A 137466-nucleotide genomic window follows, 5' to 3' on the forward strand; every position below is an offset into this window, starting at 1 on the left:
TCCTTCCTTCCGCATCAGCCCCTCCACCGCGTCCATGATCGGCTCCTCCCGAAGATCACGCTCCCAGCTCTTCCGTGATCTTCTCCTCCGCATCCAAGCGTCCGTGCCAGCTCGCCCATGCCATGAACGCCCCAATCCGGCACCCAAAGAAGGAAACCCCTTTTCCGTGATCCCAGCAACGCCCGACTCACAGCCGTCTGCACGTCCTCATCTCTCTTGATCAACGCCACAGCCCCCTCCGGCTTCATCCATCCGCGTTTCTCCCAGATTTCTTTCCATTCCCGTGCGAAGAAGAAGGGAGAAGAGAGGATCCCGCGCCCGGCCGCCTCTTGCGCATCCTCCGCGTTCTCCTCCTCGTCCCAGCACCGCGTCTCCAAGTGCTATAAGAAGGGGGGAAGAAGGCAGGCAGAGGGGTGCTCAGGTGGGGGGTGGGAACCAAGAGAGGAGAGCTCTCGGGTGGTGCTGTGTTGAGCCAAAGAAACAGAGGAGGAACAGGGGGTGCTCGGCTCGGTTGGAGGAAGAAGAAGTGTTGATGCTCTGTTTTCAAACAGAGCCAGTGCTTTGTTTTGTTTTTTTTATTCTTTTTCTTTTTCTTTTCATGTTTAGTTTTATTTTTAAGGGCAATGTTTTATGTTTATTGTTATTTTATTTAAGAGCAATGTGTTTTGAGTTTGAGTTTTAATTGAGAGCAATGTTTTAAGTTTTAACTTTAGAGAATTTTATTCAGGTGGAGTGTTTTACTTTTAAGATTTTATTTATGCTGAAATTTTAATTTCTTTTATGCAATACATTAAATCTTCTTTTATGAAATTTATGTTTGCTTCAATCCTCTTAGTTTCATCCATTTTAATTTTATGCCAGAGCTTTATTTTTTATTAAAAAATGCTTTTTGAATCTGAGTACATGTCGTCTAGTTAATTTCAATTAAAAATCATTCTCCGGTAGACTAGAGATTCCATCATCATCCCCGATATAATGTTTTTCTTCTATTATTCAAAAATCGCTTTTGAATCCGAGTGAACGTTTTTATTTTTAAGCAACTCCAATCGCCTCCCTGTGGATCGACCTCTTACAACCACTATTCCTCGAGTAAACCAGGTAAGAGTAAATTAAATTTAACTTTTGTTCGTCAGTTCTAACAACGATCTGTCTAGCATATTTTTAGGTGGGCAGAAAAGGACGAACAAAATTTTGGCGCCGTTGCCGGGAAGGCAAATCGAGAAGCAAGAACGATCACGAAGATCAAATTAGATTTTGGATGCCCGGAGTGAACGCACTCCGGTAGTAAGTTTTTATTTTTATTATTTTGATTATTTTTAGTTAATAATTTCGTAGTTATTAAATTCTGAAATTTGAAATTCGAAAAAAAAAATTTCAAAAAAAAAATAAATAAATAAAAAAATAAAAAATAAAATATAAAAAATATTTCAAAATTCAAAAATTCAAAAATTTAAATTCAAAATTTGAATTCTGAAATTTGAAATTTGAAATTTAAATTTAAATTTAAAAAATATATTAAAAAAATTCAAAAAAAAAATTAAAAAAAAATCTATATTATTTTTGCTAGTAATTGATAAGGCGCAATCCCCCGAGGTGATCATACCTCTATTGGGACTCCTCACGGAGTAATCTCCAGAGCTTATTCAACGGGCATTCGGAGATTGACTGACGCATAAGAATTGTGTTTAGTTTACATTCAAGTTATTGCTATATATAAAAAAAATAATAAAAAAAATAATAAATAAAAATAAAAAAAATATATAAAAAAATAAAAAAAAATTTATTGATTGCTCATTTAATCAATACAACCTAATGACATTGCATAAACTTTAAAAAAAAATATTGATTATTTGCTGCATTTAGTATTAAGCATTTGCATAAAGTAATTAAGGGCAAAACCCATTAAAAAGATAAGGTCGGGAAGTCATTACCTGTCCTTAGCCCAAAAATCACCACCTTGCATATTTATCCTAAGCCAAATTAAATTAAAATCAAATTAGACGTTGGCCTTAGGGTTTTCGAGCTCAATTAGGCTCTTGGAAAGAAGCAGCTGAAAGCCACTCCAGTGAGAATTTAGTAATTGGTGATGTCTAGGAAAGTTTTACAACAGTGAGAACTGTTACGGGTATTGTGGTATCGGTGTATCCCTTCTGGCACCACCACACACCCCGGGACTTTCCTGGTCACTGATTACTGGATTGCTTAACTGGTAAGCTCAAGCTTAATCTGAAAGGGAGATTAGGAGCTGTCTAATCTAGGAGAGAATTTCAGGAACTTTTTAACCTGATACATCTCTGTGCAACTAGATTTAAGAAGCTACTAAACCTCACTTAGTTCTAAGACTAATAGGGTCAAATTGTTGTGTGGTGTTGGTTGTGGTCATCTGTGTCTAGCCCTTCTCTTCTTTTAGGATTTCGTTCATTGTAGGAGTCGAATCTAATTAAGTTGTGGAAAATGTATGCATGGTAGAAGGTCATTAAGGGATAAGTTAACCCCATTTGATCCTGAGATTGACAGAACTTTTCATCACAACTTGCGAACTGTAAACCAACCGTCGATCTCTACAATGGGTGAACATATTAGAACCCTAAATGAATTGTTTGCACCCGCATCCGCTAGTCCCCCTACTTGCATAGTATTACCAATCAATAATGCAGCCCAATTTGAAATTCGGGCTGCAACAATAAACATGTTACCCAAGTTTCATGGGTTCGAGAGTGAACAACCCTATATTCATCTAAACAAATTTTTGACAATCTGTCAAACGTTTAGAAATCAAAACTTAGATGAAGAGGGTATTAAATTGAGGTTGTTTTCCATGACTTTAGAGGATCGTGCTGCTGCATGGCTGTATTCCCTTGCTTCAAATTCCGTCACATCATGGGAACAACTATCTAAGAAGTTCATGGCTAAGTTCTATCCTATGGTAAAGACTGAAAAAATTAAGGATGCCATAAGAACTTTTAGAGGAAAATCTGAGGAGGAATTTTCCCAACTTTGGGAAAGATTCCATGACTTGTTGGTCAAATGCCCACACCATGGGCTTGATAAGGCTGATCTGGTCCACTTCTTTTATAAAGGACTACCTCCAGCACATAGAAACATGATTGAGTCCATGCACAAGGGTAGGTTCATGAACCAAACCCCGGATCAAGCCTATGAATTTCTTGTTGACTTAGCTGAAAATGCCCAAAATTGGAGTAGCTATGGTGAGGAAGTAATTAGAGATGAGTTTGGGTCTAGAAAACCAGGTAATTATGAAATAAAAACAGACCCAGAACTCAAAAATGTCATGTCCAATCTGGTGGCTGGAATGAACAACTTGAGTAAAAAGTTTGATGCTTTCACTGTTTCCACTAGTTCGAGTTCATACAAAGAGTCAAATCCCGTCATGAAAGTGGATCACGAGTCATATAGTTTGTGTGTTTTGTGTAACAGTCCTGAGCATCTAGTGGAGTGCTGCCCTAGTCTGCCTAACATAAAGGCCGAGCAAGCAAATGCTCTAAATTCATATAGTGCCTTTAAGAAGCCCACTCCCAACTCGTTCAGCCCAGTTTACCATCCTGATAATAGGTTCCACCCAAATTTCTCATACAAGCAAAATGAACCTATTCAGCATCAAGGTGGTCCACCAGGTTTTCAGAACAACTTCCCCAGGATAGGTCCACCACAAATGAACCAACCTTTGGTTCCATCTCTACCGCCTTATAATGCCCCTATCCCACAGCAACCTTCACAATTAGAAACCATGATGGCTAATATGATGAAACAACAACAAGATTTTATCAAGCAACAACAACAGACCAATACAGCCCAAGCCCAGACTAACCAATTCCATGCGCAAGCAATTGCAAAACTTGAGGTTAGTCTGAGCCAAATAGCTAACTCTCTAGGGGATAGGAAGAAAGGTGAACTACCTAGTCAACCAGTGCCTAACCCTAGTAGACAACAAAATCAAGGTCAGATAGGTCAGTATCAAATCAATTCTAATGGAAATCCGACCTATGAAGTCCAGGCAATTACCACTTTAAGGTCTGGCAAGCAAGTGGACAATAAAGTCCAACTTCCTGAAAATGAAAAAAAAAATAAAACTGAATCCGATAAGAACCCTATTCAGAAGAGGGGTCAAGAACAGGACAAACCGGAAAAGAGGGAAGAACCTATAGAAACATACAAACCCAAGGTTCCCTTTCCCAGTAGACTTCAAGACTCCAAGAAACAATCTAACTTTGATGAAATCATGGAAGTCTTTAAAACTGTTCAAATAAATATACCTTTTCTCGATGCCATAAGACAAATTCCCTCCTATACAAAATTCTTGAAAGACCTCACCACGGTCAAAAGAAAAACCAGTATTCCTAGGCAAGCTGTTATGGCTGCACAAGCCTCATCTCTCATTCAACAACAGATTGCCCCGAAATTCAAAGACCCTGGTTGCCCAACTATTGAAATAAAAATAGGAGAGACGATCATCCAGAGAGCTCTATTAGATTTAGGAGCCAGTGTAAACCTACTTCCCTACTATGTGTACCAAAAATTAGGTTTGGGGGAATTAAAGCCTACAAATATTACCCTTTCCTTAGCATATAGGACAGTGAAGTACCCCAAGGGGATTGTAGAGGATGTAATAGTGAAAGTAAATGAGTTTTACTATCCTGTGGACTTCGTTATCCTTGAGACTGAACCTGCAATACATCCAGACAGTCACACACCTATAATTTTAGGTAGACCTTTCTTAGCCACAGCAAATGCTGTGATCAACTGTCGAAATGGGATGCTAAAGTTATCTTTTGGCAACATGAAAGTCGAGCTTAATGTCTTCAACATAAGTAAACAACCACCAGACGACAAAGAAATCAATGAAGTTGACATGATTGAAAGTCTGGTTCAGGAGACTTTCTTACAAACTTATAATAAGGACCCTTTAGAAGCTTACCTTGCCCATTCCGAGGAAAGGGTCAAGCATGCGCCTCTTAGTTCTGTTCCCCTTATGAGCATAGATCGTCATCAGCCGACTGTTCTTCATCGGACTCTTCCAAAACCATTCTTAGATAATGGTTGAAAAAAGGAGGATTTACATTTTGTCTGGCTGAAGACATAAAACTTAGCGCTCTTTGGGAGGCAACCCAACATGTAAGTTTCTTTTATTAAAAAAAAAATCATCAATAAATTACTAACATGCAGGTTTGGGGGATTTTGCCCCAACTCCTCTGTCCTCTTACTGCTTTAAATTTTCTTTAACATTGAGGACAATGTTAGATTTAGGTTTGGGGGTATTTTTAAGCATTTGAAATTTTATAAAAATTAAAAAAAAGAATTTTTATAAAAATTAAAAAAAAGAGTTTTCAGGTAAAATTTTTGAAAAAAAAAAATTTACAACACACAAGGTATATAAAATCTAAGAGCCCAATGACTAGTTGGAAGTAGTGCAAAGTGAGTTCTTTTTATTAAGTTCCTTTTAGTGAGTTGTAAGCTAATTAGTGCTTTGAATTTCACAACACATCTGGCCTGCACTTTCTAAGGTATAGGTTCGACATTGTGTTGAGAATATGGTAGCAATCTCGAATCCTGATGAACCATCTTTTTCTGATCCAAAAAAAAAAAACAAAGAAAAAAAAGGATTTAGTCAGGTACATCGAAAAGGGCTACCTATTGTCAAAGGTCAGCGGGCTTGTGATGAGGAACCCGAGCATAGGTCCGTAGGGGAGTCTTGATGCCCGACACCTCATGCCAACTGGTGTGAGAATTGTCGACTAATTGCTCGCTACATGGAGGAATCATCACAGGAGTAAAAGTGCACAATATATACATTATCATTTCTCTTTCAAAAAAAAAAAAAAAGAGAAGAAAAAAAAATGAAAAACAAAAAAATGTATATTGACCTTAAAAAAGACAATAGTGTGAAAGCCGTCGTTGTAAAAATTCGAGTAAACTGGAATATTACATATAAAGCCCATGAGGTATTAAAGTAAACATCCACAGCTCTCGAAATCCTGCAGAAAAGATGATTTTGAATCAGCAAATAGGTCTTGTCCGACCAATTCTTGAAAACTACTAATATTAGCGATATTTTGGAGATCCAAAACCTTAGCTTGTGCATGGTCCAAACTTCACTGAGCACTCAAGTATAAATAAGTTTTACAACTCCCTAACGGAAAACTTAATGACTTCAACTTAAATTGCATACTAACCTAGAATTTGGGCTACTTAGTAATTAAAACCTTGTGTGCTTTTGAAATTCTTATCAGTTATGTACTTGAAATTAGACTTTTATTTCATAAAATAAATTTTATTTTGGGATTGAAGTTTGTGGGTAACTTCACTGCAAACCCTCACGAGACAACACTCGTCCACTAGGGTAACCTAGGGGTTTAAAGGCTTGTTGCACGTGCTAAGTGCAATCGTAATGCTCTACGAAAATGAGTATTTATCTTACTATTTTTAAATAATAAATTACACTTTTGCACTCTCATTTTATCATTTTCACACTAAATTGCTAGAGACTAGCAATAAGCTAGTTGGGGGGTGTGATGAGAGCACAAAAGTGCGACCTACATGTTACCTAAATTAGTATTATTGCTAACCGATAATGATAAATTCACTGGATTAATATTATATTTGGGTTTGGCACAGATTTTCATAAATTAGAGATAAAATGCACATTAAGTACAAATTTGACTAAAAAAGGATCCCTTCCCAGATCTGACCCGGTTGAAGATCGGGTCGGGTCCGAGTCGGGTTTGGGTCCGAATCGGGTCCATTTCTTTTGTGCTTTTTGAAAATAATTTTGGGCAAATCTAAATTGGCTATATCATAACTATAAGGTGCTGGGTGACCCATGACTTAAAAGATTTGCAATTGACCTCCAGTGAGAATAGATGACCCGTGACGAATCCGTCTACAACCCAAATTTCATATCACATTATTTATTTTATCTATATGACTGATTGGACGGAACTTGGTGATTCCCACTCACTTCATCACAAAGAAAAAGAACTTTTTAACCTCCAATCCCATGAACAAAAGCTGAAATTACTATTTATTCCCAAAATTTCTATTCATGGCTGAAAACACTGTTCATATAAACAGTGTTCGAGATGACACTGTTCATATGAACAGTGTTACGTGAAAACACTGTTCATATGAACAGTGTTACGAGAAAACACTGTTCATATGAACAGTGTCACGAAAAATATACTAATGTTCTTCTTCCTCCCGCAGTGTTCCAGCCGGATCAGCCTTCACGCGTCCCTGCTTCGTCCGCAACGCCCGCGTCTCCTTCCTTCCCGTGATCCAAGCAAGGCCACATCCTTCCTCTTCAGCCCGCGTCCCCACCTTCCATCCGCGTCGCTGCCAGCTCGTCCCCAACGCGCAATCAGCGCACCTCAACGGCACAGCACCCAGCTTCATCCCGTGCGAAAGAAGGGGAGAAGAAAGGATTCATCCCATCCGTGTTCCTCTTCCGGATTCCCAACTCCTTCCAATCCTGTCCGCTTGCACCTTCCAAAGCCGTGATCTCCTTCCTCTATGCCATCAAAATCCCAGCACCTCCTCCGTCGATCACCCTCCCGTGATGCTAGCGGTGGTCCCACGGCAGCCTCCGCCTCTGCACCCACGGATCCACGTCCTCCCGTTGATTCCGTGCCAGCCACCGTGCCAGCTCCCGTCGGATCTCCAGCATCACGCAGCCATCTTCCTCTTCCGCTTCATCATCAGCTATCCCACGCCATCAACGCGTTCACAGCCAGCAAATCTCAGCTCCCAGCATCGCGGCCGAGCCGGATTCGAGATCCCAGCGCCTCCTTCCTTCCGCATCAGCCCCTCCACCGCGTCCATGATCGGCTCCTCCCGAAGATCACGCTCCCAGCTCTTCCGTGATCTTCTCCTCCGCATCCAAGCGTCCGTGCCAGCTCGCCCATGCCATGAACGCCCCAATCCGGCACCCAAAGAAGGAAACCCCTTTTCCGTGATCCCAGCAACGCCCGACTCACAGCCGTCTGCACGTCCTCATCTCTCTTGATCAACGCCACAGCCCCCTCCGGCTTCATCCATCCGCGTTTCTCCCAGATTTCTTTCCATTCCCGTGCGAAGAAGAAGGGAGAAGAGAGGATCCCGCGCCCGGCCGCCTCTTGCGCATCCTCCGCGTTCTCCTCCTCGTCCCAGCACCGCGTCTCCAAGTGCTATAAGAAGGGGGGAAGAAGGCAGGCAGAGGGGTGCTCAGGTGGGGGGTGGGAACCAAGAGAGGAGAGCTCTCGGGTGGTGCTGTGTTGAGCCAAAGAAACAGAGGAGGAACAGGGGGTGCTCGGCTCGGTTGGAGGAAGAAGAAGTGTTGATGCTCTGTTTTCAAACAGAGCCAGTGCTTTGTTTTGTTTTTTTTATTCTTTTTCTTTTTCTTTTCATGTTTAGTTTTATTTTTAAGGGCAATGTTTTATGTTTATTGTTATTTTATTTAAGAGCAATGTGTTTTGAGTTTGAGTTTTAATTGAGAACAATGTTTTAAGTTTTAACTTTAGAGAATTTTATTCAGGTGGAGTGTTTTACTTTTAAGATTTTATTTATGCTGAAATTTTAATTTCTTTTATGCAATACATTAAATCTTCTTTTATGAAATTTATGTTTGCTTCAATCCTCTTAGTTTCATCCATTTTAATTTTATGCCAGAGCTTTATTTTTTATTAAAAAATGCTTTTTGAATCTGAGTACATGTCGTCTAGTTAATTTCAATTAAAAATCATTCTCCGGTAGACTAGAGATTCCATCATCATCCCCGATATAATGTTTTTCTTCTATTATTCAAAAATCGCTTTTGAATCCGAGTGAACGTTTTTATTTTTAAGCAACTACAATCGCCTCCCTGTGGATCGACCTCTTACAACCACTATTCCTCGAGTAAACCAGGTAAGAGTAAATTAAATTTAACTTTTGTTCGTCGGTTCTAACAACGATCTGTCTAGCATATTTTTAGGTGGGCAGGAAAGGACGAACATTACTGTTGGAAATTGTATCCTAAATGTCAATCATCAGCATATTGATGATTGAATTTTGTAAATAAATTGACAAATCAATAAAGTATTTTTTGGTATTATTCATCATTTTACATCTTCAAATGAACTCTTATATGATAAAGTCTTTAGGACTTATTAATGATAAAGGAGGATTTATTCGAGTCTTTAAACCAGTTCGCGACCAAATGATATGTTGTTATAAGAACAACAACATTATCGAGATTAGGTCGTTGTATGACATATACGTTGGTTGTCCTCTTAACCAAGAAGTTTGGAAACACTGGTATGCCACATAGGTGAAGTGTAGGAGTACATTTCACTAGACGTGACCAATTTCGGAACACTCTACTGTCGAAAGATGTTCCGAGTGGATATGGGTATAAGTATCCCTCAGACCTGAGATCACCACAGTGATTAGCAAGCAACTCACTGTACTTTAGTACCGGACTACCTGAAATTCTAATTCAGTGACGGAAGGTCACTGGGTGCAATCAAGTACTTGCGTAGTCAGTTGTGAGTCAAGATGGAATTGATCTCTCCTGGAAATAGAAGATAATGTCTTGTGATTAATTTGGTAAAACCTTGGCCAGGCTAATCCCGGTGAAGAGTCACGGGATATCTAAAGTTATCACATAATGGATGTACTAATTATAGGGTTGACAGTGAGCTCTAAGTCATCCTGGCATTAGGAGTCAAAGGGATGAATTATACAGTATCATCGTCCAGGATTTCAGAATATTTGCTTCAAATATATTCGGCCTATCCGGACATCGGGTACCATTGCTAGATGGTTACATCAATTAGTGTAGGAAGTCGTTCCTATACTACCGGCTTAGGTTCGAACCTATGAGGTCACACGCATAGAAGTTTCCTGATTGATCAAGAAAGTTGATGAATGATTAAGAATAATTCGGAGGATAATTTGGTTAATTTGATTGGCAAATTATCTTATAAAATAATTAAAGTAATTATTAAAGAATTAATTAGTAATTAAATTACTAATAAACTCAATTTGATTGAGTAATTGAGCTAAGGATGAGCCAAATTGAATTGGATTCAAGTTTGGGCTCAATCAGGATTTTGACCTGATTGGATTAGATCAGAACAAAAAGGACTTAAGCTAATCAAATTAATTTTAAATTAATTTGTGCTAAATTGAGGATTGACCTAATTGGATTAGGTCCAACACAAAGTAATTAATTCAATTTGATTGAGTTTGGATGAGCCAAAATTGAATTGGATTCAATTTGAGCTCAATCAAGGTTTGACCTGATTAGATCGAGTTCAACAAAATTGCTTTATTTTAATTCACGTTTGACCTAATTCGATTAGGTGCAACCCAAGGGGATTAGGCTCAGATGATGTGGCAAGAAGAGGAGAAATTCTGCCGCATGGATTTCAAATTCCTCCCCTCTTGCACATGTGTTTAAAATTTGAATTTAAATCAGATTTGGTTGAGATCTGATTTGGGTTGTTCCTATTCCATTGCATGCCCCAACTAAAGGAGAATTTCAGGAGCTAATTTTCAAATTTTGAATGAAATTCGAATGCCATTAAAAGGGGTCAAAGATGGGTGCCGGCAACACAATTCCATTGCAGCCTTCTTCCTCACATGCCTCCTCCTCCTAATCTTCTCCATTTTAGCTAGGGTTTTCAGGGTGAATATCTAAAAGATTCAAGATTATATCTGAGTCCTCTACTTTTCCTACAAACCTCATCTCCATCTGCTTCAAGACGATTGATCAAGAGTTGATTGAATTCTGGCGAGCAGATTTCAGCCTTCAAGTGTTCTGCAGTTGCTAGCCCTTTTGCGGAAGAAAATTCTTCAGGGCTTCGCGTGTACTTCTCGTAGAGGCCATTCGTGTGCATTGCTGCGAAGTCAAGGATCAGATCCACAAGTTTCATCCATCATAAAAGGTATTAATCTAGCATTAATCATTTATTATGGTGTCAAGGTCTAGGTCCGATTTTTCGAGGTTTTACCCTCTTTTGGGGCTCCTCACGGAGATATCTCCAGAATTCATTCGATGGATATTCAGAGATTAATTGGAATAGAATTTTTAAGTTTCAGATTTGATAGTTAATCATGCATTAAAAATTTTAGAATAATTGTTTAAACGATTCCGGCATAATCCTATATGTTCTTAAGGCGCTGATTTCTAAATTTGATCTTGTAAGCATGCATGAATTAAATTTTTTGATTCATTTTTCTGTCGCATTTTTGAAACTTAAAAAGAACTACGTGTGGCTTGATCCCCCTTGTAAAGGGGTACGTAGGCAACCCGATCAGGTTCAGCCATGGTTTTAAAAAAAAAAAAAATTCAGCATGCTAAACACCCAAAAACCTAGGATCCACTTTCAGTTACTACGCTCACATTAGTTTTAGGAATACTCCTCACATTCAAGGCTCATTTATCCGATCCTCAACCATCGGAGCATTCAAGAGAGAATCCGAAAAAGGGAGAACCACATCTTTCTTCATCATAAAAACTGCTTGAGCGCTTCTATCCCTTTTATATTGTTTATATATTGCTGTAACTTATATACTCTATTTTTTTTTGGTTCTTGATTTGATCAGGGGATTAAATCAAGGGGTTTAAGGGTTGTTGGTAAGCCTGTGTAAAATCAACGTTAGGTAGGTTGTAGTTGGTAATCCGAGAAAAAATTAACTGGGTTGGATTGTGAGCCCATGAAAACAATCGGATTGGTTCTAGTCGGTGAGCCTGTGAAAACCGACCGAGTTCGTTGTGATCTCATGAAAACAACAAGTTAGGTTGTGAGCTTGTAAAACAACAGGGTGTAATCCTAGGAATTATAGTGAACTCCCAAGTGAGGCTTGGAGAGTGGACGTAGAAGCAAGGTTGGCTCCGAACCACTATAAAATTCTATTTGTTTGTGTCATGGTTCCTTGAGTATCTCTTCCGCATTGCTTTATTCATAAGTTGATTTATCTTCCTAGATTAAAATCAAGAAAGTTTTCTTAAGATTACTTAAAAAAGTATCAAAATTTTATTAAAACCCAATTCACTCCTCCTCTTGGGCTGTCTACTGGGCAACAAACGCTTCTCATTCGGATTCACTGATAATCAAATAAATGTCTTTGAGTCTCACAATCCACCAGTGACACCTAGCAGCATGTAGTGGCCACTCAGTAGAATGTAATAGATAAACTTTTAGGTACAGTTAGCATATGATATAGTCCCTCTATCGTGGATTCCGACAAGATGGAGGTCATGGATAACTTGTCAATCCCCATCATTTGTCATATGTCAAGATTTATTAGAATCTAGTTTGAGATTGGGAAACTCTTTTCCAAAAACTACCTTGGCCAAAGATTTACGAACTCAAACTCATAAATCCCATAGGATCTCTCCTAATCTATCAAGACCGATAGATTCCATCTAGATGCATCTCTACTCCTACAATGAACCTATTGTAGCCAATCTGCACCACAAGAACCCAAATGGATAGAGCCCATATTTATGTGCTCGTCAAACTACAGCAACCTCACTGTAAATAGCCGAGGCATCACAGGTCAAAGGACCAGTCATACAACTGCAGCATCAAGTAAGTCACTGATGAGTGGATAGACATCCAAGTGACTACTTGCTATGGTCACGCTCAGTACCCTTGTTCTCTAACAAGCATTTGTACAATCACTCCAGTGTCCCCACACTGTAGACTCAAGACTCGTCTATCAAAGAAAGTGATATGTGCACTAATCTCAGCGGATCGATCACCATCCTCGTGATGATCCATCGATCAGGAGCAATTCAGAAAATAATCACCAATGACACATGCCTCAAATTCTCAACTCTTAAAAATATGCGTCATCATCTTATTAATACCTTGGACGATTCATGAATATATAAGAATATGAATGAAAAGAATGTCCAACTTAAATAAATGTTAGATATATGTCCTAGAAGCCAATCTGGCTGACACATTGTTAATTCTAGGGACATAATTTTGTACTTGACTATTTATTATTGAATAAATAAAAGGCATCTTTTCATTCATATTATTTATGTGTCTATGAATCGTCCAAGAAATTAATAAGATGATGATACATATTCTCAAGAGTTGAGAATTTGAGCCATGTATCATTGGTGATTAATTTCTAAATGCTCCTGATCAATGGATCATCACGAGGATGGTGATCAATCCGATCAGTGCACAGATCACTTTTCCTCTTGATGGACGAGACTTGAGTCCATAGTGTAGGGACACTGAAGTGATAGTGCATGCGCTTGTTAGAGAACAAGGGTACTGAGCGTGACCAAGACAAGAAGTCACTTGGATGTCTATCCACTCGTCAGTGACTTGCTTGATGTTGCAGTAGTGTGACTGGTCCTTTGACCTGCGGTGCTTTGGCTACTCACAGTGAGGTTATTGTAGTTTGACTGCACACATACATGGTCTCTAGCCATATGGGTCCATGCAGTGTAGATTGGCTGCAGTAGGTTCACTGTAGGAGTAGGGTATGCACCTACAAGGAATCTATCGACCTTGATAGAAGAGGAGTGATCCTATGTGATTTGTTAGACTGAGTTCTAAGACCTTGGCCAGGGCAGTAATATAAAGTGGAGAAAGAGTTTTCCACTATCGAACTCGAGTCGAATAAATTTTGACATATGACAGACGATGGGGTTTGACGAGTTGTCCATGACCTCCGTCCTGTAGGGATCCACGATAGTAGGACTGTATCACATGGTAACTGCACCTAGAGGTTCATCTTTCTATTCTACTGGGTAGCCACTACATGCTGCTAGGTGTCACTGGTGGATGGTGGGACTCACAGGAATTATCTCGATGATCGATAAACCCTAATGAGTTGAGTTGGAATCGTTCCAACCCATTGAAAGGAGTTTTCAATGATATAGTGATAGAGATCACAATATATCTCACTACCAGTCAGAGTAGAACCTATAGGGTCACACACACTAGAAGTATTGACCGATCCGATGGTTGAAAAGTGATTATGAATCACAAGTAATCAATTCGATTGATATTCAGTTGAAGAAGGAACAAAGGGAATTAATTAATTGGACTTGAAACAAGAGTCCTACTTCGAGTAGGATTCCTAGAGTCCTAATTGGATTAGGACTGGGAATCCTAGTTGGAGTAGGACTGGAATTCCTACTTGGAATAGGATTCCTGCAATCCTAATGAGATTAGGAGTTTTGAATCAAAATTGGATTCCTACTTGGAGTAGGATTCCTAGAGTCCTAATCGGATTAGGACTTCGGATTCAAATAAGAGTCCTAATTGGATTAGGACTAAAATTAAATATGTCCTAATTTGGATTAGGGTTTCTTAAGTCACAATTAATTATTAATCTAATGAATCAATAAGACTCCTAATTGGATTAGGATTGAAGAGTTCAATTGAGTCAAAATTGATTTAAGTTCTAATTGGATTAGGACTTACCTAGATTGGATCCAAATTGGTTCACCCTTGGGCTAAGCCTAATTGGATTAGGGCTTGACCACATTAGGGCATTCCAATCCCTACCTAATATGGATTAGGGTTTACCATGAGGAGGGGGGTAAGCCCCTCCCCTTTCCACGTGGAGAAGGGAGAAGAGACGGCGCCCCCTCTTAGGAAAGACATCAAGAACTCCTAAATGTTAGGAGCTCCACATGTCTATAAAAAGGGACTTGTGGGCGGCACCTAGGGCATAGAAGAAGTCCTCTTCCTCCTTGCCGTACGCCTCCCTCTCCTCTCCTCTTGGTTCAGCCGCAAGCAAGGAAGAGAAAAGCCAAAGGTGTTGGCGGCATCCTCTTCCTCCCTTCTTCCTTCCAACGCAGGGAAAAGAAAGAAGGCTGCGTGGGGATTCTTCTTCTTCCTCTTCTTCATCCTTCTTCTTCCTCCTCTCAAGCACAATCAAGGGTTGATTGAAAGAGAGGAAATCAGCCATCAAAAGAAGTCTTTGCAAGGGAGCTAGCACCCCGGGAAGACAAGAGAGCTTTGATCGGATCACTGCTTCGTGTGGATACCCGTAGAGGCCGGACACTTGAACGGCTTCAAGCAAACCTTCATCCTAGACCACGAACTTCAGTTTGCGGTGATCATCTACCCGCACAAGGTGAAGATCCGATCTTCCTAAAGGTTTAAAAAGTTTTAATTCTTATCTAACTACGAACGATTCATGAAACAACGTTCATGCGATGAACGTCGATCCCGCTTATGCCGATTCCGCTGCCATCTGAATTTTTTTGAAATATCAGCGGCATGGGCGGGTTCCCAACAGTGGTATCAGAGCCTAGGCTTCGTAGATTAAGGTAAGAATTAATTATCTAAAGGCTTATTAGATCTGAAAATTGAATGATCATGCATGCTGAAAATTTCTGCATGCAGATTTTTCAGGGGTGCTGATTTTTGCATGCTGATTTTTATGTGATAAAATGATGATTCTAATTGCGTTGTTAATGAGATTACAAAGTTTAGAATCATGATTAGCATGATCAGCAACCTATGTCATGATATAATCAGTTAGTTTTTAGATCTGAAAATTATAATTGTTGCATATGGTGATGATCATAGGATTCAAACCCTTTTGGTATCAAATGTAATGACCTGCGATATGATCTGCAATGTCATGTAATTTTTCAGATGCTTGAATGCATCTTATTTGATGTTTTGAGAGGCCTGCATGCCTCCTAAAAGGAGATGTAATTTATTTTTATTTTTATTTTACAATCTGGTTGTATTTGTGTGATGTGATGTACGTCAACGATCAAGTTGAAGACTAGGCATGAGATGAACAGGTGATCTAAGCGGTTGATGGCGATTGGATCAAGAGTTGGTCAAGGATCGAATCAAGGAGGCTTGGAACCAATTCAAGAGTTGAAGACCAGTTGATCGATTGACGTGCATGTGCTTGTAATACGACCTAACTAGAATCCATGATCATCACCTATTTAAAGTTTAGCTTTAATTATTGCTGCGATTATAACTGCTTGCAATGTGCCGTTTGCATGTGATGTGAATGTGAGTCGGGTAGATAGGTTTACATGTGATGTAGCAAACCCAATTGAGACCTAAATCAAAACTTCCTCAATCAAGTCGAGAGTGAACCGACATGAGCAAGTCATATTAGATTAATTGATCTAATTGGTGTCTAGGAAAGCATGAAAGGTGGTTACTTAATTAGGACCTTACTCTCTGAGTAAGGGGAGCCTCTCACCTGCTTACCTGGCCAATTGTTCGATTACCTCTTATGAAGAGCTCAAGTTGCAAACACTAAGACCTGATTAACCAATATTAAGTCAATAGGTCTTCCACTATAGTAGAGCTGCTAAGGCCTTTCTGATGTTGATTTGTCTCGGCTGGACACAGTGGCAAGTTGCATCGGGGGGCTGGACCTCTCTATAGACATGAGATGTTGTAGGGTAAAGGTGGGGTTGGGCACCAATAACTGTTAGGTGAGGACCCAATGACGACTTTATTCCTACGGTTATACGGTGGGTCTGACTTAACTAAGAAATGGGACCAATAACTGTTAGGTGAGGTTTTCATGGCTTAGAGACCAAGTTACACTGCAACATGCTTGAGAAGCATTGTACAAGAGTTGTACATTCATCAATCTATGTGTCACCAATAACTGTTAGGTGAGGTGGTATGTAAATTGGTGGGACCGCAGTACCCACTAGAAACCCTAGTCGTGTGGGATTTCCGTTTCTCTACCAGGGGAGTGTGAGGGATTCGAGAAAATAGTGAGAGTTACATTTGTTCTAAAAGACCTTAGAACAGATTAGGATCAAGTACAAAAATCTAACTAGAATCTTTACTCTCTGCAGATACAATGTCAGCTTCAAACCCTTTGACCCGTATTCTTGAGACCAACCGACTGACCGGAACCAATTACAAAGACTGGCTTAGAAACCTCAAAATTATTTTGGACTGTGAGAAAATAGGCTACATACTCGATTCAGATATCCCCACACTACCAACACGTCCTACTGATGTTCAGCGTGAGATGCATAAAAAGTGGTTGGATGATGACATTAGAGTAAAATGCTATATGATGGCATCCATGTCAAATGAACTCCAATGCCAGCATGAAAATATGAAGACTGCTAGGGACATACTGGCACACCTGCAAGAGTTGTATGGTGAGCAGAGTCGCACAGCTCATTTTGAAGTGTCCAAGAGGCTCTTCAAGACAAAGATGCGCAAAGGGCAGTCTGTCCATGATCACGGTCTGACCATGATCAAGGACCTAGAGGAGCTTGAGAAGCTCGGTATGGACATGCACAAGGAATTGCAAGTAGATCTGATCCTTCAATCCCTTTCTGATTCATTTGGTCAGTTTATAGTAAACTACCACATGAAGAAGATTGAATGCACTAAGACTGAACTGATAAACATGTTGGTAACTGCTGAGGGAGCCTTGAAAGGTTCAAGGGGCAATGTCCTTGCTGCTGAGTTGACTTCTGGTTCCAAGAAAAAGTCTACTTGGAAGAAAAAGAAGCCTGCTAAGAAGCAGAAGAAAGACAAGAAGCCAAAGAAGGAAGTTCAAAAGAAAAGGGCTAATGACAAAGGAAAATGTTTCCACTGCAATGTCGACGGCCACTGGAAGAGAAACTGTCCTTCATACCTCGAGAGCCTGAAGAACAAGAAAGGTGACATACCTTCAGAAGGTATAGACTTGCTCATTATTGAAACTAATCTAACGGTTTCTTCTACTTCTAGTTGGGTTATAGATTCTAGTTCTAGTGCTCATTTGTGCACTACCATGCAGGGTCTAAAAGAAAGTAGAAGGCTGGCAGAAGGTGCGGTAACCCTTCGGGTTGGCAATGGGGCAAAAGTTGCTGCTATGGCTGTGGGCACCTACCATCTGCGACTACCATCTGGATTTAGTTTATTACTTAGAGACTGCTATTATGTACCTGCTGCTAGCAGAAATTTGATTTCTGTTTCATGTCTAGCACAGGAAGGTCATGTTTTTACTTTTGACAAAGACTGCTGTTCTATTTATTTCAGAAATAAAATAGTTGCACGTGGTTTCATGATCGACAGTCTCTATCATTTACATATGGATGTATCTGTGAATGTTACCGAGCAAGAAGTGAGTGCCAAAGGATCCAAAAGATTCAGAGATGAGATAAACCAAAAATATTTGTGGCACCTCAGACTTGGCCATATTGGAGAGGATAGGATGAACAAAATGGATAAAGATGGGCTTCTCGGCTCATTGACTTCCGAGTCATATCCAGTTTGCGAGTCCTGTCTTCAAGGAAAAATGGCTAGACTGCCCTTTGTAGGACATGGGGAGAGGACCACTGAAATACTTACCCTAGTACATACAGATGTATGTGGCCCATTCGATGTGCTAGCCAGGGGACGTTATTCTTACTTCATTACCTTTACCGATGATTATTCACGGTATGGGTATGTGTATCTTATGAGACACAAGTCTGAATCTTTTGAAAAGTTCAAAGAGTTCAAGAATGAAGTAGAAAAACAAACTGGAAAACCTCTTAAGGCTCTTCGATCAGATCGAGGAGGAGAATACCTTAGTGGGGAATTCCGGGACTATCTCAAGAAAAACGGCATAGTCTCACAGTGGACACCTCCGGGTACACCTCAACTCAACGGGGTGTCAGAGAGGAGGAATCGGACCCTATTGAATATGGTCAGGTCCATGATGAGCTTCACTGATTTACCTATATTTCTTTGGGGAGATGCCTTACTTACCGCAGTATATCTACTGAATAGAGTTCCCTCTAAATCCGTTCCTACCACACCGTTTGAGATATGGCATGGTAAGAAACCAAGTCTTGGTCATCTCAAGATTTGGGAATGTCCAGCCCACGTCAAGAGACTACAGGCAGACAAGTTAGAGGCTAGGACCATAAGTGCTCGTTTTATAGGATATCCTAAAGAGTCATTAGGATACAATTTTTACATCTCAGAGGATCACAATGTGTTTGTGAGCCGTCATGCCATCTTCTTGGAAAATCAGTTTATCCTTGATAGAGGCAGTGGGAGGAAAATTGAGCTTGAAGAGAAAGTCTCTGAAAAGCAACGAGTCATGGATCCTATTGAACCAATTCATACAGAGCCAGTACATGATGTCCCTCGACCACCTCATAGATCTAGTAGGATCTCCCATCCTTCCGATAGATACTTAGGTATAATAGAAGAGGATACCGAGGAAATGTTCCTAGTGGGAGATAGGGATCACATACAGGATCCCAAAACCTACAACGAGGCGATATCTGATATCGATTCCGAGAAATGGTTGGAAGCTATGAAGTCAGAGTTAGACTCCATGCATTCCAACCAAGTCTGGACCTTAGTAGACCCACCAGAAGGTATTGTACCTATTGGATGCAAATGGATCTACAAAAGAAAGATAGGTTCGGATGGAGAGGTAGAGACCTATAAGGCAAGGCTTGTGGCGAAAGGGTATAGTCAGCGCGAAGGCATTGACTATTAGGAGACCTTTTCACCTGTAGCCATGCTAAAATCCATCCGAACATTGCTTGCCATTGCAGCATTTCATGATTATGAAATCTGGCAGATGGATGTGAAAACTGCTTTCCTGAATAGATATCTTGATGAAGATATCTATATGGAACAGCCTTTGGGTTTCACTTCCAGTGATGGAGATCACAAGGTCTGTAAGCTGCAAAGGTCCATCTATGGACTAAAGCAAGCGTCTCGGAGTTGGAACACTCGTTTCGATGACGCAATCAAAACGTTTGATTTCATCAAAAATGAAGAGGAACCGTGTGTTTACAAAAAGGTTAGTGGGAGCGCTGTCGTATTTCTCGTACTGTACGTGGACGACATCCTACTGATAGGGAATGATATTCCCATGCTAACCTCGGTCAAGGTCTGGTTGTCAAAAGAATTCTCCATGAAAGACCTTGGTGAAGCATCCTATATTTTGGGAATAAAGGTCTATAGAGATAGATCTAAAAGGATGCTTCGCCTTTCACAGAAGATGTACATAGAGGAGGTGCTGAAGAGGTTCAGCATGGAAAACTCCAAGAGGGGTCTCTTACCCCTTAGGCATGGAATTCATCTCTCCAAGAAGATGTGCCCCAACACATCTGAAGAGATTCAACGCATGAGCAAGATTTCCTATGCATCGGCAATAGGAAGCTTCATGTATGCCATGCTATGTACACGACCTGATATAGCTCTTGCTGTGAGTGTCACAAGCAGATATCAGTCGAATCCAGGTGAAGAACACTGGACAGCTGTGAAGAATATTCTTAAGTACTTGAGAAGAACTAAAGATTTATTCTTGGTTTTTGGAGGATCATCAGAGTTAAAGGTAGAAGGATACACAGATTCGGACTTCATGAATGATGTCGATGATAGGAAGTCAACATCTGGATATGTGTTCTTGTGCAATGGTGGTACGGTGAATTGGAAGAGTTCTAAACAACCGATCATTGCTGATTCTACTTTGGAAGCTGAATACATTGCCGCCTCTGAAGCTGCTAAGGAAGGCTTCTGGTTCAAAAAATTCATTGCAGAGTTGGACGTGATGACATCAGATGCCATAACACTCTACTGCGATAATAATGGCGCCATAGCCCTTGCTAAGGAGCCAAGGTCTCATCAGAAGTCCAAGCACATAGAGCGGCGCTTCCATCTCATACGCGACTATGTTGAGAAGAAATATGTAGAGGTGCAGAGAGTAGACTCTGCGGATAACGTGGCAGACCCGTTCACTAAGCAGCTAAGTCAGCAAAAGACTGAAGCCCACCTTGAGAAGATGGGGCTTAGATATATGACTGATTGGCTTTAGTGCAAGTGGGAGATTGTTAGATATATGCCCTAGAAGCCAATCTGGCTGACACATTGTTAATTCTGGGGACATAATTTTGTACTTGACTATTTATTATTGAATAAATAAAAGGCATCTTTTCATTCATATTATTTATGTGTCTATGAATCGTCCAAGAAATTAATAAGATGATGATACATATTCTCAAGAGTTGAGAATTTGAGCCATGTATCATTGGTGATTAATTTCTAAATGCTCCTGATCAATGGATCATCACGAGGACGGTGATCAATCCGATCAGTGCACAGATCACTTTTCCTCTGGATGGACGAGACTTGAGTCCACAGTGTAGGGACACTGAAGTGATAGTGCAGGTGCTTGTTAGAGAACAAGGGTACTGAGTGTGACCAAGACAAGAAGTCACTTGGATGTCTATCCACTCGTCAGTGACTTGCTTGATGTTGCAGTAGTATGACTGGTCCTTTGACCTGCGGTGCTTCGGCTACTCACAGTGAGGTTATTGTAGTTTGACTGCACACATACATGGTCTCTAGCCATATGGGTCCATGCAGTGTAGATTGGCTGCAGTAGGTTCACTGTAGGAGTAGGGTATGCACCTACAAGGAATCTATCGACCTTGATAGAAGAGGAGTGATCCTATGTGATTTGTTAGACTGAGTTCTAAGACCTTGGCCAGGGCAGTAATATAAAGTGGAGAAAGAGTTTTCCACTATCGAACTCGAGTCGAATAAATTTTGACATATGACAGACGATGGGGTTTGACGAGTTGTCCATGACCTCCGTCCTGTAGGGATCCACGATAGTAGGACTGTATCACATGGTAACTGCACCTAGAGGTTCATCTTTCTATTCTACTGGGTAGCCACTACATGCTGCTAGGTGTCACTGGTGGATGGTGGGACTCACAGGGATTATCTCGATGATCGATAAACCCTAATGAGTTGAGTTGGAATCGTTCCAACCCATTGAAAGGAGTTTTCAATGATATAGTGATAGAGATCACAATATATCTCACTACCAGTCAGAGTAGAACCTATGGGGTCACACACACTAGAAGTATTGACCGATCCGATGGTTGAAAAGTGATTATGAATCACAAGTAATCAATTCGATTGATATTCAGTTGAAAAAGGAACAAGGGGAATTAATTAATTGGACTTGAAACAAGAGTCCTACTTCGAGTAGGATTCCTAGAGTCCTAATTGGATTAGGACTGGGAATCCTAGTTGGAGTAGGACTGGGATTCCTACTTGGAATAGGATTCCTGCAATCCTAATGAGATTAGGAGTTTTGAATCAAAATTGGATTCCTACTTGGAGTAGGATTCCTAGAGTCCTAATCGGATTAGGACTTCGGATTCAAATAAGAGTCCTAATTGGATTAGGACTAAAATTAAATATGTCCTAATTTGGATTAGGGTTTCTTAAGTCACAATTAATTATTAATCTAATGAATCAATAAGACTCCTAATTGGATTAGGATTGAAGAGTTTAATTGAGTCAAAATTGATTTAAGTTCTAATTGGATTAGGACTTACCTAGATTGGATCCAAATTGGTTCACCCTTGGGCTAAGCTAATTGGATTAGGGCTTGACCACATTAGGGCACTCCAATCCCTACCTAATATGGATTAGGGTTTACCATGAGGAGGGGGATAAGCCCCTCCCCTTTCCACGTGGAGAAGGGAGAAGAGACGGCGCCCCCTCTTAGGAAAGACATCAAGAACTCCTAAATGTTAGGAGCTCCACATGTCTATAAAAAGGGACTTGTGGGCGGCACCTAGGGCATAGAAGAAGTCCTCTTCCTCCTTGCCATACGCCTCCCTCTCCTCTCCTCTTGGTTCAGCCGCAAGCAAGGAAGAGAAAAGCCAAAGGTGTTGGCGGCATCCTCTTCCTCCCTTCTTCCTTCCAACGCAGGGAAAAGAAAGAAGGCTGCGTGGGGATTCTTCTTCTTCCTCTTCTTCATCCTTCTTCTTCCTCCTCTCAAGCACAATCAAGGGTTGATTGAAAGAGAGGAAATCAGCCATCAAAAGAAGTCTTTGCAAGGGAGCTAGCACCCCGGGAAGACAAGAGAGCTTTGATCGGATCACTGCTTCGTGTGGATACCCGTAGAGGCCGGACACTTGAACGGCTTCAAGCAAACCTTCATCCTAGACCACGAACTTCAGTTTGCGGTGATCATCTACCCGCACAAGGTGAAGATCTGATCTTCCTAAAGGTTTAAAAAGTTTTAATTCTTATCTAACTACGAACGATTCATGAAACAACGTTCATGCGATGAACGTCGATCCCGCTTATGCCGATTCCGCTGCCATCTGAATTTTTTTGAAATATCAGCGGCATGGGCGGGTTCCCAACAATAAATTCATAATTAGGTCAAGTATAAATTTATATTCCAGAACAAAATAATGCGTCAGCTAAATTGGTTTTTAGGGCATACTTCTAACAGCTACTATAGAGGAGATCTACTGTTACTACTATTTCTAAGGTAGAGTCCTACTGGTAATCTAAAAGTAGGATAAAGTAAAAATAATGTAGAGATAATTAAAGACAAATTAGATTGATTGATGTATCGAAGGGTCTTCTTTTAGAGTACAATTCATGTATTTGTACTAAAGACAAATAACATATGTCAACCCTAAAAGATGAATTTTGATGATTACAAAACACTTGAGATGATATTGTGCACTAATGATGTTGACTTAATTGTGAAGTTTTATAAGTCAAGAAAAATTAGAAGAAATAAAGCACTGCAAAATCATAAGTTCTTCGCAGACACTTCATTGGATATGTTCTAAAAGAAAAATGATTCTAATCTAATCCACGGAGATTAAAGATGAAGTCTAAAGTTTTCTGTTTGAAAAACATGAGTCAACCCCTAAGCAAAAAGGACAAGTTTGAGTTGACTCTGGCATGTTTTCTATTTGAAAACTTGAGTCAACCCCTAAGCAAAAAGGACAAGTTTTAGTTGACTCTGGCATGTTTTCTTCAAGTGGCATAGTCAATGAGTCGACCCCCATAAAACATAAGTCGACCCTTGTGTAGTTCAAATTAAACAGAGAGCTTTTACTGCCTGAGACAAAGTTTGAAGAGTCGACCCTTGTTCTAAATGAGTCAACCTCCGAAATTGAATAGTCGATCCTTGCATTTGAAGAGTCGACCCCAGTTCAGTCTCAGCGTCAGTCAGAAAAATTACTGCATGAGTCGACCCTTGTGTTTAAAGAGGCGACTCCTGAAGGAGATGAGTCGACCCTTAAGGTTAAAGAGTCAACCATTAAGGTTAAAGAGTAAGAGCCGTCTCCAATATCTTGAAGTGCCGACCCAGGATAAACTTGAGTCAACCCCTATACTGCTGGGACCACAACGGAAAGCTTGCAACAACTTTTGTCTATTTTTGTAACAGAAAAGATTTCCATCATAACGGAAAGAAAGGAATTCAAATATCTCTGAATAACTCATCTATAAATTCAAGGGAACCTTAGAAAGAAAATAACAAGGAAAGAAAAAGATTCTATTAAGAAAGAAAAGTTTCCACTAAGAAAAAGAGAAGAAAAAGCTAAACAGTTCATCATCCTCACCGGTACTCATCTGAAACTTACTCCTGTAAGACAGAAAAACTCCTTTGAAAACAGATCATCCCACTCATCAATCTTTGTCCTTTGCCAAGATTGACCCTAATCAAAGGAAAATTAGTCGAAGCTTCTCATTGAATCGAGAAGAGTTGCTGCTCAAGCATTGGAACATTCTTCCACAGCCAACTCTTCATCGGCTTTAGTTTTTATTTTTATTGATTCATCCTATATACTCTGAAGCTTTAAGTTTTCTGGTTACAACATTCATTTATTTGGATTAACTATTGCTGTAACAGTTTCATTCATTTGAAACTTGTAAAGGTTCTTCCAAGCCTTGATTGGAAGTTGCTGAATCGGAAGTATTCAACAAGGAAAAAAGTTTTTGGTTGGTTTGTCTGAAAACCAACTGGGTTGTTTGTGAGCCCGGAAAAACAAACGGTGTAAAGTTTTTGGTTGATTTGTCTGAAAACCAATTGGGTTGTTTGTGAGCCCGGAAAACAAACGGTGATAGATTTTCGGTTGGTTGCCTGGGAAAAACCAACTGGGTTTTTGATTGTGAGCCCGAAAAACAATCAGGTTGTAATCTGCTGGGTTATAGTGTAATATCATGCTAGGCTTAGGAAGTGGATGTAGGTGCTGGGAGTGCATCGAACCACTATAAACTTTGGTGTTTGTGTGTGTGGTTTATCTCTCTTCTTCCATTACATATTTCTGATTGCTTTTCTCATCTTATTCACTGCTTTATTTGTACAATCTTATTTCCGCTGCCAAATCTACAAGTTATTGAAAGATAACAGTAACTCACATTCTTCATACTTTTAATTTTAAAAGACCCAATCCACCCCCCCTCTTGGGCTGCACCCCTGGGCAACAACATGGTAACTATCCATTCTAATAATGGCAGCCCTTGTTCATCCTCCACTTCTGACGGTTTTGGCAATTGCCACCAATTGTCCTCCCGCTACTTCACTTCATCAAAATGGTTGGACCTGTAACACTCATCAGGCCGATAATCGCACTCAATCGATTTTAATCTTGTTGCTAAATCTCTATCTTGTATTAGTTCACTCTTGGCCATTTTCCTATATTCGACCTCTAGTCGACTCGGTCAGCTTTTGCATAATGCTTACCATATCAACTTTGGCTTTTAGTAGGATATTCACTTGGAACCTTATTACACCTGTCTTGCTCTTACCTCACCATATGGTTGAATAAGTACGCATCTCTTACATGTCCTCTTGAGTAAGGATGTGGTGTAAAAAAAGGTCATTTTCCATTGACTTAACCAAAGGGATATGGATACAGTACAAGATCATGTAGTTATTAAAAGGTAGTCTGGGATTCAACGGTTAACGGGATGTGGTGAGTAGGAGAACAGTATTCATGGTGGTTGAAATTGTTAGAAAAAGTGGAGTCCAGGCATGGGCTACTATCAGACACTAGACAAGTACTATTATCAATCTGTTTGCAGTTATTTATATAAATAGTGGGATATAACTTGAAGAAGGGACCCTTTTGGCCAATCAAACATCTTGTTTTTATTTTATCTTTATCTTTACCTTTAAACTATCCTTGCATTTATCTTTAATTATCTTGCTTAGTTACCCAGATTCAGTCTAGTTTATCCTTAGCTGTAGTATAGAATTGTAGCCCTAGCTATAATTATCTTCTTTTTCGTATAGGCGGTATCATAGTAATAAAAGTCCTTCAAGGTCAAAGTACCATGACTCATCCTATCAACCCTTCACCCTATCTTCCTTTCGATTATCAATACCAGTGGCATGTCCGGGCACTCGCACAAACTTGCCAAGGGATATGTACGCCATCCATTTCCCCCAATAGAGGATTTCACAACCAAGACCACCAGTACGTAATGTTGGCACCTAAAATATGATCTAATGCTTATAATGCCAAAACTTTTAAGTCTTTTCATCACTTGCTAATACATTATAATTTATTTGGGGCATTTAGGGAGTAGTGCTTAACCATTTAATATATTTAATTTGATCAAGCTATTGTAGTTCGGGTTAGGTTAGATGTTTAATAAAATGGTCATATTGTTTTTAGATTTTTACCCATTTAATAAATGAATTAAGTTTGAATTAATAGATTTTGAGTATAATCTATTTTTAACCTAATTGGTATTGTCTCAATCCGCCCCGATTGCTATAATGCTATCTTAAGCGTATTGTACCTTTTTTTTTTTTGGTTGTCTTATATAAATATTTTATTCAAAAAATTCGAGCCTCATGCATGACACGTGCAAAACAGTAGTTAAATGCGAGGGAAGTGACAAAAACTATACTAAGATAGATTATAGTCCAGGATGTACGGCTATCAGCGGCCGTCCATCTGGCGTCGGCGATCAAAAACGCCAGCTGAAGTGCGCGGCTATTACCGCCCGGCCTGCCTGCCTCCCTCTCTCCCTCTCTTACACGCATGGAAGCCTCTTCAATTCCTCTGTCCCTCGTATGCCTCCCTCCACGAAGGGTCTCAGCGAACCCCAACCATAGACCTCCTCGCTTCAGCAGAAGCAAGCGCGGGGTCGGCCATGCCCGAGCTCCCCCAAGAATCCATGCCATTGATGGAGCAGCGGATCTGGGCCCTCCGGTGGAGCTCACCTGGCAGGTCGCCGTCGGTGCGTTAGGTGCCCTTTCTTCGAACACATTTGATCTCTTTTAACGCAATTCCATTTTTTAAATATTTGCATGCGACCAAAATTCCCTTTTTCTTTTCCTTTTGTTTTGATTCTTCAGCTGGAATTACGCCCTTTGTTGTCGCGGGGATCGAGTTCGGAAAGAGGATTGTAAGTTAATAAAATATATGATGCTTCTTTTTTTCAATGTGATTTTTTAGGGGCTTTGTCAAGAGGGTGTTCTTTAGATATTTTGTTTTCGTGATTTTTGGTTTATATTTAAATTCTCCCAAAATTCGCATTTTTTTCCCCTTGGTTTGTATAGCCTGAAAATGAGTTCCTAACAACAAAGGCTGAATTTATTAAAGTATATAAGCAAAGGGCCTGTTGATGCGCATGAGAAGAAAATGAAAATACTCAAACAAAGGCAATATATCTCAAAAATTACATAATAAAATTTGGTTTCCCTGAGAAGAGAATGAAAATATGTGAATAATGGCGATATAACCTAAAAATTTCATAATAAAATTAGGGTTAGGGAAAATTGTATGTAATAAGTATAATTAGATGATGTAAAGACATATAGTGCAAGTGACTGATCAAATTTGTTACATAATCAGTGCGGTTATCTTATAGACTTGACCTAAAGTATTGTGATTGGGTTAAATATTCGTTTTACCAATCTAAATGTCATGTCTCCGTCCATTCTACTTAGGAAACAAACTAAATATTTCTTGTTCTTTTCTTTTCCTTCTTTCCTTTCCTTTTTCTTCTTTCCTTTCCTTTTCCTTTTTCCTTTTTTTTTTGTGTTGCAAAGGGGTCAAAAAAACATGGTGGTTATTTTAACCAAACAAATTAACCTAATTATGCAAATCAAGCATTTAAAAGACTGTAAGCAGCAGATGACTGGCCAGGGTCTGCCTAGTGCCTCAGGTTGGGCACTTGGCCTTTTTGGTAGCAGCCATAGCAGCTGCTGCTGTTCCCTAGCTTAGCTGCCTCATTTCTTGTCAATCCCACCACCAGTATCCAAAAACCATCCTCAATCAAAAAATAAGTGAAATAAAAAATATTGCGGTAAAGGGGATGAAAAGAAAGAGATTGAAAAAAAATCACCTTGCTTGAGTTGCTGACTGCTGCAACAACCACCTAACAAGATCACTGAATGCCAACCGCCAATCATTACTCTACTGGTCCCCTCCTAAAATATCCTCTTTAGTCTCATGATTTGTGTTTAGGGCATACAAAAGTCTGAAGTTCCGATCCAAATGTAATGGGTTAGATGTGAGGTTATGGGGTACCTGACCCTGTCTAATCCTAAGGCACCCACCTTGGACACTTGGCTAGGGCAGGGGTGACTATCCAGTCTCCTACTTAAGGTTGGGATATCTAGGCCCAGCTAGCACTCGTGGTTTGCTTTCCATAATTGCACCCATATATAATTCAATTTGGACGTGGCTTGTTTTATTAATGTTTTGGGTGACGGAGCAAGCTTAACTAAATATAGACAAAAACATAAAAACCTAATAGCAAACATAAAAGCCTACTCATGATATGACTAACTTCAGCTACTACTTCAAGTTTCTATATTATTAACAATAATAGGCAGCCAACAAACAAAAAGGTTTATAAGCATAAAGGGTAGGATCTGGTTGGGTTCTGTAAGCACTCACATAGATCAACCTCATGCTGACTTTGACTCTAGGATATAATCCTAGATACAATCCATATACTTATCATGATTGTATTTTTTACGAAAATGTAATTGATTGGAGACTGGAGGCAAATTTTGGATCAAACTATTTGGTCTTGGGTTCAGCTAGAATTTGGTTTGTGAGTATGTTAGAACTTGTCTACTCAACCCACCAGCATCCCTAATGATGGAAATTGGGACCTTAATTGAAACAAAAATATTGTGGACAAATTTACAAAAAAGATAATAAAAAATAGATGATAAAACATAGAAGAACCCATGTGAAAAAGGGTATCCAAGTGCAAGAGGCTCTTACCATGGTGGAGTTTGTGGAGATGAATGCAGTCTTACCCCAATCCAAATTTTGCCAAAGTGGTATTGAGGCTCGTACCGGCCGGTGATGGTTTGGTATGGTATTGATATGTACGAGACTGAGTTGAGATGTATATGAGATGAAAATTTGAGAGAAAAGGAGGGGAGAAAGAGAAACCCTAACCCTAGCCCTAGAAGGTGGTGAACCAGGAGAGAGAGAGAGAAGACGAAGGGGAGAAAAAGGGAGATGAGAGGGAGGGAGAGAGAGATGGAGGGAGGGAGAGGAGAGAGAGGATAGGGCTTACCTCATCAACAGTGATAGTCGAAAACCCCAAAACCCTTCACAGATGTTAGCAAGGGTTCCCATGGTATCGGTCGATGGTGACGGTAGGGTCCACTGAATCGTGTCAAACCAGCTGGTTTGGAACGTACCGAACCTGAACCGGTCGATTATCGGCATGGTTCAAGGTATTGATTCAAATCATAAGCATGGTAAGATGTTTGGAGGGAGAGGGAGAATAAGAGAGAGGAAAAGAGAGAAAGAGGGAGGTAGGGAGAGGGTGAGGGAGGAAGGGAGGGAGAGTGGAAGAGGGAGAGGTCGAGAGAGAGAGGGCTTGAAAGCCCCCTTGGCTCGTCGATAGTGGGTTATCCTTATTTAATTTCAAAACAAGGGAATGCTAATTTTTTTTTCCAATTTTGAGTTAAAATTGACAAAAAATACATCTTGAAATGGCATGGTGTGAACCTATACCATACTGTTGCCCAAGAAGACATCCCAAGAGGGAGGGTTGAATTGGGTTTTAATTAATTATTGTCAAATTAAAACTTAATGAGTAATTAATTAAATCTATTGCAAGCAGGTTAAATAGATTACTAGATGTAGTGAATGGAGAGAGTAGAAGAGACAATTAATCAATACAAACACAAGAGACTTTATAGTGGTTCGGAGCCAACTCTTGCTCTTACGTCCACTCCCCAAGCCGCACTTGGGAGTTCAATATAATCCCTAGGATTACAGCCGATTGTTTTACAAGTTCACAACCCAACTTGTTGTTTTCGCGAGATCACAACGAACTCGGTCGGTTTTCACAGGCTCACCGACTAGAACCACCCGATTGTTTTTCCGGGATCACAATCAAACCCTTACACCGTTGGTTTTAACTTTGGCTCACCAACAAACCTTACCACCCTTGGTTCAATTTCCTGATTGAATCAAGTAAGAAAAACAGTTTGGGAAAATCACAAGGAAAGCTTCTATAAAGCAAATGTGAATAATATTAATAGAGAAAGCTTAGAAGCCCTCAAACAGATTTCGGAAGGAGAAGTAGGGGCTTCTCGATTTCTGAGTCTCCTCTTGAATGCACTGAAGATTGAATGACAATAGTAGAGCCTTAATTGCGAAGGAAGTACTTATTGGGTTGAGTTGAATGCACTTCTTCCTTTTATTGCTTGTATTTTCTCTCTAGAGGATCTTGGTGGTTGAAAAGCTTTAATGCACACAATGGAATAGCTCAATCCCTATCTACTACTGTTTACTCTGACTATTTAAACTGTTTCCTATGGAAAATAGCCGTTAGACACTGATTTGTAGCCGTTCTGTACAGTCTGCACATCCTGACAATGTATCCGTTGGGGTTGGAGTCGACTCGCTCGATCTGGAATCGACTCGGCTGTTGTTGGAGTCGACTCATGCTTCACTGGAGACGACTCGCCCGCTGTTCAGGATTTGAATTAAAGTGCTGTCCCGTCCTGCAGTCGACTCGGACCAAACCTGGAGTCGACTCGCCAATATCTGGAGATGACTCGGCACTTTTGGAGACGGCTCGTTCTCAGGGTTCCAGAGATCCATTTCTCTGCTTTTCTCTCTCGAGTCGACTCGGGTTCTCTTGGAGTCGACTCGGCTCTCAGAGTCCGAACAGCTGATCCTTTGTCTGTTGATTTGAACTGCCTCGGAGTCGACTCGCACTCTGTTGGAGTCGACTCGGCTGACTTGGGGGTCGACTCTTGAATTCTTGGAGTTGACTCGTTCACAGGGTTACTGAGTTTGGTTCTCTGCCTTTCAGTCTGCTTTTCTCTGAGAGTCGACGCGGGCATAATTAGGAGTCGACTCGTCAAACGTCGGAGTCGACTCGCATCCTTCTAGAGTCGACTCGGTAACAGGGTCTAAAAAATATTGTTATGTCTTTCTTCTGTTACCCTTTGGAGTCGACTCGGAACCGTCGGGAGTCGACTCGGCAAGCATCGGAGTCGACTCGAAATCTTCGGAGTCGACTCGGTGACAGGGTCTGAAATTCATCTTTCTATCCTTTTGTCTATTCTCAGTCGGAGTCGACTCGTAATGTACCGGAGTCGACTCGAGCTTGTGCCAGAAGCTCTGAAACACTTAGAGTCGACTCGCAATCTTCCGGAGTCGACTCGAGCTTCAGACTTTGGTTCCATTGAGTTCAACACTTAGCCAAAGTACTTTGAACCAAGGCTCGACGCACTTAAACATAAATTCACATATATTCGCCTGAAACACTAGATTGAATTCATTAGTGCAATATGAAATATACTCAAATGCTTTGAGCTCATCAAAATCAAATAGGGGTATAATCAATCACTCCACACGTACTGTGCCAGTCGCCAACAGCTACAAGCCGCTGTACTGATTCAGCGAACCGTGGGTGATGGTGTTGTCTTCAGCGTCGTTCGAGGGCAACGAGGTTGGTTGGTGTTGAACAGGAGGAGATTGAGAATAGTCAAAGCAGCCAAAAGAAGGGTATAGGGATGATGTAGTTAAGAAACAGAGAGAGGCATCTAGTAGTAGTTAAAAAAGAGGTGGTGGGGTAATGAGGGGAGTTGTCTTCCCCTTTTCATGAAAGTGCTTTATTTTAGGTGTGAAGAGAAAGACCATTTCCCAGTGTGAGTGCAAGAATGCGATGTTCTGAAGGAAAGGAGAACAGTAATAATGAGCTTAGAAACTAGAAATCTATGGAGTTTGTTGGTGTTGCCCTAGGTGACAAGCCAGGAGGGGGGGTGAATTGGGTTTTCTAAATTTTTAATCCCTTAATCAAATTGATAGATGAATAGGTAGTTTAGCTAATGTTAATTAAGTGCGTGTAGTGAAATTAGAAAGGCACACAATACAAACACACAAGAAATATAGTAGTTCGGTGCTCTCCTAAGCATCTACGTCCACTCCCCAAGCATTCCCTTGGGAATTCACTATAATCCCGTGGATTGCAGTTGGATTGTTTTTCGGGCTCACAATCCAAAAATCTTTACAATTTGGTTTTCCGGAATCACCAATAACCTATATTAGTTTTGCGGGCTCACCAACAACCTACAATGTTGGTTTTACGGGCTTACCAACTAACCTTACAACAAGATTGATAAGTAACAAAAGAGAGCTCCTAAGAGAGCAAATAAAATAATTATAAACTACAAAGAAGAGTTTAGAGAATGTTTATCGCTTTAGAGGAGCTATTCTCTTCTTTGTCAAGCTTGCTTCACTTCACAAGGATTGGTGGAGCTATTGATGACAACTTTCTTTTGGCCCTTTTGATGAAGCAATTGAATGAGGCTTTCTTTTCTAGGGTTTGCTCTTGAATGTGCTTCTTTTATATCCAAAGATTTCTTCCTTTGATGAATAGTGTCTCTTAAATACCTCCCCAACCTCTATTAGTCACTTCCCAGCTATTTGAATTGAACAACTAGCCGTTTCTAGCCGTTGGGAGCTCAAAAAATACTTCTGCAGAACTAGCTGTTGGGCTGTCATCCGTGCTGGGGTCGACCCAAGCTTTTCTAGGGTCGGCTCAAGTTACTGTTCATCAGTCTTGAGGTCGACTCAAACTTTTATGGGATCGGCCCCTGCTACAGTGGGGTCGGCCTCTGCTATAGTAGGATCGGCCCCTGCTATAGTAGGATCGGCCTTCTCAGGAAACACAGAACCTTGTTTTTCTGACTGTTTTCACTAGGGTCGACTCATGCTTTCTTGGGGTCGACCCATGCTACAGTGGGGTCGACCCAAGCTCCAGTGGGGTCGGCCCTCTCAGGGATTCCAGAGACATGGTTTTTGAATACTCATCCTAAGGTCGGCTCATGTTCTCTTAGGGTCAGCTCCACTGGGTTCGGCTCAAGTCTTTTTGGGGTCGGCTTAAGGAAACTTGGGGTCGGCCCTCTCAGTAATTTCCAAAGAGTTGTTTTCTTTGAGTTCACAAGTTGGGTTCGGCTCATGGTTCTTTGGGGTTGGCTCCTCTCTTGTGGTCGGCTCAAAGATTCTTGGGGTCGGCCCAGTTACTGTTCATCTGTGCCATTTTTGCAAGGATGTGCCAGATCATCCCAAAACGTACTAGGTGCTGAGATACGCGCCGTTCAATGCGACGTTCGCAGCGCAATTCGAACGGAACGTCGCTTATCGCATGAACGCGCCTCGGATCGTAGAATTCAAAAATTTTTCAGGATCCAAATTCAGAAGACCTTTGAACTTATTAGGAAGGGTAGATTAGGATCTGAGGAAGGTTGATTAAGATTCATAAAACTGAAATAAAAATCAGAAGATATTAATTTGAAGATCCCATCTTCAAAATTTCTGCAGGTATAGAACACCGCAACCTAATGATCTTTCTAGGTTCCTGTTTAAGCCGCACACGTGTTCGGCCTCTATAGGTATCCACACGATGATTTAATCATCTGAGATAAGGTTTTACCGGAGTGCTAGCTCCTTGCAAAGACCTCTCATGACTATCAAAAGATTGGAAGAAGAATTTACAACATACATCTTCGAAGAAGAACCCTTTCTTCTTTAACCTTGCTCGTGATGGAGGAAGATGAAGGATGATGCTTTCACCGTGGATCTTCTTTTCCTTGCACCCATGGAAGAAGAGGAAGGAAAGGCCTTTTGCTGCCGTGGAGAAGGAAGGAAGAAGAGGGCTAGGCGTGGAGGAAGAACTCCTTCCTTGGGCGTGTTAATCTCTCTTCTTTTGGCTTCTTCTTCTTCAACCTTTCAACGCTTTGGAAGATGGAAGAAGAGGATCACCCTTGCTGCCGTGGGGGAAGAGGAGTCCTCTTGCTGCCGTGGGAAGGGAGAAGAGAGGGGAAAGGAGGCGTGGGGATGATGGAATGAAGACTATGCACATGCCAGACCCCTTTAAATAGATGGATCTAGGGTTTTCAAAAGAGTTTATCTAGACTAAGAGATAAACTCTACATAACCATGCATTCTTTGGATGAATGCCAAGTGTCCAATCTATGTGCCCATGGTGCCATCAAATCAATGTATGATAAGTGTCCATGGATCTAGATTAAGCCTAATCTGATTAGGCTTGATCCCTATGGCGCCATGTGGACTTTAAAGTCCGCATAGTGTAAACACGACTTAACTCATATTCATCCTACGATGACATGTGGACTTTAAAGTCCGCATATGACTTATGGCATTTATATCCTACGATGCCATGCGGTCTTTAAAGTCCGCATAGTGTGAACACGACTTAAGTCATATTCATCCTACGACGACATGTAGAATTTAAAATCCGCACAAATCCTGGTTTAATCAAATTGACTCAATCATGAACCCAGATCAATTTGGATCGAACCCAATTTGATTTGGCTCATTAAATCAGCCCAATTGCAATCCAATTGCAATTAATTTCACTTAATTTTTCTTTCATTAACTCACTAACACTTAGTGGGTTAATTCAATCACCAATCATATTGATAATTGACTTTAATTTTGATTCTAAGTCACAATTATGATAGTCTGACTAATTAAATCCTCTATGTGTGTGACCCCGTAAGTTCTATTCTGACTGGTAGTGAGACATATTGAGATCTCTATTTCAATATCACTGAAACTCTTTCCAGTGGATTGAAATAATTTCCATTCTACTCTCAAGATTCACTGATTACCAAGTGAATGCCTTCGAGTCTCACAATTCACTAGTGACACGGAGCAGTATATGGTGGCAACCTAGCGGAATGGAATATCTGAATCTCTAGGTGCAGTTAGTGTATGATACCTCTATCATGGATCCCGACGTGACGGAGGTTATGGATAACTCGTTAAACCCCATCGTCTGTCATATGTCAGATTTATTCGACTTCCAGTTCGAGATATGAAAAACTTTTTTTTCAAAATACCTGGCTAGGAATTTATCGAACTTAGTCTCATAAATCACATAGGATCACTCCTAATCTATCAAGGTCGATAGATCCCATCTAGATGCAACCCTATTTCAAAATAAACCTACTGCAGCGGATCCGAATGGCTAGGGCCCAAGTTCACATGCTCGTCAAGCTACAGCAACCTCACCGTGAATAGCTGAGGCATCGCAGGTCAAAAGACCAGTCATACAACTGCAGCGTAAGTAGTCACTGACGAGTGGATAGACATCCATGTGACTACTTTGTTTGGTCACGCTCAGTATCTTGTTCTCTAACAAGTACTTGCACAATTACTCCAATGTCTCTACACCGTGGACTCGAGACTCATCCATCTGACTAAGTGATCTATGCACTAATCTCATTGGATCAATCACCATCCCTCGTGATGGATCCATCGATCAGGAGCATTTAGAAATTAATAACTAATGGCACATGCCTCAAATTTTCAACTCCTTCAGAATGTGTCATTATCTATTAATTTCTTGGATGATTCGTGGACACATACAAACATGAATGAAAAATAAATTGCCCAATCTTATTTATTAATAAGTATCAAATTACAAATTTATACCCCAGATTACAAATATGCGTCAGCCACATTGGCTTCTAGGGCATACTTCTAACAATCTCCCACTTGCACTAAAGCCAATCAGACATGTATCTAAGTTCTATCTTCTCAAGATGAACTTCTAATTTCTTCTGACTTAGCTGCTTAGTGAATGGGTCCGCCACGTTATCAGTGGAGTCTACTCTCTGCACCTCTACATACTTCTTTTCGAGGTAGTCGCGAATTAGATGAAATCGCCGCTCTATGTGCTTGGACTTCTGGTGAGACCTTAGCTCCTTAGCCAGTGCTATGGTGCCGTTGTTGTCGCAGAAAAGGATTATGGCATCTGATGATATGACACCTAGCTCCTTGACAAACTTCTTGTATCAGAACGCTTTCTTCACAGCATTCGATGCGACAATGTACTCTGCTTCCATGGTTAAATCTTCAAAAATCGGTTGTTTGGAACTCTTCCAATTTACCGATCCTCCATTGAATAAGAATACATATCCTGATGTAGACTTTCTATCATCAGGGTTAGTCATAAAGTCTGAATCAGTGTATTCTTCTCCTTTTAACTCAGTGCTTCCCCCAAAGACCAAAAACATATCCTTAGTCCTTCTTAAGTACTTAAGGATATTCTTCACAGCTATCCAGTGCTCCTCATCTGGATTCGATTGATATTTGCTCGTGACACTCACAGCATGTGCTATATCAGGTTGAGTACATAGCATGGCATACATGAGGCTCCCTATTGCTGAAGCATAAGGGATCCTGCTTGTGCGTTGAATCTCTTCAGATGTTTTGGGGCATATCTTCTTGGAGAGATTTATCCCATGCCTTAAGGGTAACAATCCCCTCTTAGAGTTTGCCATGCTGAACCTCTTTAGCATTCTGTGATAGGCCTAGCATTCTCTTAGATCTATCTCTATAAACCTTAATCCCCAAAATATAGGATACTTCTCCTAGATCTTTCATGAAGAATTTCTTAGATAACCACAACTTGACCGATGTGAGCATGGGAATATCATTCTCAATGAGGAGTATATCATCCACGTACAATATGATGAATACTATAGCCCTTCTACTGACTTTTTTGTACACACATGGTTCCTCTTCATTCTTGATGAAATCAAACGATTTGATCACATCATTGAAATGAGTATTCCAACTCCGAGATGCTTGCTTTAGTCCATAAATGGATTTTTGCAGCTTGCAGACCTTGTGATCACCATCACTGGAAGTGAAACCTAGAGGCTACTCCATATAGATATCTTCCTCAAGATATCCATTAAGGAATGCAGTTTTCACATTCATCTGCCATATCTCATAATCATGATAAGCTGCAATGGCAAACAACGTTCGAATGGACTTCAGCTTGGCTACCGGTGGAAAGGTATCCTGATAGTCAATGCCTTCGCGCTGACTATAACCTTTTGCCACCAACCTTGCCTTATAGGTCTCTCTACCTTTCCATCCGAACCTATTTTCTTTTTGTAGATCCATTTACACTCAATAGGTACTATACCTTCAGGTGGATCTACTAAGGTCTATACTTGGTTGGAATGCATGGAGTCTATCTCTGACTTCATCGCATCCATCCATTTCTCGGAGTCGATGTCTAACATCGCTTCGTTGTAGGTTTTGGGATCATCATCATGTTTCTTTTCTCCCATGAGGAACTCTTCCTCTACTTTCTCTATAAGCATACCTAAGTACCTTTCAGGAGGATGGGAGATCCTACTGGATCTACGAAGTGGACGAGGTTCTTCATGTATTGGCTCAATATGAATAGGTTCACTAGGCTCAATTGCTCGTTGCTCTTCAAATTTTTTCTTCGAGCTCGATTTTTCTCCTACTGCCTCTATCTAGGATAAACTGTTTTTCCAAAAAGATGGCATGCCGGCTCACAAACACTTTATGATCCTCTGGGATGTAAAAATTATATCCTAATGATTGTTTAGGATATCCTATAAAACGAGCACCAATTGTCCTAGCCTAATTTGTCTGCTTGCTGTCACTTGATTTGGGCCGGACATCCCCAAATCTTGAGATAACTAGGACTTGGTTTCTTACCATGCCATATCTCATACGGTGTGGTAGGAACGGAGTTAGAGAAAACTCTATTCAATATGTAGATAGCTGTAAGTAGGGCGTCTCCCCATAGAAATAAGGGTAAGTCAGTGAAGCTCATCATGGACCTGACCATATCCAATAGGGTCTGATTCCTCCTTTCTGACATCCCGTTGAGTTGAGTTGTACCAGGAGATGTCCATTATGAAATTATACCATTTTGTTTGAGATAATCATGAAACTCTTCACTATTGTATTCTCCTTCTCGATCTGATCGAAGAACCTTAATGAGTTTCCCTGTCTATTTTTCTACTTCATATCTGAATTTTTTGAACCTTTCAAATGCTTCAGATTTATGTCTAATAAGATAGACAACCATACCGTGAGAAATCATCGGTAAAAGTAATAAAGTAGAAAAATTGACCTCTAGCCTGCATATCGAATGGGTCACACATATCGGTGTGTACTAGGGCAAGTATTTCAGTGGACCTCTCCTCGTGTCCTACAAAGGGTAATTTGGCCATTTTTTCTTGAAGGCAGGATTAACAAATCGGATATGACTCAGAAGTCAATGAACTCAAAAGTCCATGTTTCTCCAATTTGTTAATTTTGTCTCCTATATGACCAAGTCTGAGATGCCACAAATACTTTTGATTTATCTTATCTCTAGATCTCTTAGATTTTATGGTACTCACTATATGCTCAGATACGTTCACAGATACATCCATATGTAAGTGATAGAGACCGTCAATCATAAAACCACGTCCAAACAATTTATTTCGCAAATGAATTGACACGTAGTTTTAATTGAAATTGAATTCAAAATGTTTCTGTGCTAGACAAGATACAGAAATCAGATTTCTACTAGCATTATGTACAAAATAACAATCTCTAAGTATCAAACTAAATCCTGATGGTAAATGCAAAGGGAATGTGCCCACAGCAACAACAACTCTTGCTCCATTGCCAACCTGTAGGGTTACCGCACCTTCCATAAGCCTTCTACTTTTCTTTAGACCCTGCATGGTATTGCACAAGTGAACACTTGAACCAGAATCTATAACCCAACTGGAAATAGAAGAAACCGTTAGATTAGTTTCAATAATAAGCATATTAGACATACCTTCAGAAGGCGTGTCACCCTTCTTGCTCTTTATGCTCCCCATGTAGATAGGACAGTTCCTTTTCCAATGGCCGTCTTTATTGCAATGGAAACACTTTCCTTTGGGTTCGGCCTTCTTTTTAGGAACTCTTTTCTTCGGCTTTTTCTCGGTCTTCTGCTTCTTCGCAGGCTTCTTCTTCTTTTCAGTGGACTTTCTCTTGGAAGTAGAAGCTAGCTCAGCAGCGAGAACTGTGCCTCTTGAACCTTTCAAGGCTCCTCAGTTGTCACCAACATGTTTAACAATTCAAGCTTGGTGCAATCAATTTTATTCATATGGTAGTTTACAATAAACTGCCTATATGAAGATGGCAATGATTGTAGGATCAAATCCGTTTGCAAATCCTTGTGCATGGTCATGCCGAGCTTCTCAAGCTCCTCAAGATCCTTGATCATGGTCAAACCATGTTCATGGACAGACTGCCCATCACGCATCTTGGCTTTGAAGAGCCTCTTGAACACTTCAAACCTCGCTGCGCAACTCTGCTCACTATACAACTCTTGCAGGTGATCAAATATGTCCTTGGCAGTCATCATGTTCTCATGCTGGCATTGCAATTCATAGGATATGGATGCCAAAATATAGCACCTAACCTTATTATCGTCATCCACCCATTTCGCATGCGTCTTACGCTGCTCATTGGTTGGATGGGCTGGCAATGCTGGAAGTTCATCATCAAGAACATATGCTATCTTTTCACAACTCAAGACAATCTTCAAGTTGCGGAGCCAATCCTTGTAATTAGGTCTGGTCAACCTATTGTTATCTAGATTTCGAGTTATCGGGTTGAAAGCCATTATGATCTGCAGAGAGTAAAGATTCTAATTAGAAATTTGTATTTGACATTAATTTATTTTAGAAATTTTTAAAACAAAATTGGATCAAATCCTCCCACTATTTCTCGGATCTCTCACACTCCTCTGGTAAAGATACGGAAACCTGCGACTTAGAGTTTTAAGTAGAGCGCTGTGGTCCCACCAATCTACATGCCACTTCACGTAACAGTTATTGGAGACACATAGACGATGAGTGTACAACTCTTATACAATGCTTCATAAGCAAATTGAGCTAACCTGGTCTCCAAGTCATAAGGACCTCACCTAACAGTTATTGGACCCGTTCCATGGTTAAGTCGGACCCACCGTATATCCCGCGGAAATAAAGTCATTGGATCCTCACCTAACAGTTATTGGAGCCCAACCCCATCTCTACTCCATAACATCTCATGTCAATAGAGATGTCCAATCCTCCGATGCAACTAGCCCACTGTATCCAGCGGAGACTAATCAACGCCGGAAAGATCTTAGCAACTCTACTACGGTGGAAGACCAATCGACTTAATATTGGGTAATTAGATCTTAGTGATTCCAACTTTGAGCTTTCCATAGAAGGTAATCGATCAATTAGCCAGGTAAGCAGGTGGGAGGCTCCCCTTACTCAGAGAGTAAGGTCCTAATTAAGTAACCACTTTTGAGTTTTCCTAGACACCAATTAGATCCATTAATCAAATATGGCTAGCTTAATGATCGTTCACTCTTGATTGATTTAGGGAGGTTTTAGGTCTTTTGGGATTTACATCTAATGTAACCATCTACCCCATACTATATGTCATTCGATTTACATCCTATGTAAATGTCACATTGGTTCAAGTTTACATCATATGTAATTATGAAATCCTTTCATATATTATGTGATTACATTTTATGTAAATGACATAATTGTTTCAATTTACATCTTATGTAAATGTCCTATTGTTTAAGGGTTTTATTTACATCTCATGCAAATAAATTTTATTTAACTAATACATACATCTCATGCATACATTGTATTAAACATAACCTTAAACAAGTATGAATATTATGATTACCACATGCATCTCATGTATAATTTTTCAGATATGAAACTTTAAACCTATTATGCTATTTTCTGTATTTTAGATCATGCATTACTTGATTTCAAACATTGTAATCTTATTGCAATTCTAAATACAAGATACAAGATCAAAAGAAAATAAAAATCTGCATGCTGAAAATTTCAGCAACCTGAAATTTCAGCACGCAGAAAATCCAGCAAGCATAATTCTCTCAAAAATCAGATTAAAAACATGGTAATCAATCCTTAAATCCTAATCATGCTTCCTAGAACCATGGCTTTGATACCACTGTTGAGATACGCCCCGTTCGATACGACGTTCGCAGCGAAATTCGAACGGGACGTCGTTCATCGCATGAACGTGCCTCGGATCGTAGAATTCAAATATTTTTCTGGATCCAAATCCCGAAGATCTTTGAACTCATTAGGAAGGGTAGATTAGGATCTGAGAATGGTTGATTAAGATTTATAAAACTGAAATAAAAATCAGAAGATATTAATTTGAAGATCCCATCTTCAAAATTTCTGCAGGTATAGAACACCGCAACCTGATGATCTTTTTAGGTTCCTGTTTAAGCCGCACACGTGTCTGGCCTCTACAGGTATCCACACGAGGATTTAATCATCCGAGATAAGGTCTTACCAGAGCGCTAGCTCCTTGCAAAGACCTCTCATGACTATCAAAAGATTGGAAGAAAAAATCTGCAACATACCTCTTCGAAGAAGAACCTTTCTTCTTCAACCTTGCTCGCGATGGAGGAAGATGAAGGATGATGCTTTCACCGTGGATCTTCTTTTCCTTGCACCCATGGAAGAAGAGGAAGGAGAAGGCCTCTTGCTACCGTGGAGAAGGAAGGAAGAAGAGGGCTAGACGTGGAGGAAGAACTCCTTCCTTAGGCGTGTTGATCTCTCTTCTTTTGGCTTCTTCTTCTTCAACCTTTCAACGCTTTGGAAGATGGAAGAAGAGGATCACCCTTGCTACCGTGGGGAAAGAGGAGGAGTCCTCTTGCTGCCGTGGGAAGGGAGAAAAGAGGGGAAAGGAGGCGGGGGGATGATTGAATGAAGACTATGCACACGCCACACCCCTTTAAATAGATGGATCTAGGGTTTTTAAAAGAGTTTATCTAGACTAAGAGATAAACTCTACATAACCCTGCATTCTTTGGATGAATGCCAAGTGTCCAATTCATGTGCCCATGGTGCCATCAAATCAATCCATGGCAAGTGTTCATGGATCTAGATTAAGCCTAATCTGATTAGGCTTAAACCCTATGGCACCATGTGGACTTTAAAGTCCGCATAGTGTGAACACGACTTAAGTCATATTCATTTTACGATGACATGAGGACTTTAAGGTCCGCATATGACTTATGACATTTATATCCTACGATGCCATGTGGTCTTTAAAGTCCGCATAGTGTGAACACGACTTAAGTCATATTCATCCTACGACGACATGTGGACTTTAAAATCCGCACAAATCCTGGTTTAATCAAATTGACCCAATCATGAACCCAAATCAATTTGGGTCGAACCCAATTTGATTTGGCTCATTAAATCAGCCCAATTGCAATCCAATTGCAATTAATTCCACTTAATTTTTCTTCCATTAACTCACTAACACTTAGTGGGTTAATTCAATCACCAATCATATTGATAATTGACTTTAATTTTGATTCCAAATCACAATTATGATAGTTTGACTAATTAAATCCTCTATGTGTGTGACCCCGTAGGTTCTATTCTGACTGGTAGTGAGACATATTGAGATCTCTATCTCAATATCACTGAAACTCTTTTCAGTGGATTGAAACAATTTCCGTTATACTCTCAGGGTTCACTGATTACCAAGTGAATGCCTTCAAGTCTCACAATCCACTAGTGACACGGAGCAGTATATGGTGGCAACCCAGCGGAATGGAATATCTGAACCTCTAGGTGTAGTTAGCGTTGATACAGTCCCTCTATCATGGATCCTGACATGACGGAGGTTATGGATAACTCGTCAAACCCCATCGTCTCTCATATGTTAGATTTATTCGACTTTCAGTTCGAGATATGGAAAACTCTTTTTCCAAAATACCTGGTTAGGAATTTATCGAACTCAGTCTCATAAATCACATAGGATCACTCCTAATCTATCAAGGTCGATAGATCCCATCTAGATGCAACCCTATTTCAAAATGAACATACTGCAGCCAATCCGTACTATAAGGACTCGAATGGCTAGGGCCCAAGTTCATATGCTCGTCAAACTACAGCAACCTTACAGTAAATAGCTGAGGCATCACAGGTCAAAGGACCAGTCATACAACTGCAGCATAAGTAGTCACTGACGAGTGGATAGACATCCATGTGACTACTTTCTTTGGTCACGCTCAGTACCTTGTTCTCTAATAAGTACTCGCACAATCACTCCAGTATCTCTACACCGTGGATTCGAGACTTATCCATCTGACTAAGTGATCTGTGCACTAATCTCATCGAATCGATCACCGTCTTTCATGATGGATCCATCGATCAGGAGCATTTAGAAATTAATACCTAATGACACATGCCTCAAATTCTCAACTTCTTCAGAATATGTGTTATTATCTATTAATTTCTTGGACGATTCATGGACACATACAAACATGAGTGAAAAATAAATTGCCCAATCTTATTTATTAATAAGTGTCAAATTACAAATTTATGCTCTAGATTACAAATATGCGTCAGCCACATTAGCTTCTAGGGCATACTTCTAACACCAGGGTCGACTCCACCTCTTCTGGAGTCGACTCCTACCTGTGCCAAGTGTGTCACTCCGTGCCAATGTGTGCCATATGTATCAGGGTCGACTCTAAACCTCTTTGGGGTCGACTCAACTCACAATTTCCTGCATCTTAAGGTTAGACTAGTTCATAGGATCAATAGAATATATTTCTAATAATTTTGAGTGTATGGCACGATAGAGCTTCATACGCTTAACAATGAAAATTACAATTTTGCCCTTAAGAGTATACTTGACTTAAAACTTTGCCGAAATAGATTTTAAAGCTCTTTATCATTTTCTACTACATATTTTATCTCGTTGTTAATTATTGAGAGTCGTCTTGATCTTATTTTCTTAATGTATCGTGAATGTATCGAGGGTGTGGCATTTCTCAGTGATGTATCAAGTTAATTTGTATTGTTAATTTGATATTTCCTCAATTGTTGTGTTAATCATTGAAATAACATTATCATCCTCAATCTCCTCCTTTTTGATAATTACAAAACATTGAGTATCCTTAAGTTGGCATTAATATATGAATTAAGGTTTAATGTTTAGAAAATGCTTTAAAGGCTGAAAATTCAGAATTTTCTATATTATAGGATGTGCCAACCGAAAGCTCCCCTTTTCTAATCTAAATTTATGCCAATTGAAGTTTAGTTTTGCTCTCCCTGACTCTTGTGTTTTATTGAAGATAAGACTTCAAGAATTTGTACCAATGTAAGAGTTTCAAGTTATGTATCGAAGCAAGTGACGTATATGCCATTAATTTAGAATCTTTGATTAAACTTCAGATTTTCTTATTTAGAGATTCTAGAGTGCAGTTTTTTTTCATTGTTATATATCTCTCCTCCTTAAGTAAATATTTTCTTCCAATTTAGCTTTGGTTAAGGATGCATATATTCCAACTTCTCTTACTTCTCCCCTATATTGCAACTTCTCTCTTCTCTTACTTCTCCCCTTTTTTGTCATCATCAAAAGAATATGTAATACATTGGTGAAAAGTATTTCAATGACAAAGATCATAAAACATAATAAGACATTGCATTTCATAAGAGTCAAAATTACAATGTTCTAATGAGCCAAATAAGATAACATCGTTTTCAAACAATAGAAAGCAAGATATATAGATAACTAGAGTGACTTTAGGCACTAATCTAGATGAGTCCTTGCAGTGCTGTCAGTGCTATCCAAGGGCTAGGATCTGGCTCTAGATCTCCTAGTATAGGTGGCGAGAGGAGGTCTGGGCTGATATGACTGTAAGGGTCTGTGAGCCCTATGAGCTGGTTGGCTTTGTGCCGAGACCTCTGACTCAGCTGTTCGAGCTCCCGGAGGACCATGAAACTCTCTCTCTCTCTAAAGCTATCATCCGGTCTGTGAGACCTGTCATCTGAGCAGATAATCCTCTGATCTCAGCTGTCATACTATCCATTCTACTCATCATGCTATCGGAGAGATCCCTCACCTGAGCTGATACAAGTTCAGTCATCCTACTCCAATATTCCTCTGTATATCCCGTAGGTGTGGATGATGAAGGTCCTGCCTCCGCATGTGCCGAAGGGTGGTCAACAGGTACCTTAGGCTCAGGAATGGAGTCTCCAGGCTCTGGTGCATGTGCCCCTGCACCTCTACGCACCCACAGACCGTTCACCTTCTCATAACCCATACGTACAAGAGATCGTACAGTGTAGGTGTCGGTAAATAACAAGTCCCTGGATATCTGTCCTTCTACACATATGTCATGATGACTAAATATCAAGGTGAGTACCATACCGTATGGCAAGGAGACTCTCGATCTGGATACAACCTCATGCATTTGTCTGATCATCATGGCTGGAAGATTCAGGGGAATACCCTGAATAACATGCTCCATAATAGCCAGATCACGCTTAGACACATGGTCGAATCTCCCGCTCTTCGGAAACAGTATCCGACCTATGAAGTTATGCAACAACCTCATCTCAGATGATAAAGAGCTAGCTATCAAATTGTCTGAGTAATCAATGTCATCTCTCTCTAAAATTAGCTGTAGAGCTCTAATCTTGTGCTCTGATTTGTCTGGTGTGGCACCCTTACAGGGGAGATGAAGCAGCTGTCCAAGGCTCTTCTGAGAAACATGAACTCGAACTCTACGAACCTCGGACACAAGCCCTCCTGGACCGACCCGTAGAAAGGCATAAAACTCACGAACTAAACCCGGGTAGGTCTTTAAATCTGGGAAGCAAAGATACTTCCATCCTTGTCGTCGGATCCAACCACCCAACCAAAACCCTTCTTGATCCAAAAATTCGGAGTGAATCCTCCTACCCGTAGTAACCGGTCTCCCCGCATACTTAGCAAGTTGAAATGAAGGGGAAAAAGGTGGAGGAGGCTCCGCACGTGGCTCAGATCGTGGAGGCACTGTAGAAGACTCTCTAGGATGCTCCCCTACAATGGTTGGGCGTGATACTCTCCCGGCTCGCTTGGCCACCGCTCATTTGGGTCCCATTTTCACCAAACCCTTCCTTAGAACTTGATCTAACGGCTTGAAAGAGCGATCTACCACTGTTTGAAAGTGATTGGAGGGGATTGGAGAGTGGAAAATAGGGTTTGTTGGAGGGTATAAGGAGTACAAATGACCTAATGTTGCTCTCGGCTGCCCTTTAAAAACGGGGGTCCCGCCGTTGGGTCGACCCCAAGTTTTGCTTGGGTTGACTCAAGGAGGGGTCGACCTCACTTTAGGCTCAGGTCGGCCCCGGTTCAGGCTCCAAATTTTTTTTTATTCTTCCTTCTTTCTGATCCTTACCAAATCTTCATGAGACATTGATATACGTGTAAGGAATCTATAAATTAATAACTTTATCAATGTTTCATGGGATTTACAAAATGGGAGGAGCGTATCATGAAACAACTTTTTTCCTTTTTTTTTTAATCAAAGGAATCACATATGCCTAATTCTCTTCTAAGCATGCAGAATCTATCTTCACTTAGAGGTTTTATAAATATATCAGCTAATTGTTTCTCGGTACACACATGCTCAATACATACATTTCCATTTTGCACATGATCTCTAATGAAGCGATACCTAATTTCAATGTGCTTTGACTTAAAGTGCTGAACCGGATTTTTAGTGAGATTGATGGCACTAGTGTTATCACATTTTATAGGAATTTTGTCGAGCTTGATTCTATAGTCCTCTAGTTATTGCTTGAGCCATAGTACTTGAGCACAACAACTCCCGGCTGCGATATATTCGGCCTCAGCCGTCGACAATGCTATTGAATTCTGATTTTTACTAAACTATGATACTAAATTGTTTTCTAAGAATTGACATGTCCCACTAGTGCTCTTCCTATCCAACTTGCATCCAGCAAAATCCGCATCAGAGTATGCAAGCAAATCAAGCAAAAATCTCTAGAGTACCATAACCCTATGTTTGTGGTTCCTCTTAGATATCTAAGAATTCTTTTGACAGCACTTAGATGTGATTCCTTAGGGTCTGACTGGTATCTAGCACATATCCCTACACTAAACACTATATCAGGCCTACTAGCAGTAAGGTAAAGCAAAGATCCAATTAAGCCTCTATAGAGTTTCATATCTATACTTTTTTCTTTTTCATCTTTGTCTAGCTTACTGGTGGGATTCATTGGAGTGCCTATTCCCTTGTGATTTTTATTTCCAAACTTCTTTAGTATTTTCTTTCTATACTTAGTTTGATGAATGAAAATTCCTTCCTTAGTTTGCTTGATTTGTAATCCGAGAAAGAAATTAAGTTCTCTCATCATACTCATCTCGAATTCTCCTTTCATTAGTTCAGCAAATTCTTTACAAAGACTATCATTAGTGGCACCGAATATAATGTCATCTACGTATATTTGTACCACTAGCAGATTTTTGTCTTTTCTCTTAAGAAAAAGTATTTTATCTACGTTTCCTCTACTAAAATCATTATTTAACAGAAATTTACTTAGTCGGTCATACCATGCCCTAGGTGCTTGTTTCAATCCGTATAATGCCTTATGTAATCTAAACCCATGATCATGAAATTTATGACTTTCAAAACCAGGAGGTTGCTCTACATACACTTTCTCTTCTATATAACCATTTAAGAAGGTACTTTTTACATCCATTTAATATAGTTTGAAATCCATAAATCATGCAAATGCTAGAAGTAGTCTAATAGCTTCTAATCTAGCTGCAGGAGCAAACGTTTCTTCAAAATCTATCCCTTCTTCTTGATTGTATCCCTTAGCTACAAGTCTAGCTTTATTTTTTGTAACTATTCCATTTTCATCTAGCTTATTTCTAAAGACCTATTTTGTTCCAATTACAGAATTATGCTTTGGTCTTTCAGTTAATGTCCATACATTACTCCTTTTAAATTGATTTAATTCTTCTTGCATAGCATTAATCCAATTTATGTCATTCTCAGCTTCTTCATAAGTTTTAGGTTCTATTTGTGAAACAAAAGTAAAATAATCATTCAAATTTCTTAGAGAGGATCGAGTTCTTGTGATGGATCACCAATAATTAAATCTTTGGGATGTCCATGTGCGTACCTCCATTCTTTTGGCAAGTTTTGAGATTGTGGTGGATCATGATCATCTTCTTTTTCCTTTTCATCTTTCTTTTCTTGATTTGGCATGTCATTAAGATTCAGCTTTTCAAACTCAATAATTCCTGCATCATCATCAAGAATACTTTCTCTCCTAGAGGACTCACTATCAGACTCATCAAAAATAACATTTATTGACTCTTCAACTATAAGAGTTCTCTTGTTGAAGACTCTGTATACCCTGCTAGAAGTAGAGTATCCTAAGAAGATATCCTCATCTGACTTGGCATCAAATTTGCTTAAATCCTCCTTGCCATTGTTTAAAATAAAACATCGACATCCAAATACTCTAAAATATTTAGAAGTTGGTTTTTTATTCTTCCAAAGTTCATAAGGAGTTTTCTTTGTAATCGGACGAATTAAAACATGATTTAAAATATAGCAAGCAGTATTTATAGCTTCAGCCCAAAAATACTTTGGGAGATTTGACTCACATAACATAGTGCGAGCCATTTCTGCCAAAGTTCAATTTTTTCTTTCAACAACCTCATTTTGTTGAGGCATTCTACGTGCTGAAAATTGATGAGAAATACCGTTTTCATTACAGAATTCTTCAAAGTGTTGATTTTCAAATTTAGTTCCATGATCACTTCGAATAACCATTAAGGTGAGATTCTTTTCAGTTTTAACATTTTTATAATATTTCAAAAATGCTGAAAATACTTCATTCTTATGTGCAAGAAACGAAACCCATATATATCTTGAGAAATCATCCACTATTACTAGTCCATACTTTTTTTCTTTTAGACTTGTAGTTCTAGTAGGTCCAAATAGATCCATGTGAATGAGTTCAAAAGGCTTAGAGGTTGACATTACATTCTTTGATTTGAAAGATGATCTTGTTTGTTTTTCTAATTGATATGGTCCACAGATTTTATCTTTTTCAAAAATTAATTTTGGCACATCTCCTATCAAATCCTTTTTGACTAGTTTGATATTAAGTCCGTACTAGCATGTCCTAGTCTACGATGCCATAGCCAACTTGTTTCATTTTTCTTTTCTTCATTAGTGATTAAGCATAACCCATTTTTCTTGGCTAAGTCATCAAGATCTACCATATAAATGTTTCCATGCCTATGTTTCATAAGTACAATGCTATTATCTTTAGGATTTGTGATTATGCATACTGAAGCTTCAAATGAAACTTTAAGACCTTTATCACAAAATTGACTTATGCTAAGTAAGTTATGTTTCAAACCATTAACCAATAAAATATTTTTTATAAATGTAGATGGAGTGATACAAATTTTATCCTTTCCAATGATATATCCTTTTCCATTGTCTCCATAGTTTATCACTCCACCATCCTTAAATTCCAAGATGACAAATTGCTTTATGTCACCTGTCATGTGTCTTGAACAGCCACTATCTAGATACCAACGTCTATTCTTGTCATTGGCTGTAAGACACACCTGCAATCAAAATCAAGGATGTACTTTAGGTACCCAATCTATGTTGGGTTCTTTAAGGTTAGTGTGTGATGTTCCTTTTGGAATCCAAATTTTCTTGTATTTTAGCTTGCTCTTTTCACTCAATTTGTTATAGCTGAATTTTCTAAAATTACATTCGTATGCTTTGTGTCCTACTTTATTGTAGCAATGACAAGTTGTATTTTTATTTTTGGCTTTAACAAATATATTCTTTAAGTATTTTTTGCTTTCTATTTGTTTTATATCCTAATCTTGCTTTATCATATACAGCTTTTTGACTATCAAGAATCATATTTAATTTAGTCGAGCTAAGTGTAAACTTGTCCACTAAGGATTTATATTTTTCTGCATCTTTTTTAGTTTAAAATTTTCAGTAATTAGATTTTTGGTTTTATTAGGGAACTGCTTACTTAATGTTTCATAGTCATTAGATAGTTTCAGCTCATCTTTCATAAGAGATTGATTTTCATCTTTTAAAACTTTATTTTTATTAATTAGCTTCTTGTACTCTTCCATAAGATCTAAAAATGCATCATGTAATTCTTCTACTGTAGAATCACACTGAAGTTCAGAATCTACCTCATCTTCATTGGCCATGTAGCAGATTTGAGCCGTGTTTTGCTGATTTTCCTCTTCCGAACTTGACTCCTCACTTTTACTCCATTCAGCCATGAGAATCTTCTTTTTGAGTTTCCTTTCCATCCATTTCAATTTTGGGCAATCTATCTTGAAATGCCCGAGCTTGTTGCACTCATAGCAAATTGGCACTTCTTTTTCTTTTTCTTTGTCCTTTTCCTTTTCTTTGCTTGAGCTGCCTTTGAGGAAAGGCTTCCTTTTGTGAAACTCCTTCCCTCATGAATTTTCTGAATTTCCTTACGAGCATTGCCATTCCTTCTTCATCATATTCCTACTCTTCATTATATTCCTCTGATTCACTGTCTTGTTTTGGAGTCGTGGTCTTCAGGGCAATGATTTTCTTTTTCTTGACCTCTTCTTCTGAATTTTGCTTCATGGTCAACTCATAGGTCATGAGTAATCCTAGAAGCTCTTCTAATTGTAGCGTTTGAGGTCCTTTACCTCTTAAATTACGGTTACCTTGGCCTCCCAAACTCTTGGTAGAGATCTAAGAATTTTTCGCACCAATTCAGAGTTAGTATAAGATTTGCCTAAACTCTTTAGTTCATTTATAATATTCATGAATCTAGTGAACATTTCAGTTATGGATTCAGTGGACTCCATTTTAAACAATTCATATCTGTGTACTAATATATTCTTTTTAACTCTTTAACTTGATTAGTCCCTTCATATGTGACTTTTAGTCTATCCCAATTTTTTTTTGGCTGAGGTACATGTAGATATTCTATTGAATTCATTTACATTTAAAGAGCAGTAAAGTACATTGATGGCTTTAGCATTTAGTTGCACTAGTCTCTTATCACTGTCATCCCAATCTATTTCAGCTTTAGGAATGATTGTAGTATCTATGCTAATTGTGGGTGTGTGTGATTCTCTAGATATGATATTCCACAAATCATAATCTAGAGCTTGAATAAATATCCTCATCCTAGCTTTTCAATATGTATAGTTTGTGTTATTAAACATAGGACGTCAATTTGTGGATTGTCCTTCGCTTATAGAGCTTCCTACTTGGGTTGTCATGATCTTTGGCTCTTGATCGTGAGATCAACAAATACTATGAGAGCATCTACTGTGATACCACTTTGCCCTAGGTGGCAAGCCAAGAGGGGGGGTAAATTGGGTAATCTAAATTTCTAATCCCTTAATCAAATTGATAGATGAATGGATAGTTTAGCTAATATTAATTAGGTGCGTGTAGTGAAATTAGAAAGGCGCACAATACAAACACATAAGAAATATAGTGGTTCGGTGCTCTCCTAAGCACCTGCATCCACTCCCCAAGCGTCCCCTTGGAAATTCACTATAATCTCGCGGATTATAGTTGGATTGTTTTCCGGGCTCACAATTCAAAAACTTTTATAATTTGGTTTTCCGGGATCACCAATAACCTACATTGGTTTTGCGAGCTCACTAACAACCTACAATGTTGGTTTTACGGGCTTACCAGCTAACCTTACAACAAGATTGATAAGTAACAAAAGAGAGCTCCTAAGAGAGCAAATAAAGTAATTATAAACTACAAAGAAGAGTTTAGAGAATGTTTATCGCGTTGGAGAAGTTATTTTCTTCTTTGTCAAGCTTGCTTCACTTCACAAGGATTGATGGTGCTATTGATGACCCTTTAAAACTGCTCAACAACTTTCTTTTGTCCCTTTTGATGAAGCAATTGAATGAGGCTTTCTTTTCTAGGGTTTGCTCTTGAATGTGCTTCTTTAATGTCAAAGGATTTCTTCCTCTGATGAATAGTGTCTCTTAAATACCTCTCTAACCTTTATGAGTCACTCCCCAGCTGTTTGAATTGAGAAACTAGCCATTTCTAGCCATTGGGAGCTCAAAAACACTTCTCAGAATTAGTCGTTGGGCTGTCACCCGTGCTGGGGTCGACCCAAGCTTTTCTGGGGACGGCTCAAGTTACTGTTCATCAGTCTTGGGGTCGATTCAAACTTCTCTGGAGTCGGCCCTTGCTACAGTGGGGTCGGCCTTCTCGGAAAACATAGAACCAGGGTCTGCTGAACCGAACCGGACCGGTACCGATTGGCACCGGTTCGGTTCCGGGGTATAAAACGGTTCTGACCCAATATGGGTTGGAACCGTTCGGTTCGATGCTCGAACCGGTGCGAACCGCTCGGTTCGCACCGGTATGAGCTTGAACCGGTGCTGGATTTTAGTGCCAGCGCTGTGGCACTTTGAAAGTGCCATAGCGCTGGCCAGAGGCACTTTGAAAGTGCCGCTTTGTGCGGCGCTTCAATCGAAAGTGCCACGTAGCTCACAGTGGCACTTTTCAAAGTGCCACAGTGCCTCAACGGTTGGCTATAAAAGCCGACCGAATGCTGAAGCCAAATCCATCAGCTTAGGTGAAGGAAACACGGAGAGAAAGGAGGAATAGAAGAGAAAGGCAAAGACAAAGGTATGAAAAAAATTAGAAAGGTCGGAGAGCGCGTTTTTCTTGAAAAAAATCCAGCAAAAACTAAATAAGGTAATTTTTTTTTCCTTACATTGTTTTTTTAATATTTCATTTAAATTGCTTAAAAAAATTAAGTCAAAAATTGCCAAAAAATAGGAAATGATTCAATGATTCCATTTCGTCTTGAATTTTTTATATGTTGTCGATATATGGACGATGTTAATGGTAACATTAACTTTTGTTTTTTAAGAATTTATATAATTTAAAATTTAATTAAAAAATTTAAACATTAATTTTTAATTACAAAAAAATAGAAATTGAAAAAAATTAATGTGGTTGTAGGAATGGAGCCGTCAAGGAGAGGACAACCCCAAGAGCGTAATATTGGCTGGGAGCATGGGAAGATGCTCGGTGAACGGCACCAGTTTTAGTGCAATTATTGCCACAAGTGCTTCAAAGGAGGAGGAGTAACCAGATTAAAGCAGCACTTAGCCGGTAATTCTCGTGAGATATCTGCATGCTCGGAGTGCCCACCGAGCACCCGTCAGCTGATGAAAAAAACCTTGCTGAGATCAAAGCAGTCAAGGAGAGGGCTGCCAAGCAGAAAGCGGAGGTGGAACGCCGAGCTGCAGAAGCACCTTCCTATCACTTGATGGAGTCACAGGAGGTCGAGGGTCCAGATGAGGGGGCACAGATCTAGGCTGCCATGCGGGCGAGTCTGGATGATCGGTGGCAGCAGGAAGTGGCGAGGCATCGGGCTCGATTTGGGCCCTCGTTTTTCGAGTCTGGCGCCGGTTCTGGTGGAAGCAGACAAGATCCAGAGTTTTAAAAGACAACCTCAGTCAGGGAGGGCGAGGGTAGAGGACGTAGCCGGATTGCATCTATCCTGGGTGGTTTTGGTGGCCGAAAGAAGTCTTCCGGAGGGATTCCACCAGGTGCGTCAACCATGATGTAGATCCGCATGCCTTCCCCAGGAGAGATTCGAAGCAGCAAAGGATAGACACAATGTTGAAGAAGGAGAAGAAGGATATGTGGCGAGCTATTGGATTCTGGTTCCACTTCAGCCATATTCCAGCGAATGCTGCAGACAACACATACTACAAGTCTGCCATTTCTGCCATACAGTCTGCCGGTCCCGGTGTCGAACCTCCAGGCCCGAGGGACATCTACGGTGAGCTTCTTGACAACAATAAGGAGGAGCTAGAGAATTGGATTGGCTCATATAAGAGCAAGTGGCCCACATTTGGGCTCACTCTGATGTGTGATGGTTGGACCGGTCCGACAAAGCAGGCCATCATCAACTTTCTGACATACTGTGATACGAAGACCTTCTTCCACAAGTCAGTTGATGCTTCGGATAAGGTGCACAACGCCTCATACATCCTCAGACTTATGGAGGAGGTGATTGATCAGATTGGAGAGGAGAATATCGTGCAGGTCGTCACTGATAACGGGCCGCAATATAAGTTGGCCGGGCAGGTCTTGATGGAGCGGCGACCGCAAATTTTCTGGACCCCATGTGCTGCACATTGCATCGACCTCATCCTGATGGATATTGGAAAGATCCGTAGGGTGCAACATATGGTGGAGATAGTCCAATACATCACCAGGTATATTTATAGCCATACTTGGGTTCTTTCATTAATGAGAAAGTATGCAGGGGAAAAAATTCTTAGACCAGGAGTCACACGGTTTGCTACGAATTACATTGCACTTGATAGCCTTATCGAGAAAAAAGGAGCCCTACGTCAGATGTTTGTTAGTCCCGAGTGGCAGAAAAGTAGATATGCCCAGGCCGACACTGAAGGAAGCAGGATGGAAGACTTGGTAAGCAGGCAGTCATTCTGGCAGTGGGCCAATGCGATAGTCAAGGCTATCAAACCATTATATGAAGTGCTGCGGGCCATGGATAGCGAGAGGTACCCCTAGATGGGTTTTTTTATCACATGATGGAGAAGGCAAAGGCTCATATCATGGAGGCAGATGTAGCCCATGCCCAGGAGTACATCGACATCATTGAGCGGCAGTGGAGAGCCCAAATGGGTAGGGAATTGCATCTAGCAGGTAAGCGATAATATTGATAATTATACTGATTGATATATTTGTATAATTATACTAAGATGGTGTCATCTATGTGCAGCATACTATCTGAATCTCCGGTTTCAGTACGAGAGTGGAATTGGTATGGATGATGAACTTCTTCATGCTCTGCGTAATGTTATTTATAAGATGGAGCCTGATCCAGAAGTCACCGCGTCATGCATAAAAGAGGTAGCTATGATTTAGTAACATATGTAAATATATTGGATCTTATATTATTGACATACTACAACAAGCTTCTTTCCACAGACCAAATTATTTAGAGAGGGCAGCCATAGCTTTGGACAGCGACCAGCTGTCATGAGCAAGACAACTATGAATCCAGGTATAATACAAATCTGCAAGATATTTTTGCATCTGAATTATCTTCAACTATGAGGCCATCATATATGTAAAATGTAATTATCTTCAATATTTTTGCAGCTGAATGGTGGATTCATTTTGGCGGATCCGCAAAAAATCTTAAGCGGATAGCTATCCGGATCCTCTTCCAAACGGTCTCCTCGAGTGGCTGTGAGCGCAACTGGTCCACCTTCGGCCTCATCTACAGCAAACAGAGGAACTGTTTGACACAAAAGCGCCTCAACGACCTAGTTTATGTGCACTACAATCTGCTGTTGAGGCTAAAATGCATTTAGGAGGAAGTGGAGCTCAAGTATGCAGATCCCATCTATAGGACTTTTACAGATGATGATGATAATCCTATGCTCGACTAGCTTGCGGCCCAGCAGCAGGAGCCCGAGCTTGATGAGCCAGGATCGCCTCGACGACCAGCCAGCATCATAGCCACCGAGGCTATGGTCGATCCACAGCAATGGGCTGAGCGCAACATTCCACGCACTCCTACAGCTGATATGACGTGGCTAGAGGGGAGCCAGTCACCGCATGATTGGTACGACGCTCCCGTTCAGAGAGATGATCCTCTCATGCGAGGACGAGGACGCTCTACTACCCAGTCGACTCGATCAGGAGGGCGTCAATCCCAGCAAACAAGAAAAGGAAAGGAAAGGGCCCCAATGGAGAGTGTCGAGGAGACTTGGACCAGCAGCGATGAAGGTTCTGGTAGTGATGGATCTACTAGCCATGGAGAAAGTGGAGGATAGTATGGTACTACTTATGAGACACAGCTGGAGGGAGGTTTTCGATACACCGGTGAGTCTCAGTTCACATGCTATACAAGATACGGACCACGGTAGGCCATCTGATATAGGCCAGTCAGATACCATTGCATATCGAAGAAGAGCTCCTCGAGGTCGTTCAAGAGGCCAGGATGCAGCTGTAGATGACCTCCCATGTAGAGTCAGATCCATTGATGTATCAAGTTCCGAGTCTTCCTATTATCCGCGGCCTCAGCCAGCCTATGGATATGGTGCATCGGGGTCATCTTCCGGTGGCTACTATCCTGCGCAGCTCGGAGGGTCTTACGGGTCGGATTTTGGTGCCGGCATATTCGGATGGGCCCCTTATCAAGACACATCTCAGAGCCAGAGCTTCAGCGAGAGATCCGAGAGTTCTTATGACCCAACGCGCATTCCTCGAGGATTGAGCATACAAGACTACAATGCCGCTTGGTTAGATGGATGGGTTGATCTGTCTTCATATTATGCTGATGATCCAGATATTGACGAGAAGCATCACTACTCGACCCGATTTTAGATATTCGAGAGTGCTTTAAATGGATGTAATTGATTGTATCTTAATTTGAAATTTTTTATGTTCTTCATCTCATTATTTGAATCATTTGGAAGTAATAAGTTGCATCATCTAGTTTTAACCTTAAACTTAAACATAAAAATATCCAAAAAATATCCAAAAGTGAAAGAACTCAAAAAAAAAAGCGACGATGGGGTCGAAACTAGGCCAAATGTGCCCTATCGGTTCGGCTCGATTCGGCACCGGTACCGTACCGATACCGGAGCCGACCGGTACGTCGGTACGATCGGTACCGCGAACCTTGCATAGAACCTTGTTTTTCTGATTGTTTTTACTGGGGTCGACTCATGCTTTCTTGGGGTCGACCCATGCTACAGTGAGGTCGACCCAAGCTCCAGTAGGGTCGGCCCTCTCAGGGATTCCAGAGACATGGTTTTTGAACATTCATCCTGGGGTCGGCTCATGTTCTCTTGGGGTCGGCTCTACTTGGGGCCGGCTAAAGAAAACTTGGGTCGGCCTTCTCAATAATTTCCAGAGAGTTGTTTTCTTTGAGTTCACAAGTTGGGGTTGGCTTATGGCTCCTTGGGGTTGGCTCTTCTCTTGGAGTTGGCACAAGGATTCTTGGGGTCGGCCCCAGTTACTGTTCATCTGTGCCATTTTTGCAAGGACGTGCCAGATCGTCCCAAAACGTGCCAGGCTCGACTCCACCTCCTCTGGGGTCGACTCCTACTCTGTCCCAAGTGTGTCACTCCGTGCCAGTGCGTGCTATATGTATCAGGGTCGACTCCAAACCTCTTTGGGGTCGACTCAACTTATAATTTTCTGCATTTTAAGGTTAGACTAGTTCATAGGATCAATAGAACATATTTCAAATAATTTTGAGTGTATGGCACGATAGAGCTTCATACCCTTAACAATAAAAATTACAGTTTTGCCCTTAAGAGTATCTTGACTTGAAACTTTGCTGAAATAGATTTAAAAGCTCTCTATCATTTTCTACTACATATTTTATCTCATTTTTAATCATTGAGAGTCGTCTTGATCTCATTTTCTCAATGTATCGTAAATGTATCGAGGGTGTGGCATTCCTTAGTGATGTATCAAGTTAAACTGTATTGTTAATTTGATATTCCCTCAATTGTTGTATTAATCATTGAAATAATATTATCATCCTCATCTACCATATAAATGTTTCCATGCCTATGTCCCATATGTATAATGCTATTATCTTTAGGATTTGTGATTATGCATACTGAAGCTTCAAATGAAACTTTAAGACCTTTATCACAAAATTGACTTATGCTAAGTAAGTTATGTTTCAAACCATTAACCAATAAAATATTTTCTATAAAAGTAGATAGAGTGATACGAATTTTACCATTTCCAATGATATGTTCTTTTCCATTATCTCCACAGTTACCACTCTACCATTCTTAGATTCCAAAGTGACAAATTATTCTATGTCATCTGTCATGTGTCTTGAATAGCCGCTATTTAGATACCAACGTCTATTCTTGTCATTGGCTGTAAGACACACCTACAATCAAAATCAAGGATGTACTTTAGGTACCCAATCTATGTTGGGTCCTTTAAGGTTAGTGTGTGATGTTCCTTTTGGAACCCAAATTTTCTTGTATTTTAGCTTGCTCTTTTCACTAATTTGTTATAGCTGAATTTTCAAAAATTACATTCGTATGATTTGTGTCCTACTTTATTGCAGCAATGACAAGTTGTATTTTCATTTTTGGCTTTAACAAATATATTCTTTTAGTATTTTTGCTTTCTATTTGTTTTATATCCTAATCCTGCTTTATCATATACAGCTTTTTGACTATCAAGAATCATATTTAATTTAGTCGAGCTAAGTGTAAACTTGTCTACTAAAGATTTATATTTTTCTGCATATTCTTTCAGTTTAAAATTTTCAGTAATTAGATTTTTGGTTTCATTAGGGAACTTCTTACTTAATGTTTCATAGTCATTAGATAGTTTCAGCTTATCTTTCATAAGAGATTGATTTTCATCTTTTAAAATTTTATTTTATTAATTAGCTTCTTGTGCTCTTCCATAAGATCTAAAAATGCATCAAGTAATTCTTCTATTGTAAAATCACACTCAAGTTCAAAATCTACTTCATCTTCATTTGCCATGTAACAGATTTGAGCCGTGTTTTGCTGATCTTCCTCTTCCGAACTTGACTTCTCACTTTCACTCCATTCAGCCATGAAAATCTTCTTTTTGAGTTTCCTTGCCATCCATTTCAATTTTGGACAATCTATTTTGAAATGCCTGGGCTTGTTGCACTCATAGTAAATTGGCACTTCTTTTTCTTTCTCTCTGTCCTTTTTCTTTTCTTTGCTTGAGCTGCCATTGAGGAAGGGCTTCCTTTTGTGAAACTCCTTCTTCCCTCTAATGAATTTTCTGAATTTCCTCGCAAGCATTGCCGTTCCTTCTTCATCATATTCCTCCTCTTCATTAGAATCCTCTGATTCACTATCTTGTTTTGGAGTCGTGGTCTTCATGGCAATGGATTTCTTTTTCTTGATCTTTTCTTCTGAATTTTGCTTCATGGTCAACTCATGGGTCATGAGTGATCCTAGAAGCTTTTCTAGTTGTAGCGTGTTGAGTTCCTTTGCCTCTTGAATTGCGGTTATCTTGGCCTCCCAAACTTTTGGTAGAGACCTTAGAATTTTTCGCACCAATTCAGAGTTAGTATAAGATTTGCCTAAACTCTTTAGTCCATTTATAATATCCGTGAATCTAGTGAACATTTCAATTATGGACTCAGTGGACTCCATTTTAAACAATTCATATCTGTGTACTAACATGTTTATTTTTGACTCCTTAACTTGATTAGTCCCTTCATGTGTGACTTCTAGTCTATCCCAAATTTCTTTGGCTGAGGTACATGTAGATATTCTATTGAATTCATTTACATCTAGAGAGTAGTAAAGTACATTAATGGCTTTAGTATTTAGTTGCGCTAGTTTCTTATCACTGTCATCCTAATCTATTTCAGGTTTAGGAATGATTGTGCCATCTATGCTAATTGTGGGTGTATGTGGTTCTCTAGATATGATATTGCACAAATCATAATCTTAAGCTTGAATAAATATCTTTATTCTAACTTTCCAATAGGTGTAGTTTGTGCCATTAAACAAGGGAGTCTATTTGTGGATTGCCCCTCGCTTATAGAGCTTCCTACTTGGGTTGCCATGATCTGATACTATGAGAGCACCTGCTCTGATGCCACTTGTTGCCCTAGGTGACAAGCCAAGAGGGGGGGTGAATTGGGTTTTCTAACCTTTTAATTCCTTAATCAAATTGATAGATGAATGGGTAGTTTAGCTAATATTAATTAAGTGCGTGTAGTGAAATTAGAAAGGCACACAATACAAATACATAAGAAATATAGTGGTTCGGTGCTCTCCTAAGCACCTACGTCCACTTCCTAAGCGTCTTCTTGGAAATTCACTGTAATCCGCGAGAAAATTCACTGTAATCCCGCGGATTACAGTTGGATTGTTTTTCGGGCTCACAATCCAAAAACCTTTACAATTTGGTTTTTCGAGATCACCAATAATCTACGTTGGTTTTGCGGACTCACCAACAACCTACAATGTTGGTTTTACGGGCTTACCAACTAACCTTACAACAAGATTGATAAGTAACAAAAGAGAGCTCCTAAGAGAGCAAATAAAGCAATTATAAACTACAAAGAAGAGTTTAGAGAATGTTTATCGCTTTGGAGGAGCTATTCTTTTCTTTGTCAAGCTTGCTTCCCTTTACAAGGATTGGTGGAGCTATTGATGACTCTTTGAAACTGCTCAACAACTTTCTTTTGGCCCTTTTGAAGAAGCAATTGAATGAGGCTTTCTTTTCTAGGGTTTGCTCTTGAATGTGCTTCTTTTATATCCAAAGATTTCTTCCTTTGATGAATAGTGTCTCTTAAATACCTCCCCAACCTCTATTAGTTACTCCCTAGCTATTTGAATTGAAAAACTAGCCGTTTCTAGCTGTTGGAAGCTCAAAAAGCACTTCTGTAGAACTAGCCGTTGGGCTATCACCCGTGCCGGGGTCGACCCAAGCTTTTCTAGGGTCAGCTCAAGTTACTGTTCATCAGTCTTGGGGTCGACTCAAACTTCTCTGGGGTCGGCCCCTGCTAAAGTGGGGTTGGCCTTCTCAGGAAACACAGAACCTTGTTTTTCTGACTGTTTTCACTGGGGTTGACTCATGCTTTCTTGGGGTCGACCCATGCTACAGTGGGGTCGACCCATGCTCCAGTCGGGTTGACCCTCTCAGAGATTTCAGAGACATGGTTTTTGAATACTCATCCTAGGGTCGGCTCATGTTCTCTTGGGGTCGGCTCAAGTCTTCCTGGGGTCGGCTCAAGGAAACTTGAGGTTGGCCCTCTCAGTAATTTTCAGAGAGTTGTTTTCTTTGAGTTCACAAGTTGGGGTTGGCTTATGGTTTTTTGGGGTCGGCCCCAGTTACTATTCATCTGTGCCATTTTTGCAAGGATGTGCCAGATCGTTCCAAAACATACCAGGTCGACTCCACTCTTCTAAGGTCGACTCCTACTCTGTGTCAAGTGTGTCACTCTGTGCCAGTGCGTGCTATATGTATCAGGGTCAACTCCAAACCTCTTTGGGGTCGACTCAACTCACAATTTCATGCATCTTAAGGTTAGACTAGTACATAGGATCAATAAAACATATTTCAAATAATTTTGAGTGTATGGCACGATAGAGCTTTATACCCTCAACAATAAAAAATTACAATTTTGCCCTTAAGAGTATGCTTGACTTGAAACTTTGCCGAAATAGATTTAAAAGCTCTCTATCATTTTCTACTACATATTTTATCTCATTTTTAATCATTGAGAGTCGTCTTGATCTCATTTTCTCAATGTATCGTAAATGTATCGAGGATGTGGCATTCCTTAGTGATGTATCAAGTGAAACTGTATTGTTAATTTGATATTCCTTCAATTGTTGTGTTAATCATCGAAATAACATTATCATCCTCAGTTGGCTGCTCAAAGATGTTTGCTTGTTGCTCCAGTAGGGGATGGTTTGGATCTTCCTGCATCCCCATAGTGTGGTGAGTCAACTTTATCTTGGTAGAGCACTACAAGATTTGGTGAGAACCTCTTTCTTGTCTCCTCATTAGAGAATCTTTTATTCTATGTGCACTAGTATTATAGATGTAGGGCCTTTCTCTTTTGCTATTAGACCTTGGTCTCTTAAGCTTAATACTATGGATTATGACCTTTCCTACTTGGAATAAATCAGGCTCTATGACCTTCCTTTTATTTGTCGGAGCCATGAGGTGGTTCAGATACTGGTTAGTGCCATTTGCTAGAAGAGTTGGGTTACGACCATGCTTAGTTGAATGTTTTTTCCCTTTATAATACTACTATGTTGTTTATTAGAGTCTATCCTCTTAATTGGCAAATGTTACTACAGGTGATTTTAAGGACTTGATTAGAATCCAAGTCATGGAGTGTGATCATGTGGTCTTGGTGATGCCAATGTCGTCAAAAGCATGCATAAGGTGCATCTAAGAAGTGCACATGCACCAAGGCACAAACTTTGCACCTGACCTGCCTTGGGGCAACGTGACTTAGGTGCTAAAAAAGTATGCCCTTTTGTGCCTTGCAAAATGTTTAGGCACAGAAAAGCGTTCCTTTGCTATGTTTAATCTTAACCATCGATTATTCTATGTTTGATCTAGATTTTGGAACTTCATGTCCAAAATAGAGAAGGATTGAGAGGGGGAAGATAAGCAGAAAGAAGGAAGAGAGGCAGGTCCAGGGTTCTGATTTACAGACACAGAGAAAGTAATCCATATTGGGTCTCCGACAAGGGCTTTCCCCCAGGCATGCTTACATCCAGTAAGTTCTCTATTCTTTCACTTCCTCTTCTTCACTTCTTCCTTTTATTTTCTCCATTTTTTAAAAAAATTTAGGACTGGTATTCCTCCTCCTCATCCTCTTCCCCTTGTTTCTTCTTCCTCCTCCTCCACTTGTCCTTCCTTTCTCCTTCCCCTTCTATCCCCTATCTCTTCCTCTTCTCCTCCTTGTTTTTCTGCTGATGCTGCTATATGTCGGTCCATTGAAAATAGCCCAGATTCTTCTTCTTTTTCTCCTTTTCCTTCTCCTTCACCTTCTCTTTACTGCTGCTGGTGTTGTTATGTGCCAGTCCATCAGATATAGGTTACACCTATCCATAGTAACAACTGCTGCAACTACTACTGCTCATCTGCTTCCTCTTCCTCTTCCTCTCCTTCTCCTTCTTCTTCTTCTTCTTTAGATGAGACCGAAGAGGCCGATGATGTTGACTATAAATCTGATGAAGATGAAGATGATGATCTGCTTGTTGATGATGATGATGATCTTTAAGAATAAGGACTTCTATGATGATTTACAAGTTTTGGATCAGTTGTCACAGTAGATATCTTGGTCATTTTATAGCTGCATTTTGGACTTCTATGTTTGCTTCCATGTGTTGAATTTTAAGTTAGACAATTGATTTTAAACACTTTAACTTTAGTTTAATATTTAGATGTAGTTCATACTTGGTAGTACCATAGTAGTCATTTTATTGAGGCTGGTTAGTCTTATTATATTTGATTTTTGTATTTTTGACATGCCATGCCCTTTATGCGTGTATAAATCTGAATTCTAATGCTTCTTATATTTTTTTTTGTGTCCACGATTGATAATTCATTATTAAATATGTTTAGAATCATATAATCATTATTATTGTATATGCTATATCTTTGCATCCCAGATTTTTAGAAGCATGCCTGGTGCCTAGGCTCTAAGAGAGTTTGGCACTTTAGTACATCTTAAGCCCATGACAACTTTGGGTGTCACAATGCCTCAATCTTCGCCAGAGGCTGATGTTATTAGGGGAGATGGCAGTGGGGATATCCATTTTATGTCTGACTCCAATAATGTCCCCCTAGCAATTTCGAGCAGAGGGAGTAGATGCAGCAGTGGCAAATCTGGTGGCGAAGTTGTGTGAGAAGTGGTTTTAGTGAAGGATTTGAGTACATTATAGTTCAGGTTGGTGATGAATCAGGTCATGGTTTGAACTTTGAATTCAAATTTGGGTTATCTTATTTCTCTAAAGGATGGTAATGGCTAGGTGCTCGAGATGTTGGCTTCTTCCCCTGGGTGCTATTGGTTTGTTGGTTGACCTTCCAAATAACATGGTTTTGGAAAGGAGAGATCTCCTTGGCTATCTTAAGATCCCATCATTATCGAACTTTCTCTTTTGCTTGCTGGTAAAGATGGTCTGCAATCAAGGCTCTAACACTCTATTCGTGAGTGCATAGAAGGTTTCAACATTCCATAGGTCTTTAAATTCTTGAGTCATGCAGCCTTTAGTTGTTGGCCTGTTGAATATATGAGTTTGGGACCCTTCTCAGGTGGCAGGCCTACTTTAGTGGATCTTGCTGGATCTAGGCTTCATCTGTAGCTAGCCTTGTCCTAGTTGATCCTGTTATCCTAGTTGCATTTGCTTGGCTGACTTTAGTGGATCTTGCTGGATCTAGGCTTCATCTGTAGCTAGCCTTGTCCTGGTTGATCCTGTTATCCTAGTTGCATTTGCTTGGCTGAGCCAAGGCATGGAGGGTGGGCCTAAATGTAATGAATATATCAAGGACAAGAAAGTGACAAAAAATGGTTTGTTTTTAAAGAATTTGGCAAAGTCTTTGCTCCTGAACAACGAAAGTGGAAAGACAAATAGGGAGAGGGATATACTTTTTTCTTTTATGATCGCTGAAATTGAATGATGAACCTTCTTGTTCCAAGCATACGACCCTAAGACTTGACTGTCCTTATTTTTTTGGTGCAGTAAAGTGACAATTACATAATTTAAGAATAAGAAAGAGTAGAGCTAAGATTCAGGTGATGATGTTGCATGCTTCAATAGAAATGAGATGGATGTTAGAGATAACCCACTTGGTTGATATTTTTTATTGCTGGTAGGTTCTTGATGTGATAATGTGGCTAGTGGTCTGAGAAGGCCTAAGAAGGACCGAGAAGAAAACTTGAACGAAGGCCTGAGAAGGACTGGGAAGCCTTCTCAGACCTTCCCAACACTTAAAAGAAGAGAAAGGGAGGAATGGCCGGTTCGGGGTTGGTTTCGACTCCCACGGCCAAATCGATCCGGTCCCGTGTTGTGTTGGCCGGTATGGCCCAGACCGGGCATTCGGCCCGGTTCGACATACCATGTTCAAATCATTGACCCCAATCCGTGCTCCATGCTATGGTATGAACATCACAAACTCCACAAGTAATGATTCATTATATAAAAGTTAATATTCACTCGAAAAAAAGAAAAATCCCTTTCCCTCATTTTGGAAGATATCAGAAAAATATCTCGAGTGTATCTAGTATTGGATGCAAGGTATGTCATATCGTACCGAACCGAGCAGTATGAAGTGTACCATACCATCCATGCCGGTACTGAACTAGTACACGGTATGGGGGCATACCCACAATCAATACGCCGAATTGGCTTTCGTACCGAACGTACCAACATCGTGGCATAGCTTGATTGGATGTATTTTTTTAATTTTAAAAAGTAAGATAATATAAATATCGGACATGTATCCTAGAAGCATCTAGCAAGTATTGTTATTCGATACATATCCGTCACGGACACAACATACAAGTTGAAGTATCCATGCTTCGTAGTTCTTGGTTAATATAGACAATAGGTCATAGTTGTTAAGGTTGGACCTAGATTCTTGAAGTAATTTCTTGCAGGTTAAATTGACTCTATTTGTCTGTTTGTGTCAGGTCCAAATATCATGACATTCCTACCTGATCCAATTGGATGTGGGTTCCTATTTTAGGACCCACCCCCAGCCATGAGTCTTAACATTAGGTGGGGGCTGAGTCTAAGTTGAGTGAGTTTGAGTAGGATTCTGCTCTACTGACCCACTTGCAGTTCTAATACTAGATGTAACTCTTGCTCTTTGGGCTAATTGGAATGGTCTTTTGGAATGTATTAGTACTGCAGTCAAGATGGAGGTGATGGAAATGTTGTCACCAAACTCATGTAACATGTCATTCATCAGATAGAAAAATGTCATTAAGAAACTACTGATGTTGATTGCATATTATTTTACTTGATGACCTATCTTTATGCCTTCCAACCATCACTCTGATGTGTCCTAAAGGAATCTTTACGTAGGTCTTACAAAATAAATGTTATTATTTAACTTAATAGGTGTTGGATGTTTGCTTTACCAATGCTATGTTTGCACTGAATTGGATGTTGTTCAAGGGATCACTCAAGAGAGAACCATTTTATGTAACATTTGGGCATTATTATTTTCATATTACAATCTTGTGTAAGATGTCTGACATTTTATTTTGTATCATGGCATCTTTCCTCCAATTAGTGGACTTGCATCCTATGGTTCATATGCAACTTATCTTGTTTCTTCCTTCAAATTTTACATTAAACCCACTGTTTAGCTTGAGAGGTGCTGCAATCTTTGTCAACACAGTTCTAGATTGAAAGCTTGCCAGCTGGTTTTATGGAGAAGTGTAGAGGGGGGCAGCAGCCTTTGATCTCAAACAAAAAGAATTAAAATGCCATTATACCCCTATAACAGGGCGATAAGTGGTCCAGCAGATATAGACTTTACAACAATTTTCCTGTTAAGTTTAGAAATGTGTTGTGTTTAGGCCCTTTTAATGTTTGACTTCTAGATTTTGTAAATATGCAGATGGAGTTGGCTCCAAACTTTACGATTTAATATTTTGTGTGATGATGACTGTTATGAAATATTAGATTATGTGCTATTGTATAAGAGACATGGTAGGACATACAGTTATGTGAATAATGGTAGCTAAATAAATAAGCCTTGTACCATGTATAAGGTGTCAACTATAATGACAAGGTATAACACATCAATATTTGTGTTTTATGTTTGACTCTCCACTTGAAGTCAACATGCTGAATATTGATATCTGCTTCTGCTTTGGTTTTTTAGGTTGTTCACCTTGATCTTTCTTCAAATTCTATGGCAGGTCGCACAGAGAAAATGCGGAGTTTGCGGAGGCTCTGGACTTGTTCTGAGAAATGATTTTTATGTCCGGTGCCCTGGCTGTGGTATGTTTTAATTGTCAAGACTGTTGTTTCTTTTGATTTTTGACATCCTATCCTTAGAAGTTCGACAATTGTCTAGTGTCTGCTAGACTGTTATCAGTTTCAGAAGCATTTCAAAGTCAACCAATTCTCTCAAGAACCATTCGTACTTATTGATCATATAACTATTTGAAAATCTTTCATTTGCAGGTGGATTTCTTCCGTGGCAGTCATGGAAGAGGTTCTTTACAGGATAAAATCTTGATCTAAGCAATAAATTAGATCTGTGTTACTTCATTCCAGTCATTGCTGGGAATCTAGTACTTGTTAAAACTTAAGAAATGTTTGATTCGTGGAAGATACTCTGTTATTTGTGTATATTTTGAAGCTTAAATACCCTATAGAACTATTTATTGGGTACTTTGTTATTGGCTTTATGTCAGCAAGATATCTTTTCTTTTCCAGCATGACAATTACCTACAGTAAGCTGTCAGAGTGGGTGTACTGCAGAATTTAGCTAGGCAGTACAGATAGGAGATAAGGATTTGAAGTTTACAATTCTTTTGAGATGTATATAGACTTTTATTATGAAATGGTGTAATATATCAGTTAGAAAGATGGCTCACAACCGATGAGCTACTAAAGCTTAACCCTGAGTTGCTTGAGAGACACCGCAGCTTGGCAAATGTTTCCAAGCCAGAGAGAGTTGATGGGGATTGCGGATTTCTTGTTTATACTTGATCTCAAGGAGGCTCCAAGTATCTGGATTGACTTGGATGATAATGTGTTATGACGGGAGCTTCGCAAACATCATCAAGCATCGTTAGAGCTTGTCAAGTTTCTGGATCTTAGTATCATTTGCTTTTTTTTTAATTATATTTTTTCTGTTTAGTTGTTTTGGTCCATGTTTTATATAGTTTATTGTGCAAAGGAGAGAATTTAAGTGATTAGTCTAGTCACATGTGATCAGAGAGTCAAGAGGGCATTTTAGAAAAGTTGGGGAGGTTACTGTTTGTGATACTGTAGCATAAACACTAATGCTACATTTCAGGGCTATTTAAGGCTTCTTTGTTTGGGTTTTTTTTACTAATCAAATCAGATTTCTCTTCCTCTTCCCTTCTGCATATGAGGCATAGGAACTGGGTGTGAGGCCGATCGGATTTCTCTTCCTCATCTCTTCTGCATATGAGGCAGAGGAATTGGTGTGAGGCCCTGGAGTGATTCCCAACCAGCCACTGTGCAGTTGTTTTCTTTTCCTTTCTTCTTCTTTACTTGTTTCTTTTTAATTTTGCCTTTTATTTCCATGGGCTACTTTCTTCATCCTGAAATTTTCCTACCCCAACTTGTAGCTGTGAACATAACAAACTTGCAGCAAATAACTATAGTGCTGTTCTGAGATCTGCCACGGCCTGCTGAACACCCCAGCAGAAGCAAATTTCTGCTGTAACAACAGATTGATCTGCTGTCAAATATCATTTTTACCATACTCCAGCATTTGGTTAGACCAATTTTAGAACTGATATCTTCTTCTAAATCCTAAAACAAACAACCCTAGTCAGTAATTTAGGTTTTGGAGGTCTCATATTTCAAGAAAGGAAGGCTTCAACTCTTCAGCATTGATATCATCTCTTGCAAGATGCAGTATGGGACATTTCTGGACAGCAGCAACAGCCTTTGAGATCTTGCAAATGTAGAACCATCATTGTCATCTTCCAACAGAATATTAGTAAGTTTAATGTTCTTATTAGTTGTAGTTTGTATTTTAATTGTTCTTATCTAACTTTTCATCGAATAAATTCAGCACTTGCATCCATGATTTGCTTTTACCATGCATTAATCATGTGTTAGGATTGATAGGTAGTTAAATTTCTGCACATAATTAGATCAGATTTTTAATTCAGATTGTTGATTACCAGTGGATTGCATCATATTTAAATTTTGCTTTCATGGATTTACTACCAATTTGAGTTAGAATTTATCATATTTACATAACATCAATTATTAGCTTCCCTATGGTTATTCTACATCAATTGGTTTCACCTTCTCTTCAAGTTCTCATCACCAATGAAATGTAAGAATACTGTCCCATGAAGTGGACAAATGCCTTACAAATAAAAATTCCTCTTTCTTGTCACCTCGAGCAGCTATTAGTGCATCAAAGCAAGGTTGGATTTTCTTGATGTGTATGAAAGTAAAGTGACTGAAAGGTAAGGCAATGGCCATGTTCCTCTGCTTATGGGATATCAACCTAGGGGATGTGCATCCTTTGTGGAACAATGCTCCACAATGTCATGAATGTTTTAAGTAGCACCTCCCATTTAGCCATATATTTTATGATTAATGTTAGGTGTCAACATTTAGAGACTTTGATCCAGGAGGATAACCGAACTTGTTGTGGATCTATTTAGCCATTTCGGTTAGGTGTGGATGAGGTTTGGAAGCAAAATCTGCTATATTCAGGACTTAACCATACATCGAAATATTTGAATGTTGTAACTAATATGGAAGGAATTTGGCGATGTGATGGAAGGCGAATTTGTTTTAGGAATCGAGATCTAGCAACTTGCCAAATTTGAAAATTTTTATAATTCTTTTCTATTTTGAAAAATTTAACCCCAACTAGGAGAGGAATTTAATATGGATTTAAAATAGAAGACCTTACCGATATAATTAGAGGGCTTGTATCACAATTTTGTACAGAAGAAAGTAAAAAGTGCATTACCCTGCTTTCCACCTCTTTTAACTAGCTTAGGAATTCGACCCAAGTTTGAAGATTCAAACCTCACTATTATAAATAGAGGTGTTGTAGCGCCCGAAGCAGGGGCTTTTGTTGGAGGTCGGTCCATCTCTGACAACGTGCTCATCGCTTAGGAGTTTATGTCTGACCTTCAGAGGGTGCCAGGGCGGAGGAGCCTTATGGGTGTCAAGCTAGATATGGAGAGAGCGTATGATAGGATGAGATGGGACTTTTTGGCTCGGTCACTAGAGTGCTTTAGCTTCCACCCTCTCTTGTTCAGGTGGATTCAGGGTTGTATTCTCACCCCAATCTTTGCATTATTGGTGAATAGCTCCCCATTGCAGTTCTTCGTGTCATTAGTGGGCTTGAGATATGGATGCCCATTGTCACTGCTACTATTCATTATTGGCATGGATTTTCTATCTAGGGCACTCCAGCTAGCCATGCCTAGGTAGGAGGTGGAGGTCTATAGGCCAATGCTGGACACGACTCTAATCTCTCATCTGTTGTTCGCGGACGATTGCTTGTTGGCCTGGGCGGCGAAGAGATCGGCCCTGGCGTTGCGGAGGGTGATGGAGGAGTACTGCAGAGTGTCTAGTCAGCAGGTCAACCTGGCAAAATTAACTATATATTTTAGTCCGAAGGTTGGGGGCGGCTTGAAGGTGACTATTATGGAGATCCGGGAGATTGGGGAGCAAGAGGGCACCTTGAGGTATTTGGAGATTTCGATCACGGGCCAACGTCTCCGTAGGGTGGATTGTCTTTGGAGCAGAGCATCAGGCAGAGGCTGGACGGCTGGCAGACGAGCACCTTGTCCATGATGGGGAGGATCACGTTGGTGTGGTCAGTGCTCAGCTCGATCCTTGATTATCTTCTGTCCAATACCTCAGTACCCACCGGTGCATTACATCACATCGAGCGCCTGTTTAGGGAGTTCATCTGGCAGAGGCAGGGGAGTAGTAGGGGTGTCCACCTGGTGGCATGGGACACGGTATGCCAGCCGATTAGCTATGGTGGTCTGGGGATACACTTTTTGGTCGAGAGGTGGAAGATCTTCGCCACTAGATTGGCAGTCAGATTTATTTTTGAGCCGACAAGTCTATAAGGTTCCCTGATGAGAGCCAAGTATGGGGAACCGATGGATCCGTCAGCATTTTGGGTGGGGCATCGCAGTTTATTCATCTGGAGGGAGATCTATTTCCGTGCTTCGGTAGTTCTTCCGGAGATTAGACGGGAGATTGGTGATGGGCGAGCTGTGGATGTCTTGGGGGATCGTTGGGTGGCCGATTTGCCGTTATGTCGGTGGCCTATCTTGCTCGACCTCGGGGGGCTAGAGGGCCGTATTGTAGGCGACCTGATGGTCCCAAGTGAGCGAAGCTAGGACGAGACCTTTGTTCTACGGGCCTTTGGCGAGCAATTGGCAGAGCTGGTTTTGGGGGGTGCCGCTCCCGATGGGTGATGTCGAGGATAGGAAGGTGTGGGGCCGGATGGGTCGGACGGGCAAGATGGAGGGAAGGACCAGGGACCTCTTGGAGTTGGTGAGGAGGATGTTAGCTCGACAAATTAAGAAAGGTTGGATCTGGCGGTGCGCACCCACCTATGGGTGGCCCTATTTGTGTGGAAGGTGGCTTCAGGATGCTTGCCTACCAGAGGAGTGGGGCTCGATGCAGAGTGGGTATTTCTCTGGGCTGCTGGGCCTATCTGGAGTTGGAGGAGTCTATCTTCTACGTTCTTTTTGGCTATCAACAGGTTGTTCAGATTTGGGAGTGTGCGGCAGTTTCCTCTGGCCTGACATAGAGGTGGTCGTCGACTGAAGATTTTTTGACTTCTTACGGGTTTCCTCCCGGAGGCCTGCTAATGTGAAGCAGGGGATTAGGACAACCGATTTGGCTTATCATTGCTGTTATATAGAAATGTCCAAGTTTTTGAGGACCGAGGTGCGCATCCGAGGCTAGTGGTGGACCGAGCTCTTACTCATGCGGCGGAGATCCTTGGCAGTGCCGCTTCGTCGTCCCAGAGGTTGTTTAGATGAATCTAGGGCTCAATCCGCTCTTGTAGCGCTCGGGACTATATCCGTATCCTAGGATCTCCCACCTAGTTTTCTCAGGGTGAACGTTGACGGCGGCGTCAGCGAGGTTGGAGGCCGCGGTGGTGCCGGGTTTGTCATCAGATATCAGGATGCCAGATTTGGTCGACGGATCTTTGAGCAGACTGTGGCCGATGATGAAGCCAGAGCTGCGTGGGAGGGTGCCTCCTACGTGAGGCAAGTGCTGGACGCGGACTGTATTGTCCTTGAGGGGGATTCTGCCATGGTAATCGAGTGGATCTAAGATCCGGATCGAGCAGCCGGCGGGATGCGATTGATTCATGACATCCGACGATTTTTGGGTGAGTGCACCTCCCATCGGGCCACTCATGCCTACAGAGAAGCAAATAGTGCAGCTGACTGGAAGGCATCTTTTGCGGCTCAGCATTTCGGAGAGTTCATTTGGGACAACCACACATTGGTTCCGTCGTTCTTGTATTCTCTCATCTTTTTTGATCTTATAGGCTGTACCCATATTCGTTGTGTGTGAGTCGTCATTGTACCCAAAAACAGGTCTTAGTACCATGCTTTTAAATTTTTTTATTAATTTCTAATATTTTTTTGCACATCTGAGTTTAATAGGTTGAACAAATATTTATTTTCTTCTGTTCAAGTTGGCATTTGAGCCTAGGGTCTTACCTTTATGAAGTATATCAAAGGGTGAAGACGAAGATGGTTGCTGCATCTAAGTAGATGATGATGTGAAGGGATGTCTCCCTCAACTAAACATACAGATTGTATAACTCAGTGAGTTTGCGTCTCAACTAATGCCTCCAGTTTCAAGACCTGCAACTTCTATCTTGAAGAGGAGTTCTTGACTAGTGCCGCTGGAACACAAGAACACATTGATTTTATGACTGTTGCAAAAGCAACAAGGCTGCTTAATACATGCAAGAAGTTTGTCCTATTGATGTTGAAAGTGGTGGATATTTCACAAAAAAGGATGAATTCACTAACAAATCAGGAAGAGAAGAGTTCGGTCACGAGATGGGAAGCAAGCATTTTTTTATCATGAATTTTTATTTAGCAAGAGTTAAAAATTCTCCAAATAGGGAGAGCCTAGTAAGATCTAAGCCTGTCCAATGTGGCTACTTCGGATTAGACATAGATGGAGTCTAGTAAGATCTACCATATTCACAATTTAATCACGAATTGGAATGTTTGAGGTCATAACTTGTAATCGGTGATGAATATAGCGATACGATAGAAAGCAAAGTTGATATAAGAGTTGAGATGTAGCTTCTACAAAATTTAAATTTTTTTATAATAATTTTCTACTATAAAAAATTGACCCTAACTAGGATTGAAATTCGATCCAAATTCTATATGACATATCTCACTACTATAAATAGAGGTCTTATACCACATATGTAGGTCCCGTTTGCTAGAGCTTTTGGTGGACCAGAAAATACTTTTTTGCCCTCCAAAAATACTTTTGGATGGTATAATGGTATTTGGTAAAAAAATCGGAAAGCCATTTTAGCTTTGCCAGAAAGCTAAAAACGTCTACTTAGGAGAAGCCCTAAAATGGAGCTTTTTCGGAAAAGTACTTTTAGCACACGTCGAAAAGCTGTTTTAGATTTATAATTTTTTTTAGACCAAAATACCCATGATAAATTCATATAATTACAGTAAGTGTCCCTTTATATCATAATGCATGAAGAAAGGAATCTACATGAGTGCCAACAAACAAAAGATTATATTATACTATAAATATAATATTGTATTATACTATAAATATGATATTATATTATGTTATCTCATAATACATTGATATGTTATGTTATATCATATCAAATTATTTTATATTATTATGCTATAGCATACAATATTATATTAACTATAATAGAATAATATTATATTATATTATATTATAGTAATAATATACTATATCATAAATTTATATATTAATTATATTATATTTTATTATGCTCTATTATATAATACTATACAAATTTTTTTTATGATTATCTTGTCATACCAAAAGTACTTTATTAGTTTGTTTGCCAAATACATATTAAAGTTTCATAATACTTTAGAAATGTAGTTACCAAATAATAAATATTTTTTTATAAAATCTCTACTTAAAAAAGCTTTACTGTCAACAGCTCTGCCAAATGGAGCCTTATACGCATTAATTAAAAGAAAATAGATGGGCCTTACCATGCTTTTTCCCTCTATTAACTAGAAGAGAAATATAATCCAAGCATCATGCTCAAGTAAAATACTTCATGCTTGATCTAAAATTTTAAAATTTATTCTTTATGCAGACATATATAATATTTAATTTAAACATAAACATAAATATGTCTACATAATTTTCATAAATTTCAATTTCAAATATTTAGGATATTTTTTAAATTCATGTAACTAAGCAATATAAATCTTAAATCAGGTTATATGACATTATAATAAAATTGCTAGGCGTAGAGATTCTTGCTGTCTAAGTCAACCGGATTTAGAAGTCCTTTTGATAAGATTAGTCGTGGCCTAAAAGAGATATATCAAAAATATTACAACTTCCTTCTCATTCCTAATTATAATCGCTAAAATCCGAAAAACCATGAGAGTGTGACACTCTTTCAAGGCTCCATATCCAAAGACCATTTTGAATCACAGTTGGTAGACATTTTGAATTTACTTCTAGATCGTAGTTGCCAAAATCCAAGCACACTTAGCGTAGCCTAACATTTAGGGACTCATATACCCCGTGATCAAAATCCTAACTAGGGATTTCTGTCCAAAAGAAAAGCCTAAATAGGATTCATCATGGTTACATTGGATGCATGGTTCGAACTCCAAAGTTGATGCTCTATAAGGGTCGAAGGCCTTGATTATAGTAGTAAACATTGTCAGCCTTTCATCGAGAGAGAAGACGGAGAAAAGGTAAACCGAAGAGAGGGGGGCAGGATGGTGCAGGTATCCCACCAGGCCAGAGACAAAATTAGAGAGAGTTGAATAGGCCGTGATGTGATTCTAGAGTCGAATTTATTATCCCAAGAGATGCAGAGATCGTAAAAGCATAAGATCCGCAGCCTTGTCAATCCATGTGCATAATCCTTGAAGACTTTCTTGGCCTCCAATCTTGAGCTACTATGAGCCACGGGGATCCTTCAGCCAACAATACGTCTATTACTTAAAATGCCTCTCTCCTCCTCTCTTTTTCTTGAGTAGGGAAATTGAAACATAAAAATTGATGAAATTAATAATGGGTCCAGAAGCTTCAACTGGAACATTTATTTTTTTTTTGAAATTTGATTGAAATACATTAGTAGGAAAATTTTCATAATGGGTCCAGAAGCTTCAACTGGAACATTTTTTTTTTTTTTTTTTGAAATTTGATTGAAACATCATAACTCTATAAAACTTGCTTAAGCTGTCTAGCAATCCTATGAAAATTTGTTATACACGTTTTATCTTCACCCTCCCTTTTTATTATAAAAACTCTAGCACTCAACTGAATTGAACATAAGTATATTGATCAAGATTCATGTTTGTTGAAATGCATTTTCTAGAATATACATTGCATCACTCTCATTGCCAACTAAAATATGGAATAAATTTACTAAATGGAAGGTAGTTAAGTTAAAAAATTGCATGCAGTATTAAACAATGAAAAAAAACCTTTGACATCACCTTTAATTCCATCCTCTTGCTTCAACACCTCCAACCACCAAAACTCACAATTACTCAATATGTTTTTAATTTTAAGCCGTTGGTATATCTAATGTTTAGCCCATCATCAACTTATGTGTAGTACAACCTAACACATGGATCTTTATACATTTGTTGAGGCTTTGTTGATTCCAAGTGTACAATCATCTTGACCCTACATGCAAATCGAGCAAAAGAATTAGAAAAATATGTATTAAAAAATTTAAAGAAATAGTCCATATACGTCAAACAAAATTAATGAGACAATAAATAACTTACAGTGTTGAGCATAAAAAATTTTCAGTATGGAGGAATAAAATTGACGCAAATAAAAAAAAGGCCCCTTGCACTCAAGAGAACTGAGAAAATAATATGCTAATTCATGTTGAGCGAAACTTATATGTACATGGTTCAGTTTAGACATCCTCCATAACCCGAGAATTTAATATATGAAATCTTATAATCACCAATTTGTAGGAAAATTATTTGTACCTACGAAACACATATATGAGGAATGAGATGGACTCACATGACTTGTTTTTCTAAATGAAATTAAGTAGCACAAAAATTTATGATTGGAGAGTGTTGTTCCCAAAAGATTAATTTTGATGGTAATAAAATATTTGAGAATTGCTAACTCATTTGGATTGCCTTAGATAAAACATCAAGGTTGTGGGAAATCATAGCAAGGAGCTGTCTCCAGTTTAAGCGGAGTCATTTGCTAGAGTTGAAAGAACTGCGAACCAGCCAAACCTATCTCTAGTTTAAGCAGAGGCATCTCTCAGAACTGAAGAAATTGCAGACTATGGAGGAGCCATCTCCAGCAGTTCCCAAGCCATCTCTAGTGGTTTATGAGTTTTCACTATTTAGGAGTTGTCTCCGAATAGGGGTGGCCTAATGCATTTGGAGGCCTAAGGCAGACTCATTAAGAGAGTTTTTTTTAAAATTTTGAAAAATAATGAAAAAATAATTTGTCTAGCCTTTTGGGATACAAAATTACTAATCAAACTTTTGTACTCAAGATTCATTAAGATTCATTATCAATATGTCAACAAGCCAAGTTCATTTTCTGAAGCATCTCTTGGAAAATTTGTTTCATGAAAAAAAAAAAATCCAATGATATTCAAGAGATGTGTGGTCTAATATTGCTAGCAACAAATCCTAAACTAAACAAATTTCCAGAAACTTGGAGCAGAGCTGGTCATTAGAGGTGTTTAAGTTTCTTGACTTGTAAGATAAGCTCAATATTGTACTAAAGATAATAAAATACGCTAGTATCTGACTCTGATAAAAGTATTCCTTACTTCTTTTAGTGGTTAGGTCATAGGCAACATTTGTAAACGAAAATCCAGAAAAAAAATGGCATATATAAGTGCTCTAGATAGACCATAATATTCCTTTTGATTATGACTATCGCTGAGATGAACAGGCAAAATGTATAACTAGTACTTAAATTCTAGATGGGATATTTTTGTATTTTAAGTTAAATAGGTAATGTTAGCCCTTGCACCTATACATCATACGTGGAATCCTCTGGTAATGTGTACTCATAAATCATATGTGGAATCCTCTGGTAATGTGTACCCATAAATCATATGTGTAATTTGTAAATCACTTCGCTACCCTTTTTCCTTCTATAAACTAAACAAAGGAACCAAAATATACATTGTCACCACTTAGTAAGCATGCTGAGGCTCTGAAACTCAATGTATTTATGCAGCACAGAAGCCTAATTTTCATTTATTAAAAAGATTTAAACTTTAAACAGAAGCACCAGATAGAAGACGTGTCGCACGTTTCAACTCAATGTAATGTTCTTCATGCAAAACAGTTTCATGGCCCCAAGTCATTAATTTCCAGAGCCTAGAAACATTGAATATCTATTTACATATATCATTTACCAGAGCAACATTTTAGATAATCTACCTTCAGATTCCCCAAGGCTCGTCACCTTCTTGGCTTCTTCCTCTCCTTCTTGGCCTCTAAATCCTTTAAGCTTGGCTCCCAGATCACCTCCTAGTCCACCGGGTCCTCCACCACCAATGCAATCGACTCCCTTTTTCCTGAGAAGTATGCCTCCTCCCAATCCTTGCCGCTAGGCGGCGCCGAGATAGGGGCGGTGGAGCTCCTGCTGCGGAGTGAGGAGGAGCAAGGAGGCGAGGCTGAGGAAGATTTTGCCCATGGCAACAACGAAGGACTTCTTCTCTGTCGCCAATTGCGGTGGTGGCGGCCAATTGCTTCCTCTCTCCCCGTTGGCACTGGGGCGAAACTTGGCGTAGATGGGGAGAAAGTGAGGGTTGGGGTTAGGGGAGGAGAAAGGGAGGTTTTTGGGGAGGAGGGAGCCAAAGAAGAAGCCTGACTACGATGGAATTGGGACGACGACTTCCCACGCCCTGTCGTCTTGAAGTTGAAGGCATGAGGTAGCCCGTAGCCCGTTGCTTTCAAAGTTTTACTATTTGCAATTTTACCATAGCTCTGGACTGCGGTGGGCCTTTCTTTGGGTCGGGGCCTTAGGCGACCACCTCAGTCACCTAAGGATTGGGCCATCCCTGTGACAACTAGGCCTGGGCCGCCAGATGAGCCGACCTAGACCCATGTCGGCAGCCCATATGGAGGCCGTCATCTCCTGCTTCGAAGGAAAGGTGGGCGGTCCAGCTACCAGGCAGATGAGACGACAGATGCCCGACCATGAAGCACTATCGCCACCTCTTGCTTCAGAGAGGAAGGTGGGCGGTCCAGCTGCCAAGCGGAAGAGTCCATAGCTACCTAGCCACTGGGGGCGATGCCTGGAGGCCGCCACCACCTACTTCGGGGAGATCTAGCTGCCGGGTGGAAGGGGCCACAGTCGCCTAGCTAAAGCGGTTATTGTTGGGAATTATGTTCTAAAAATCAATCGTCGGCCTGTTGATGATTGAATTGCATATGAATTAATGAATTAATAAAAGGTCATTTGGCATTATTCATCGCATATATTTTGTACATCTTTTTGAACCCTTGTGATGTGATGAAGTCCTTAGGACTCTTAAGAGATAAAGGAGGATTTATCTATGAGTTCTTAAACTAGTTCGTGACCAAACGACATGTTATTACTAGGACAATAGCATTATAAATAATAGGTCGTTGTGTGCTATATCGTTGGTTGTCCTCTTAACCAAGGAGTGTAGAGACACTGATATGCCACACAGGTGAAGTATAGAAGTACATTTCACTGAACGTGACCAGTTTCGAAATGCTCTACTGTCAAGAGATGTTCCGAGTAAATATGGGTATATGTATCCCTCTGACCTGAGATCACCATGGTGACTAGCAAGCAATTCACTGTACTTTGGTACCGGACTATCTGAGTTTCTAATTCAGTGACGAAAGGTTACTGGATGCAGTTAAGTACTTATGAAGTCAGTGTGTGAGTCAAGATGGAATTGACCCCTCCTGGTGACAGGAGATAATACCCTTGTATTCAATTTAGCAAAATCTTGGCCAGGATAATCTTTGTGAGAAGTCACAAGATTTGTAAAGTTGAAACACATTATGGATGAACTGATTAAAGAGTTGATAGTGAACTCTAAAGTCGTCCTGAGCATTTGGAGTCATAGGGATGAATTATACGGTAACCATAGTCCAAGGGTTCTTGAATGTTGCTTTGCAATCATTCGGCCTATCCAGACGTCGGGTATCATTGCTAGATAGTCATTTTCGATTAGTACAAGAAGTTGTTCTTGTGCTACCGGCTTAGGTTCGAACTTATAGGGTCACACGCATAGAAGTTTTTAGGTTGATCAAATGACTGATTGATGATTAAGAATCATTGGGATAATTTGGTCAATTCGATTGACAAATTATCCTAAACAAAAGTTGCATTAAAATAATTATTGAATTATTGGATGATTAATTAGCAATTAGATTGCTAATGAACTCAATTTGATTGAGTAATTGGGTTGAGCAAAATTGAATTGGATTCGATTTGAGCTACATCAGGGTTTGACCTAATTGGATTAGGTTTAACCCAAGTGGATTGAGCTTGACCCAATTGATGGGATTTGACCCAATTAGATTGGGCTTGACCCAAATCAATTAGAAGATCTTATTTGATGAGAATTATGAGTCCAAATAATCAGAATTGGATAAGAAGAAAATTTTCTAAATTTTAGGAACCCACCTTATCTTTCTTGGAGAAGACTGACACCTTAATTTATCCCCAAAATTCTCCATGCCTATTCTCTTTATTTTTGGCCAAAAATTGGCATGAGAAGAGAGGAGGCGTGGGGCTATATTTTTTTATAAAAATAGCACCTCAAATATTTCTAAAAAGATTAAGATGAAATTCCTAATTTGTAGGGATTGTATGGCGCATGAAATAGGGTGGTCTGCGGCTGAACTTTGGGCGCATGAATTCCTATCTTTTAGGAATTCAAAATGCATGAAATTAAGATATTTATCTCCTCTTAGCTGCCGAATCACCATAATTTTTTTGGGTATTTTATCAGCCAAATTAATTGGCAAAATTAGATGTGAGGCATGGGGGGGGGGGTCTTTTGGCTATAAAAGGACCCCCACACCTAGGGTTCAAAATATACAATATTTAGAGGTTTCAAAAAATTCTGAAAAAATTTCCTGAGGGCCGCCATCCCTTCTCCTCCTTCTTCCTCACATCCATCCTCCAACTTCTTGAAGAATAATCAAAGGTTGAGTATTTCGAAGAAGAAAGTTTTAGCCATTGCAGCATTCCTGCGCGAGCTAGGTACTTCCGCGGAAGACGATCTACCTAGGGTTTTGCGTGGACAATCTATAGAGGCCAGACGCGTGTACAGCTCCAAAGCATGATCAAAAAGTTATCCAAGACCTCCAAGGAATCAGGTATGAGATTTGATCTCATTAAAGTTAAGATTAGATCTTAAATATGGTTTAATGAGATCAAATCATTGTTTCATGCTTTACATAAATATTTAAATCATGATTCTTATTTTTGTTGTAGAGATATGATCTTTAACATACATGAAAATTAAATAGTTTAATTTTTAAATGCTTCTGCTGTAATTTTTTGAAAATAAATGCATACGGGCAGCCTGCAAGGGTTTCATTCAATGGTATCAGAGCCAAGGTTTATTGAATGTTTAAACTGTTTATGCTTAAAATATTTGTATTAATATGAGTAGTTTAGTAATCTTTTTTTTTTTGGATAAAGGTAAGTGTGTATATATCCAAATTGAAGAAATAACGTACAAATGCACAGGAGCATGCCCCAGAAATCAAAGGCTAGGAGGGCATACCCCTCTAGCCACAACAACTAACTACAAAGCTTGTAAGAACAAAATGATGAGAGTATCAAAAGATATCATCAGAGAATTTCCACGAACTGTGAAGCCATCTATTAGCAGAAGATGGAATCACACCCCGTGTGAGATTAATCCAAGTCACAATACAAAAAGTAATCTCTCTCAAAAGACACACTCATGTGTAGGGCCATCGCCATGCAAACGAGCATTACGTTCCCTCCAAATGTAGTAGACCGCAGCTGCCACCATAAGCTTTACAGTTCGACCCAAGAGTGAACGACCATCCATTTGAGAAAGCCAAGAGATCGTATCCATCCATCTACGCGAGGCCCACGGAATATTATACTTGGCACAAATAACGGACCAGATGCACTGAGAGAATGGGCACTCAAAAAATAAATGATCCACATCCTCATGCCCACCCCCACACAAAACGCATTGGGCGACCTGAATAATGCCAAAGCGTATAAGCTTAGCTTGAGTATACAAGGCATCCTGGATGGCTAACCAAAGAATAAAGGACATCCTTGGAATAGCTTGGCTATGCCAAAGAAGCTTCTACCAATCCACTCTACTATGATGCGGGCGCAACGACTCCCAAACACCACGAACAGAGAAGGAACCCTTCGGAGCATCAATCCACTGCAAGACATCTGGCCAGAATGAAGTAGGAGTACTACTTCATAGGAGAAAGAAGGGTTCGTTACCCTCTTTTTCCATTCGATGGGATCTCCTATAGCGTGTAGGGGTGCCACTGTGATTGATCCTTGAAGATGAACAACAAAAGGTAGATTAAAATCTGTTTTAATCTTTGTAATTAAATCTGAGATTTATAAATGTGTTTAGATCAGATATAAAGAGTATTTATGAATGATTTAGTTACTAATTTTGCATGATTAATCAGATCTGAAAATCAGTTGCATGTGATGCATGAGATCTAGGTAAATTCATGTTGATGTATATGTGATATAAAGGATATGAATTAAATCTAAATTAAACATGATTAATTACAAATATCAGATCTGAAAATAAGTTTTAAGAACTGAAACTTTGTAATTAATATATAATTAAGAATAATGCAATGATCTGAATTTTCATAAACTTACATTTAATTAAGAATTAAGTGATGATGAAAACCTAGATCTAGAATTATGAACTCAATTCAATGACATTGCATAATTCTTGGGGTATTTGGGTTAGCTCAAAGCAAGTTCTTAAGATTAGGTTAGACCTAGGGTTAGAATCAAATATGGTCTAATTAGAGTTAATTGATCAAATCTAATTAAGTAGTAACTAGATTAGGTCAAGAAAACTCTAGATCAAATACAATAGTTGTAGTTGATCAAATTTTATGTCTTTGATTAGACCAAGATGGAACTTGATTGAGGCTCAGAGGTTGAGCCCGAGTCATTTGAGTAATCAAATCAAAATTAATTAACCAGTCGGTGTCTAAGGTAAGTTTGGCAGTCTTGACCGATGGTTTTTAATTAGGAGTTACTCGTACTAATTCGTCTTTATCGAGTTAATGGCATATCCCTCCCACCGATCTCACTTACCTGGCCGACTTGGTCAATCATTTTTTGATTAGATTACTTCATAATTCGAGTTGACCCATGCCTTTAAGAAAAATCAGTCTGACTGATTTGGTGCCTCCTTAACCGGATTAAATTTAGTTCTTATTAATCTAACTTGATGAAGTTAGTAGAAGGATCTAGATTAACTAGTTCTTTACTTCTCTTCTCAATTAAATCAAATCCTCTAAAATTATTAGGTCTCTAAAATAAAATAGTTATAGAGATAACTAGCTTAAAGCCTCCCATTAAGTTGAATGATAATGGATCCAATGGTCTGATAATCATTGGAGGCGCCGCACGCCTGCTGCTTATCGACCATTGGAATTATCATCTATAATATGATGATTCGATTGTACTCTTTGATAGGTAATCAGGTTAGCCGAGTCACACTCGGGCTTGGTCATTTATTAGTGGGTTACATTAAATTCTGTCATGTTAATGGTTGAACCTAACCAGGACTTTCAGTGGAGGTGCCACATGCCTGCTGAAGAGGTGTCTGGGGCAAAATTAACACTAGAAATTGTTTGGATGAAACAATTGGTTAAGAACCTATCCATTGATGCACATGGGTTAGCCGAGCCATACTCGGGCCCATATGCGATCATGTAGATTTTAGTGCCGCTAAAGGATTAGGGTAATTCTTCGAATTGAATGTAGAGGTTAACGATTTGTATAAAATAGTGAGAGAACCTTAGACTAAAGTTCAAGTCTTTGGGACTAATTAATTTATATACTAATAAGGTTCATGATTTTCTTTTATGCAGAAATAGCCACAAATTTGTCGCTCCGATCGCTATTGGATAGCGACAAGCTGACAGAACCTAACTTTAACAACTGACTTGGAAAGCTTAAGATAGTCTTAGAGCATGAACGGATTTTGTACGTTTTGACAGATCGGGCACCTGAGTAGCCCGCACCCAATGCTCGAAGAACGGTACGAAAAATTTATCAGAAACGATTCAGTGACCGAGTCACAGTACGGTGCATTATGCTGGCTGCAATGAGCGATGAGTTCAGTCGCAGATTCGAAAATGCCCAGCCAGAAGACATGCTTCAAAGGTTGAATGAGTCTTTTGAAGTTTTCGACGATGTTGAAGGGCACAAGACTAGTTGTGCCATATTCAGCACCCGAATGAAGGATGGGGCTTCAGTTACTGATCATGTACTGTACATGATCGAGTTGATTGAGCGCCTGAACATATTCGAATTTTTCCGGCACGATCAGCTGTGAAAGGATGCAATTCTGAATTCCCTGCCTACATCTTACCGCCCATTTCTTACTCATTTTAGAATGACAAAGTCTGCAGTGAATTACCACGGATTGCTGGGATTGCTGCAGACCTTTGAGAAGGATCATCAGCTCCAAAAGGAGTCGGTGCATGTGGTGGGAGGATCTTCAGAAGGCGTCGTCCCTTTAAGAAAGGGAAGAAGAAAAATAAAAATAAAAATAAGAAGGTACAACATGCTAAGACATCTTAGCAAAGTCATACCAAGAAAATTAAGGCTGACCAGAGTCAGGCAGAGTGCTTCTATTGCAAGAAGCAGGGGCACTTGTTGTTGGCTTTCTTTTGGTAGACCTAAGGATGACTTAAAAAGAGTGTCATTGTCAAAATCTCAACCAACAAGCAAATATTTCTATGTTACTCTTACCATCCTCTATTCGATGAATAGTGGTTGTAGGAGGTCGATCCACAGGGAGACGATTGGAGCACACAAATAGAGAACGGAAACTCTACTAAGATTCATGGCAATATTTTTTTTCTTTTTAAAACAATTCCTTGAGGGTATTTGATTAATCTCTAACTAAGCAGAGCTAGTTTTCTAATCAAAAATAAACAAAGGGAAGAAAGAAAACTTTGCAATTGAAATCTGATGCAGAGTAGGGGTCAATTTCTGAAGACAAAATATAAATGAAAACTGCAAATCGAACAACATTAATGTGACCTAGCCTACAATGTCATCATGATTGGTCTGTGTATGTTAGTTTTATTCTTTGTATATGTAGAATAGTTTTGCATTAATGGTATCTTCACTATCACTAAGAGGCATCCTGGATGCCAACAAGTTGACCGGATCCAGTTATGTGGACTGGTTGAGGAATCTCAAAATCGTTCTCACTTAGGAGAAAATTTTCTGTATTTTTGGAACCCCTAATCTTGGAGATATAGAGGATGATGCTACATAAGAGGAGGTTGCCACACATAAGATGTGGAAGAATGACAGTTTGACTGTCAAATGTGTCATGCTTGCCTCTATAAGTAATGAGTTACAGAGGCAACATGAAAACATGGACACTCAATTCATACTTCTCAATCTAAAAGAGTTGTATCGAGAGCAAAGCACGACTGCTCGATATGAGATATCCAAGCATTTGTTCCTTGCTAGGATGAGTGAAGGAACTTCAGTGCAAAACCATGTTCTTATGGTTATAGACTTGATCACAATGTCACGTACGAAGGAATTTTAAAGCGAATCCCAACAACGTGCGGCTCGGTCTACCGAAGATAACCGATCAGCCTTCCTAGCGTGGGTACCTAGTCTCTATGACTTAGGTCACGCCTAACAACGATAATGCAGCAAAGCACAACACCAGAAAATACCACGAAGGAGTAGGAGAAATATAGGGGAAGAGAACTTTATTGAATAACCACTCAAATGATTACAATAAACTCTCCTGGCCTCTCTAGCTCTACCGGATCCCAATCCCTCCCCTTTGAGGGTCCTCTTATAGAGGTGCAACCTCCAGTTACAAGTCCCTCGCAAACTCAACTTCCCATGCACAAGATAAGGATGAATTCTAGATAAGATAGGAAAACCCTGATTCCCGTAGGATTCTCTACAATCAGATAAAACAGCCAAGTTCGTGCCTCAAACGAACTCGGATTACCATGAAACTGGATTCGTTGGATTCGAGATGAAAAACCCTTCCAGATTGCACCTTTTTCACTTTGAACGGACTTCTATAGAGTTTCCAAAATGCCCCTCAAAGTAAAAGCGCGTGGAAACAGCGTTACAGCCATGTCTTGTAACCATACACGTTTTCAGTTATAAAAACGTATTAAAACGTGTCCCTTGCCTTCTGGAGACTTATGCCACATTCCTCCATCAGTGGCACACATTTTCATGCATCCCAATTTCTCGAATTCAGTCCATGCTTCGAGATAAGCCCACAATGCTGAATCAGTCTTGTTGCAGCAGCTTTCCTCCTAATGATGAACCAGCATGTATTCTCAACAATACACGCCTTGGAGCACGTGCCCACGGCCCCATGCTCTTGGGTATTCCTCCTACATCTTGCACACATTTCCCTAGGTGATCCTAGGGCCCAGATTTGGTCTCCAAGTTGCCCAAATCTCTAGAGAGCACCGTCAGACCTCGAACCCATCTAGCGACCTGATCTAATTTATACCTTGATCCGCATCCGGTCCAGCCCCGATTCGAGGAGCTGTGACACCCTCCCCCACCTAAGCCGAAGTCGCCCCGATGAGGCTAGGCGGTACTCGTTGATGATGTCCTCGAATTGCCATAGTTCGTCACCATATTCCCAGCTTGCTTCTGAATCTGATAGTCCTTTCCATCGGACTAAGTATTGCATACGGTTACCCTTTTTCCTGTCTACCTTGATTTCAGAAACCTTCTTGGTGTAATGAACTCGTACGGCTACTGGAGCTCGCCGGCTTTGAGCCCGAGAAGGGTCAGTTGTGTCCTCTTTGAACGGTTTCAACAGGGACACGTGGAACACCGGGTGCACTTTCAGCTTGGAAGGCAGCGACAATCGGTATGCTGTCTCTCCAATTTGATGTGTAATGATGAAGGGACCTTCATACCTCCTCACAAGTGCTTTGTGGTAGCCCGACTTCAATTTCATGTGATGGTAAAGCTTCACCAATACCCAATCACCAACCTGAAATTCGGCTGCCCGCCGCTTTATGTCAGCCCACTTCTTCATCCGTTTGGTCGCCTTCCACAGGAGACCTGAACCAAATCTGTATCCTCCTTCAGATCCCTCACGAACCTGTAGGCAGTCGGACTACGTCCCATGTAGTCCGCTGCGATACTTCCCGGAGTGTTTGGTTGCAGCCTTGTAATCACCTCGAATGGTGATTTACCTATCGACTCTGATCGCTGTAAGTTGTAGCTGAATTGGGCTTGGTCCAAGAGTTGCACCCAATCCCGCTGGTTGGCACTCACATAGTGCCTCAAATACATCTCTAATAATGCATTGGTTCGCTCTGTTTGGCCATCGGTCTGAGGGTGGAAAGCCGTGGACATCTTCAGCTCCGTTTCGAGTATCCGAAATAACTCCATCCAGAGCCTCCCCGTGAAGCGAGCATCGCGATCAGAAACGATACTCCGCGGTATCCCCCAATATTTCACCACATATGTGAAGAACAACCGCGCCACGTCCTCCGCATGGCAAGTAGTAGGTGCTGCAATGAAGACTCCGTACTTCGAGAAGCGATCCACCACTGCCATGATAGAGCTATTCCCATCCACCAGAGGTAGCCCGATGATGAAGTCCATGGAGACACTCTCCCACGGACGCTCTGGTATAGGTAATGGCTCCAACAACCCTGCAGGCCGTCGATGTTCAACCTTGTCTTGTTGGCATAGCAGACAAGTGCGAACATACTCCTCGATGTCATCCCGCATCTTCGGCCAATAGTAGTTATGTTCTATGAGAGCTTGGGTCCGATGTACCCCCTGATGTCCCGCCCACATAGAATCATGGTGTTCTCGCAACACCTCGCGCCTCAGCCCTCCGTCTGAAGGCACATAGACACGTCGCCCTCGTGTCAATATCAGCCCTCCTTCGGTCCAGAAACAGCGCGCCTTGCCGTCTTTTATGAGTTCACCCATGGAAGTGGCCCATTGATCCTTCTCCATCTCGGTCTTGATCCTCTCCATTAGGTTACTTGCTGGTCTGAAAAAGGAAGAGACTGCAGCCAGCTGTGCCTTCCTACTCAAAGCATCAGGGACTGAATTAGTTCGGCCTGGCTTGTACTCGATGTCGAAATCGAATTTAGCCAGAAACTGCTACCATCTCGCCTGCTTGGGGGTGAGTTTTGGTTGGGTCTGAAAGTAGCTTGTTGCCACATTATCCGTGCGCACCACAAACTTAGATCCGAGGAGGTAATGACGCCAGGTTCGAAGACAGTGCACAATTGCAGTCATCTCCTTTTCATGAACCGTATACCTACTCTCGGTGTCGTTCAACTTCTGACTCTCGTAGGCCACTGGGTGCCCTTCCTGCATGAGCACCCCTCCAATGGCGAAATTTGATGCATCGGTGTGGACTTCAAAAGAAATAGAAAAGTCCGGTAGCACGAGGACCGGCTCTGCTGTGACCGCCTGCTTGAGACAATCAAATGCCTCCTGACATTGGTTTGACCACCGCTATGGTCGATCCTTCGTTAACAAATCCGTCAGTGGGGCGCATAACTTCGAATATCCGGTGATGAACCTCCTATAGTAATTTGCCAAGTCAAGAAAAGAGCGTAAGTGTGTAACACGTGTAGGTACCTCCCACTCGGCTATGGCTGAAATTTTTGAGGGATCCATCATGAGCCTTCCATCCCCAATGATGTGCCCGAGGAACGGCACCCTCTGCTCTGCAAACACACACTTCTCCCTGTTGACCCCCTAATGGATTTTGATGAATACAAAACACTAGAGTATAATTTTCTTTATATTAACAATTTATTTGAGGATTTCAGGTGTTTAACTAAGAATATTGTTAAGAATTGTCAAGGCATGTTTCCATATTTTTCAAGAATTTTTTAAAGATTTTTTGAGATGAAGAAAACAGATCAGGGACAGCCGAGACGTCTCCGGTTTGTCCCAGAGACGTCTCTGGCACGAAGAGGATGAATTGGCACGTCTGGAGACGTCCCCGGCACCTGGCGAGGCGTCTCGCAGGGTCGGAGTCGACTCCCGACTCTGCGGAGTCGACTCTCTCAGAGACGGCAGAAAGGCCGATTTCAAGGGATGCGCGCGAGTCGTCTCCGAAGGACGCGGAGTCGTCCCCACGCATAAAAAGCAAACTTTCCGAGACGTCCCCAGAAAGCGCGGAGTCGACTCTCTCAGGGGATTCCAGAGGACTTGTTTTTCGGTGATAAAACTGCGGAGTCGTCCCCGACGTCACGGAGTCATCCCCATGCAAAAAGCGCAAACATCCCGAGACGTCCCCGTAAAGGGCCGAGCCGACTCTCTCAGAAAAACAGAAAAATAAGCATTCAAGCTGTTCTTCTTCAGAGACGTCCCCGTAAAGCGCCGAGTCGACTTCAAACATCGTCAAAAGAATTTTTATAAAGCCGAGACGTCTCGCGTTGAAGCGGAGACGTCTTCGGAGCACCTGGGACGCGACTGACACACTTTTGCAGGTTTGTTTGAATTTCAAACGGTCATTTCTTTGTGTCTAACGGATCTATTGCTTGTAGGGCTATAAAAGGGAGCTTTTAAGTGCCTTTAAACAACTTCTCACCAACCAAACACAAGATCATTCAAGAGAGAAGAAAGAGAAAGAGGTTCAAGGGAGTTAGTGCTTTCAAGAGGAGAAATCAAGTGCATTCAAGCTTTTCCATCTGATTTCATGCTCAACTACTCACTCCCACTCGGCATTCAAAGCTCGCATTCAAGCCAACGTGATCCACATCGGAAGAATCACCATAACCCACGTTTCCAACGGCAAAAAGGGTTCTTCCAGTTTTGATATTTCTCATTGTTATATTTGCTTTCTTAAGAGCCTTTAAATCTTTGTAAAACATTTGATTATTGTGCTTGTTCCAGTCAAGGGACTTGGAACAAGAGATAGGCGTCCCAAGCCTAGGTTAAATTGGGGGATTGTAGGGTTCGTTGTTAGCCCGGGGTAAAACAACGAGTTGGGTAGTGCACTCGCAAAACTACCGGACTGTAATCGCTGATTATAGTGAAAATTTCCAAAGGTATTTGGGGAGTGGATGTAGGAGCAGTGGAAGCTCCGAACCACTATAAACCTTTGTGTGTTTGCATTTGATTGTGGTTGCAACTTTAGTTTCACCTTTGCACATACACTTGTGTGTTTTGTTTTAATTAGACAAAAAGTTTTAAAACACCCAATTCACCCCCCTCCTGGGTGACCATCTCTGGGCAACAAGTGGTATCAGAGCAGGTGCTCTGTGTATTTCTTGAAGACCTAACCGTCTTTGCCAAAGATCAAGATGGCAACACCCTTCAACAATGTTCCTGCTGAGGGGCAGGCTACCAATAGACCTCCACTCTTCAATGGGACAAATTATTCCTATTGGAAGACTAGAATGAGAATTTTTATTCAAGCACAAGATTATGCCTTGTGGAGGGTCATAATCAAAGGACCACATGAACCATATCACATAGTTAATGGCATTCAAGTTCCCAAGCCTGAAGAGGATTGGGATGAGAATGATAGTAGGATGGTTCAACTCAATGCTAGAGCCATGAACTCATTGTTTTGTGCTCTAGATGTAAATGAGTTTAATAGAGTATCCACCTGTAGTTCCGCCAACGAAATATGGGATAGGCTTGAAGTTACCCATGAGGGTACCAATCAAGTCAAAGAGTCTAAAGTGAACATTCTAGTTCACAAATATGAGTTATTTAAGATGGAACCCAACGAAACTATCTCATGCATGTTCACACGCTTCACTGATATAATAAATGGTCTAAAGAATTTGGGTAAATCTTACACTAACCCAGAACTTGTGAGTAAAATTCTCAGGTCCTTGCCAAAAGCTTGGGAAGCGAAGGTCACGGCGATCGTAGAAGCTAAAGACCTCAACACGTTGGCACTTGAACAACTATTGGGCTCATTGATGACGCATGAGCTCACAATGAACCAACATGAAGAAGATGTGCCAAAGAAGAAGACAATCGCACTCAAGGCTACTTCAAGTGTTTGTGAAGAAGAAAGCGGTGAGAGTGAAGAAGAAAGTGAAGATGAAGACTTGGGCTTAATAGTAAGGAAGTTCAAAAAATTCATGAGAAGAAAGAAACCCTTCCCAAGAAAGAAGTTTGGAGGGAGAAATGATTGGAAAAAGGAAAAAGAAAAAGAAAGAGACCCAATCATATGTTATGATTGCAAGAGACCGGGACACATCCGCTCCGAATGCCCTCAACAGAAGAAGCACTATGGAAAGAAGAAGAAGAAGGCGTTGAAAGCAACTTGGGATGATAGTGACACATCCTCCTCCGAGGAAGAGAAGGAAGAGACCGCCAACTTGTGTTTCATGGCATTCGATGACGATGAGGTATGTCAAAGCTCGACTATAGATTTTACTTTAGAAGAATTATATGAAGCTTTCCAAGAGCTCATAAGTGATTGTAGTATGTTAGGAGCAAAAAATAAAGAATTAAAGGCCTACAATCAAAAACTAAAGGAAGACATTAAAAACCTATTGATTGAGAAGGAGAGCTTTGAAAATGTTAACACCATTGACTTAGAGAATAAAAATTCAAAACTTAGCATTGAAAATGAAACGGCAAAAACACTCATTAAGGAATTAAATCTAAAAGTTAAATTCCTACTCAATAATAATACCTCACTTGCACAAAATGTTGAATCCCTTAAAAATGATAAGGAAGAATTGGCTAAAGAAAATTTGGACCTCAAAAATGAGGTACATAAGTACAAACCAATTGTGGAGAAATTTACACATAGCTCTGAAAAATTAAATCTTATTCTATCCAATCAAAGAGCTGTTTTTAATAAAGCCGGATTAGGATACAAAACTAGTAAACAACAAAAATATCTGAAGAATTTTTTGTGAAAGCAAAAGATATCAAAACTGAAAAACCTACATGCTTTCATTGTGGAAAAAGTGGACATAAAGCCTATTCTTGCATTCAAAGAAAGATTCAAACTAACAAGAATACATTTGTAAAGGATAAAAACACAACTAAAGTGTGGGTGCCTAAGGGAACCAACTATACTAACCAAGAAGGACCCAAGAAAACTTGGGTACCTAAGAGCTTCACATGATTATTTTGCAGGTATGCCTTGCAGCCGGGAATAAAAAGAGAATGTGGTATCTTGATAGTGGTTGCTCAAGGCATATGACCGGTGACAAGAGCCTTTTCGTCACCTTGAAATCAAAAGGAGGAGGAGTAGTCACATTTGGAGACAATGCTAAAGGTCAAATCATTGGCGTTGGTAAAATCTCCATATCACCCTCCTCATTTATTGACAATGTATTGTTAGTTAATGGATTAAAACATAATTTATTAAGTATAAGTCAATTTTGTGACAAGGGCTTTAAAGTGTCTTTTGAATCTTCACTTTGCATAATTAGTAGTCCAGTTGACAATGAGATCATACTTACAGGACATAGGCGTGGAAATGTTTACATGGTAGATCTTGATGATCTCACCATGAAGGATGGCCAATGTCTTGTAGCCATGGATGCCAAGGTCAATGAGACTAGCTGGTTATGGCATCGTAGGTTAGGGCATGCTAGCATGGATCTAATTTCTAAATTGATTACAAAAGATCTAGTCAAAGGACTACCAAAAATAGACTTTGAAAAGAACAAAATTTATGCTGCATGTCAACTAGGAAAACAAACAAGAAGTTCCTTCAAGTCTAAGAACATAGTCTCAACATCAAAACCCCTAGAACTAATTCACATGGATTTATTTGGACCCACTAGAACTGCTAGTCTAGGGGGTAAGAAGTTTGGTCTTGTAATTGTTGATGATTTTTCATGTTTTACATGGGTTTCATTTCTTGCACACAAAGATGAGTCCTTTCCCGCTTTTATCAAGTTTCATAATAGGATTTCGAATGAACTCAATCTTAAACTAAAAGCAATTAGGAGTGATCATGGTACCGAGTTTGAAAATCAGCATTTTGACCACCTCGTAGTCGTCGATCGGGGCGACCACCGCTGTCACCCGTCCGGTCCATGCGCCGAATTGGATATCAACATCCTTCGACGTTCCGCTGGTAGCCACTTCTGCGGAGTTGACCGCCTTGAACGTGTGTTCATCATGTTCAATCTTCAGATTTAACCTCTTTGCCGTAGCTAGGTCCACGAAGAAGTCAGTGGCACCCGTGTCAATGAGTGCCTGGAAGGTGTGACCACCAATGCAGATAGGTGCATAGAGTAGATCTCATGGCCCCTTGGCCTTCAGGGTATTGAGACTAAGTGAGCCCATCCTTTGGTCGGTCTCTTGCTTCTCCTCCACCGCCATAGATGCTATCTTGCCCCTTAATGGACAGTCCTTCACCTTGTGCGGTCCATTGCAAATATAGCATGAGATAGTGCTAGTACCTTGCGCCACCCCTTTGCCCTTCGCTTGGGAAGCCCCTCCACCCGATGAGCTCAAATTCGAGCCTTTTGTACCTCCTTTGTGACCTGATTTCGCTCCCCCACCTTTGCCCTATTTCGATGCTTGGGCTTTGGGAGCAGTGGGTTGAGTCTTGAACTCGATGAGAGCCTCCGCTTGAGCTATCGCCTCGTTCAAACTCTGGACTCCTCTTCGCTACAATTCCATCTTTGCCCACGGTTTGAGCCCGTCAGGGAAAGTGACGAGAGAGTCCTCGTTGCTGAGGTCTGGTACCTCCAACAACAATTCGCTGAACTCTCGCACATACTCACGCACATCGCCCTTTTGCGTGAGTCGCTTTAGTCATGCTCGAGCATCATCCTTAGCAAACGCGGGGAAGAATTGCTTTCGAAGTTCAGTTTGGAACTGTACCCAAGTGGTGATTGGAACAGCCCCTCACTTCACATCGTCGGCCCGACGTCGCCACCAAAGCATCGCCACGTCCCTCAAGAACATGGCCACCGTGCTCACCTTCATGGCTTCCTCCCTCACGCCGGTAACTTGCAGGTATTGTTCCACGGCGAAAAGAAAGTTATCCACCTCCTTTGCAGACCGTCGTCCGCAGAACTCCTGTGGCTTAGGAACATCAAGCTTGTGCAGGGGGCGCGTAGTCTCTCTTGCGACCTCCATTGTCAATGGAGAAGAGGATACACCTATGGTGGTACTCTCCATTAAAAGGTCAACCACCTGATTTTGGAGAGCCTTCATCATGATCTCCAACTCCTCGTTACGCCGCAGCACTTCCTTATAGCGCCGCTCCATATCGAAGGAAATCTGGTTCAGCTGAGCGGCGATTTTACCTCGGAGGGTTGCGTCCCTACCCTCAAGGTCCTCCATCCGCCCTTCAACCTCAGCTATTTGGGCCTCGCACCTCCGTAATCGATTGTCGGCGGAGATAACCGGAGATGCAATACATAACCCATACAGGGAATCATCAACTGGATGTGCTCCACCCATTGCCGTGCCTCCTCCTGAGGCTAGATTGGGATCCACGGTCGAGGATGATGCGTCGGCCATTTCCACCATGGAAGTTACCGCAGAGGTCATCTCCTTCGTTTCTGGTATGGCTCTGATACCAAGTGTCACGTACGAAGGGATTTTAAAGCGAATCCCAACAACGTGCGGCTCGGTCTACCGAAGATAACCGATCAGCCTTTCTGGCGTGGGTACCTAGTCTCTATGACTTAAGTCACGCCTAACAACGATAATACAGCGAAGCACAACACCAGAAAATACCACGAAGGAGAAGGAGAAATATAGGGGAAGAGAACTTTATTGAATAACCACTCAAATGATTACAATAAGCTCTCCTGGCCTCTCTAGCTCTACCGGATCCCAACCCCTCCCCTTTGAGGTCCTCTTATAGAGGAGCAACCTCCAGTTACAAGTCCCTCACGAACTCAACTTCCCATGCACAAGATAAGGATGAATTCTAGATAAGATAGAAAAACCCTGATTCCCGCAGGATTCTGCGCAATCAGATAAAACAGTCAAGTTCGTGCCTCAAACGAACTCAGATTACTATGAAACTGGATTCGTTGGATTAGGGATGAAAAGTCATTCCCGATTGCTGCTTTTTCACTTTGAACGGACTTCTATAGAGTTTCCGAAATGCCCCTCAAAGTGAAAGCGCGTGGAAACAGCGTTACAGCCACGTCTTCTGACCATACATATTTTCAGTTATAAAAACGTGTTAAAACGTGTCCCTTGCCTTCTGGAGACTTATGCCACGTTTCTCCATCAGTGGCACACATTTCCATGCATCCCAATTTCTCGAATTCAGTCCATGCTTCGAGACAAGCCCGCAACACTGAATCAGTCTCGTTGCAGCAGCTTTCCTCCTAATGATGAACCAGCATATATTCTCAACAATACACATCTTGGAGCACGTGCCCACGGCCCCATGCTCTTGGGTATTCCTCCTACATCTTGCACACGTTTCCCTAGGTGATCCTAGGGTCCATATTTGGTCTCCAAGTTGCCCAAATCTCTAGAGAGCACCGTCAGACCTCGAACCCATCTAGCGACCTGATCTGGTTTATACCTTGATCCGCGTCCGGTCCAGCCCCGATTCGAGGAGCCGTGACAACAAGATTAAGTCAGTTAGGTTTTTTATGGACAGTGAGCTCAGTCGGGATTTGATCCTGCAATCACTACCTGATTCATTCTCTCAGTTTGTTGTGAACTATCACATGAACAAATTGAATACCTCTTTGCCTGAGCTATTAAATATGCTCAAAACAGCTGAGGGCCATATCAAGAAAGAAAAGGTGATGCAAATAATGGCATGATTACAAAGGAACCCGTTCAAGTTCCAAATGGGCCGGTTACAAGAGCACCAGCTGAAGTGTTCAAGGAGGCATTAAGCGGGCTGGTTAAAGAAGTTTGGGCTCAAGCAAATTTGTGGAGGTCCATTGAAGGTGATGAACATGTTCCACAAGGATGGAATTCCGTAATTCATGTTGTGGAATAATCCGAAAGAAATCCTCAAAGATTGCAGCACAATTGGCATGTTGATGCAAACCTCAACGAACCTGCCATGAGACCCAACAACAATAGTTTAGAAAATCAATTCCTAAATCGACCAAAAAAGGTTAAAAGGAAAGGAATGTAGACCCCATTGCTATAAAAAGCAAGAAACCTATATTATCAAAGGATTAGGAATATTGACCCCGTGACTATAGAGAGTTAGAAACCAATATTATCAAGGGTTGAAGGTTCAAGTAGTTGTACTTGAAACTACCATAAGTTCTACACAAGAACAATAGAGAGAAAATTCTCACAAGAAGATTATATTTCGAAATTGCTTGATTACAAGTGAAAACACCAAATATTTATAGGCAAAATAAGCCTTGGGTGCATTGAACCCACTAGACAAACATTAAATGAAAGTTGGTAAAGATGAAAGGAATTAATACTACTTAAAGTCTTAGCAGCAATTAATTAACCTTGGGAGGTTGCAGCAAAACTTCCAACTATTTTGACTAGGTTCATCCTTCATTTGCAAGCCTCAAAATGTCCTTTAGCCTTCCAAAAGCCTAAGATAAATGCACCATAAAGAGGAGTCCGAATTTGAAAGGTTTAGACTCTTCTTTTCCATGTTAAATAATTAATTGGGCTGGATATTGTCGAAATGGACTTGCCACATATTAACCATCTTCAAGTCCAAATATTCATGTGGGCTAGAACCTTCTCTTTGGGCTTGAGTTAATAAAGTTTGGACAGCTTCTTGAAGTTTCTTGGCCCGAGCTCTTGTGATTTGGCCCAATTGGAATCTACACATCATCTGGAGCATCTTCTTTGTCCTTGTCAAAGTCCTTGAGCTGGATCATATCATTCCCCCCTTCTTGAAAAGGATTCATCCTCGAATCAAGATCTGCATAAAAGGGAGAAAGATCAGAAACATTAAAGGTAGAACTAATATCAAACTCACCTTTAAGATCAATCTTGTAAGCATTGTCATTGATCTTTTCCAGTACTTCATAAGGACCATTCCCACGTGGATTGAGCTTTGATTTTCGTTGGCTAGGGAATCTCTCTTTGTGAAAATGTACCCAACCCAAGTCTCCTGGTTGAAAAATGACTTCCTTTCTTCCTTTATTGGCATGGGCAGTAGCTTGCTCATTTTGTTTAAGGATATGTTGGCGTGCTTCTTCATGGATTTTCTTCACCTTTTCAGCTTTCTTCTTCCCATCTAAACTGGTATTCTTGTTAACAGGTAAAGGAAGTAAATCCAATGGAGTTAATGGGTTAAAACCATAAACAACTTCAAATGGTTAATAAGAAGTAGAAGAATGCATAGTTCTATTATAAGCAAATTCAATAAAAGGAATGCAATCTTCCCCAAATCTTCAAATTCTTTTTAATTATAGCACGCAACAAAGTAAAGGAAGTAAATCCAATGGAGTTAATGGGTTAAAACCATAAACAACTTCAAATGGTGAATAAGAAGTAGAAGAATGCATAGTTTTATTATAAGCAAATTCAATAAAAGGAATGCAATCTTTCCCAAATCTTCAAATTCTTTTTAATTATAGCACGCAACAAAGTACCTAAAGTTCGATTCACAACCTCTATTTGACCATCTGTTTGAGGGTGACAAGTAGTAGAAAATAACAAAGTTGTTCCCAACTTACCCCACAAAACTCGCCAAAAATGACTAAGGAACTTAACATCCCTATCACTAACAATTGTCTTAGGAAGACCATGAAGACGAACAACTTTCCTAAAGAACAATTCAGCAATATGAACGGCATCATTAGTTTTATGACAAGGGATGAAATGTACCATTTTAGAAAATCGGTCCACAACAACAAAACTTGAATCTTTTTCCTTTCTAGTTCTAGGTAAACCTAAAACAAAATCCATAGAAACATTAGTCCAAGGGTGACTAGGAATAGGTAAAGCTTTGTATAATCCATGAGGTTTCACTCTTGATTTGGCCTTTTTACAAGTGACACATTTGTTGCAAATTCTGTCAACATCTCTTTTCATGTGAGGCCAAAAGAAATGTTCTTTCAAAATTTCTAGAGTTTTAAAAATACCAAAATGTCCCATTAATCCTCCCCCATGAGACTCCCTGACAAGAAGCTCACGTAAAGAATACTTTGGAACGCAAAGCTTATTTTCTCGAAATAAGTACCCATCTTGCTTGTAAAATTTTTCAAAAGGTCTTGTTTCACAAGCTTCAAAAACTGTTGAAAACTTAGAATCTTGTGGGGACAACTTCTTGATATGTTCAAACTCCAAAAACTTTGCTGAAAGAGTAGAAAGAAGAATATACCTTCTTGATAAAGCATCAGCAGCAATATTATTTTTACCTTGCTTGTATTGGACAACATATAGGAACATCTCAATAAACTCAACCCAACGAGCATGCCTTCGATTAAGCTTACCTTGGCTCTTCAAATGCTTCCAAGATTCATGATCGGTGTGAATAACAAACTCCTTTGACCATAGGTAGTGTTGCCACATCTCTAACGCTCTCACCAATGCATAGAGTTCTTTGTCATAGGTGGACTAGTTCAAGGCAGCTCCGCTCAACTTCCCACTAAAGTAAGCCAAGGGTCTCTTGTCTTGTATTAGGACAGCACCTATACCAATACCCGAAGCATCACATTCGATTTCAAAAGTTTTAGAGAAATCTGGTAAAAGTAATAAAGGGGTAGAGCTTAGCTTTTCTTTCAAAGTGTTGAATGCTTTCTCTTATGCTTCTTTTGAATTCAACACTTTTCTTGATCATTTCTATCAATGGAGCAGCTATAGTGCTAAAGTTTGGAACAAACCTTCGGTAGAATCCCGCCAAGCCATGGAAGGAAGCTCCTAACTTCGGTGTTGGTAGTTGGTGTAGGCCAGTCTTTGATCGCCTTTACCTTCTCTCTTCATCAACTTCTACACCTCTAACACTTACAACAAAGCCCAGAAATACAACTTTGTCCAAACAAAATGTACACTTCTTAAGGTTAGCATACAATTGCTCTTTTCTTAGCACAAGTAAAACATTCTTTAAATGCCCTAAGTGTTCATGCAAGTTTTGCTGTAAATCAATATGTCATCAAAGTAGACAACCACAAATTTTTCAATAAACTTACGCAAGACATGATTCATTAAGCGCATAAAAGTGCTGGGTGCATTAGTTAATCCAAAGGGCATAACTAACCACTCATAAAGTCCATGTTTTGTTGTAAAAGCAGTTTTCCACTCATCTCCCTCTTTCATTCGAATTTGATGATATCCAGATTTCAAATCAATTTTAGAAAAAATAGTAGAACCATGGAGTTCATCAAGCATGTCATCAAGATGGGGAATAGGATAACGATACTTTACCATTATTTTGTTGATAGTACGACCGTCAATGCACATCCTCCAAGTTCTATCTTTCTTGGGAACTAGCAAAACTGGAACAGCACATGGGCTCATGCTCTCTCTAACATGACCTTTGTTCATCAACTCTTCAACTTGTCTTTGCAATTCTTATGCTTCTTTAGGGCTGCATCTATAAACTGGTCTATTTGGAATTTGGGCACCCAGAACTAGGTCAATTTGATGTTCAATGCCTCTAACTGGTGGCAATCCTGGTGGCATCTCTTCTAGAAAAACATCTTGAAATTCCTGTAAAAGAAATATGGCAGTTTTAGGCAAAGAATCGTCAAGGTTAGTGGTTGAGAGGTAAGCTTCTTTGCACAAGATCAACATCATTGGCTTTTGTGAAACCATAGCTCTCTTAATCTCTCTTTCTTTTGTATAGAAAATCACTTTTTTTTCCCTCTTTCTTTTTCTCACTTTCCTTATCAGATTCTTTACTCACAATTTCTTTTGAACTCTCATTTTCATCCTTACTTTGTTTAGCACTGGTTGCTACAGATTTCTTAATTTGATTTTGCTTTTCAAGAACCTGATGAGGGGGTAAAGGAGCCAAAGTGATGTTTCTGCCATTCTTTGTAAAGCTGTACTTATTTTTGTAACCGTCATGGAGGGTACGCCTATCGAATTGCCAAGGTCTTCCAAAAAATATGTGACTTGCTTGCATTGGAACCACATCACAAAGGACTTCATCAGAATATCTTCCAATGGAAAAAGTTAGAAGTACCTGTTTTGTGACTTTTAATTCTCCACTATCATTAAGCCATTGAAGTCGATATGGATGAGGGTGCTTTTGAGTCTTCAACCCTAGCTTGTCCACCATTAGCTTGCTTGCCACATTCACACAACTTCCACCATCAATTATCAAACCACAAACTCTTTCTTTGACATGGCAGCGAGTGTAAAAGATATTCTCACGTTGTTGTTCATCATTGTCTGTTTGAGCTTGAACATGGAGAGCTCTAAGAACAACTAAGGCTTGACCAACAACAGCCTGTTCTGTATCACTAGCATCTTCAAGTTGTGGCATAGACTCTTTATCATTTTCTTCTTCAGAAACAATATCCCCATTATCTAGCAAGATCATGGTTCTCTTGTTTGGGCTTTGAGAAGAAATATGACCAAAGCCTTGACATCGGAAGCATTTAATATTATGATTTCTTTGAGTTTGGTTGGAAGAAGTACCTTTTTCAGAACGTTTGGCCATAGTTTTCTCCTCTTTAGGCCCAGAAGTAGGTTTTTCTTCTTGTTTTGGAGTAGGACTCCATTTGGACTTCCAATTAGATGAACCAGCAGCTTCATGCTCAGATGATGATCTTCCTCCTCTTTTAAGTTGCCTCTTAACTTTCATAGCCATGTGGACCACATCTTCAATTTTCACATAATGTTGTAGTTCCACAACATTCGCAATCTCACGGTTGAGACCACAAATGAATCTAGCCATTGTTGCCTCTCTATCTTCTTCAACATTGGCACAAATCATGGTTATTTCCATCTCCTTATGGTATTCTTCAATAGATTTTGTTCCTTGTTTAAGATTTTGCAACTTCAAATGTAAGTCTCGATAATAGTGTGAAGGAACAAACCTTCTCCTCATGGCAGCTTTCATATCATCCCAATTGTCAATTGGAATCTCTCGGTTTCTTTTTCAACTTAGAACCAATTGGTCCCACCAAACAATTGCATAGTCAGTAAAAGAAACAGCTGCAAGCTTAACTTTCTTTTCCTCCGAATAGTTATGACGATCGAAAACAAGTTCCACTTGTCTTTCCCATTCAATGTAAGCATCAGGATCATTTTTACCTTGAAAAGGTGGGAGAGAAAGTTTAATCGAACCTGTGTTGCGATCGACAACATCGCTATTTTGATGCATGTGCTGGCGATGTCATATTGGTCTATGATCTCTTTGTCTTCGTATGGAAGCTATGGAGGTTTCCTCATCAAATTCTTCATTTTCACCTTCATAAGTATCAACATGATCAGTTGGAGGAATGGAGGGACGTCTGTTTTGCCTTCTCCGTCGTGGCATAGTGCCTTGCTGTATTTGATTCACATGTTGGTCATCATGATCTAAACGTTCTCGGATCTCTTCAAGTTGGGCATTCATCCGCTGGAATTATTGTTGTATAGCTTGAATGAACAGTTTGGTGTCTATTGGTGCTTCCTCACTTCCGCCTTGAGACATGTAAAAAAAATGAAAAGAACCTCACCACTCCCTCACGTGTTTCACTCAAATATATTTCACTCAATCACTCGTCTTTGCACACAATGATTTGGCTTTTCCCTTTGATGATCTCACACACTCTTGCCTTTTACTACTCGATTTTCTCTTAAAAGTTCTTGAAAAAACTAAGGTAAATTTCAAAGCAAAGCAAATAAAAACCCAACACACTTAAAAATACAGATTTTTGAGTGGAGTCAATATGGAAGCAACAAGTGTGAAGAGTTTAGGAACATAAATGATGAGAATAAACAAATATGAAAAGAAAAGCAAAGAATATGAAAAGAAAGCAAATGGATATGAAAAGTTGAATGATGGATATATAGAGATGAAATATGAGAAATAGATGATAATAAAAGGTAAACTTCTCCTTCTTCTTTTCTTTCAAAACATTTGACCTTCTAACTCCTTTTGATCTCCTTCTCTTTTTTTTTCTTTTTTTTCTTTTTTTTTTCTTTTTTTTTACAACTTCAGTCTCCTCTTGCTATGTTTTCTTTTCGATAATAGAACCAATAGCAATATCAACAAAGATGAAGCACAAAAAGAAATAGTAGAGAATAGAAATGAAATGGTTATGGATGAAATGATATCAAACGATGCAAAAGGATGGAAAAATATAAATGATAGAATATAAAAGCAAATAAAGGATCGGTAACCTGATTGGAAACCTAGGCTCTGATACCAAATGATGCAAACCTCAACGAACCTGCCGTGAGACCCAATAACAATAATTTGGAAAATCTATTCCAGATCGACCAAAAAAGGTTAAAAGGAAAGGAATATAGACCCCGTTGCTATAAAAAGCAAGAAACCTATATTATCAAAGGATTACGAATATTGACCCCATGACTATAGAGAGTCAGAAACCAATATTATCAAGGGTTGGAGGTTCAAGTGGTTGTACTTGAAACTACCGTAAGTTCTACACAAGAACAATAGAGAGAAAATTCTCACAAGAAGATTATATTTCGAAATTGCTTGATTAAAAGTGAAAACACCAAATATTTATAGGCAAAACAAGCCTTGGGTGCATTGAACCCGCTAGACAAACATTAAATGAAAGTTAGTGAAGATGAAAGGAATTAATACTACTTAAAGTCTTAGCAGCAATTAATTAACCTTGGGAAGTTGCAACAAAACTTTTAACTATTTTGACTAGGTTCATCCTTCATTTGCAAGCCTCAAAATATCCTTTAGCCTTCCAAAAGCCTATGATAAATGCACCATAAAGAGGAGTCCGAATTTGAAAGGTTTAGACTCTTCTTTTCCATGTTAAATAAATAATTGGGCTGGATATTGTCGAAATGGACTTGCCACATATTAACCATCTTCAAGTCCAAATCTTCATGTGGGCTAGAACCTTCTCCTTGGGCTTGAGTTAACAAAGTTTGGACAGCTTCTTGAAGTTTCTTAGCCCGAGCTCTTGTGATTGGCCCAATTGGAATCACCACATCATCTTGAGCATCTTCTTTGTCCTTGTCAAAGGCCTTGAGCTGGATCATATCACGTGTTATTGGGGCCTAGTTTCCATCCTTGGTTGCTTTCCCATTGTGGCTCATTAAGGAGAATAAGTGGCTGCAATTTCAAGTTTTCAAGACAGCTCATTTACTTTTCTTATTTGATATTTTAGGTTCATAATTTCGGTTTTGTAAGAAGAAAGGTATCAGAAAATTTCTTATTTCCTTTTTAGTTGTTTAGGCGAATTTAAGGCAGCCTATTTTGGGGTTTTCTTTTTTCGCAGCTGTAAATTCGTGGACCTTTTGTTTTTAAAAAGCCTTTGGCTTATTCGAAGAGGCATATCATATTTTTTTAGAAAATTGGTGAGTTTTTATTCTCTTTGGTTCTTTGAAGGACTATTCGAACTTATTGGAATTTTTCGTGGCATTCATCATCGACTTATCAAGCGGATTCCCACTACCATTTGTGGCATCTTCCTTATACCAAGGTTCTTGTTTCGCATTAAACAACGGGTTGAGGTCAAATATACCAAGGTTCTTGTTTTTGTTGAAGCAATGGGTCGAGGTCTCCCAACCAAACCTGATCATGGGCGTTCTTAGGTTTCCCTATTGTTTGACGGGTCTCGTTATTCTTGATGGGGTTCGCATCATTTGGTATTAGAGCCAAGGATTTCTCATCTCAGGTTTGCCTATCCCATTTAAATTTAGTTTCCTTTTTCTTATCTGGCTGAATCTGTTGTGGCCGAATTGGTTTTAGCCCTAAGTTTGAATTTTGTTGTTTTCTTGTGCCTTAATTCTGTGTTCTTTAGCTTTCCAAATTCTGTTTGACATATCATAGTTTACCCGAATTTCTTTCTTTACCCATTTCGATCGTAATCTGTTTGTTCTAATTTTAGTTTGAAATCTTGTTCTGTTATTAACGAAAGAAAAAATCTGATCATCAAAAAAAAAAAGAGTAAAAAGACTCGACAAAAAAATTTTTGTTTGATTTTTGTTCTAATTTTTTTGTTTGATTTCACCCATATCCCTTGTTTTCTTACTTTTGAACTTGAATTCCCTTGGTGAGTTCTTGGTGAATTGTTGCTGGAAAGAGGATTATCGAGTGGAAAAAAGGAAAGAGTGGAATCATGTCTCACAATAGTGCCGAAGGTGCTACGGGAGTGGCTGATCCAAAGCTATTTATGGAGGCAATGATGGGCGAGATGAGGCATATAATGAGGTTGGAGTTAGAGCAGGTTTTGAGCGGATGGATCGGATGGAGAATACACGTTTGGAGTAGCCACAAAACGCTCCTAATTTGCGTAGGAGGGAAAGAGTCCAACATCAGGGAGTGAGAGATGAAGATGGAGAGTATTGTGGGGCTGGTTTTGATGAAGAAGAAGAGCGGGCTTCGGTTGTTGGTAATAGGAGATATGGAGGGTGGTTTAGAGTATGTTTAGAGAAGATAGGAATCAGGAAGATAACAACTTGGGTAGTATTAAGATGAAAATTCCAGCGTTTCAAGGAAGAAACGACCCCGAGGCTTATCTTGAGTGGGAAAAAAGGTAGAGTTAGTGTTCGATTGCCACAACTACTCCGAAATGAAGAAGGTAAAACTTGCTGCCATTAAATTTTCTGACTATGCTATCGTGTGGTGGGATCAGTTAGTGTTGAACAGGCAGCGAAATAGGGAACGACCGGTAGAGACATGGGAAGAGATGAAAATAGTGATGAGGAAACAGTTTGTGCCCAGCCATTACCACCGGGAGTTGTACAATAAATTGCAAACGCTCAGACAAGGTAACTGGAGTGTGGAGGATTATCATCAAGAGATAGAGATTGCTATGATCCGGGCTAATATCGAAGAAGACCGAGAGGCTACTATGGCTAGGTTCTTGAATGGCTTGAATCAAGAAATTCATGATAGGGTGGAGATGCAGCATTATGTGGAATTGGAGGATATGGTGCACATGGCCATTAAGGTAGAGCAACAACTCAAGAGAAGGGGTGGTACACGTGCATCCCATAATTCGGGTTTTTCCCCATGGAAACCGAGTTATGTGAAGAAAGAGGAGAAACCAGCTGCAAAATCCAAATTCAAGCCAAAATAAGAGACAACCAACCATGGCACTTAAGGTAAATCTGACTCTTCCACTTCTCGAAATCGTGACATTAAGTGTTTTAAATGTCAGGGAAGGGGTCACATAACAAGTCAATGCCCAAACAAAAGAGTCATCGTGATAAGGGGTAGGAGAGATCGAAACCGACGACGAGTCCGATACCGACTCTATGCCACCATTGGAGGACGTGGATGATGAAGAATATGCGGTCCAAGGTGAATTGTTGGCGTCAACAAGACTCCTAAGCTTGCATGCAAAAGAAGTTGAAAAAGTGCAGCGGGAGAACATCTTTCATACTAGGTGCTATGTCAAAGACAAGGTATGTAGTATGAAATCTGCATGCTGAAAATTTCAGCAACCTGAAATTTCAGCACGCAGAAAATTCAGCAAGCATAATATATTAAAATCAGAACTAAAAACGTGTTTAATCAATTCTTAAATCCTAATCTTACTCCCAAAAATGTGGCTCTGATACCATTGTTGAGTTAGGCCCCGTGCGATGCAACGATCGCAGCAGAATCTCGCACGGGACATCATTCGTCATATGAACGCGCCGCAGATCGTAGAGTTTAAAAAATTTTCTAGATCCAAATCCAGAAGATCTTTGAACTTATGAGGGACGGGAGATTAGGATCTGAAGAAAGTTGATTAAATATTATATAAACTGAAACAAAAATTAGAAACAAAAATTTGAAGATTCCATCTTCAAACTTTGTGCGGGTGGAAAGATACCGTAGCCTGATGATCTTTATAGGTTTCTGTTTGAGTCGCACATGTGTTCAGCCTTTACAGGTATCCACATGAGGACTCAATCATCTGAGATCATATCTTACAGGAGTGCTAGCTTCTTGTAAAGACCTCTCATGACTATCAATGAGATTGGAAGAAAATCAGCAACATACCTCCTTGAAGAAGAACTCTTTTTTCTTCAACTTTGCTCGCAATGGAGGAAAAGGAAGGATGACACGTGGATCTTCCTTACCTTGCTACCGTGGAAGAAGAGGATGAAGAGGCCCTCTTGCTGCCATGGAGAAGGAAGAAGAAGCTTTGGCATGGAAAGGAAAAAACCCCTTCTTTCCTTGGCGTGTTGGCCCCCTTCTTTGGTTCTCTTCTCTTGCTTCCAATGCAACCTTTGAAGAGGAAGAAGGACGACTCCTTGCTTCTGTGGGAGAAGAGGAGGAAGACCCCTCTTGCTGCCGTGGGAGAAGAGAAGGAGAGGGAGAGGAGAAGGCGTGGAGAAGAAGAGGCATCCAATTCATGCATCTCACATGCCTCCAATGCCCCTTTTATAGATGTCAGCTTAGGGTTTTTCCTAGGTTTATCATGACTAAAGATAAACTCTTCATAACCACCCACAATTGGATCAATGCCAAGTGTCCATGGCTCCATGCAACCATTGCATGACAAGTGTTCAATCCATGCATCCATGGCGCCATGCAACCATTGGGTGACAAGTGTTCAATCCATATGTCCATGGTGCCATGCAACCATTGCATGACAAGTGTCCATGGATTAGAGGATAAAGATGAACCCAAACCCAATCCTAATCACATTAGGAGAGAGGGTATGGTGCCATGCATCATGGAATGCCATGTGGACTTTAGAGTCCACATTGTGTGAACACGACTTAATCCATTTTTCATCCTACGATGACATGTAGACTTTAAACTCCGCATAGTGTGAACATGACTTAAGGCATTTAATTTAATCCTTTATCTAATCAAGGTTGACCCAATTATGAACCCAATCCAATTTGGGTCTAACCCAATCTTATTTGGCTCATCAAATCAGCCCAATTGCAATCAATTCTACTTAATTCTTCTTTCGTTAACTCACTAATACTTTGTGGGTTAATTCAATCACCAATCATATTGATAATTGACATCAATTGTGATTCTAAATCACAATTATGATAGTCTGACTAATCAAATCCTCTATATGTGTGATCCCATAGGTTCTATTCTGTTTGGTAGTAAGACATATTGAGATCCCCATCTCAATATCACTGAAACTCTTTTTCGTGGACTAAAACAATTTCATTTCTATTTTTAGGGTTCACTAATCACCAAGTGAATGCCTTCGAGCTCACAATCGCAACCCAACTGAATGGAATGTCTAAACCTCTAGGTGCAGTTAGCATATGATAAAGTCCGTCTATCATGGATCCCGACAGGACAGAGGTTATGGATAACTCGTCAAATCCCATTGTCCGTCATATGTCAAATTTATTCGGCTTCCAGTTCGAGATATGGAAAACTCTTTTTCCAAAATATCTAGCCAGAAATTTATCGAACTTAGTTTCATAAATCACATAGGATCACTCCTAATCTATCAAGGTCGATAGATCCCATCCAGATGCAAACCTGTTCCAAAATAAACCTACCACAGCCAATCTGCACCACAAGGATCCAAATGGCTAGGGTCCAAGTTCGCATGCTCGTCAAACTACAGTAGCCTCATAGTGAATTACTGAGGCATCGTAGGTCAAAGGACCAATCATATAACTGCAGTATAAGTAATCACTGACGAGTGGATAGACATCCATATGACTACTTTCTTTGGTCACGCTCAGTACACTTGTTCTCTAACAAGTACTCACACAATCACTCCAGTGTCTCTACACTGTGGACTCAAGACTTATCTATCTGACTAAGTGATCTGTGCACTAATCTCAGCAATTGATCACCACCCTCGTGATGGATCCATTGATCAGGAGCATTTAGAAATTAATCCCTAATGATACATGCCTCAAATTTTCAACTTCTTGAGAATATGTGTCATTATCTTATTAATTGCTTGGATGATTCATGGACACATACAAACATGAATGAATAATAAATTTCCCAATCTTATTAATTAATAAGAGTCAAATTACAAATTTATACTCCAGATTACAAATATGCGACAGCCATATGGGCTTCTAGGCATACTTCTAACATGCGGTGGGAGGATCTTCGGGAGGGCGTCATCCCTTTAAGAAAGGGAAGAAGAAAAATAAAACTAAAAATTGGAAGGTGCAACGTGTTAAGATATCTCAGCAAAGTCAGACCAAGAAGATTAAGGCTGACCAGAGTCAGGCAGAATGCTTCTATTACAAGAAACATGAGCATTGGAAGAGTAATTGTCCTCAGTACCTTGCCTCACTTAACCCGAACAGACCAAGCAAGAGAAAAGGGCAATCAGTTGCTGATCAAGGTAATTATATGATAACACCTTGTAATTTTTCTACGCTCCTCATAGAGAATCCATAGCCTGCTGAACCTTCAACCAAGAGAACAGAGCTGAGCTATTTGTGATAATTCGACTTAGGTATTAGATACTGGAAGTCTGTTTAATATTTGCAATTCGTTGCAGGGACTTCAAGTCAATAAAGACTTGGAGATAGTGAAAGATTTCTGAATGTTGAAGATGGACGATCTATTTCAGTTCTAGCTTTAGGAAGCCTCAAACTTATTTTCAATTCTCATGTAATTATCTTAAGTGATTGTCACTATTATCCATCGTTCTTATTAAATATGATTTCTGTAGGCCTTTTGGTCATGAACGGTTATAAAATTTTAATAAAGAAATATTATTGTGATATCATTATGAATGGTGTTACTGTAATGAATGGATGATTGAGCAATGGCATCTATATATTATCACAACCTATTAATGTAATGTACGCGTCAAGTAAGCGCCCTAGAATAGATAGTGTCTCCATTGTCTACCTTTAGCACCGTAGGCTAGGTCACATTAACAAGAAATGGATAGATAGGTTAACTCAATAGGGTATTGTAAAAGTTGATGATTGTGAATCATCGACCACCTGCACATCCTGTCTCTTTGGAAAGATGACCAAGTCACCTTTTACTGAAAAAGGTGAACGAGCCAATGATATTTTGAGCCTTGTGCATTCTGATCTATGCGGGCCCATAAGCAAAAAAAGCCAAAGGGGGATATTCCTATTTCATTATATTTACGGATGACCTATCTAGGTATGAATATGTCTATCTTATGAAACATAAGTCTGGATCATAAAAAATGTTCAAACAATTCCATAATGAAGTAGAGAAACAAACTGGAAAGAGTATTAAAACTCTTCGGTCACATCGAGAAGGTGAATACCTCACCAATGAATTCATGACATATCTAGTAGAGAATAAAATTCTCTCTCAGTGGACCTCTCCTAGGACACCGCAATATAATGGAGTGTCAGCAGTGAATTCATGACATATCTAGGAGAGAATAAAATTCTCTCTCAGTGGACCTCTCCTAGGACACCGCAATATAATGGAGTGTCAGAAAATAGGGATCGAACTTTGTTAGACATAGTTCGATCCATGATGGGCTTTGCTAGTCTGCCGATATCCTTCTGGGAATATGCACTCGAAACGGCTTGTTATATTCTTAATAAAGTTCCGAGTAAGTCTGTGACTAAAACACCACATGAGATGTGGAAAGGGCGTAAACCAGTACTCACTCACCTTCGGATTTGCAGGTGTCCGGCCTACGTCAAGCATTTGAAAGCAGATAAACGCGAAGCTAGGTTTGACAAATATTTCTTTGTTGGATATCCAAAAGAGACTAAGGGATATTATTTCTACCTTGGTGAAGAACAAAAGTTGTTCGTCAGCAATAGGGCTATTTTCTTGGAGAAGAAATTTCTTGGAGAAAGAACTAATGGCTCTAAAGTTGAACTTGAAGAAGTTCAATATGTAGAAAAACCGACACCATCCACTAAACATTTAGAGTCTAATTTGATTAGATCAAACCCAGAACCCATTATAGAAGCATCCTTAAGGCGGTCTGGTAGAGTACCACATTAGTCGGACATATACTATGGTTTCTTAGTCCGAGACGGGGATCCTGTTGAGCTTAATGACAATGATGAGGATCTAGTCACCTATATGGATGCCATGCAGAGGTACGAGTCCGATAAATGGCTTCAAGCCATGCAGTCCGAAATGGAGTCCATGAAGGTCAATGATGTGTGGACATTGGTTGACCCACCCGTAGGGATAAAACCCATATAGTATAAATGGATTTACAAAAGAAAAAGAGGTGCAGACGGAAAGGTGGAGACCTACAAAGCTTGTCTGGTTGCCAAGGGATACCGTCAACGTTATGGTATTGATTATGACGAAACATTTTCTCCTATGGCAATACTCAAATCCATTCGGATTATGCTTGTGATAGCAGCACATTTAGATTATGAAATCTGGTAGATGGATGTGAAAACCACTTTCTTAAATAGAGAGTTGAAAGAAAAAGTGTATATGATGCAACCTGAAGGTTTTACATCTGCAGGTAAATCTAAAGTGTGCAAGCTTCAGAGGTCCATATATGGATTAAAGCAAGCTTCTCGGAGATGGAACATGCGTTTTGATAAAGTGATCAGAACGTATGGCTTCATTAAGAATGAAGAAAAACCTTGCATATATAAATGGGCTAACGGTTCGGTGATTGCATTTCTTGTTTTTTATGTGGATGATATTCTCTTAATCGGAAATGACATCCCTGCATTACAGGGAATAAAAGTTTGGCTTTCATCACAATTCTCCATGAAGGATTTGGGAGAAGCATCCTACATCTTAGGGATGAAGATCTATAAAGATAGATCTAAAAGGTTGTTTGGGTTGTCCCAATCCACGTACATAGATACCGTGCTGAAGAAGCTTAGCATGATGAATTTCAAGAAAAGCTATCTTCCAATAGGCCATGGTATTCATCTCTCTAAAAAAGATTGTCCGACAACTCCTCAAGAGAGAGAGTGTATGAATAGGATTCCATATGTTTTTGCAATATGATCCATTATGTACGCCATGATATGTACCAGACCAGACCTGGCATACTCACTAGGGGTAGTGAGTGGATACCAGTCTGATCCAGGTAGCAACCACTGGAAGGTTATGAAAACCATTCTTAAGTATTTGAGAAATACTAAGGACCAGTGGGTTGTCTATGGAGATGCTGACTTGAAACTAGTGGGATATACTGATTCTAGTTTCCAATTAGATCAAGATGATAGTAAAAGTGTGTCGGGTTATGTCTTTATCCTGCAAGGTGGTGCTGTCTATTGGAAAAGTTCCAAGCAGCATACTATGGCTGATTCAGTGTGCGAGGCAGAGTACATCGCAGCATCCAATGCTGCCAAGGAAGCTGTATAGTTACGAAAGTTCATTACCGAACTTGGAGTGGCACCCTCCATTGATGGTCCAGTTTTACTTTTTTGTGATAGCACTGGAGCCATTACTCAAGCAAAGGAAAAAAAGGCACATCAGCAGACCAAGCACATTCTGCATGGATATCACCTTATTCGTGAGATAATAGAACGAGATGACATAGATCTCTAGAAGATCGAAGAAAAGGAAAATCTGACTAACCCATTTACTAAAGTCCTCGGCATGAAGGAGTTCAATAATTATAAGTCAAAGATGGGTATACAATACTGTACCGATTGGCTTTAGTCCAAATGGGACTTGTTGGAAAATGTGTCTTAAAAGTCAATCGTCAACCTATTGATGATTGAGATGTATATGAATTAATAATTAATAAAAATTATTTGGCATTTTTTACCGCATATTTTATACATCTTCATGAACTCATGTAATGTGATGAAGTCCTTTGGACTCTTTTAAATAATAAAGGGGGATTCCCGAACAATATGCTATTACTAGGACAATGGCATTATCAAGTAAAGGTTCTTGTGTGCTATATTTATTAGTTGTTCTCTTAACCAAGGGGTGTGGAGATACTGATATGCTACACAGGTGAAGTGTAGGAGTACATTTCACTGAACATAACCTATTTTGGAGCGATTTGCTGTTAAGAAATGTTTCGAGTGGATATGGGTATAAGTGTCTGAGGATCCTAGTGTGATTTTGATGTTTACAAAGCTATTGAGGTCAAATGGAAATACTAATGCTTTCAATTCAATTGATCTAGTACAAAAGTGAGTAAGAAGGAAAGATTTGATACATCCTTTATACACTTTGCACGATATATTTAAAAGAACTTTTAAGAACACATCTAAAAAAAATTATATTGGAAGAACTTGAGGAAAGAACTAATTTAGAGTTTAAATATACCTTAGAGTCAAGTTCTTTTGATTGAAGCTTAATTCTGTCATTTACATGCTTAATGAGCTTAAACTTTAATGTGCCAAGCATCCTAAGGAGAAAGAAATGATTTGCAATGTTGTTACTTTTTTTATATGTTTAATGTGCAAATCAGACCTTAAGATACAGAAAATCAGGATTAGAGTCAACCCCAGAAAGTTTGGAGCCAACCCTGGCACACACTTGACACAACTGGCACTGTAGCGCCCTGTAGCTCGAGTCGACCCGAGACCAGCTCAAGTTGACCCGAGAAAATTGGCACTGTAGCGCACTGTAGCTCAAGTTGACCCCAGCTTGAAACGTTAAGAAAACAAGTCTCTGAATTTTCTAAGAGGGCCGACCCCACTGTAGCTCGAGTCGACCCAGCTTGAAAAATCAAGAAGACAAGTCTCTAGATTCTCTGAGAGGGCCAACCCCACTGTAGCTGGAGCCAACCCCAGAAAAGCTTAAGCCAACCCCCTAGCCTATAACAGTAACTCGAGCCGACCCTAGAAAAGCTGGAGTCGACCCCAGCACGACTGACAGCATAATGGCTGTTGCCTAGAGGTGCAGCCCAAGAAGGGGGGGGGGGGGGGGTGAATTGGATCTTTTAAAAAATAATAGCATGAAGAAAATAAGTTACTGTTATCTTTCAATAACTTGTAGATTTAGCAGCAGAATTAGAGTTGCACAAATAAAGCAGTGGATAAGATGAGGAAAACAATTAGAAATATGCAATGGAAGAAGAGAAATAAATCACACACACAAACACCAGAATTTATAATGGTTCGATGAACTTCCAGCACCAACATCCACTCTCCAAGTCTAGCTTGAGATTTCACTATAACCCAGCAGATTACAGCTTGATTATTTTTCGGGAACACAATCAAAAACCTAGTTAGTTTTCGTAAGCAACCAACCGAAAACCTATAACCATTGGATTTCAGGCCCATAAACAACCCAGTTGGTTTTCAGACAAACCAACCAATAACTTTACACCGTTTGTTTTTTCAGGCTCACAAACAACCCAGTTGGTTTTCAGACAAACCAACCAAAAACTTTACACCTTGTTGAATACTCCTGATTCAGCAACTTCCAATCAAGGTTTGGAAGAGTCTTTACAAGTTTTAAATGAATGAAACTGTTACAGCAACAGTTGATCCAAATGAATGAATGTTGTAACCAGAAAACTTAAAACTTCAGAATATATAGAATGTTTCAATAAAAATGAAAGCTGAAGCCGATGAAGAGGTTGGCTGTGGAAGAGTGTCCCAATGCTTGAACACCAGCTCTTCTTGATGTGATGAGAAGCTTCGACTGATTTCCTCACAAGAGAAAGTTTCAGATGAATACCGATGAGGATGATGAACTGTTTAGCTTTTTCTCCTCCTTTCTTTTGTGGAAACTTTTCTTTCTTTGACAGAATATTTCTCTCTTTTCCTTGTTGTTTTCCTTCTAAGATTCCCTTGATTTTATAGACAAATTCTTTAGCGGGATTTAAATTACTTTTTTTTCGTTTTGATGGGAATCTTTTCTATTACAGAAGAAGACAAAAGTTGTTGCAAGCTTCCCATTATGGTCCCAACAGTACAGGGGTCGACTCATGTTTATTCTGGGTCGGCACTACTAGATGTTGAGGCGGTTCTTGCTATGATAACTTCAAAGGATCGATTCTTTAACCTTAAGGGTCGACTCATCTTCTTCAGAAGTTGCCTCTTTAAACACAAGGGTCAACTCATCTTCTTCAGGAGTCGCCTTTCTGAACACAAGGGTCGACTCATCAATAATTTTTCTGTATGACGCTGAGACTGAACTGGGGCCGACTCTTCAAACGCAAGGGTCAACTCTTCAATTTTGGGGGTCGACTCATTTGGAACAAGGGTCGACTCTTCAAACTTTGTCTCAGACGGTAAAAGCTCTCTATTTAATTTGAACTATACAAGGGTCGACTCATGTTTTGCGGGGGTCGACTCATTGACTATGCCACTTGAAGAAAACATGCCCGAGTCAACTCAAACTTATCTTTTTTGCTTAGGGGTCGACTCAAGTTTTTCAAACAGAAAACTTTAGACTTCATCTTTTATCTCCATGAATTGGATTAAAATCATTTTCCTTTTAGAACATATCCAATGAAGTGTTTGTGAAGAACTTATGATTTGCAGTGCTTCATTTCTCTGATTTTTCTTGACTTATAAAACTTCATAATTAAGCCAACATCATTAGTACACAATATTATCTCAAGTATTTTGTAATCATCAAAATTCATCCTTTAGGGTTGACAATCTTTCCCTTTTTGATGATGACAAAACCATTGAGTCTAAAAAAATTTTGCAATAAATTTCAAAGTAATTATAAGAATTTTGTAATGAAGTTCAGAGCAAATATGACATTCAGAGATCTATGCATAATTTTAACAAGTTAAGGAGAAAAATCTCCCCCTATCAGTTACAAACATTTAAATTATGCAGACTTCTTTTTCTTCTTCTTTTCTTAAGGTTTTTCTTGATAGTGCTGTATCATTACCATTCCATATTTGTATATTACAATTTAAATCTCCCCCTATATATTACCTTTAGTGTAGAGATTGGAATTCTGAATTCTTTTCATATTTTTCATTTCTCAGATTGGAATTCTTTTCATATTTCTCATTTCTTAGATTGAAATTCTTTTCACATTTCTCCCCTTTTTTGTCATCAACAAAAGGAAGGAAATTTTTTTTTCAGTTTTCCTTTTTTTGAGAACTTAAACATCAAGGATTAATTAATAGTTGTGTTAAGGAGAGAGGGTATCCGACTCAATATATTTTTAATGTATCAGAGCAACAAATATATTTCAAGAAAGGTAAGTATTCATTGCAATTGATAAATGAAGTACACTTGATAAAGAAAAAAAGATACAATTGGTATCAGTCAGTATACAAGTGTGCCAAATAGATATAAAACATGGCTCAGCACAAAGTTATGTTTTGAAAACATGGGGTTCATTCTAAGTTCAGTCTATGTTCAGTCTAGGTTTAAGATTTTGAAGATGAAGGTCCAGACTGATCCTCCTTTTGCTCTTCCATCAGCTTCTCAATCTTGCTGTTTAGTGCAGAGATAGAGCCAGTAAGTTGAGTGTGTTCTTCTTTCAGTTCTTGTATAGAGCCTTGAACAGAATGTTTCTGAGTCTTCAATTGCTCTTCAATTGCAGCAATTCTTTTTTACTGATTAGCTGCCAGTTGCATTAATCCTTGCAGTCAGCTTTTACTTCTTGTGTCAAGTTAGTGAGATCATGGACTTTGCTAAAATAGACTTCAGAATTAATCAGTGTTGTCACCAATAGCTTTTAATTACCACTTCTCAAGTCGTAGTGGAGGATCTGATGGTCATTGAATTGGTGGAGGTTGACTGACTGGAGGCTCTTTTGGAGGTGCTTGAGTAGGGATTCTTGGTCTCCCCTTCCAGATTCAAATTGAAGTAAGTGAAGACTAATGTTATAACCATACCATAGGAAAGTGAAGCTCCTTTTCTCTATCCTTACGCTTCAATGTATCTAATCATCAAGCAGGGTAGGTTCAATGGCAATCCTTGAATCACATGATGCATAACTAATATGTCTCTCTTTGAGACATGATCAAATTTTCCTGTCTTCGGGAAGAACATCTTGTTGATCATGTGATGCAGCAGATGCATCTCAGCATTCAGTTGATTGGTACTGATGACACGTACGAAGGGATTTCAAAGTGAATCCCAACAACGTGCGGCTCGGTCTATCGAAGATAACCGATCTGCCTTCCTGGCATGGATACTTAGTATCTATGAATTAGGTCACGCCTAACAATAATAATGCAGTGAAACACAACACCAGAAAATACCACAAAGGAGAAGGAGAAATATAAGGGAAGAGAACTTTATTGAATAACCACTCAACTGATTACAATAAGCTCTTCTGGCCTCTCCAGCTCTACCGGATACCAATCCCTCCCCTTTGAGGGTCCTCTTATAGAGGAGCAACCTCCAATTACAAGTCCCTCACAAACTCAACTTTCTATGCACAAGATAAGGATGAATTCTAGATAAGATAAGAAAACCCCGATTCCCACAGGATTCTGCGCAATCAGATAAAATGGCCAAGTTCGTACCTCAAACGAACTCAGATTACCATGAAACTGGATTGGTTGGATTCGGGACGAAAAACCCTTCCAGATGGCACCTTTTTCACTTTGAACGGACTTCTGTAGAGTTTCCGAAATGCCCCTCAAACTGAAAGCATGTGGAAACAGCATTACAAGTTGCATCGCCGATAGGACTCGCTGCGGAGTCCCTTTAACTCGCTTCCCTGGAAGTACGCAAGCTCCACTCGGATTCAGGACCACCACCACATCTGAATCCGGCCTTATCATGGCTTGTAGCTGGGTAAGCAAAGACATGCCGATGACCACCTCGTAGTCGTCGATCGGGGCGACCATCGCTGTCACCCGTCCGGTCCATGCACCGAATTGGATCTCAACATCGTTCGACGTTCCGCTGGTAGCCACTTCTGCGGAGTTGACCGCCTTGAACGTGTGTTCATCATGTTCAATCTTCAGATTTAACCTCTTTGCCGTAGCTAGATCCACGAAGAAGTCAGTGGCACCCGTATCAATGAGTGCCCGGAAGATGTGACCACCAATGCAGATAGGTGCATAGAGCAGACCGCGTGGCCCCTTGGCCTTCAGGGCATTGAGACTGAGTGAGCCCATCCTTTGGTCGGTCTCTTGCTTCTCCTCCACCGCCATAGATGCTATCTTGCCCCTCAATGGACAGTCCTTCATCTTGTGCGGTCCATTGCAAATACAGCATGAGATGGTGCTGGTACCTTGCGCCACCCCTTTGCCCTTCGCTTGGGAAGCCCCTCCACTCGAGGAGCTCAAATTCGAGCCCTTTGTACCTCCTTTGTGACCTGATTTCGCTCCCCCACCTTTGCCCTGTTTCGATGCTTGGGCTTTGGGAGCTGTGGGTTGAGTCTTGAACTCGATGAGAGCCTCCGCTTGAGCTATCGCCTCGTTCAAACTCTAGACTCCTCTTCGCTGCAATTCCATCTTTGCCCACGGTTTGAGCCCGTCAAGAAAAGTGAAGAGAGAGTCCTCGTTGCTGAGGTCTGGTACCTCCAACAACAGTTCGCTGAACTCTCGCACATACTCACGCACATCGCCCTTTTGCATGAGTCGCCGTAGTCGTGCTCGAGCATCATCCTTAGCGAAGGCGGGGAAGAATTGCTTTCGAAGTTCAGTTTGGAACTGTACCCAAATGGTGATTGGAACAGCCCCTCGCTTCATCGTCGGCCCGACGTCGCCACCAAAGCATCGCCACGTCCCTCAAGAACATGGCCGCCGTGCTCACCTTCATGGCTTCCTCCCTCACGCCGGTAACCTGCAAGTATTGCTCCACGACGAAAAGAAAGTTATCCACCTCATTCGCGGACCGTCGTCCGCAGAACTCTTGTGGCTTGGGAACATCAAGCTTGTGTAGGGGGCGCATAGCTTCTCTTGCGACCTCCATTGTCAATGGAGAAGAGGATACGCCTGTGGTGGTCCTCTCCTTTAAAAGGTCAACCACCTGATTTTGGAGAGCCCTCACCATGATCTCCAACTCCTCATTACGCCGCAGCACTTCCTTATAGCGCCGCTCCATATCGAAGGAAATCTGGTTCAGCCGATCGGCGATTTCACCTCGGAGGGTTGCGTCCCTACCCTCAAGGTCCTCCATCCGTCCTTCAACCTCAGCTATTTGGGCCTCGCACCTCCGTAATTGATTGTCGGCAGAGATAACCGGAGATGCAATACGTAATCCATACAGAGAATCATCAACTGGATGCGCTCCACCCATCGCCGTGCCTCCTCCTGAGGCTGGATTGGGATCCATGGTCGAGGATGATGCGTTCGCATTCCCACCATGGAAGTTACCGTAGAGGTCGTCTCCTTCATTTCTGGTATGGCTCTGATACCAAGTGACACGAACGAAGAGATTACAAAGCGAATCCCAACGACGTGCGGCTCGGTCTATCGAAGATAACCGATCAGCCTTCCTGGCGTGGGTACCTAGTCTCTATGACTTAGGTCACGCCTAACAACAATAATGCAGCGAAACACAACACTAGAAAATACCACGAAGGAGAAGAAGAAATGTAGGGGAAGAGAACTTTATTGAATAACCACTCAACTGATTACAATAAGCTCTCTTGGCCTCTCCAGCTCTACCGGATACCAATCCCTCCCCTTTGAGGGTCCTCTTATAGAGGAGCAACCTCCAGTTACAAGTCCCTCACGAACTAAACTTTCCATGCACAAGATAAGGATGAATTCTAGATAAGATAGGAAAACCCCGATTACCGCAGGATTCTGAGCAATCAGATAAAACAGCCAAGTTCATGCCTCAAACGAACTCGGATTACTATGAAACTAGATTCGTTGGATTCGGGACGAAAAACCCTTCCAGATGGCACCTTTTCCGCTTCGAACGGACTTCTGTAGAGTTCCCGAAATGCCCCTCAAAGTGAAAGCGCGTGGAAACAGCCTTACAGCCACGTCTTCTAACCATACACGTTTTCAGTTATAAAAACGTGTTAAAACGTGTCCCTTGCCTTCTGGAGACTTATGCCACGTTCCTCCATCAGTGGCACACATTTCCATGCTTCCCAATTTCTCGAATTCAGTCCATGCTTCGAGATAAGCCCACAACGCTGAATCAGTCTCGTTGCAGCAGCTTTCCTCCTAATGATGAACCAACATGTATTCTCAACAATACACGCCTTGGAGCACGTGCCCACGGCCCCATGCTCTTGGGTATTCCACCTACATCTTGCACACGTTTCCCTAGGTGATCCTAGGGCCCAGATTTGGTCTCCAAGTTGCCCAAATCTCTAGAGAGCACCGTCAGACCTCGAACCCGTCCAGCGACCTGATCTGGTTTATACCTTGATCCGCGTCCGGTCCAGCCCCGATTCGAGGAGCCGTGACATTCTGAAAAAGTACCGGTGCTCCATACGGACTCTTCGAAGGTCGAATGAACCCGCTGTCCACCAACTCCGTTAGCTGCCTCCTTAGCTCCTGGAGTTTAGGTGGGGCCATCCTATATGGTGCTTGAGCTGGTGGACGTGCTCCATGTACCAAATCAATCCGATGATCGATTTCTCTTTTTGGCGGCAATTGCTTGGGTAACTCGGGGGGCATCACATCCCCGAATTCAGCGAGAACACCCTCGATGGGCGCTGGAATCTCCTCTCCTTCCAGTAGTTCTTCCTCCTGAAGAGACGCAATATATGTTGGAAGTCCCCTTCTCAGCCCCTTAACAAGTTGCATCGCCGATAGGACTCGCTGCGGAGTCCCTTTAACTCGCTTCCCTGGAACTATGCAAGCTCCACTCGGATTCAGGACCACCACCACATCTGAATCCGGCTTTATCATGGCTTGTAGCTGGGTAAGCAAAGACATGCCGATGACCACCTCGTAGTCGACGATCGGGGCGACCCCCGCTGTCACCCGTCCGGTCCATGCGCCGAATTGGATCTCAACATCCTTCGACGTTCCACTGGTAGCCACTTCTGCGGAGTTGACCGCCTTGAACGTGTGTTCATCATGTTCAATCTTCAGATTTAACCTCTTCGCCGTAGCTAGATCCACGAAGAAGTCAGTGGCACCCGTATCAATGAGTGCCTGGAAGATGTGACCACCAATGCAGATAGGTGCATAGAGCAGACCTTGTGGCCCCTTGGCCTTCAGGGCATTGAGACTGAGTGAGCCCATCCTTTGGTCGGTCTCTTGCTTCTCCTCCACCGCCATAGATGCTATCTTGCCCCTCAATGGACAGTCCTTCATCTTGTGCGGTCCATTGCAAATATAGCATGAGATGGTGCTGGTACCTTGCGCCACCCCTTTGCCCTTCGCTTGGGAAGCCCCTCCACTCGAGGAGCTCAGATTCGAGCCCTTTGTACCTCCTTTGTGACCTGATTTCGCTCGCCCACCTTTGTCCTGTTTCGATGCTTGGGCCTTGGGAGCTGTGGGTTGAGTCTTGAACTCGATGAGAGCCTCCGCTTGAGCTATCGCCTCGTTCAAACTCTGGACTCCTCTTCGCTGCAATTCCATCTTTGCCCACGGTTTGAGCCCGTCAAGAAAAGTGAACAGAGAGTCCTCGTTGCTGAGGTCTGGTACCTCCAACAACAATTCGCTAAACTCTCGCACATACTCACGCACATCGCCCTTTTGCGTGAGTCGCCGTAGTCGTGCTCGAGCATCATCCTTAGCGAAGGCGGGGAAGAATTGCTTTCGAAGTTCAGTTTGGAACTGTACCCAAATGGTGATTGGAACAGCCCCTCGCTTCACATCGTCGGCCCGACGTCGCCACCAAAGCATCGCCACATCCCTCAAGAACATGGCCGCCGTGCTCACCTTCATGGCTTCCTCCCTCACGCCGGTAACCTGCAAGTATTGCTCCACGACGAAAAGAAAGTTATCCACCTCCTTCGCGGACCGTCGTCCGCAGAACTCTTGTGGCTTGGGAACATCCAGCTTGTGTAGGGGGCGCGTAGCCTCTCTTGCGACCTCCATTGTCAATGGAGAAGAGGATACGCCTGTGGTGGTCCTCTCCTTTAAAAGGTCAACCACCTGATTTTGGAGAGCCCTCACCATGATCTCCAACTCCTCATTACGCCGCAGCACTTCCTTATAGCGCCGCTCGATATCGAAGGAAATCTGGTTCAGCTGAGCGGCGATTTCACCTCGGAGGGTTGCGTACCTACCCTCAAGGTCCTCCATCCGTCCTTCTACCTCAGCTATTTGGGCCTCGCACCTCCGTAATCGATTGTCGGCAGAGATAACCGGAGATGCAATATGTAACCCATACAGAGAATCATCAACTGGATGCGCTCCACCCATCGCCGTGCCTCCTCCTGAGGCTGGATTGGGATCCATGATCGAGGATGATGCGTCCGCCATTCCCACCATGGAAGTTACCGTAGAGGTCGTCTCCTTCATTTCTGGTATGGCTCTGATACCAAGCGACACGAACGAAGAGATTACAAAGCGAATCCCAACGACGTGCGGCTCGGTCTATCGAAGATAACCGATCAAACTTTCTGGCGTGGGTACCTAGTCTCTATGACTTAGGTCACGCCTAACAACAATAATGCAGCGAAACACAACACCAGAAAATACCACGAAGGAGAAGAAGAAATGTAGGGGAAGAGAACTTTATTGAATAACCACTCAACTGATTACAATAAGCTCTCTTGGCCTCTCCAGCTCTACCGGATACCAATCCCTCCCCTTTGAGGGTCCTCTTATAGAGGAGCAACCTCCAGTTACAAGTCCCTCACGAATTCAACTTTCCATGCACAAGATAAGGATGAATTCTAGATAAGATAGGAAAACCCCGATTCCCGCAGGATTCTAAGCAATCAGATAAAACAGCCAAGTTCATGCCTCAAACGAACTCGGATTACTATGAAACTAGATTCGTTGGATTCGAGACGAAAAACCCTTCTAGATGGTACCTTTTTCACTTTGAACGGACTTCTGTAGAGTTTCCGAAATGCCCCTCAAAGTGAAAGCGCGTGGAAACAGCCTTACAGCCACGTCTTCTAACCATACACGTTTTCAGTTATGAAAACATGTTAAAATGTGTCCCTTGCCTTCTGGAGACTTATGCCACATTCCTCCATCAGTGGCACACATTTCCATGCATCCCAATTTCCCGGATTCAGTCCATGCTTCGAGATAAGCCCACAACGCTGAATCAGTCTCGTTGCCGCAGCTTTCCTCCTAATGATGAACCAACATGTATTCTCAACAATACACGCCTTGGAGCACGTGCCCACGGCCCCATGCTCTTGGGTATTCCACCTACATCTTGCACACGTTTTCCTAGGTGATCCTAGGGACCAGATTTGGTCTCCAAGTTGCCCAAATCTCTAGAGAGCACCGTCAGACCTCGAACCCGTCCAGCGACCTGATCTGGTTTATACCTTGATCCGCGTCCGGTCCAGCCCCGATTCGAGGAGCCGTGACATTCTGAAAAAGTACCGGTGCTCCACACGGACTCTTCGAAGGTCGAATGAATCCGCTGTCCACCAACTCCGTTAGCTGCCTCCTCAGCTCCTGGAGTTCAGGTGGGGCCATCCTATATGGTGCTTGAGCTGGTGGACGTGCTCCATGCACCAAATCAATCCGATGATCGATTTCTCTTTTTGGCGGCAACTGCTTGGGTAACTCGGGGGGCATCACATCCCCGAATTCAGTGAGAACACCCTCAATGGGCGCTGGAATCTCCTCTCCTTCCAGTAGTTCTTCCTCGTGAAGAGACGCAATATATGTTGGAAGTCCCCTTCTCAGCCCCTCAACAAGTTGCATCGCCGATAGGACTCGCTGCGGAGTCCCTTTAACTCGCTTTCCTGGAACTACGCAAGCTCCACTCGGATTCAGGACCACCACCACATCTGAATCCGGCTTTATCATGGCTTGTAGCTGGGTAAGCAAAGACATGCCGATGACCACCTCGTAGTCGTCGATCGGGGCGACCACCGCTGTCACCCGTCCGGTCCATGCGCCGAATTGGATCTCAACATCGTTCGACGTTCCACTGGTAGCCACTTCTGCGGAGTTGACCGCCTTGAACGTGTGTTCATCATGTTCAATCTTCAGATTTAACCTCTTTGCCGTAGCTAGATCCACGAAGAAGTCAGTGGCACCCGTATCAATGAGTGCCCGGAAGATGTGACCACCAATGCAGATAGGTGCATAGAGCAGACCTCGTGGCCCCTTGGCCTTCAGGGCATTGAGACTGAGTGAGCCCATCCTTTGGTCGGTCTCTTGCTTCTCCTCCACCGCCATAGATGCTATCTTACCCCTCAATGGACAGTCCTTCATCTTGTGCGGTCCATTGCAAATATAGCATGAGATGGTGCTGGTACCTTGCGCCACCCCTTTGCCCTTCGCTTGGGAAGCCCCTCCACTCGAGGAGCTCAGATTCGAGCCCTTTGTACCTCCTTTGTGACCTGATTTCGCTCCCCCACCTTTGCCCTGTTTCGATGCTTGGGCTTTGGGAGCTGTGGGTTGAGTCTTGAACTCGATGAGAGCCTCTGCTTGAGCTATCGCCTCGTTCAAACTCTAGACTCCTCTTCGCTGCAATTCCATCTTTTTCCATGGTTTGAGCCCATCAGGGAAAGTGAAGAGAGAGACCTCGTTGCTGAGGTCTGGTACCTCCAACAACAATTTGCTGAACTCTCGCACATACTCACGCACATTGCCCTTTTGCATGAGTCGCCGAAGTCGTGCTCGAGCATCATCCTTAGCAAACGTGGGGAAGAATTGCTTTCGAAGTTCAGTTTGGAACTGTACCCAAGTGGTGATTGGAATAGCCCCTCACTTCACATCGTCGGCCCGACATCGCCACCAAAGCATCGCCACGTCCCTCAAGAACATGGCCACCATGCTCACCTTCATGGCTTCCTCCCTCACGCCGGTAACCTGCAGGTATTGTTCCACGGCGAAAAGAAAGTTATCCACCTCCTTCGCGGACCGTCGTCCGCAGAACTCCTGTGGCTTGGGAACATCAAGCTTGTGCAGGGGGCGCGTAGCCTTTCTTTGCGACCTCCATTGTCAATGGAGAAGAGGATACGCCTATGGTGGTACTCTCCTTTAAAAGGTCAACCACCTGATTTTGGAGAGCCTTCACCATGATCTCCAACTCCTCGTTACGCCGCAGCATTTCCTTATAGCGCCGCTCCATATCGAAGGAAATCTGGTTCAGCGGAGCGGCGATTTCACCTCGGAGGGTTGCGTCCCTACCCTCAAGGTCCTCCATCCGTCCTTCAACCTCAGCTATTTGGGCCTCGCACCTCCGTAATCGATTGTCGGCAGAGATAACCGGAGATGCAATACGTAATCCATACAGAGAATCATCAACTGGATGCGCTCCACCCATCGCCGTGCCTCCTCCTGAGGCTGGATTTGGATCCATGGTCGAGGATGATGCGTCCGCCATTCCCACCATGGAAGTTACCGTAGAGGTCGTCTCCTTCATTTCTGGTATGGCTCTGATACCAAGTGACACGAATGAAGAGATTACAAAGCGAATCCCAACGACGTGCGGCTCGGTCTATCGAAGATAACCGATCAGCCTTCCTGGCGTGGGTACCTAGTCTCTATGACTTAGGTCACGCCTAACAATAATAATGCAGCGAAACACAACACCAGAAAATACCACGAAGGAGAAGAAGAATTGTAGGGGAAGAGAACTTTATTGAATAACGACTCAACTGATTACAATAAGCTCTCTTGGCCTCTCCAGCTCTACCGGATACCAATCCCTCCCCTTTGAGGGTCCTCTTATAGAGGAGCAACCTCCAGTTACAAGTCCCTCACGAACTAAACTTTCCATGCACAAGATAAGGATGAATTCTAGATAAGATAGGAAAACCCCGATTCCCGCAGGATTCTGAGCAATCAGATAAAACAGCCAAATTCTTGCCTCAAACGAACTCGGATTACTATGAAACTAGATTCGTTGGATTCGGGACGAAAAACCCTTCCAGATGGCGCCTTTTCCACTTTGAACAGACTTCTGTAAAGTTTCCAAAATGCCCCTCAAAGTGAAAGCGCGTGGAAACAGCCTTACAGCCATGTCTTCTAACCATACACGTTTTCAGTTATAAAAACGTGTTAAAACGTGTCCCTTGCCTTCTGGAGACTTATGCCACATTCCTCCATCAGTGGCACACATTTCTATGCATCCCAATTTTCCGGATTCAGTCCATGCTTCGATATAAGCCCACAACGCTGAATCAGTCTCGTTGCAGCAGCTTTCCTCCAAATGATGAACCAACATGTATTCCCAACAATACATGCCTTGGAGCACGTGCCCACGGCCCCATGCTCTTGGGTATTCCACCTACATCTTGCACACGTTTCCCTAGGTGATCCTAGGGCCCAGATTTGGTCTCCAAGTTGTCCAAATCTCTAGAGAGCACCGTCAGACCTCGAACCCGTCCAGCAACCTGATCTGGTTTATACCTTGATCCGCGTCCGGTCCAGCCCCGATTCGAGGAGCCGTGACATTCTAAAAAAGTACCGGTGCTCCATACAGACTCTTCGAAGGTCGAATGAACCCGCTGTCCACCAACTCCGTTAGCTGCCTCCTCAGCACCTGGAGTTCAGGTGGGGCCACCCTATATGGTGCTTGAGCTGGTGGACGTGCTCCATGCACCAAATCAATCCGATGATCGATTTCTCTTTTTGGCGGCAATTGCGTGGGTAACTCGGGGGGTATCACATCCCCGAATTCAGTGAGAACACCCTCGATGGGCGCTGGAATCTCCTCTCCTTCCAGTAGTTCTTCCTCCTGAAGAGACGCAATATATGTTGGAAGTCCCCTTCTCAGCCCCTTAACAAGTTGCATCGCCGATAGGACTCCCTGCGGAGTCCCTTTAACTCGCTTCCCTGGAACTACGCAAGCTCCACTCGGATTCAGGACCACCACCACATCTGAATCCGGCTTTATCATGGCTTGTAGCTGGGTAAGCAAAGACATGCCGATGACCACCTCGTAGTCGTCGATCGGGGCGACCACCGCTATCACCCGTCCGATCAAGGCGCCGAATTGGATCTCAACATCCTTCGACGTTCCACTGGTAGCCACTTCTGCGGAGTTGACCGCCTTGAACGTGTGTTCATCATGTTCAATCTTCATATTTAACCTCTTTGCCGTAGCTAGATCCACGAAGAAGTCAGTGGCACCCGTATCAATGAGTGCCTGGAAGATGTGACCACCAATGCAGATAGGTGCATAGAGCAGACCTCGTGGCCCCTTGGCCTTCAGGGCATTGAGACTGAGTGAGCCTATCCTTTGGTCGGTCTCTTGCTTCTCCTCCACCGCCATAGATGCTATCTTGCCCCTCAATGGACAGTCCTTCATCTTGTGCGGTCCATTGCAAATATAGCATGAGATGGTGCTGGTATCTTGCGCCACCCCTTTGCCCTTCGCTTGGGAAGCCCCTCCACTCGAGGAGCTCAGATTCGAGCCCTTTGTACCTCCTTTGTGACCTAATTTCGCTCCCCCACCTTTGCCTTGTTTCGATGCTTGGGCTTTGGGAGCTGTGGGTTGAGTCTTGAACTCGATGAGAGCCTCCGCTTGAGCTATCGCCTCGTTCAAACTCTGGACTCCTCTTCGCTGCAATTCCATCTTTGCCCACGGTTTGAGCCCGTCAAGAAAAGTGAAGAGAGAGTCCTCGTTGCTGAGGTCTGGTACCTCCAACAACAATTCGCTGAACTCTCGCACATACTCACGCACATCACCCTTTTGCGTGAGTCGCCGTAGTCGTGCTCGAGCATCATCCTTAGCGAAGGCGGGGAAGAATTGCTTTCAAAGTTCAGTTTGGAACTGTACCCAAATGGTGATTGGAACAGCCCCTCGCTTCACATCGTCGGCCCGACGTCGCCACCAAAGCATCGCCACGTCCCTCAAGAACATGGCCGCCGTGCTCACCTTCATGGCTTCCTCCCTCACGCCGGTAACCTGCAAGTATTGCTCCACGACGAAAAGAAAGTTATCCACCTCCTTCGCGGACCGTCGTCCGCAGAACTCTTGTGGCTTGGGAACATCCAGCTTGTGTAGGGGGCATGTAGCCTCTCTTGCGACCTCCATTGTCAATGGAGAAGAGGATACGCCTGTGGTGGTCCTCTCCTTTAAAAGGTCAACCACCTGATTTTGGAGAGCCCTCACCATGATCTCAGACTCCTCGTTACGCCGCAGCACTTCCTTATAGCGCCGCTCCATATCAAAGGAAATCTGGTTCAGCTGAGCGGCGATTTCACCTCGGAGGGTTGCGTACCTACCCTCAAGGTCCTCCATCCGTCCTTCTACCTTAGCTATTTGGGCCTCGCACCTCCGTAATCGATTGTCAGCAGAGATAACCGGAGATGCAATACGTAACCCATACGGAGAATCATCAACTGGATGCGCTCCACCCATCGCCGTGCCTCCTCCTGAGGCTGGATTGGGATCCATGGTCGAGGATGATGCGTCCGCCATTCCCACCATGGAAGTTACCGTAGAGGTCGTCTCCTTCATTTCTGGTATGGCTCTGATACCAAGCGACACGAACGAAGAGATTACAAAGCGAATCCCAACGACGTGCGGCTCGGTCTATCGAAGATAACCGATCAGCCTTCCTGGCGTGGGTACCTAGTCTCTATGACTTAGGTCACGCCTAACAACAATAATGCAGCGAAACACATCACCAGAAAATACCACGAAGGAGAAGAAGAAATGTAGGGGAAGAGAACTTTATTGAATAACCACTCAACTGATTACAATAAGCTCTCTTGGCCTCTCCAGCTCTACCGGATACCAATCCCTCCCCTTTGAGGGTCCTCTTATAGAGGAGCAACCTCCAGTTACAAGTCCCTCACGAACTCAACTTTCCATGCACAAGATAAGGATGAATTCTAGATAAGATAGGAAAACCCTGATTCCCGCAGGATTCTAAGCAATCAGATAAAACAGCCAAGTTCATGCTCAAACGAACTCGGATTACTATGAAACTAGATTCGTTGAATTCGAGACGAAAAACCCTTCTAGATGGCACTTTTCCACTTTGAACGGACTTCTGTAGAGTTTCCGAAATGCCCCTCAAAGTGAAAGCGCGTGGAAACAGCCTTACAGCCACGTCTTCTAACCATACACGTTTTCAGTTATAAAAACGTGTTAAAACGTGTCCCTTGCCTTCTGGAGACTTATACCACGTTCCTCCATCAGTGGCACACATTTCCATGCATCCCAATTTCCCGGATTCAGTCCATGCTTCGAGATAAGCCCACAACGCTGAATCAGTCTCGTTGCAGCAGCTTTCCTCCTAATGATGAACCAACATGTATTCTCAACAATACACGCCTTGGAGCACGTGCCCACGGCCCCATGCTCTTGGGTATTCCACCTACATCTTGCACACGTTTCCCTAGGTGATCCTAGGGCCCAGATTTGGTCTCCAAGTTGCCCAAATCTCTAGAGAGCACCGTCAGACCTCGAACCCGTCCAGCGACCTGATCTGGTTTATACCTTGATCCGCGTCCGGTCCAGCCCCGATTCGAGGAGCCGTGACATTCCGAAAAAGTACCGGTGCTCCATACGGACTCTTCGAAGGTCGAATGAATCCGCTGTCCACCAACTCCGTTAGCTGCCTCCTCAGCTCCTGGAGTTCAGGTGGGGCCATCCTATATGGTGCTTGAGCTGGTGGACGTGCTCCATGCACCAAATCAATCCGATGATCGATTTCTCTTTTTGGCGGCAATTGCTTGGGTAACTCGGGGGGCATCACATCCCCGAATTCAGTGAGAACACCCTCAATGGGCGCTGGAATCTCCTCTCCTTCCAGTAGTTCTTCCTCCTGAAGAGACGCAATATATGTTGGAAGTCCCCTTCTCAGCCCCTTAACAAGTTGCATCGCCGATAGGACTCGTTGCGGAGTCCCTTTAACTCGCTTCCCTGGAACTACGCAAGCTCCACTCGGATTCAGGACCACCACCACATCTGAATCTGGCTTTGTCATGGCTTGTAGCTGGGTAAGCAAAGACATGCCGATGACCACCTCGTAGTCGTCGATCGGGGCGACCACCGCTGTCACCCGTCCGGTCCATGTGCCGAATTGGATCTCAACATCCTTCGACGTTCCGCTGGTAGCCACTTCTGCGGAGTTGACCGCCTTGAACGTGTGTTCATCATGTTCAATTTTCAGATTTAACCTCTTTGCCGTAGCTAGATCTACGAAGAAGTCAGTGGCACCCGTATCAATGAGTGCCTGGAAGATGTGACCACCAATGCAGATAGGTGCATAGAGCAGACCTCGTGGCCCCTTGGCCTTCAGGGCATTGAGACTGAGTGAGCCCATCCTTTGGTCGGTCTCTTGCTTCTCCTCCACCGCCATAGATGCTATCTTGCCCCTCAATGGACAGTCCTTCATCTTGTGCGGTCCATTGCAAATATAGCATGAGATGGTGCTGGTACCTTGCGCCACCCCTTTGCCCTTCGCTTGGGAAGCCCCTCCACTCGAGGAGCTCAGATTCGAGCCCTTTGTACCTCCTTTGTGACCTGATTTTGCTCCCCCACCTTTGCCCTGTTTCGATGCTTGGGCTTTGGGAGCTGTGGGTTGAGTCTTGAACTCGATGAGAGCCTCCGCTTGAGCTATCGCCTCGTTCAAACTCTGGACTCCTCTTCGCTGCAATTCCATCTTTGCCCACGGTTTGAGCCCATCAGGGAAAGTGAAGAGAGAGTCCTCGTTGCTGAGGTCTGGTACCTCCAACAACAATTTGCTGAACTCTCGCACATACTCACGCACATCGCCCTTTTGCGTGAGTCGCCGTAGTCGTGCTCGAGCATCATCCTTAGCAAATGCGGGGAAGAATTGCTTTCGAAGTTCAGTTTGGAACTGTACCCAAGTGGTGATTGGAACAGCCCCTCACTTCACATCGTCGGCCCGACGTCGCCACCAAAGCATCGCCACGTCCCTCAAGAACATGGCCACCATGCTCACCTTCATGGCTTCCTCCCTCATGCCGGTAACCTGCAGGTACTGTTCCACGGCGAAAAGAAAGTTATCCACCTCCTTCGCGGACCGTCGTCCGCAGAACTCCTGTGGCTTGGGAACATCAAGCTTGTGCAGGGGGCGCGTATCCTTTCTTTGCGACCTCCATTGTCAATGGAGAAGAGGATACGCCTATGGTGGTACTCTCCTTTAAAAGGTCAACCACCTGATTTTGGATGGCCTTCACCATGATCTCCAACTCCTCGTTACGCCGCAGCACTTCCTTATAGGGCCGCTCCATATCGAAGGAAATCTGGTTCAGCTGAGCAACGATTTCACCTCGGAGGGTTGCATCCCTACCCTCAAGGTCCTCCATCCACCCTTCAATCTCAGCTATTTGGGCCTCGCACCTCCGTAATCGATTGTCGGCGGAGATAACCAGAGATGCAATACGTAACCCATATAGGGAATCATCAACTGGATGGGCTCCACCCATTGCCGTGCCTCCTCCTGAGGCTAGATTGGGATCCACGGTCGAGGATGATGCGTCCGCCATTCCCACCATGGAAGTTACCGTAGAGGTCGTCTCCTTCGTTTCTGGTATGGCTCTGAAACCAAGTGTCACGTACGAAGGGATTTTAAAGCGAATCCCAACAACGTGCAGCTCGGTCTACCGAAGATAACCGATCAGCCTTTCTGGCATGGGTACCTAGTCTCTGTGACTTAGGTCACGCCTAACAACGATAATACAGCGAAACACAACACCAGAAAATACCACGAAGGAGAAGGAGAAATATAGGAGAAGAGAACTTTATTGAATAACCACTCAAATGATTACAATAAGCTCTCCTGGCCTCTCTAGCTCTACCGGATCCCAATCCCTCCCCTTTGAGGTCCTCTTATAGGGGAGCAACCTCTAGTTACAAGTCCCTCATGAACTCAACTACCCATGCACAAGATAAGGATGAATTCTAGATAAGATAGGAAAACCCTGATTCCCGTAGGATTCTGCGCAATCAGATAAAACAGCCATGTTCGTGCCTCAAACGAACTCAGATTACCATGAAACTGGATTTGTTGGATTCGAGACGAAAAACCCTTCCTAATTGCTCCTTTCAACTTTGAACGGACTTCTGTAGAGTTTCCAAAATGCCCCTCAAAGTGAAAGCGCGTGGAAACAGCGTTACAGCCACGTCTTCTAACCATACACGTTTTCAGTTATAAAAACGTGTTAAAACGTGTCCCTTGCCTTCTGGAGACTTATGCCACGTTCTTCCATCAGTGGCACACATTTCCATGCATCCCAATTTCCTGAATTCAGTCCATGCTTCGAGACGAGCCTGCGATGCTGAATCAGTCTCGTTGCAGCAGCTTTCCTCCTAATGATGAACCAGCATATATTCTCAACAATACACGCCTTGGAGCATGTGCCCACGGCCCCGTGCTCTTGGGTATTCCTCCTACATCTTGCACACGTTTCCCTAGGTGATCCTAGGGCCCAGATTTGGTCTCCAAGTTACCCAAAACTCTAGAGAGCACCGTCAGACCTCGAACCCGTCCAGCGACCTGATCTGGTTTATACCTTGATCCGCGTCCGGTCCAGCCCCGATTCGAGGAGCCGTGACACTTATTTTAGTCCAATCTTCTGTAACTTCTCTATTTATAATGGTGCTTATACCTTCGTTCCTATTCTCTAAATGATCTCCATTCTCTCCATCGTTTGGAATCCGAAGAGCATCTCCGAGAATCTGTTCTGTAATCATGATAGGAATATTTTTAACCTTGTACGAGATCTGACCTTGTCCAAATCTGGCATTGTTGTAGAACTCTCATGCCAAATCTAGATAGGTTGGCACATTTAGTGAACACAAATATTCCCCACCCATCTTCTTTAGATTTTGACCTAATGGGAAGTTTTTCTTCTCCAAAAACTCGAAATCCACTCTTCTTTCGATGGAGACATTTCGTATGGAGAGGGGACCTTGCTTTGAAACCGAGGACGAAGGTGACAGTGGGGTCGCAATGGGTTGAGGTGGCAGCGTTTCTTGTCTTTGTGGATTCATGTCTTTCTCTGCCCTAGCCTTCATTCTCCACTCTATTTGTGGAGTGGTGTTCTTCCTCTTTGGTCTGGATGTAAGTTGCTTTCTTCTCAACATTGGAGGATTAATCGGGACCTCGAAAAGGTTTTTTAGGATTTTGGAGGTTTTTGTTTGAAGACTGAAAATGCTCTAAGGGGTATAAAACATTTCAAGTTCAACGTTTCAGAGAGAGAGTATCCTTTGAATCTGTTTCAAATAGTTCCACTTTAGTCGACTCATTCAACTTATGAATCGTGACCTTATAGATTAGGCGTCGACTCTTTTAACTTAAGAGTCGTCTCCTGTAGGTTAGGGGTTGACTCTTTTAACTTAAGAGTCGTCCCTTACTACATGAGTCGACTCCTCATTTACATGAATCGTCTCCTCAAACAGTTCAAGAGACAAAATCTTTTTAAATAACATTTAAAAATCGATTGCAAACCACATATCAAATCAACTAAAATTCAACCAATAATAGTCAATCAAAATATGCAATTTATCATTCATAATCAGTCATCAAAATAGATCACAAATGCATAATTCACCTCTAAATTTACAAAAGACTTCTTCATTAAGAGGTTTAGTGAAAATATCGGCAATTTGTTCATCAGTATTTATAAATTTCATTTTTATATCCCCATTTTAAGAATGATCTCTTATGAAATAATGTCTAATTTCTATATGTTTAGATCTTGAGTATTGTATGGAACTTTTAGTCAGATTTATGGCACTAGTGTTGTCACACCTTATAGAAATCTTATTTTGTTTTATGCCATAGTCCTTAAGTTATTGCTTAATCCATAGGATTTGGGCACGGCAACTTTCTGCAGCAATATATTCAGCCTCAGCTGTAGATAATGCTACAGAATTTTGCTTTTTGCTAAGCCAATAGATTAAATTTGTTCCAAAAAATTAACAAGTTCCACTTGTACTTTTTCTGTCTAATCTACAACCAGCAAAATCAGCATCTGAATATCCAATTAAGTCAATTGTAGTGTCTTAGAATACCATAACCCTAAATGTTGAGTTCCTTTTAAGTATCTTAATATCCTTTTAACAGCAATTAAGTGTGATTCTTTAGGATTTACTTGATATCTTGCACACATACAAACACTATGCATTATATCAGGTCTACTTGCTGTAAGATAAAGTAGAGATCCAATCTTTTCTCTATACATCTTTGAATCAAAAGATTTACTATGCTCATCTTTTTCTAATTTACAAGAGAGGCTCATAGGAGTACCTAATGATTTTGAGTCTTCCATACCAAACTTCTTTAAGATTTCTTTTGTGTATTTGCTTTGGCAGATGAAGATTCCATCTCTTGTTTGCTTGATCTGGAGTCCAAAGAAGAAGTTGAGTTCACCAATCAAACTCATCTCGAATTCACTTGGCATGAGCTTAGCAAATTCTTAACATAAACTTTCATTAGTAGCACCAAATATAATATCATCAACATATCTTTGAACAATCAGAATATCAGCATTTTTCTTTTTAATAAATAGAGTTTTATCAATATTTCCTCTTGAAAAATTACTCTTTATTAAAACGTTGCTTAATCTATCATACCAAGCTCTAAGAGCTTGCTTCGTGCCATAAAGTGTTTTGTTTAATTTAAAAACATGATCTAGAAGTTTATGATTTTCAAATCCGGATGGCTGTTCTACCTAAAATTTTTTAGTTATGAAACTATTTAGAAATGCACTTTTGACATCCATCTGAAATAATTTGAAATCCATAAAGCATGCAAATGCAAGTAATAGCCTAATTGCTTCAAGTCTAGTTACAGGTGCAAAAGTTTCATCAAAATCAATTCCTTCTTCTTGATTCTATCCTTTAGCAACTAATCTAGCCTTATTTCTAATTACAATTCCATCTTCATTTAATTTATTTCTGAAAACCCATTTTGTCCCAATTACAGAAATATTTTTAGGTCTTCTAACCAAATTTCAAACATTATTTCTTTCAAATTGATTTAGTTCTTCTTGCATAGACATTAACCAATTGTTATCTTTTTCAGCTTCTTCAAAAGATTTTGGTTCTATTTGAGAAACAAATGCAAGATCATTACAAACATCTCTAATAGAAGATCTAGTCCTAATGCCATGTGAAGGATCACCAATTATTAAGTCTCTAGGATGACTATGTGCATACCTCCATTCTTTTGGTAGACTAGTTTTACCTTTAACCATTTGATCTTCTTCTTCTTCTTGATTTTCATCATGTTCTGAATTTTCAAATGCAGAAACATCCTTTAGGGTTAACTTTTGGATTTGCTTGTTGAGTTCTCCTGCATCATCATCGCGATCTACATTCTTTCTTGAACAAGGATCATTAGATTCATCAAAAATAACATGTATTGATTCTTCTACAATGAAAGTTCTCTTGTTGAATATTCAATATGCTTTGCTTGATGAAGAATATCCAAGAAAAATAGCTTCATCTGATTTGGAATCAAATTTTTCCAAGTTGTCCTTACCATTATTTAGAACAAAACAATTGCAACCAAAAATATGAAAGTATGAAAGATTTGGTTTCTTATTTTTCAAAAGTTCATAAGGAGTTTTTTTTAGAATAGACCTAATAGTAACTCTGTTAAGAACATGACAGGCTGTGTTTATAGCTTCAGCCCGAAAGTACTTAGGTAAGTTACTTTCACATAACATTGTCCTAGCCATTTCAATAAGAGTTCTATTCTTTCTCTCTACAATTCTATTTTGTTGTGGTGCAAAAAAGTTATGGTCAATACCATTTTCAGTGCAGAAATTTTTGAAGTCATGATTTTCAAATTAAGTTCCATGATCACTTCTAATCTTGATGGTTTTCAGTCTATGTTCGTTTGAAATCTTTTTATACAGTTTAGTGAAAGCTGAAAATGCTTCATTTATGTGAGCCAAAAATAAAAACCATATGTATCTAGAAAAATCATCCACAATAATAAAGCCATAAAGTTTTCCACCTAGGCTTGCAGTCTCGGTTGGTCCAAATATGTCCATATGCAGAAGCTCTAAACGTCTAGTTGTGGAGACAATATTTTTAGATTTGAAAGAAGTTCTGGTTTGTTTTCCTAGTTGACATGCATAGCAGATTTTATCTTTTTCAAATGATAATTTAGGCAAACCGAGAACAAGTTCTTTTTGAATAAGCTTGGAAATTAAGTTCATGCTTGCATGAGCTAATTTTCGATGCCATAACCGGCTAGCTTCACTATTTTTGTTTTTCATAGCTACCAAACAATCCATGTTTTTCATGAGTATTTGATCTAAATCAACCAAATATACATTTCCATGTCTATGTCCAATAAATATTACACCACTGTTATTAGTACTAGAAACTAAGCACATAGATGATTCGAAAGTCACAACATATCCTTTATCATAGAATTGACTAATGCTTAGTAAATTATATTTTAATCCATCTACCAATAAAATATTTCTAATAAAACTTGTTGGAGTGATCCGAATGTTACCAATACCAATGATTTTGCCTTTTCCATTATCACCAAAGGTAACCATTCATCCATCTTTCTTTTTGAGGGACATGAATTGGGATTCATCCCCTGTCATGTGTCTAGAGCACCCACTGTCCAAATACCGTTTTCTGTTTGATGCTTGGGATGCTAGACACACTGCAAAATAGAAATTTAATTCTTTATCTTTGGTACCCAAGCTTTTTTGGGTCCTTGAATGTTGTCAATGATGGTTCTCTTTGGAACCCATATCTTCTTAATTGAAACGTTGCTTATAAGATTTTGGCTTATAGTATTGCATGTAGTGTATTTCTGTCTCAGTTTGTCTAATTTGAATAGTGCAGATTTAGGTCGAACATAAGTTGGCTTCATAAATATATTTTTCAATGATTTCTGTTTTTTCCAAGGATTATATCCTAAACTAACTTTATCATAGACAACTTTCTGACTTTCAAGAATTAGATTTAATTTCTCAGAACTTAGGATGAATTTGTCTACTATAGGTTTCAGTTTTCCAACTTCTTTAGCTAACTTCTGATTTTCTTCATGCAGTTCTTTTTCATTTTTCAGAAGCAGAACATTTTCTGATTCCCAATCATTAGTTCAGAAAAAGCATCCTAAAGTTCATCAAAAGTGAAATCATATTAAGTATTCAAATATACCTCATTTTCATATGCCATTAGACATTGATTTGCGGCTTCTTGTTGCTGTTCTTCTTCTCCAGAGCTGGATTCATCACTGTCACTCCAAGTAGCCAGTATAGCTTTCTTCCTTAACCTTTTCGGAGCCTTTTTCAATAGAGGAAAGTCAGTTCTGAAGCGTCCTGGCTTTTTGCACTCGTAGCAAACATATTGCTCCTTATTATTGTTTTTTTTGCTTTGCTCCCTCTTGATTACAGGCCTTTGCTTTAAGTTTTCTCTATTTCTTCCAAAAAAATTTATGAACCTTCTTGTAATGAGGGTCATTTCCTTACTGTTGTCGGATTCAGAATCCTCGCTCTCATCTTCATGTAGAGTGGATTCAAGAGCAATGGTTCTGCACTTCTTGTGTTCGTCCTCCTCAAGGATCTATTTCATTGAAAGCCTACGAGCCATTAAGGAACCATGCAGTTCTTTCAGTGGGAGAGAGTTGAGATCTTTGGCTTCTTGGATGGCAGTGACCTTTGCTTCCCATGCTCTAGGATGAGACCTAAGAATTTTTTGAATAAGATCACTATTAGAGTAAGATTTACCAAGGCTTTTCAAGCCGTTTATAATATCAGTGAATCTAATAAATATTTTACTTAGACTCACTATTTTTCATTTTAAATATTTCATATTTATGCACTAGCATACTGATTTTAGATTCTTTGACCTGGTTAGTGCCTTTATGTGTAACTTCCAACCTATCCCAAATTTCTTCAGCAGTCATGCAAATAGATATACGATTAAACTCATTTGCATCTAAAGAACAGTAAATGATGCAAATAATGGCACAACTACAAAGGAACCCGTTCAAGTTCCACCTAGGTCGGTTATAAGAGCATGAGCTAAAGTGTTCAAGGAGGCATTAAACGGGCTAGTTAAAGAAGTTTGGGCTCAAGCAAATTTGTGGAGGTCCATTGAAGGTGATGAACATGTTCCACAAGGCTAGAATTCCATAATTCAAGTTGTGGAATAATTCGTAAGAAATCCTCAAAGATTGCAGCATAATTGGTGTGTTATTGGGGCTTAGTTTCCATCCTTGGTTGCTTTCTCGTTTTGACTCATCAAGGAGAATAAGTGGCTGCAATTTCAAGCAACCTTTTCAAGACAGCTCATTTACTTTCCTTATTTGATATTTTAGGTTCATAATTTCGGTTTTATAAGAAGAAAGAAATCAGAAAATTCCTTATTACCTTTTTAGTTGTTTAGGCAAATTTAAGGCAGCCTATTTTGGGGTTTTCTTATTTTTCACAGCTGCAAATTCGTGGACCTTTTGTATTTAAAAAGCCTTTGGCTTATTCGAAGGGCAGATCATATTTTTTCAGAAAATTGAGTCTTGAACTCGATGAGAGCCTCCACTTGAGCTATTGCCTCGTTCAAACTATGGATTCCTCTTTGCTGCAATTCCATCTTGGCCCACGGTTTGAGCCCGTCAAGGAAAGTGAAGAGAGAGTCCTCGTTGCTGAGGTCTAGTACCTCCAACAACAATTCGCTGAACTCTCGCACATACTCACGCACATCGCCCTTTTGCGTGAGTCGCCGTAGTCGTGCTCGAGCATCATCCTTAGTGAACACGGGGAAGAATCGCTTTCGAAGTTTAGTTTGGAACTGTACCCAAGTGGTGATTGGAACAGCCCCTCGCTTCACATCGTCAGCCCGACGTCGCCACCAAAGCATCGCCACGCCCCTCAAGAGCATGGCCACCGTGCTCACCTTCATGCTTCCTCCCCCACGCCGATAACCTGCAGGTATTGTTCCACGGCGAAAAGAAAGTTATCCACCTCCTTCTAAGACCGTCGTCCGCAGAACTCTTGTGGCTTGGGAACATCAAGCTTGTGCAGGAGGTGCGTAGCCTCTCTTGCGACCTCCATTGTCAATGGAGAAGAGGATACGCCTGTGGTGGTACTCTCCTTTAAAAGGTCAACCACCTGATTTTGGAGAGCCTTCACCATGATCTCCAACTACTCGTTACGCCGCAGCACTTCCTTATAGCGCTGCTCCATATCGAAGGAAATCTGGTTCAGCTGAGCGGCAATTTCACCTCGGAGGGTTGCGTCCCTACCCTCAAGGTCCTCCATCCGTCCTTCAACCTCAGCTATTTAGGCCTCGCACCTCCGTAATCGATTGCTGGGGGAGATAAACGGAGATGCAATACGTAACCCATGCAGGAAATCATCAACTGGATGTGCTCCACCCATCGTCGTGCCTCCCCCTGAGGCTGGATTGGGATCCACGGTCGAGAATGATGCGTCCGCCATTCCCACCATGGAAGTTACCGTAGAGGTCATCTCCTTTGTTTTTGGTATGGCTCTGATACCAAGTGTCATGTACGAAGGGATTTCAGAGTGAAGCCCAACATCATGCGGCTCGGTCTACCGAAGATAACCGATCAGCCTTTCTGGCGTGGGTACCAAGTCTCTATGACTTAGATCATGCCTAACAACAATAATGCGGCGAAGCACAACACTAGAAAATACTATGAAGGAGAGAGAGAAATATAGGGGAAGAGAACTTTATTGAATAACCACTCAATTGATTACAATAAGCTCTCCTGGTCTCTTTGGTCTCGCGAGCTCTACCTGATACCAATCTCTCCCCTTTTGAGGGTCCTCTTATAGAGGAGCAACCTCCAATTACAAGTTCCTCATGAACTCAACTTTTCATGTACAAGATAAGGATGAATTCTAGGTAAGATAGGAAAACCCCGATTCCCGCAGGATTCTGCACAATCAAATAAAACAGCCAAGTTCGTCCATCAAACGAACTTGGATTATCATGAGACTGGATTCATTGGATTTGGGACAAAAAACCCTTCCAGATGGCACCTTTCCCACTTTGAACAAACT

General features: G+C 41.0%; 1 protein-coding gene across 3 annotated transcripts; it reads left to right on the top strand.

Annotated features, from left to right (window-relative positions):
• Nucleotides 1–26669: 26669 nt before the first annotated feature.
• LOC103698011 lies at nt 26670–66942 on the top strand. Of its 3 annotated transcripts, none has more exons than XM_039117459.1 (4): nt 26670–26987; nt 27106–27155; nt 66421–66502; nt 66689–66942. In XM_039117459.1, the coding sequence occupies exons 1-4, from the start codon at nt 26789–26791 to the stop codon at nt 66733–66735; spliced, it is 378 nt and encodes a 125-aa protein (XP_038973387.1). In that variant the 5' UTR covers nt 26670–26788; the 3' UTR covers nt 66736–66942. The 3 variants fall into 3 exon arrangements, with proteins under 3 accessions (XP_038973387.1, XP_038973388.1, XP_038973386.1); XM_039117458.1 differs by having other exon boundaries at nt 26671–26996; XM_039117460.1 differs by lacking the exon at nt 66689–66942 and having other exon boundaries at nt 26670–26996; nt 66384–66501.
• The last annotated feature ends 70524 nt before the right edge of the window (nt 66943–137466 follow it).

The sequence above is a fragment of the Phoenix dactylifera genome, unplaced genomic scaffold (genome assembly GCF_009389715.1).
Source record: "Phoenix dactylifera cultivar Barhee BC4 unplaced genomic scaffold, palm_55x_up_171113_PBpolish2nd_filt_p 000233F, whole genome shotgun sequence".
Classification (NCBI taxonomy): domain Eukaryota; kingdom Viridiplantae; phylum Streptophyta; class Magnoliopsida; order Arecales; family Arecaceae; genus Phoenix; species Phoenix dactylifera.

Coding starts and splice junctions, on each gene's coding strand:
- LOC103698011 (XM_039117458.1), top strand. CDS start 26,789: ATGGAAGCCTCTTCAATTCCTCTGTCCCTCGTATGCCTCCCTCCACGA. Junction 26,997..27,105: donor GGTCGCCGTCGGTGCGTTAG/GTGCCCTTTCTT, acceptor TTGATTCTTCAG/CTGGAATTACGCCCTTTGTT. Junction 66,503..66,688: donor TGTCCGGTGCCCTGGCTGTG/GTATGTTTTAAT, acceptor TTTCATTTGCAG/GTGGATTTCTTCCGTGGCAG.